General features: G+C 48.3%; 3 protein-coding genes across 9 annotated transcripts; all 3 read left to right on the top strand.

Moving 5' to 3' along the window:
- The first annotated feature begins 44,060 nt into the window (after positions 1-44,060).
- Positions 44,061-69,411, top strand: GRAMD1A (GRAM domain containing 1A). Of its 5 annotated transcripts, none has more exons than XM_066348222.1 (20): positions 44,061-44,210; positions 44,980-45,299; positions 55,240-55,450; positions 55,538-55,558; positions 56,001-56,085; positions 56,222-56,325; positions 56,404-56,499; positions 57,287-57,367; positions 60,843-60,955; positions 61,103-61,253; positions 61,797-61,995; positions 63,055-63,198; positions 64,318-64,436; positions 64,527-64,669; positions 65,271-65,374; positions 65,462-65,635; positions 65,732-65,819; positions 67,000-67,107; positions 67,191-67,311; positions 68,950-69,411. In XM_066348222.1, exons 1-20 carry the CDS (start codon positions 44,076-44,078, stop codon positions 69,040-69,042), a joined length of 2,610 nt encoding a protein of 869 aa, XP_066204319.1. In that variant the 5' UTR covers positions 44,061-44,075; the 3' UTR covers positions 69,043-69,411. The 5 variants fall into 5 exon arrangements, with proteins under 5 accessions (XP_066204319.1, XP_066204322.1, XP_066204321.1 ...); XM_066348225.1 differs by lacking the exons at positions 44,061-44,210; positions 44,980-45,299 and adding exons at positions 49,449-49,628; positions 52,981-53,048; XM_066348224.1 differs by lacking the exons at positions 44,061-44,210; positions 44,980-45,299 and adding exons at positions 49,449-49,628; positions 52,976-53,048.
- Positions 69,412-72,129: 2,718 nt separating this feature from the next.
- SCN1B (sodium voltage-gated channel beta subunit 1) lies at positions 72,130-84,317 on the top strand. 3 transcript variants are annotated; one of them, XM_066349096.1, is made up of 6 exons: positions 72,130-72,552; positions 74,180-74,346; positions 75,103-75,343; positions 81,918-82,059; positions 83,540-83,611; positions 83,699-84,317. In XM_066349096.1, the coding sequence occupies exons 1-5, from the start codon at positions 72,513-72,515 to the stop codon at positions 83,604-83,606; spliced, it is 657 nt and encodes a 218-aa protein (XP_066205193.1). In that variant the 5' UTR covers positions 72,130-72,512; the 3' UTR covers positions 83,607-83,611; positions 83,699-84,317. The 3 variants fall into 3 exon arrangements, with proteins under 3 accessions (XP_066205193.1, XP_066205194.1, XP_066205195.1); XM_066349097.1 differs by having other exon boundaries at positions 83,540-83,616; XM_066349098.1 differs by lacking the exon at positions 72,130-72,552 and adding an exon at positions 73,508-73,529.
- A 2,557-nt stretch (positions 84,318-86,874) lies between these two features.
- HPN (hepsin) lies at positions 86,875-109,747 on the top strand. Its single transcript, XM_066348372.1, has 13 exons — positions 86,875-87,033; positions 87,568-87,637; positions 95,458-95,559; positions 95,643-95,684; positions 102,731-102,860; positions 102,932-103,054; positions 103,192-103,232; positions 103,560-103,725; positions 103,826-104,016; positions 108,446-108,541; positions 108,734-108,876; positions 109,003-109,167; positions 109,404-109,747. The coding sequence occupies exons 2-13, from the start codon at positions 87,622-87,624 to the stop codon at positions 109,440-109,442; spliced, it is 1,254 nt and encodes a 417-aa protein (XP_066204469.1). The 5' UTR covers positions 86,875-87,033; positions 87,568-87,621; the 3' UTR covers positions 109,443-109,747.
- The last annotated feature ends 32,049 nt before the right edge of the window (positions 109,748-141,796 follow it).

Here is a 141,796-nt window from a genome sequence, read left to right as displayed (position 1 = left end):
AATGAATGGCTTGGCAATCAGCCCTAATGTCACTCACTTATACTACCACAGACAATAATTTTAGTCACTCTTTTGCCACCGTGTGCCATAGACAACCGATGTCTCCTTTACCACTGGAGACAAGGTGATAAAATCCATTGGATCAGAGAGTCAGTTCCAGATTCCCATCCTTAATGTTCCATTCCCTTGAATCCACTGACAGTACAGATGACCATCGATTGGCCAGGATTCATCCAAAAGACTGGAACCTCAATGAGTATTCTGGGGTAGAGACTGATTATAAGAATCAGACCTCGTATAACTGTGTGAGGAACTGGTAAAGGAAAGCCTGAAAGGGAAGCTGGAGTTTCAGATGTGTCACCAATTTGTCAATCTCAGAAGCCATGAACATGCTGCTGCCAAACTGGGACTATGGAATAAGCTGGCGGAGAAGCCCACATGGGAGATAGTTGCCTTTGTGGGCCCATAGTCAAGTACCTGGTGATGAGCCTGGGCCACTGATGGTCAGCAGGGCCAGAGCTGAGAAGAGCTGGACATGGAGTGGTGTTGAACAAGGGCAAGCTAAACTCCCAGCTCCTCTGCACCTGTCACAGTTTCTGACAGTGATGACTTTCAGAGAGTGATGGCTCTGCTTCACTTCCGTCACCCAAACCTCACGCAAAGTGCTTTTCTGGACAACTCTGACCCAAACTCTTGCAGAGAAAAGGCTTCTGAGGAAGATAGTTCCGATCTAACCACAGTGACACATGTCCATGCAATAACTTCAAATGTGGAGAAATTGGAAGTGAATTAGAAGGATTATGAGAGAAAATTATCATTAGAATTATGACACCTACACATTCAATTGCTCACAACGTATTTTAATGGATGTTGTAGTACTTAATTTTCACTCTCACCTTAGGAATTTGGTCGTTTAATTATTGAAGAAACTGAATGATAGTTTAAAAGAGATACCTAGCCCTGGCTGGTTGGCTCAGTGGTAGAGCGTCGGCCTGGCGTGCAGAAGTCCTGGGTTTGATTCCCAGCCAGGGCACACAGGAGAAGCGCCCATCTGCTTCTCCACCCCTCCCCCTCTCCTTCCTTTCAAAAAAAAAAAAAAAAAAAGAGAGAGGGAGATACCTAATGGCACTTAGTTTTCTTGTATTTTATTGGAGTGACACTGGTTAACATAATTATACAGGTTTCAGATGCCCAATTCTACAACACATCTCTGTACACTGTGTTGTGTGTCTAACCCCAGAAGTCAAGTCTTCACCCATCACCATTTATCTCCCCGTACCCTCCTCCACCTCCCCCCACCCAGCAATCTCCTCACTATTGTCTGTGTCCATGAGGGCATTTGGTCCTTTTATGCTCTATCCCTCCACCTCCTTCACCCAACACCCCCACCTGACGGTTGAATGTTCCTATTTTGCTTGTTAGTTCATTTTGTTCATTAAATTCCAAGTATAAGTGAAATAATTTAGTACTTGTCTTTCTCTAATTTATTTCACTTAACATAATGATATCCAGGACCATCTATGCCATTGCAAAAGGTAAGATTTCATTTTTTATGGCCATGTAGTATTCCCTTGTGTAAATGTACTACCAGTTTTTTTATCCACTCATCTACTGGTGGGCATTCGGGCTGTTTCCATTTCTTGGCTGTTATAAAGAATGCTGCAATGAACATAAGGGTGCATATATTCTTTTGAAATAGTGTTTTGGAATTCTTAGGATATATTCCCAGAGGTGAGATCAATGAGTCTATTTTTAATTTTTGAGATAACTCCATACAGCTTTCCACAGTGGTTGTACCAACCTGTATTCCCAACAACAGTGCAAGGGGGTTTCCTTTTCTCCACATCCTCGCAGCATTTGTTGTTGATTTATTGATGATAGCCATTCTGACAGGTGTGAGGTCATGTTTCATTGTGTTTTTATTATTATTATTATTATTATTATTATTAAGTGAGAAGCAGGGAGGCAGAGACACAGACTCCCAAATGCACCCTGCCTTTGATCCACCCAGCAAGCCCCTTACAGCAATGCTCTGCTCATCTGGGACTGCTGCTCACTGCTCGGCAACCGAGCTATTTTAGCACCTGAGGTGAGACCATGGAGCCATCCTCAGTGCCTATGACCAACTTGCTCAAACCATTTTTTTTTTTTTTCATTTTTCTGAAGCTGGAAACGGGGAGAGACAGTCAGACAGACTCCCGCATGCGCCCGACCGGGATCCACCCGGCACACCCACCAGGGGCGATGCTCTGCCCACCAGGGGGCGATGCTCTGCCCATCCTGGGCGTCGCCATATTGCGACCAGAGCCACTCTAGCGCCTGAGGCAGAGGCCACAGAGCCATGCCCAGCGCCCGGGCCATCTTTGCTCCAATGGAGCCTTGGCTGCGGGAGGGGAAGAGAGAGACAGAGAGGAAAGCGCGGCGGAGGGGTGGAGAAGCAAATGGGCGCTTCTCCTATGTGCCCTGGCCGGGAATCGAACCTGTGCTCAAACCATTTTGAGCCATGGTTGTACAAAGGGAAGGAAGAGAGAGAAATAGGAGGGAGAGGGAGAGGGGTGGAGAAGCAGATGGTGGCTTCTCCTGCGTGCTCTGACCAGGAATTGAACCTGGGACTTCCACACACTGGGCCAATGGTCTACTACTGAGCCAACTGGCTAGGGCTGTTGTTGTGGTTTTAATTTGCATTTCTCTGATGATTAGTGACATTGAGCATCTTTTCATATGTCTGTGGCCATCTGTATGTCCTCTTTAAAAAAGTGTTTATTCATATCCTTTGCCCATTTTTAATTGGATTATTTGGTTTTTTAGTGTTAACTTTTAAAAGTTCTTTATAAATTTTTATATTAATCCCTTATCAGATGTATCAGAGAATAATTTTTCCCATTCAATGAGTTCTCTTTTCATTTTGTTTATGGTTTCCTTAGCTGTGAAAAAAACTTTTTAGTTTGAGGTAGTCCCATTTGTTCATCTTTTCTCTCATTTCTCTTGCCCAACAAGCTATGTCTGAAAAAATATTACCATGACATATGTCTGAGATTTTACTGCTTATGTTTTCTTCTAGGATTTTTTAGTTTTGTGTCAAATATTTAAGCCTTTAATCCATTGGAGTTTAGTCTTGTGTACAGTGTAAGAAGGTGGTCTAGTTTTATCTTTTTGCATGTATCTCTGTCCAATTTTTCTAGCACCATTTATTGAATAGACTGCCTTTACCCCATCGTATGTTCTTGTTTCCTTTGTCAAATATTAATTGACTATATAGGCATGGGTTAATTTCTGGGTTCCCTATTCTGTCCCATTGATTTACATGTCTGTTTTTATGCCAGTACCATGCTGTCATGGTTTCTATTGCCTTGTAGTATATTTTTATATCAAGTAGCATGATTTCTCCAACTTTGTTTTTCTTTCTCAAGATTGCTGTGGCTATTCCGGGTCTTTTGTGGTTCCATATAAATTTTTGGACTATTTTTTTCTAGTTTTGTGAAATATACCATTGGTATCTTGATAAGATTGCATTGAATTTATAGATTGCTTTGGGTAATATGGACACTTTAATGATGTTAATTCTGCTAATCCATGAACACTGTATATTCTTTCATTTGTTTGTATCTTCTTCAATTTCTTCAGTGTCTTATAATTTTCTGAGTAATTAGTTTTTGGTGGAATATTTAGGGTTCTCTCTATATAGTATCATTTCACCTGCAAATAATGTCAGTTTTATTTCTTTTTTTCCAATTTTGATGCCTTTTCTTTCTTTCTTTCTTTCTTTCTTTCTTTCTTTCTTTCTTTCTTTCTTTCTTTTTTTTATCTGATTGCTGTGGCTAAGACTTCTAGTACTAAATCGAATAAGAGTGGTGATAGCAGATATCCTGATAGTCTTGTTTCTGATTTTAAGGAAAATGCTTATAGTTTTTGCCCATTGACTATGATGTTGGCTGTGAGTGTGTCACATAGTGCCTTTATTATGTTGTGGTATGTTTCCTTTATTCCCATGTTGCTGAGAGTTTTAAATAAGAATAGGTGCTGGATTTTATCAAATGCCTTTTCTGTATCTGTTGATATAATCATGTGATTTTTATCCTTCATTTTGTTTATGTGGTGTATCACATTTATTGATTTGCAGATGTTGTACTAACCTTTTCATCCCCAGAGTAAATCACACTTGATCATGCTATATGACTTTCTTAATGTATTGCTAATTTTTGTTGAAGATTTCAGTATCTATGTTCTTCAGGAACATTGGCCTATAATTTTCTTTCTTTGTAGTGTCCAGTTTTGGAATTAGGATAATGCTGGCCTGCAAAATGAGCTTGAGAGTTTTCCCTCCTCTTGAATATTTTGAAATCATTTGAGAAGGATAAGTGTTCATTTTTCTTTGAATGTTTGGTAAAATTCACCTGTGGAGCCATCCAGTCCAGGACTTTTATTAGTTGGAAATTTTTTTAAATTATTTTTATTTATTTATTCATTTTAGAGGAGACAGAGAGAGAGATAGAGAGAGGGAGAGAGATAGAGAAAGAGAAGGGAGGAAGAGCAGGAAGCATCAACTCCCATATGTGCCCTGACCAGACAAGCCCAGAGTTTTGAACCAGCGACCTCAGCATTCCAGGTCGACGCTTGATCCACTGCGCCACCACAGGTCAGGCCAGGAATTTTTTTTATCACTGTTTCAATATCACTGGTTGTAATCTGTTTATTCAAATTTCTGATTCAATTGATTCAGTTTTTGTTTTTGTTTTTTTGGAAGATTGTATGTTTCTAGAAATTTATCCATTTCATCCAGATAGTCCAATTTGTTGATGTATAGTTATTCGTAATATTTAATTATAATGCTTTGTATTTCTTTGGTGTCTGTTGTTACTTCTCTTTCGTCTCTGATTTTATTTATTTGGATCCTCTCTCTTTTTTTTCTTGAGGAGTCTGGTTAAAGGTTTGTCCATCTTACTTATCTTTTCAAGGATTCATCTCTTGCTTTCTATGATCTTTTGTATTTTTTTAGTCTCTATTTTATTTATTTCTGCTCTGATATTTATTACTTTCTTTCTTCTACTCACTTTGGACTTTTTTGGTTGTTCTTTTTCAAATTCCTTTAAATGTAAGGTTAGATTGTTCATTTGATATTTTTCTTGTGTCTTGACGTAGGCATGTAATGCTACAAATTTCTCTCTTTGGACTGCTTTCACTGTGTCCCATAGATTTTGGGTTATTGTGCTATCATTTTCATTTATTTCAAGGTATCTTGTGATTTGTTCCTTGATCTCATTACTAAACCATTTATTGTTTAGTAACATGTGATTTAGCCTCTATATCTTTGTGTGCTTTTCTGTTTTTCTCTTGTGATTGATTTCTAATTTCACACCATTATGATCAGAGATGCTTAATGTGATTTTAATCTTCTTAAATTTATTGATATTTGTTTTGTGTCCTAATATGTGGTCTATCCTAGAAAATGTTCCATGTGCACTTGAAAAGAATGTATATTCTGTTGCTTTATGGTGAAATGCTCTGAAGATATCAATTAAATCCAGCTAATCTAATGTGTCATTAAAGGCCACATTTCCCTGTTTATTTTCTGTCTGGAAGACCTATCCATTGTTGTCAATGGATTGCAAAATTCCCCTCTTATAACTGTATTGCTGTCAATCTCTCTCTTTACATTCAACAAGATTTGCTTTACATATTTAGGTGCTCCTAGAATGGGTGCATAAACGTTCACAATGCTTATATCCTCTTGATGGATTACTCCTTTTATCATTATGTAGTGTCCTTTTTAGTCTTTTACTCTAGCCTTTGTTTTAAAGTCTATTTTGTCAGATATAAGTATTGCTACCACAGCTTTTTTAAAAATTTCTATTTGCACAACGTATCTTTTCCATCCCTTTACTTTTAGTCTGTGTGTATACTTCATTCTGAGGTGGGCGTCTTATAGACAGCATACATATGAGTCTTGCTTTTATTTATTTATTTATTTATTTATTTAAGTTATTTTTAGAGAGAGAGGGACAGAACATTCATCTGTTTCTGTGTGTGCCCTGACCAGGGATTGAACTGGCAAACTTTGCATATCAGGACAATGCTTCGACCAATTGAACTCTCCAGCCAGGGTGGGTCTTGCTTTCTTATTCATTCAGTTACCCTATATCTTTGATTGGAACATTTAAATCATACATTTAAAGTGATTATTGATAGGTATGTATATATTGCCATTTTATTCTTTTAACTATGTTCCTCTTTTCTCTGCTCTTTTTCTTCTTTTACTTTTTTTTCTTCAAGGAGGCACTTTAACATTTTTTGTAAACTGGTTTGGTGGTAACAAACTCCTTTAACTTTTTCTTATCTGGGAAGCTTTTTATTTCTTTTTCAATTTTATTTTTATTTATTTATTTTTAAAATATTATTTTTTTAGATTTTATTTATTAATTTTTAGAGAAAGAGAGAGAGAGAGAGAAGAGGGGGGGGAACAGTACGCATCAACTCTCTTATGTGCCTTGACCAGGCAAGCCCAGGGTTTCGAACCAGCGACCTCAGCATTCCAGGTCTATATTTTATCTACTGCGCCACGGTAGGTAAGGCTCTCCTTCTATTTTAAATGATAGCCTTGCTAAGTAAAACAGACTTGGTTATAGGTTCTTGCTTTTCATCACTTTGAATATTTCATGCGAATTCCTTCTGGCCTATAATGTTTCTGTTGAGAAATCAGCTGACAGGCTTTTGGGAACTTTGTAACTAGCTAGCTGCTTTTCTCTTGCTGTTTTTATGATTCTTTGTCTTTAACCTTTGCTATTTTCAGTATGATGTGTCTTTTTTTGTGGCAGAGACAGAGTTAGAGAGAGGGACAGATAGGGACAGACGGACAGGAAGGTAGAGAGATGAGAAACACCAATTCTTCGTTGCAGCTCCTTAGTTGTTCATTGATTGATCTCTCATATGTGCCTTGACTGGGGGGCTACAGCAGACTGAGTAACCCCTTGCTCGAGACAGCGACCTTGGGCTCAAGCTGGTGAGCTTGCTCAAACCAGATGAGCCCGCACTGAAGCTGGCGACCTCGGGGTCTCGAACCTGGGTTCTTCACATCCCAGTCCGATGCTCTATCCACTGCGCCACCTCCTGGTCAGGCAAGTATGATGTGTCTTGATGTGGGCCCTTTAGGATCCATCTGGTTTGGAACTCTATGCACTTCCTGGACTTTGTGTCTTTTTCCCTCACCAGGCTAGGGGAATTTTTGGTCATTATTTCTTCAGATAGGTTCTTGATCCCTTGCTCTCACTCTTCTCCTTTTGGTACCCCTATGATATGGATGTTGTCCCAAAGGTCCCTTAAACTATCCTCATTCTTTTTAATTATTTTTTCTTATTGCTACAAAAGACCCAAGGCACCCTCAGATCCACCTTATTTGCTTCCATCTGCTGGCCGTTTGTTAGGCTAAGCCACTGAAAGAACCTCTGGTAGAGTTGGGAGTATGGGACAAATGGATCTTCCTTGTGGGAAAGGTACTTGTCAGGATTCAGGAAACGTGGTAGGTGAAGCCCCCACCACAATGCCACTGATCTCAGTCTGTCCCAGATATTTCCTCTGACCTCAGCAAGATGGAGCCACCATGACTTGGGCAAGCAAGTCCTCCGGAACTGAGATCTGGCCTGCCAACAGCCAAGAGAGTGATTCCATTGAGTCTCCCATGAAGGGAAAACACCAGCCAGATTCTTGGGAAAGTGGGACAAGCAGCTCCTGCCTCAAAGCCAGACAATTGAGTTAGTGTCACTCCCGGAGTCTAGACCTCCACTCCTGTCAAGACTCCTGACTCCTCAGCAGGACCTAATCTCTTCAGGATGGGGTGAGAAAGATTCCTGAGGGTGGGGCAGTTGCTTCCCCCATCACACATACACAGTTCTGCATAGAGGAAAGTGCCCCACTCAAGCAAGATGGTAACTGCAGTATTGGAGAATAACTCGGCACAGGGCTCGGTGGCTGTCCCCCACCATGTCTTTCACAAAAGCCACTAAACTCAAACTTTCTTCATGTGTTTCTAGTTTTCTCAGCCCTCCCTTCTCCAGAGGCCAAGGTAAGTGGCTGTGAATGAGATTTTGTGCATTTTTAAGCGGGTGCCCATGCTCTCTGCCAATTCCTATCTCTTTCTGGCAGACAGGAGCCTCATTGCTTTTCACAGCCTAATGCTGTGTGGCCATCTCTTTTTGGCTCTGGTACTCTAGGCTGGGGAGCCCATCTTGGAGTTGAATTCTTATACTTCTCAGAAGGAATTCCCCCCCCCCCAACAACTGAGAAATCCTTCTGGAACCTCAGCCACTGCCCATAGGAGCAGGATTGGCCCTTTCTGCATCTCTGCCCTACCTAGCAGTCTTAATGTGGCTTGTTCTGTGAATCCTTGGTTATAAGATGCCTCTTCATTTAGTCTTGAGTTGATTTTTCAAGATGATTGTTTTTAAATTTAGTTATAGCTCCAGTTTGGTCCTGGGAGGAGGTGAGTGTAAGGTGCACTTAGTCTGCCATCTTGAATCCTTTATATATGTCTATTAGAATAGCCAAAATCTGGAACACTGAGGATACCAAATCCTGGTGAGGGTGTGGAGTTATGGGATCCCCATACATTGAGACACAGGTCAGAGCTCTAGCAGCCTGATGCTGAGATGCTGATGTGTTTTCCCCAGAAGAGTGTTGGCAGTGCCACTAGCTGCTTGGATTGCATGCTGCCTGCTACCTTTATAATGGTTTACTGGGAGTGTCCCCAACTCATTCTAGAAAAATCAACTGGTACTAAACCTGGCACCAACTCTAGAGTGTGTTTGATGGCACTTAGTTAATAAGGCAGAACTGATACAAGATCTAGCTTACCTAGTTCCAAATTCCATGGTCCTTCCAGATACCGTGATATGTAACTACTGGCCTCAATTTCTAGACCATGGAGATGAGTCTCAGAGGACCACATCCTCATTTTCTCTTTTCTAATCTTATTACTTCTTTCCCCTCAATGTATTCATCTTAATGTTTCCTCTCTCTGCACTTATGTTTTTAACTTACTCTTCCACAAAATGTCTACTAGCTTATAAGAGTCTTCTTTTTCTATAGAACCCCTCATTCCTTCTTTCACAAGCCTTGCTGATTCCTCAGTATGGTTCTCAAACATTCTCCCTGTTATAGAGCCTCTCTCATGGAAACATGGAAATCTTGTTACAAAATAAAAGTTTGAAGATTTGGGTTCTGATTCTGTATTCACCTTTGATTTTGGCCATTACCTCTCTCACTAAGCTTTAGATTCCTCGTGTTTTAGATGAGGAGAATAGGGCTATAATCAGGGTTATTGAGAGTGTTGAGAGTATTATGTGAAAACATTTTTTAAATTCTAAAGCACTAGAGACACGTCATGGGTTGTTAACAATGCCTATGTGATTCTCAAATTAAAAACTGATATTGAAGGATCAACCAAATAAACAATATTGCCTGAATTTATTGACAAGAGCAGCAGATTCTAGAATGTAACCAACCCGGAACAGACCCAGAGGAAGTTGTGCTCACTGAAGAAACATACACTGACAGCAGGTGGGGTGGAAAGTGAGGAAGAGGCCCTGGCCAGTTGGCTCAGTGGTAGAGCATCGGCCTGGTGTGTGGAAGTGCCAGGTTCAATTCCCAGCCAGGGCACACAGGAGAAACGCCCATCTTCTTCTCTACCCTTCCCCCTCCCCTTTCTCCCTGTCTCTCTCTTCCTCTCCCACAGCCAAGGCTCCATTAGAACAAAGTTGGCCCGGGCATTGAGAATGGCTCCGTGGCCTCTGCCTCAGGTGCTAGAATGGCTCCAGTTGCAATGGAGCAATGCCCCAGATGAGCAGAGCATCACCCCCTAGCGGGCATGCTGGGTGGATCCCGGTTGGACACATGTGGGAGTCTGTCTCTCTGCCTCCCTGCTTCTCACTTCAGAAAAATAGAAAAAAATAAAAATTTAAAATTTATAAAAAGAAAATGAAGAAGAGAAAAACATGAGTGAACAACTCCTCTCAGTTTCCTGGTTTGGGTTCCCTGTGTGGAATAGAGGTATCGAATGGCTTCTGTCCAAGCTTTTAAATGGATTGTACAGTGCCATGAACCAGCGCAGCTAGTAATTCCAGGTCCTGAGTGGGAAGAGTGCGGAATTAAGAAAATAGGCTTAAAGAGAAAAAAGGATGGGCTTCAGAGGACTTCTTGCAATGCAGAAGATAACTTGCAAAAGGCGAGCCTCCACCCCCCCACACACACATACCTGCTTTATTTATAGGGCAAAGTGAGGTCATTAGCAAATCAAAAAAATTATTAAAACAAAGTCACATTTCCAAAGCATCCCAAGAATTCTACCAAGTGCAGAAAACACCCACCATACATAACATCTTAACTTCACAAAACAAAGGACTAAATGAAAACAGCCTCAAGTCTTTCCAGGGACATGGGGGATAGGACCAGTATAAACAATCCAGCACCACAGCTAACATGGAGGTGTGGAAAAAAATAGCCTTTAGTAACTTCACTAAGCAAGTGAGGTGGGGGTTGGGCAGACTGTCAGTTTACTGACAGTTCCCCACACCACTGTCCCCAAAATATCTAAACTGCAAAGACCCTGTTGGCTTGCAGTCCCCAACATTACAGATTGAATGAAAGCCAAATTTTGATCCACTATGTATTGGAAAACGCTAATGGCTTTTGAGTCTCATAGGTTTGCTTTGAATCCTCATAAAAACTTAGGTGACATTGGCCAGATCACCTGAATTCCCTGTGGTTCAGATTCCTAATCTATAAAATAAGAGTAGCAGGAAAGCAAAAGATAATTTACAGTGTTTGTAAAAAAATTATACATAAAAGGCCTACTCGTGATAGCTGCTCAATGCTTTCTGTGATATTAGCATAAAAATTATACATAAAAGGCCTACTCGTGATAGCTGCTCAATGCTTTCTAAATATTATATTAGCTGGCTCAGTACAAGGAACATATCTTATTCATTGATGTACTCCAGATCTTGGTTCAATGACATGACACATTATGAACATAAGAAAAATTTCCTGAACAAATAAATGAATAGATGACCCAGTAAATGAAGAGCTCATAAGGCTAAATGTGATGGGCAGTGGGAGGGAACCAAAAGCTGAAATGTAATCTGGCCTGGGGTCTGCAGTTGGTGAGGACGTGGTGTCCTAGCTTCTCTGAATCACAAGCTGTGCAGAAAACAGTGTATGTGTGTAGGAGGCCTTTTGGCCCATGTACACTTGTGAGAATGGCCTAAGCCCAAGTCATGCTGGACTCTTCCCTCTGCCACCTCTTCCAACTCCCAGACCTGTCGTTCCAGAAAGATTTGTCATTCTAAGAGATGCCTTCTCAATCCTCCACAGCCTCTCCTGAAGGGCCTGGTTTAGGCCTCACCCTCCTTGTCCTGACACCTGGACAAAATTCCAATGGCACAGTACTGTGGCACCTCCTCTAGGAAGCGACCCGCCAGCACCATAAGTGATATGTTTGGCTCTGAGCCCTATGCTGCAGGCATCAGTGTACGTGGCCCAGCCAATGCTTCCCTTTCTCCCAAGTAGCGAGTCTGGGTCCTTCCATCTCTGCCTACACCTAGTGCCCTCGTGCACAAAAAAACAGTGTAAGAATTAAATTAATAAAGGATAAGTCAATTCATGATATAAAAGACATATGATTAAAAGAATAATGACCTTATTAATTAATGGAAATTTGGACAGTTACTAATGAGTTGATGAGAAGGTATAGATAGCTGAATTAATAAATAATTTAGCCTGACCAGGCAGTGGTGCAGTGGATAGAGTGTTGAACTAGGACACGGAGGACCCAGGTTCGGAGCCCCAAAGTTGCCCGCTTGAGGGTGGACTCACCAGCTTGAGCGCGGGGTCACTGGCTTGAGTGTGGGATCATAACATGACCTCACGGTCGCTAGCTTGAGCCCAAGGTCTCTGTCTTGAGCAAGGGGTCACTCACTCTGCTGTAACCCCCTGGTCAAGGCACATATGAGAAAGCAATCAATGAACAACTAAGGAGCTGCAACGAAGAACTGACGCTTCTCATCGCTCTCCCTTCCTGCCTGTCTGTCCCTATGTGTCCCTCTCTTTTTTTTTTGCATTTTTTTTCTTTTTTTTTTTTTTTCTGAAGCTGGAAACAGGGAGAGACAGTCAGACAGACTCCCGCATGCGCCCGACCGGGATCCACCCGGCACGCCCACCAGGGGCGACGCTCTGCCCACCAGGGGGCGATGCTCTGCCCATCCTGGGCATCGCCACGTTGCGACCAGAGCCACCCTAGCGCCTGGGGCAGAGGCCACAGAGCCATCCCCAGCGCCCGGGCCATCTTTGCTCCAATGGAGCCTTGGCTGCGGGAGGGGAAGAGAGAGACAGAGAGGAAGGCGTGGCGGAGGGGTGGAGAAGCAAATGGGTGCTTCTCCTATGTGTCCTGGCCGGGAATCGAACCCGGGTCCTCCGCACACTAGGCCGACGCTCTACCGCTGAGCCAACCGGCCAGGGCGTGTCCCTCTCTTTAAGATATAAATAAATAGATAGATAGATAAATAGTTAGATAGATAGATAGATAGATAGATAGATAGATAGATAGATAGATAGATTTCACTCAATATTTCAGCAGCATTTGACCCAACTGCTTTCTCCCGTACCTTCTTCCTCTTGTACCCTCTTAGACATCACACTGTCCTTGCTTTCCTCCTACCTCCCTAGCTACCTCACCCCTTTAACCAGTCAGACAATGATCCTGACCACCGACACCACTCCTCCACCCAAACTCTACTTATTGGGGGTCTTAAGGGCATGGTCGTGGTGCCCTTGTCTTTTTTATCTCCTTAAATGAGTTCAGTCATTTCCCCTAAGTTTGAATACCATATATTTCTTCCTGATTCCCAAAGTTTTAGAAGTGACCCTTGAACAACCAAGGGGTCAGGGTTGCTGGCTCCTGCACAGTTTGAAATCGACATGTATCTTTGACTCCCCCAAAACTTCATTACAGTTATCCCTTGGTAGCCCCTGGGTGATTGGTTCCAGGACCTTGGCGAATACCAGCAGATGCTCAAATCCCTTACAGCAAACGGCCTAGAACAATGCATGCAGTCTGGCTCTCCTCGTTGCAGACTCTTGATCTGCAGTTAGTTGAATCTGCAGATGCAAAATCCAGGGACAGAAAGGGCCAACTGTATATTAATTGAAAATAATTCGTGTATAAGTGGACCTGTGCAGTTCAAACCTGTGTTGTTTAAGGATCAATCATATATCACCGGCTCTTGCTTCTCCTTTGTATTCTTGCCTGTATTTCCGATGGATACCTCACAGCTTCTTATGGTGAACATTTCCCTCCTGATCTGTCCCCTCTCTGATGTTTCCCACCAGTAAGGAAGAGTGAGGTGAGGAGAGACAGTGTCTGAGACAGAGGCATGAAAAGAGAGAGAAAACCAAGGCTTTGAACCTCAGAAAATAACAGATGGAGGGTGTCAAAAGTGAACAACAGTAAGCAAGAAACTCGGGAAGCCATCCAGGAGGCAGATGGTTTCTGGAGCCTGACAACCAGGCTGAAGATGGAACATTGGGAGTCATTGGTCTCCATGGGATAATTAAAACCAGGGGAGCCTGACCATGTGGTGGCACAGTGGATAGAGCATCAACCTGGGATGCTGAGGACCCAGGTTCAAAACCCCAAGGTTGCTGGCTTGAGCATATGATCATAGACATGATCCCATGATTGCTGGCTTGAGCCCAAAGGTCACTGGTTGGAAGCTCAAGGTCACTGGCTTGAGCAAGGAGTCACTGGCTTGGTTGAAGCCCCCCAAGTCAAGGCACAAATGAGAAGCAGTCAATGAACAACTAAAGTGACACAACTATGAGTTGATGCTTCTCATCTCTCTCTCCCTGTCTTTCTGTCTCTCTCTTTCTTTCACTCTCTAAAACAACAAACACACACACACACACACACACACACACACACACACACACACACACAAAACCAGGGGAGTGAGAGTGAGGAGCAGAGTAGATGGATAGAGAGAGGAATAGGAAGGGCCAGACTAAGCCCTAAGGAATAAAACTATTTAAATATGGGATACATTTTAGAAAATAAGAATCTAGATTTATATTTGCTTATATATATATGCATACAGAATCCAAATGCTACAAACCATTGTTTTTTTCCTCCTGGACAGTGAGCAGTTGGTCAACATTTGCCAACATACTTAATATAATTCATTTAACTAGCCCCTGTTAGTGAACATTTGAATTGTTTCCAATCTTTCTGTACCATGGGGGGCGGGGGGGAGGCTGACATGAATGACAATATCTATGTCATACCTCATATTTGAATATATCTGTAGGACATTGTCTAGCACCATAATTCCTGGTTAAAAACTGGGTGCACTTATAATTTTAATAAATATTTTGAAATAGCTTTCTATAGAGGTGATGTCAATTTATATTCTTACCAGCAACATGTAATGATAACTGTTTGCCCACATCCCCACCAGCACAATGTTATCCAACATTTTTTGTCATAGCCTATCTGATACATGAGGAATTATGTTTCCTTGTAGTTTAAATTTGCATTTTTCTTCAGATGAGTGAAGTTGAGTGGATTTTCTTATATTTAAGAGGCCTTAGATTTTTCCTCTTCTGTGAACTATCTTTTTATATTCTTAGCTCATATTTAAACTGACTTATTGTTCTTATTGATTTTAGGAGCTCTTTATATATGTGGAAAATTAACCCTTTGTTATATGACTAGCAATTATTTTTATTAGTATGTCATTTGTGTTTTATTTTGATTATAGCATTGTTTAATAAGAACTTTTTTTTTTAAGTGAGAGGAGAAGAGACAGAGAGACAGACTCCCACATGTACCTGACTGAGAGCCACTCAGTAACACCTGTCTGGGCTGATGCTTTGCCCATCTGGTGCATTGCTCAGCAACCAAGCTATTTTTAGTGCCTGAGGCAGAGGCTCCACGGAGCTAAGCTCAGTGCCGGGACCAACTCCCTGGAACCAATCATGAATCAAGGCATGGCTGCAGGAGGGGAAGAGAGAGGCAGAGATAGAAAGGGGAAGGAGAGGGGGAGGGGTGGAGAAGCAGATGGTCACTTCTCCTGTGTGCCTTGACCAGGAATCAAACCCAGTACATCTACACACCAGACCAGCGCTCTACCACTGAGCCAACTGGTGAGGGCCTAATAAGAACATTTTTATATTTATGATATCATACGTAGAAAGGGCACCCCAAAGCTGAGATTAATTTTTAAAAATACTCTTCCATATTTACTTATAGTATTTCATGGTTTTGGTGCTTTATGGTTATGCCTTTGCACTATTTGGAATGGATCCTGATTTGGGATTTTGGCTCTGTGAGGAAAGTGAAAATTTCCTCCTTTCTTCTTTAGATTTTCCCTCCTCAACATGACACAGATTGACAAGAGAAAATCAAACTTAATTTCCTGTGCATGGAATGATGCCCCACATACATGAAGGAGAAGATGGAATGTCTATGACATCCTGAGTTAGGGATGAGGCGATGCACCTTGGTGCTTCAGAGGGGAGGAAGGGAGGAAGGTCATTGTAGGATGAAAAGAAGAGCAGAGGGTCACTAATTAGAAGTTTGTCCTGCCCTATTGATGGGCCATAAAAAGTATTTCTGACAACTCTTTTTACGGGCAAGGTTCCTAATTAAATTCTTCTGGCTAGTTGAGGGAGGAGGATGGCAGAAATTTCTCTTGAACCTGAGGGTTCTTGGTTGCCTTTAGCTCAAAATAATCCATATATGACAGCAGCACATCTTGGAGCAACTCTTTCTGAACCCCAATAGCTCTATATGTATGTTTTTTAACAGAGACAGAGAGAGAGTCAGAGAGATGAACAGATAGGGACAGACAGGAAGGGAGAGAGGTGAGAAGCATCAATTCTTTGTTGTGGCACCTTAGTTTTCAATGATTGCTTTCTCATATGTGCCTTGACCATGGGGCTGCAGCATAGCGAGTGACCCCTGCTCAAGCCAGCAACCTTTGGGCTCAAGCTAGCATTCCTGGGGTCATGTCTATGATCCCATGCTCAAGCCAGCGACCCTGCTCTCAAGCTGGTGACCCCACGCTCAAGCCGGATGAGCCCTCACTCAAGCTGGCAACCTCGAGGTTTTGAACCTGGGTCCTCCACATCCCAGTCCGATGCTCTACCACTGCGCCACTGTCTTATCCTTCTCTGTAGCACAGTGTCTGAATCCTAGTAGGTACTTAATAATATTTGTTAAATGAATGATAAAAATTAGTACACAGGCCTACTCACACACATCTCCTGAAACCATTATTTCCTGTTGCTTGTGGTACTTTATTACATCTCAGAGACCTCTATACTGCATGTCTCCCATTTTCCTTATTTCTGAGAAGAACTCAGACATTTGCCCACAAAGCAACATTTATTGACTTCTCAGAGAATGAGGAAACTCCCAGCAGTCTTTCTGCAGGTGACAGCCTTTGGCAGAGAAGACCACCACGGCTCTGACTGCGTCTGTTTGGATTGCTGGTCTCTATGTGGTGGTTAGTTGGCTAGTCTTGCTAAATTTTGTTTCATAATGTGGGTGGGAACTACAATATGCTTAGCTCCAGAATATAGGTAACATTCTCTTTTATGTCTGGCCCTAAAAACCATTTTAGAGGTAAACCCAAAAGTCCTAGAAAAATACTCTTTTCTCTGGTATTTGAGAACCAAAGCAGGTCTGCTTTTCTTGGTGTGCAATGCTTAGTTCTGGTTTACAGAATGCAAATTAAAAATGTAATATGTGAAGACAAAAGGAAAGCTCAGGGGTATGAGGGCACCTTCGTGGAGCTAACAACTGATGTTGTCACATGAGTGTGTGGTGTGGGAGCAGTGTGGGGAGGCAGGGACACAAAGAAGAAATACCCAGGTGTACCCAACTTTCACTGCACTGCTTCCAAATGTTCTTCCAACAAAACTCAGCCCAGGGCCCTGGCTGGTTGGCTCAGTGGTAGAGCGTCGGCCTGGCGTGTAGAAGTCCCGGGTTCGATTCCCGGCCAGGGCACACAGGAGAAGCTCCCATTTGCTTCTCCACCCCTCCCCCCTCCTTCCTCTCTGTCTCTCTCTTCCCCTCCCGCAGCCGAGGTTCCATTGGAGCAAAGATGGCCCGGGCGCTGGGGATGGCTCCTTGGCCTCTAGAGTGGCTCTGGTCGCCGCAGAGCGACGCCCGGGAGGGGCAGAGCATCGCCCCCTGGTGGGCAGTGCGTCGCCCCCTGGTGGGCGTGCTGGGTGGATCCCGGTCGGGCGCATGCGGGAGTCTGTCTGACTGTCTCTCCCGGTTTCTAGCTTCAGAAAAATACAAAAAAACAAAAAAACAAACAAATAAAAAACCTCAGCCCAGAAGTCCACTTTTCCCCTCTTGCCCTCTGGCCTGCTTCAGTCAAGAGTTCCTCCATCAGTTGTACTGGGCAAGACTTCTCAGATTCCAATATGGAGAAGCAGCATAAATGACTTCTCCCCTCCTCCCTCCCTCCCCCCAGGTCCGGAACTGCCACAGAAGGAGAGGCAGGAGCTCAAATGAGAGACAGTTCATGAGTTGGAGGAAATTGTTCTTCCTGCCACAGGAAGAGCCAGTATATCCTGAGGAAGCCACTTGTGCCGAGCCAGAGCCCCGCGGGGCCCCAAGGGCCTGCACATGAATGTGCGGCATCCGAGGGCGGAGTGTGTGCCTGAGGCTTTACCTGATCAGACGGAATTGGATGCAGGCTCCAGGGGAGAAGGTTTCTAAGGGGGCGACATGGAGTCAAGTATTCCAAGATCTGTTCAGCAAACACAGGTACAGACACCTAGGAAAGAAGAGAGTGGGCCAGTGTGAAACTGAAATACTTCTTCCGTTTAGATACTGACTGGCATGCGTGGGTGAGAACCCTAGTGTGTGGAGGGAGTGTGGGCACACGTTTAGCCTGAGTGTGACTGGGAATTCTGATAAAGAAATGACACACAGGGAAGGTGGAAAGGTGGTTTATCCGTCGCCTATTACTGCATAACAAAGTGTCCCCAAACTCAGTGACTTAGAACAGCACACATTTATTATCTGCCCGTTTCTGAGGGTCAGAAGTCCAGGCACAGCTTTGCCAGCTGCCCTGCTCAGGGTCTCTCCCGAGGTGCCAGCCAGGGCTGGTGTCTCTTCTCACAGCTCAACCGGAAAGGCGGAAAGGCGCGGCTGCCAAGTTCATTCTGTCTCTCACTGGCTGGTGGCCAGAGGCCGCTTTCAGGTCCTCCCGTCCAACATGGCAGCTTGCTTCGTCAAAGTGTGCAAGCCAAGAAGACAATGCAGAAAATCCGCTAGCACAGAAAAGGCACGATCTTTTGTAACCTAATCCTGGATGTGACATTCCATCCCCTTTGCCATATTCTACTGGTTGGAAACAAGTCAGGAAACCGGAGCCATACTGAAGGGAAGGAAATGACGCGAGGGCACTGATAACAGGCGGTGGAGATCACTGGATGCTCACTTAGAAGTCCACCTCCCATAGGTACAGAAGCACCTGGAGAAAAATACCTAAAACTACACTTCCCTCTGGTCTACACTGGTCTGGAGAACTACAGTGTATCTGTAAAGTCATGGGGCACTTTTGACCAGTCACAGAAAAGCAACAAAAGACGATAGAAATGTGAAATCTGCACCAAATAAAAGGAAAACTCTCCCAGTTTCATACCTATTCAGTGCAGTTCAATGTGGGTTCATGCACAGATTTTTTAGGGCTCCTTATGTAGCTATCCCGTATAGCCTCTACAGACTCGTCACTGACTGATGGCCTACCAGAATGGGGTTTCTCCGCCAAACTGCTGGTTTCCTTCAACTGCTTATCCCACCGAGTAATGTTATTCCTATGTGGAGGCACTTCGTTATAAACGCGCCGATATTCACGTTGCACTTTGGTCACGGATTTGAATTTAGCGAGCCACAGAACACACTGAACTTTCCTCTGTACCGTCCACATCTCGACTGGCATGGACGTGGGCTGCTCCGCTGTATACACGGTGTTACGTCATCATCTGCGCATGCGCACATGCTGCCACATCATCCTACAGAAACTGGGAGGGTTTTCCTTTTATTTGGTGCAGATTTCACATTTCTAACATCTTTTGTTGTTTTTCTGTGACCGGACAAAAGTGCACCATGACTTTACGGACACACTGTATATAAGGAGGCAACCTGTTAAACAAATTAAATGACAAAGAAGGAAAGTTAGAAAATGCCAGTCTTTCTAAAATTTTTAGGGTTGATTTTCTAATAGGTCGTAAGCATTGGACTTAAATCTCTAAGGAGACTGCCTTTTAAAAATAGTAATTAATGAAAAATAGGTCACACACCTGTAATTAATCAAAACCATTGTTTTCTCACCCCCACCCTCACCCCCTACACCTCATCAAATTCAGTCTGTTGTCCTTGGGAGAGAGTCTGAGAGATCCAGCTGCTTATTGCCACATAACAAAGCACCTCAGGGATTAGTGCTTTAAAATACACCTCATGTATTTTGCTCACAAATGTGCAGTTTGGACGTGTCTGCTCCACTCAGCATCAGCTGGGGCAGCTTGAAGACAGGCAGAAGACTCACTCACCCACATGTATTTAATTCATGCTGGCTCTCAGCTGGAGCTGTGGCCAGGACACCCACAGGTGACCCTCCTATGTGGTTGCTTGGGCTTTCTCATAGCACGGTACCTGGGCTCCTCTCCTGAGAGAGAGAGATAGGCAGGAGGAATAACCTTTTATGATTTAACCTTGAAAGTCACCTAGCATTGCTCCCACAATGGTCTCAGGTCAGCTGGATTCAAGAGAGGGAAACATAAATGCCATATCTTGATGAAGGAGTTTCAAGGTCATATGGTAAGAAGGGCACATGGGATGGAATTCCTCTGTGGAAAACAGTCTATCACAGAAAGCAAACTCACCCTCTGCCATTCTTGAACTTGCAGGAGTGCCACTGACAACAGATACCGTAGGTAAAAAGATGTGTGCAGTCATGAAGAAAGAGGCAGCGGGTATAATCTTGATAAACGGAGTACCGTCCCTTCTGATCTGTCTGCCTGGACTAGAGACAAGACCTGGTGCAGGATCGTTGGCCAAGCTTGTGGGCTTGGGATTCTCATTTGTAAAGCTTATAAAACTCCCTGTGTTCATTTTCAGTTGCTGCAAAACAAATTCCTACAAACTTAGCAGCTTAAACAGTAATCAAAGTTTTATATGCCTGAGTTCAGAACATTTGGCTGGGCTTTGTTCAGGTTACTACAAGGCTGAAATAAAGATACTGGTGGCTGGGCTCTGGGGAAGAATCTGTATTATAGCTATTAGATGAGGTTTCCAACAGCAGTTCTTTGCCGGGAGCTGCTAAGGAGGTTTTGGCCACCAGAGGACGCAAGAACTACAACCCCTGTCACATGGGATCATTCATTACCTGAGTTTCATCTCCTTTCTGCCACTGTGGTCTGGTCACCAGCAGCATCAACTTAGCCCAATAACTTGCTAGAGAAGCAGAATCTCTGGTCCCCAACCCAGACCTGCTGAATAAACATCTGCATTTTGTCAAGACCCCAGACAATTCATGTGAACATTGAAGTTTGAAGGGTACTCTAGCTCAGTGGTTCTCAACCATGGCTGCTTGTTAGAATCACCCCAGGAACTTAAAAAGTTTCTGATGCAAGGGCACACCCCTCCCCCAGAGTTCGATTTGAGCAGCTCCGGGGTCTGGACTGTTAAAAGCTCCCCCTGCCTGACCGGTGGTGGCGCAGTGGATAACAACTGCTGATTCTCATCTCTCTCCCTATCTCTCTCTTTCTCTAAAAAAATAAACAAACAAAAATGACAACAACAAAAACTCCCCTGAGGATTTTATTGTGCAGCCAACGTTGAGAACCGCTTGTGAGTCCAGCTCATGACACACTGTGGGCACGTGTATGTGAGTGGGGCTGTGCTGGTAGCCGCGCCACCTGGTATAGACAGAGAAAGACATAAAGCCCACACCCAGGGTCTCCTGGTATACAAAACCTCATAGCCTCTGGCTTATAGTGAAGTCAGGGCAAATGTGAACATGTCCAACACTAAGGATGTGTTATCACCTATTCCAAGTACTTCAGAGACCCAGGTCAAATACCAGTTCCTCAGATGAAATTGCACTTCACACAGCAAATGCTCAGTGGTAGTGCTCCCTGATGGGCGATGGTGCCTCTTGTCTCCACCTCAGGCTGCTGGAGAGCAGGAATCATAGTGGTTCTCCTCTGCAGAGTATTTTGCTCAATGATGCACCCTCCAGAACGGCTACGTGACCTGGGCAGAGCCCCGCTGGTGGTAGACCCGATAAGCTGAACTTCAAGAAAGAAGGTATCTGGAAGATAGAGGAATTCCAATGTTGGAAGGGAATCGTATCCTTTCCCATTTATATAGCACTTTGCAATTCCCAGTGCACTCTTGTGTGCATTATTTTATTTTCACAAGAGTTGCATTAGATTAGATTGGGACAGATGAGGAGAAGTGAGTAACAGAGAGGTAAATGGTTATGTTGAAATTTGCAGGATGAATCAGGCAGAATTAGAACAAGAAATTGCTTTCCTAAATTTCCTGAGTTTCTAAGCCAGGATGTGTCCAGGATATGGCAGTATCTCCCTTCTGGCTGCTTTTTCCTCACTGCATGGGAGCATATCTGGGGGTTTTGTCTTTGTTCTTCCTTCTCCATTCTGCTGCCCAAGGTCTGTTTTGTCATTTTGGAATACTCAATTTTCTACCAAATGTCCGCTGACTTATATCATTTCTCCTTTTTAATAGAAGATCCACCAGGTGTGGAGTAAATTCTCAATACGTGCTAGCAATAATGATAGTATTTCTTGAATGCAAGGAACTGAATTTCCTGTTGTAGCTCTAACTTTTTAATGAAGAATTTGTGGAATGAGTGAATTACAAACAAAGTGAAGGAATTTGTGAAATTAAATCTGAGAGGGAGGAAGCAGACACAGGAGACTAATCAGCCAGGAATCTTGCAGGCGGTGGTGGGCATAGTTCTAACCTCTGAACCAAGAGCTGGGAAGGCAGGGTATGTAGAAAGAAACACTGTCAGGATCACAAGAAGGGAGTTGGTTTCATCTCTTCAAATAATGGCCAGCTCTCCTGCCTACCATCTCCCTTTTCTGCTCCTCTCTATGGTGCTGAAAACAGATGCTAAAATCTGAATGTATTTCCTGCTCAATAAAATGTTAGATTGTTCTTTAGAGAGTTCGGTGGCCCTCCAGATGTTGACTCTTTCGATCAGAGCCTTCCTGCTCCCCCGTTTCTTCTATTAAGTGCCCCTACCCTCTGGGCTCAGAAACCCTTCTTGGGTTCCTAAACAACTCTCCTCCCCAGGTATCTGAGATGTAGGAAAGATGTGAAATGCTGTGTTCGGACTTCACTCCGTGTTTCTGCCCATGAGGATGAGGCCCCATCTGGAGCCCACTCCTCCCTGACCAGCTAACCTTGCCCTTCTCCCATGTCTTGCCTCCCACCGTCTCCCAGTCTCCCACTTTCTTCCTTGAGACCTGGCCTTGCACATGCCTGCAGCACCTGTCCAGGGTGGAACTGTGGCCAAGGCTCTGTTCAGCCCGCTCTGTCCCTGGCACCAAGAATCAGTGTCTGACATCCAGGGTGCAGGAGGCATCTGTTGCTCTTGTCCCTACTAGGACCTCAGGAGGGGCAGCTGATGGCAGGTGATGAGACACCACCAGTGGACACTGAGACTGACAGTAGGCAGGCTGAGGGACAAGCAATGGCAACTGGTTGGATTGTTTCAGGAACTACATCCTAGTGTAAAGGAAAGAAATACTTTGTTTCTCTACTCTCAGGTCACACGGGAAGGAACATCTGTGAGTGCAGAGTTAAAAAGAAAGAGTATTATGACTGGACAAGTTGAGGCAAATTTGAGGTCGGGTTCCAAGAAAGTGAAGAGTCCCTAAGAGCCCAAATCAGTCTCTTCATGTTGCCCTTGGGGCATTTATTTATTTAACTTTTAAGTGAGAGGAGGGGAGATAGAGAGACTCCTGCATGCACCCCAACCAAGATCCACCCTGTAACTTTTGTCATGGGCCAATGCTTGAACTAACTGAGCTATTTTCAGCACCTGAGGCTGACTTGCTCAGACCAACCGAGCTATCCTCAGAGCACTTGCCATTGCTCCAATCAACAGAGCCACTGGCTGTGGGAGGGGAAGAGGGGGAGAAGGGAAAGAGTAGGGGGGAGAGAAGCAGATGGTTGTTTCTCTTGTGTGCCCTGATCAGTAATTGAACCTGCGGCATCCATATACCAGGCCAAGGCTCCACCCACTGAGCCAGCCGGCCAGGGCCGCCCGGGTATTTAAAGTCTCCTGTTTCTGCAAGGCTGAATCCCCTTCCTCAGCTTGTCTTGGATCAGATTCAAATGAGGTAGCAGACATTTATTAGGAATTTTTATCCCCCAAACTCCATGCCACAAGGGAACTAGTGGTAATCGTGAATATACGTATCTGCCAAAAGTCATTCAACTGTATGCTCAAAACAAGTGCATTTTATTGTGTGAATTATACCCCAATAAGCTGAGGTTTTTTAAGTTAATAGGAAGATTGGCAAGAATAGCGATAACTGTCAAAGCTGGATGATGTGCATGCACATCGCAGATTATTTTATTTTTCTCTCCACTTATGAGAATATTTGAAGATTACAATAATGAAATGTAGAAAAAATGTTCTCGGTGCTAAACTTAGTTCAGGGAAACAGTCACACTTGAATTCTTCCATTTAATAAGCAGTGTTTTAGCATTAATGGTGTGCCGAACATCTTTCTGGGCACTGAGAAGCTGATGACACAGTCATGCCCTGTTCCTCCCTTGTGGTGTGCAGAGCCTAGTGGAAGAGACAGACATTCAAATAATCACTCAGGTAAATTATGACTTTCATAATCATTGTCAAGCAGTAGGTTGCCGTGAGATAGAGACAGACTGATCTTGCTCTAGGCAATTAGGAAGACTTTCTAGAGGAGGCGATAGTTAAACTAGACACTGAAGGATGAGCGTGAGACTGAGAGAAAAGTACTACAGGAGCGTATTAACTCAGCAGACTTCTATGGCATCCATGCTGTGTAACTAATACCTAATACTTTCTCTTGGGGAACTCTTATTCTATAAGGAGATTCCAAAAGGTGGTGAATACTGTGATTCAAGGTGATTGCTACTCTGACAAAAACAAACAACAACAACAAAAACCACACTCATTTCTCTTGGGACCAAAGTGAGACAGATTTCTTGGAGAAGATTACTGCTGAAGTATTTATGGTGAAAGCTGTCTGTAAACTGAGTGTTAAAGCAGAGTGGGTGTCCACCAGGGAGGCCGAAGGGTCTGCAGGAAGCAGAGATGCTCCAGCCAGTCAAAAACCAAGTGAACACTGTGTTCAGAAATTACCCAGAAAGAAGAGGTGAGCCTAAGACTCTGCTTTGAAAAGTGGACATATTTACAGAGGACAGAGGTTACCCCACACAGCCTGATAGCGTGTGTTTGGAAGGTGAATTTCCCAGGGTACATGTAGAAAGAGTGTGACCTGAACAGAGTGTGCACTCTGAGGAGCAGTGGGAGATGTGACCCAGTATTTAAATGGGGTCAGCAAGGGGGCCTTGAATGCAGAGCTGAGGATATTGGAGGTGTCAACTGATGGTTGTTGGTGCCAATTCAACGCCAACAGAAGTCCCTGACCTGGGTTTTGGTAAAGCGGGAGTCTTTATTCAGTGCAAATGGCTCCATCATGATACAACTCAGTTATGATATAGGATGGCTGTGGGACAACACAACTGTGAGGCAGCGATGGGCATGAGGCAGCTCTGGGCACCAGGTGATCCAGCCCCAGTGTTGCCGCTCAGCCTTTCTCCAGCAAGGTGATTCCAGCCTGCTAAAAGAGGACAATTCCATTCCACTCCATCTTGCAAGACAGCGCTGGTGTTACAGCTCCAGCAGAGTAAGCACAGACCAAGAGGAGAGCTGACTTATATAAAGAAAAGTCCCTGCTTGTTACATTCTCATGCAAATGAGGACTCCAAATTCTCACAGTTTGATTGGTCCCAAAAGCATTGTCATGACTGGTCAGAATGGACTCATCTGATTGGTTAGTGAAATTGTAATGAGAATATAGCTGCAAAACTAATATTAGATGCAGACAGTCTTAGTCCTAATGGTTGGAATAGGATTCCAAGAACTCCCTTAAGGGCTGGCTCAGCCAGCAGAGACAGTGCAGTCAGCTAGTTCATTGGGGGCTTTTTCCTGAAGTGAGGCTTGCGTGAGAGATCCCTGTTCAGCAATGGCTGCTGCATGTCTTTAAACTTCAGCCCAATTAGCCACCTGAATTCTTTCTTGGTAGGCATTTTCTTTCTTGGGATCAAAAGAGGGATCAACAGTGGGTACTCACCACCAGTTCTAATTCCCTCTCAGTACCTCAACTTTAAGCATGTGGAAGATATTGATATATGTTGAAGCATATGTTGATATTTAAGTGTCAAGGCAAATCTTCTATCAGATTTGCTGAGGCTCAGGCCTGGCTGTGACACCTCACCTGTCTGGAAATGACTGTGACCGGGAGCTGAGCATCAAGTGGAAAGAAAAAGAGAGCTCACAGCATGATGACAAAAGCACAACCCAATTTATATATTTATTTTTGAAAGAATCTTCAAGTTCTCCTGCTTGAACCACAGGCAGTGAGTCTTACCAATCCCTGCTTATGACAAACACCTGAGAGCAGTTTATGGCCCACTGGAAGGGTGCATGGAACCAAGAGTGACAGGAAAGAAAGGCAATAATGGCAGCCACTGGGAAATGAAATGACATACCTATAGTTCTATCTCCTCAAAATAAGTTTTCTAAAAATTAAGTGCTTTATTTTCCTGTGCCTGTCAATCTCTCTCTCTCTCTCTCTCTCTCTCTCTCTCTCTCTCTATATATATATATATATATATATATATATATATATATATACATATATATTATTGTATTAAAAGACATATGTTTAACATTTAAACATCATGTAGTTTATTAAAAAGAAATAAACAGCATTCCTCTGCTCTCCAGCCCCTTCTCATAAGCAATCACTTTCATCTTTTAGCTTGTCTCATATTGTTTCATGTTGCTATATAATATGCATATCCTAATATCACTTTTGCAATTAATATTATTGAGAAATGCCTGACCAGTGGTGGTGCAGTGGATAGAGCATCAATCTGGGATCTTGAGGTCCCAGGTTCAAAACTCCAAGGTTGCTGGCTTAAGTGTGGGATCATCCAACTTGAGCACAGGCTCACCAGTTTTAGCACAAGTCCCCTGCTTGAGCATGGGATCAAAGACATGATCTTATGGTCGCTGGCTTAAGCCCCAAAGGTCACTGGCTTGAAGCCCAAGGTCACTGGCTTGTGCAAGGGGTTACTGGCTCTACTGGAGCCCCCCAGTCAAGGCACATATGAGAAGAAATCAATAAACAACTAAGGTGCCACAAGGACAAGTTGATGCTTCTCATCTCTCTCCCTGTCTCTCTAGCCCCTTCTCAAATATATATATACTGTATATATATTATTGAAGAATAATTCATATATGACAAAATGCACCCCTTCGTTTTTGTTACTTGTTTTTTTAATACATTGCTTCCATCCATGTTTATTATTTACAATGCCTTAAGGGCATTACAGGTAAGTCCTTGGAACATTATCTTGGCGCTTTCACACAGGCATACTGGTCTGGAGAAAGTAAAACAGTTATAATGTCTTGTTAGTGATATCTTGAAAATATCAAATAAAATGCTTTTTCCTTTGTCTCCATGGCAAACTATGCTTCATTGAACATCCTTGTACAAAAATGTTTAGGCATAGTATTGAAATATAGAAAAGGAAGGCTCTTAGCATGAGTAACTTTTAGCAGAACTTACTTTTTCTAAAAAGACTCCCTACACCCAGCCTGTGGCCTTGGATAGTTCCGGAATGTTGCAGATGTTTCCAGAATGTTTCTTCCTGAATCAATCTTATAGATAAACATTGTAAGAGAGCTTGTTTCACTGCTTTATTTTACTGCTATGCTTCCTCTCCTCCCCATTCCTCAATCAGTGTGTAATTTTGTCTTTAAAAGCTAGCCCCGAACTGTGTTCAGGGCTGCATTGATTTGGATGACTTAGGCTGCTTCTCCTGGGTGCCCTGACCAGAAATCAAACCTGGGACATCCACGTGCTGGGCAGTTGCTCTACTGCTGAGCCAACTGGCCAGGGCTAAAGTAATCTTCTATATCTAGTTTTTAATATAAAACCAGTATTTTAGAATTTTTTTCTTGCATCTTTGGATCTGTTAATGTGTTGAATTACATTCATTGATTTTCTGTGTTACACTATCCTTGCATTTTTGTCATAAACCTAACTGCAAGATTCAATTTGCTAATATTTTGTTTAGGATTTTTGCATCTATGCTTATGAGTGTAATTTCTCTTTTTATAATGGGATGCTATATATAATGCTAGCCTTTTAAAATAAGTTTGAAGATCTTTCTTCACTTTATTTTCTAGAAAATAGTTTCTATAAGATTAAAATGACCTTTCCCTTGATGGTCAATAGAACCCCCTGTTAAAAACCTCTTGTCTGAGTTTTTGTGTGTGCAATCTGATGGCAGAGTGCAGGGAGCAGAATTTTTAACCAGTAATTCAACTTATTTGATTCATTTGCTATATAACCATTTATATTTTGTATTTCTTCTCGAATCTGTTTCATTAAATTATATTTTTTTTCTGTAAGTGAAAAAAAATTGGTCCATTGAATCTAAGTTTTTGAATATATTGACAAAGATTTGATCATAATATTCTTTAATTGTCATTTTCATACCTGTAGCTTCTGTTTCTTTGTCCTTTTTATTCATTTCTAATTTGGTTTGTTTGTGCCTTCTCTCTGCTTTTTCCCCCTTGATCAACGTTTCCAAAATTTTGTCAGTTAATCTTTTCCGAGAACTAACTTGTGACTTTTCTAGTCTTTATCGTATCTTTGTTTTTTATTTCATCATTTTCTGTTCTTGTCTTTATTATTTCTTTACTTAGAGTCTCAGAATTTAGTCTCTCATATCTTTTCTACCTTCCTAATTTGGTTGCTTACTTCATTAAATAGCATTTAAGGCTATCAGTTTCCTTCAAATTTTTATATATGACATTTTAATTATTCTTAGTTCCATACATATTCTCATTTTTATTATGGTTTCTTTTTGGACTCATGTTATTTAGAAGTGTGTTTCTTAATTTTCAAATATATGAGTTTTTCTAGTAATCTTTTTATTATTGATTTCTGACAGTTGACTGTGACCAGAGATTGCATTTGTTTGCCATCAAGACCTTCAACATTGTGCCTGACCAGGTGGTGGCGCAGTGGATAAAGCATGGACCTGGGTGCTGAGGACCAGGTTTGAAACCCCGAGTTGCCTGGCTTGAGCATAGGCTCACCAGCTTGAGTGTCGCGTCTCCAGTCGCTGGCTTGAAGCCCAAGGTCTCCGGTTTGAGCAAAGGGTCACTGGCTTGGTTGGAGCCTCCCCCAGCCCCAACCCTGGCTTTCAGGGCACATAGGAGAAAGTAATCAATGAACTAAAATGCACAAGTACGAGTTAATGCTTCTCTCCCTTCCTGTCTGTCTGTCCCTCCCTCTCCCACCCCTCTCTTGTGCACGAGCGGAAATAAAAAAAAAAACCTTCAACATTTCATAGACACTATCTTAATGTCTTAGAAATTTTGTAAATATTTCCATATGTGCTTTAAAGAATGTTTATTCATTCTTTCCTTACTGGGTACAGTTTGTTCATTAGTGCATCAGAGCTCAGAACTGTTATATTTTCCTAGTGAATTGAACTTTTATACTGATAGGTTATGGCTGTCTTTATCTTTAAGAATTTTTTTTGCCTTAACATGTTTTTTGTCCAATATGATTATTGCTTCATTACTTTTCTTCGGTTAGTATTTTCCTGATAAGTCTTTTCTCCATCCTTTTCCTTTCAACATTTCTTTATCCCTGCATGTCAGTTTGTCTGGCAAGCAGCATGTAGCTAGACGTTTTCTTCAACTACTTTGGCAATGTTTGTCTTTTAACTGGGTTGTTGGTCTTTTTACTTGTATTATAATTGTGGATATGCTTGTTAGATTTCAGCCATAATATTTTGTACACTTTCTCTTTACCCTACTTTTTCATGCTTCTTATTTCATCTTTTGTGCCTTATTTTGGATTTTTAGTTTTTGTCTGACTAATAATTTAGATGTTAAACATTCTCTTTTTATTTTAGATGCATGTGTAATGTATTGAAGTTTCCTATCAGTATCTTTATTGTCCTTGAACAACACAGAGACTTTGGAATACCAATTCCAAACATCCATCCTGACTTTTAGGCTATTTTATTGTCAATGTAAGCAATGTCCAAACCTGTAGAGAATTTTTATGAGTTTATTTGAGCCAAACTGATGACAGTTGCTGGGAACCAAAAATCTCAATAGAGAAAATGCTCCAGAGAATGGCAGTTTTGCAGCTTATTTTATACATTAGAATAAAAGGAGGCTCTGGCCGGTTGGCTCAGTAGTAGAGCATCAGTCCTGTGTGTGGAAGTCCCGGGTTTGATTCCCAGTCAGGGCACACAGGAGAAGTGACCATCTGCTTCTCCTCCCCTTCCCTTTCTGTCTCTCTCTCTTCCTGTCCTGCAGCCATGACCCTTGGTACTGAGGATAGCTACCTTGAGCTTCCGCCTCAGGCACTAAAAATAGCTCAATTGTGAGCATGGCTCAAGATGGGCAGAACATCTCCCTGTAGGGGGCTTGCCAGGTAGATCTCAGAGGGGATGCATGCGAGCGTCTGTCTTCCTACCTTTGGTGTGTGTGTGTGTGTGTGTGTGTGTGTGTGTGTGTGTGTGTGACAGAGATAGAGAGAGAGAGACAGAGAGAGGTACTGATAAGGACAGACAGGAAGGAGAGAGACGAAAAGCATCAATTCCTCAATGCAGCACCCGAGGTGTTCATTGATTACTTTCTCATACATGCCTTGACTGGGGGGCTACAGCAGAACGATGACCCCTTACTCAAGCCAGTGACCTTGGGCTCAAGCTGGTGAGCCTTGCTCAAATCAGATGAGCCTGCACTCAAGCCAGTGACCTCGGGGCTTTGAACCTGGATCCTCTGCGTCCCAGTTTGACACTCGATCCACTGCACCACTGCCTACTCAGGCTCCGTACTCTTAAGAGAGGAAAAACCAGAAGAATACAGGAGAGGGGGGCCTGCGATGTCTGTAATCTTATGCTTAAGGCAGTGACCTCAGCATTACAGACTGAGGAAGAAGGGCTGACTGACAAAGCTTGAAAAGTAACAGACCACAGCTGTGGTCCTTGTCATCAGTCCCTTGAAATTAATTTGCAGCACCAGCAAGAAGAATAGGTTATGTGAACAGTCAAGGATAAACGGTTCAAACTTCCTCTCATACCCCCTCCCCTCCAAGAGACACAAAAGTCACGTAGGTCTGCAAACAGAGAAGTCAAAGAAATCAGGCACTTGTCACGTGAAAGCTACATCTGTAAAGGTATATAAGATGTAAGTAATCTAACTTCGGGGCCCTGGCCAGTTGGCTCAGTGGTAGAGCGTCGGCCTGGCATGCAGAGGTCCTGGGTTCGATTCCCGTCCAGGGCACACAGGAGAAGCGCCCACCTGCTTCTCCACCCCTCCCTCTCTCCTTCCTCTCTGTCTCTCTCTTCCCCTCCCGCAGCAAGGCTCCATTGGAGCAAAGATGGCCTGGGCACTGGGGATGGCTCCTTGGGCTCTGCCCCAGGCGCTGGAGTGGCTCTGGTCGCAACAGAGCGACGCCCCGGAGGGGCAGAGCATCGCCCCCTGGTGGGCAGAGCGTCGCCCCTGGTGGGCGTGCCGGGTGGATCCCGGTCCGTTTCCAGCTTCAGGGAAAAAAAAAAATCTAACTTCGGGGAGCTCCTGTTTTGGTGCTATTATCCCACATGCTCTGCTGGCTACTCATAAATTCTCCTTCCTTCATTAAGTTGTCTGAGTGTCTTGTCCTCCATTGGGGTTGCTTCCTGCAACGCTCTCACTTAAAAAAACAAAAGAAATAAAAGGAGAAGGCATAAAAAGGTTACAAAAAATCAATTTAATGGTAGATTAGGGAGGCAAGAGAAAGCAAAGGGGAAAAATCTCTGAGACTGGATGAAAATAAGGTGACCAATCGTCCTCCTTTAGGGAGGACAGTCCTCTTTTGTAAGTTCCATCCTCCTTCAAAAAGTGTCCTCCTACATGTCCTCCTTTTTTATATTGGAAGACTAATCTGTAGGCCCTAGCTGGTTGGCTCAGTGGTAGAGCGTCGGCCTGGTGTGCAGGAGTCCCGGGTTCGATTCCCGGCCAGGGCACACAGGAGAAGCGCCCATCTGCTTCTCCACCCCTCCCCTCTCCTTCCTCTCTGTCTCTCTCTTCCCCTCCCGCAGCCAAGGCTCCATTGGAGCAAAGTTGGCCCGGGCGCTGAGGATGGCTCTGTGGCCTCTGCCTCAGGCGCTAGGATGGCTCTGGTCGCAACAGAGCATCGCCCCCTGGTGGGCATGCCAGGTGGATCCCAGTCGGGTGCATGTGGGAGTCTGTCTGACTGCCTCCCTGTTTCCAACTTCAGAAAAATACAAAAAACAAACAAACAAAAAAATAAAAATAAAAAAATAACTACAATTTATTTGCATTTTAGTTGTTTTACCATTCGTGATTCTACTTTAAAACAATTTTGTGAAGAAGCAAATGTTGACTATAAAAACTTTTAGGATATTCAAAACTTAGATGGCTTGCTCTAACACCTGCTATAGAGCATGTTCTACAATTATTTGAGCCTCTCCATTCATATTTTTTAAGTTTAGACAAATGTCCTAAAATCCTGGAATCATTTTTCAATAATAAAATATCTGAGATATTCATGTATTTTGTACATAATCAAGCATCTATTTTTCTCAAAATGATTCAAAAGATTGAAGGTGAACACATTTCAGCTATGGAAGTTAGTCTTATTTTGAATGATTTTATCCTTCAATATAAATCTCATTTTGAAGAAAAATTTCTTCCTTTAATTATAAAAAGAAAATTGTCAGACTTAGAGGAATCAAATCCAGGCATAACAGAAAAATTTATCAAAGAAGTGCAGAATTTTTACCAGACATGTTTTCAATATATTGAAGAATGGTCTGAAACAAACATCATGGGAAATAACAGTTTTCAATGGTGTTTTTTTACTTCATCCTAAGTATGTATATATTGGACAGATATTGAATCTTGTCTTGAGGTTTTATCTAAAGAAATGCCAGACATCAAAATAGACAACAATTGTCTCTTTAAAGAAATTAGAAGACTGAATGTATATTTAAATTCTAAAAAATTAATACAATGGGAAAATAAACACTTTGAAATAAAAAAAAGATGGGTTTTAAAAATAAACCCATTTAAAAAATAAACATATTTCATGTGAAAATTTATTTATTCTTGTTCAATTTACATTATGCTGCCCTAGAACTAAAGCAGCAGTTGAGTTTTTCTCATTGCTAATGATTTTTGGACAAGTGAGAAATTGAGATTGAATGTTGATACTCTAGCTGCAGCACTTGCCATAAAATTCAATATGAAGGATATTGCTTGTTCAGATATTTCCAATATATTGTTACAAGATGACACTTGACAAAAAATATTCATTCAATGGAAAAGTACTCATTTAGACCTAAATAAGTACTTTTTCCTTACAATTATTATTAAAAATGAATAGGCATGTAAGAATATTTACAATATAAAAATTACAAATGTTTTTATTATGCATTTATCATATTATAGTGTATTATTGTTGCAATGAATAAAATGTTGCTTTTATTTACAATATTGTTTTCTTCCATTTATTTTTGTCCTCCTTTGCATTGTAAAAAAGTTGGTCACCTTAATGAAAAGTAAAACGGAGAGACACATACTCCTTTTACATCGGTGGGCACCTGATAGTTAACAGTTAACATTTACATCCCACAGAGATGGTGTGGGGAAACAAGATGGGGGTTCTGTGGTCTGGTGCTCTGGTGGCAGTTTTGCCCTCAGGGGTATGGAAAAGATGATTACTCTGCCATTTCAAAGGTATGTTATTTTTGATGCAAAAAAAAAAAAAATAGACTCAAAGTAAAAAGTGACCTCTGTCAAGAAAGCTGCTGGCCTAGGACATGACTACCTGCCATGACTTGTTTTTAGTTAGGAATTTGAATGCTCAGACCATCCTGTGTGGTTCTCTCATTTTCTGAGTATGCAAGGCCACCATGCAGGCCTTCCCTGAGCTTGTCAGGTTTCGTAGGTGGCCCCTTTTCCATCCACATTATCATGTGTTTTAGTGCTAGCTTGTTTGTTAGTTTTTGAGGGAGGGAGGGAGAGAGAGAAAGAAAATTGATTTGTTGTTCCACTTATTTATGCATTCCTTGGTTGATGCTTGTATGTGCCCTGGGTGGGAATCGAACCCACAACCTTGGCGTATCAAGAAGATAATGTTCTAACTGCGCTACCCAGCCAGGGCCTAGGCTGTTTTCTAAATCTGAAAAACCAAAATTTGTTGTTTTATTCTCTCACTGTCCATTTAGATCTGCCCACACATTCATGGCTTCTATTGGTCATTATTCTACCTTACAGCTCATATTTCCCTCAGACGCTCCTTTCTGTAGGGCTAAATAAATTCTTAATAATTTCCTCTATTGAGGATCTGTTTATAACACAACGTTTCAGTTTTTATTTGTCTGAAAGTGTGTTTAGTTCACCTCCATCTCTGGCTCGCAGCTGTTTTCTCTTAGCACGTGGAAGACATTGCTCTTCTGGTTTTTTGTTCCTGTTTTTGCTATTGACAAATAAGCAGAAATTTTGGTTTCATATTAGCAATCTCTTTTTTTTTCTTTTTCTTTTTTTTTGTATTTTTCTGAAGCTGGAAACGGGGAGAGACAGTCAGACAGACTCCCTCATGCGCCCGACCGGGATCCACCCGGCACGCCCACCAGGGGCGATGCTCTGCCCACCAGGGGGCGATGCTCTGCCCCTCCGGGGAGGGGGGGGGTCGCTCTGCCGCAACCAGAGCCACTCTAGTGCCTGGGGCAGAGGCCAAGGAGCCATCCCCAGCATCCGGGCCATCTTTGCTCCAATGGAGCCTTGGCTGCAGGAGGGGAAGAGAGAGACAGAGAGGAAGGGGGGGGTGGAGAAGCAAACGGGTGCTTCTCCTATGTGCCCTGGTCAGGAATCGAACCCGGGTCCCCTGCACGCCAGGCCGACGCTCTACCGCTGAGCCAACCGGCCAGGGCCAGCAATCTATCTTTTATTTCCACTGCTTTTACAATCATTTCATTGTCTTTCATGGTCTCTGGTTTCCAGGTATGCTTTTTTAAAATTACCCTATGTGGCCTGACCAGGCAGTGGCGCAGTGGATATAGCGTCAGACTGGAATGCGGAAGACCCAGGTTCGATACCCCGAGGTCGCCAGCTTGAGCGTGGGCTCATCTGGTTTGAGCAAAAATTCACCAGCTTGGACCCAAAGTCACTGGCTCAAGCAAGGGGTTACTCGGTCCGCTGAAGGCCCATGGTCAAGGCACATATGAGAAAGCAATCAATGAACAACTAAGGTGTCTCAATGCACAACAAAAAACTAATGATTGATGCTTCTCATCTCTCTCCGTTCCTGTCTGTCTGTCCCTGTCTATCCCTCTCTCTGACTCTCTCTCTGTCTCTGTAAAAAAAAAAAAAAAAAAAAAAAGAATAAAATTACCCTATGTGTTTATTTTCTATGTTATTTTCTTTTTATTTATTTACTTACTCTATAACTTATTCTTTGGGTTTGTTGGGTTTCCTAGCCCAGCAGCATTTTGCAGTCTTCATCTGAAATTGTTCTATAGTTGCTTTCCTTTCCTTTTTTCTTTTCTTTTTTGTCCTTTGGTATCTTTGTTCCATTCCTGTGCATATCTTTATTTCAACAACTCTTGAATGAACAATTTCAAACACACAGGAAGGTTGAAGGAACTGTACAGTGAACATCTGCATATCTACCACCTAGATTCTGCCATTCACATTTCACTGTACTTGCTTCATCTTACTTTTTATGCATCGAAAGTACCGTATTTTTTGCTCCATAAGACACACCTGACCATAAGACGCACCTAGGGTTTTAAAGAGGAAAATAAGAAAAAAAATTCTGAACCAAATGGTGTGTTAAAATATTTAATAAAATATACCACAATAGCCTGACCAGGCGATGATGGTGCAATGGATAGAGTGTTGGACTGGGATGCAGAGGACTCAGGTTTGAGACCCCGAGGTCGCAGCTTGAGCACGGGCTCATCTGGCTTGAGCAAAGCTCACCAGCTTGAACCCAAGATCGCTGGCTTAAGCAAGGGGTTACTCAGTCTGCTGAAGGCCCACGGTCAAGGCACATATGAGAAAGCAATCAATGAACAACTAAGGTGTCACAACAAAAAACTGATGATTGATGCTTCTCATCTTTCTCCGTTCCTGTCTGTCCCCAACTGTCCCTCTCTCTGACTCTCTCTCTGTCTCTGTAAAAAAAAAAAATAAAAAAAAAAAAATATATATATATATATATATATCACAATATTTCAACAATGTAAACTCAACAGCAGTATTAACAATCATTAGCACAGTTATTAACAAATGAGAAGAGACTTTAATGTCCAAATACTCTTCTAGTTGTCCAGGAACCCGCAGCAGATAAAAGAAAATGAACATTCGCTCTGTAAGATGTAGAGGCATTTTACCCTCCACTTTTGGGGGGGGGGGGAGTGCATCTTATGGAGCGGAAAATATGGTATGTAACTTGCAAACATCAAGTCTCCACCCCAACCCATCGGCTCTGAACTCCTTTTCTAAGTACTTCTGAGCCATGAGGGAAGGGTGCTCTTCATGCCACTGACCGGAGAGATTGGGTGGGGCTTTTGTTTCTGCCTCACAGGAAATCTTCCTGGATTCCAGTGAACCTGCTAATTCAGAAGGCTGTGCGCTAGTGGAGTTGTTGAACCTGCCTTAGCCCCAGGAGGCCAGGAGAAGCAGCAGGAAAACCCTTATGGTTCACCCTACAGTCCCTCCTGTCTCTGACCTCAATGCTTGGCAGTTCCAGCTAAGTCCCAGCTGCCAGGCTATACATCCCACTTCAGTGGTCCCCAAACCCCGGGGCCGCGGCAGAGAAAGAATAAATAACTTATATTATTTCCGTTTTATTTATATTTAAGTTTGAATGATGTTTTATTTTTTAAAAATGACCAGATTCCCTCTGTTATATCTGTCTAAGACAGGGGTCCCCAAACTTTTTACACAGGGGGCCAGTTCACTGTCCCTCAGACCGCTGGAGGGCCGGACTATAAAAAAACTATGAACAAATCCCTATGCACACTGCACATATCTTATTTTAAAGTAAAAAAACAAAACGGGAACAAATACAATATTTAAAATAAAGAACAAGTAAATTTAAATCAACAAACTGACCAGTATTTCAATGGGAACTATGGGCCTGCTTTTGGCTAATGAGATGGTCAATGTCCGGTTCCATATTTGTCACTGCTAGCCGTAACAAGTGATATGACGCACTTCCGGAGCCGTGACGCATGTGTTCCGCGTCACCGGAAGTGGTACTGTATGTGAACGATGCTGCGCTTTGCGGCGCCACCACATACAATACTCCAGGAGCACAGGATGTGGATGCTGTAGTTTGGGGATCCGTGGGCCGTAGTTTGGGGGCCCCTGGTCTAAGACTCACTCTTGATGCTTGTCTCGGTCACGTGATACATTTATTCGTCCCACCCTAAAGGCCAATCCATGAAAATATTTTCTGACATTAAACTGATCCGTGGCCCAAAAAAGGTTGGGGACCACTGCTTTAGAACACAGTCCAGTGACTGCTGTTTGCTCATCTAAAAGAAACTCTTGTGCCTTGCTAGCTCCGCCTGAGGTCATAACCATCAGCACTCCATCCTGGCTGCGGCCTAGACCCATCTGGCTTTCGTTGTATTGGCAACCCTTCCTTCCAGGCAGTGGTCTGGTCTTTCAGACACCCCCTAGTTAGCCCAGAAGTGGACAGTCTGAGCTTTCCTTGATGGTCTGGCATAATTCCTGAAAAAAATGTTCAGCAGAAATTTTATTTGTCAAAAATGTTTACATAAAAATATTATTGTCATGGGGATGGGGAGGCTATGTGGAAAGGGCATGAGGAAAATTTGGGGGGTGATGGATATGTTAGTTAGCCTTTTTCTGCTCATGGTTTCATGAGTTTATATGCACGTCAATATCAAATAACATATTGTATGATGAAATATGTGCAGTTTCTTATATATCAATTGTGCTTCATTAAAGCTGTTAAAATAATTTGAGGTTAATGATATGTTGCAACTTGTCATTAAATTTTTATTTTGTATCTATTTACTGAGATACATGTACGATAACATACTTAAATCTTAAATGTAGAGCATAATCAACTTTTCAAATGTATAACATAATCACACATATTAAAATATAGAATACTTTTCACACTGAAGAAGCTCCCCCTAGAGGTAAGCACTATTCTCAACTCTTACACCATGGATTCGTTTTGCCTGTTCTTGAACTTCCTATTAATAGAAATGCATCCATGTTACTGCTTGTAGCAACAGTTTGCTCATTTTCATTGCTTTGCAGAATTTCATTTTATGACTATATCACAGTTTATTTAATCATTTTATTTTTGAGGGACATTTCGGTTGTTTCAAGTTTGGGGCCACTATACTAAAGCTGCTATTATCATTCTTGTACATTTCTTTCAGTATATCTTTTGTCTTTTCTCTTGGGTGATGTAGTAGGGATAGTCAGACTCTTCCTCCCATTTCAGAGAACAGGTTGTGGTTTACTGAGTGTACAAAAGAGTTGAGAATGGCCAGGCACAGTCGTCCCAGCTGCTCCGGAGGCTGAGGCAGAGAGTTGCTTGAGCCCAGGAGCTCTGGGCTGTAGTGCTTATGCTGATTGCATATCCACACTACGATTGGCATCGGTATGGTGACTTCCTGGGAGTGGGGGACCACAAGGTTGCCTGAGGATGGGTGAACTGGCCCAGGCTGGAAACAAAACAGGTCAAAACTCCTGTGCTGATCAGTAGTGGGATAGTGCCTATGAACAGCCATCACACTCCAACCCGGACAACATAGGTGAGACCTCCATCTCTTTTGCCTCTTCCTTGATTCTTTTTCTTTTACTTATTGATGTTTAGAGAGAAAAGAAGGGAGAGAGAGAGAAACAAAAACTATTTGTTGTTTCACCCATTCATGCCATCATTGGTTGATTCTTGTATGTGCCTTGAACAGGGATGAACCCACACCCTCTCATGCTGGACAATACTCTAACCAACTGAGCTACCCAGCCAGGGCTACCTCCTCCTTATTTAATGGAATCCTGTATCTTCTCAATATTTCTTTGATCTCCCAAATAAATAGTGAAAATAAAAACAAAAATAAAAAAGAGCTGAGTGTTGTCCCAACCAGCTTATTAGTGTGGATCTGCAAGTCTCATCGTTGCAGTGTGGGCCACCCTCAAAACTGTTTCATTCAGAGGTCTGGTCCTTAAGGGGCCTGTTTTCTTCTCTGCCGTATGGCTAGTTCCCCTATTCCTGCCCTTTCTTTTCTCAGGCTTGTGGGGCAAGGCTAGATGTTTTCTATTAAAATAGGGCATATTTAAACTTTTAAAAATGTTTTTAAATAAAAACAAAAAATATGCATAATGCCAATACATAAAACAGAAAAAACAATTAGCAATACCGAACCTATCCTGTTTGGAGGACTGTCCTCCACACAGGCCTGACTGTGGAGCCAAATGAAATCTTTCCAGTTTCTCCCTTCTTTAGTCTCTTTGCAAGCAAGCATGCACCACCTTCTTATTTTAAGAATTTGCTTAATAAGTAGTGTATAAAAATACCCAGAGCTAAAGAAAGCCAACAGGGGGACGTGACAAGCGTTCTAGAATTTTTATGTTTCTCCTGGGTCTGTTTTCCCAGCATCTGACTCCCAGAACCTTGCCCAGCATGGTTGTTGACATCGTGATCTACAAATGCTTAAACACTCCTCCTCCCCCCTACCCAGAACTTATAATAACAGCTAAAACAGCCTGACCAGGTGGTGGCGCAGTGGATAGAGCGTCGGACTGGGATGCGGAAGGACCCAGGTTCGAGACCCCGGGGTCGCCGGCTTGAGCGCGGGCTCATCTGGCTTGAGCAAAGAGCTCACCAGCTTGGGCCCAGGGTCGCTGGCTCCAGCGGGGGGTTACTTGGTCTGCTGAAGGCCCACAGTCAAGGCACATGTGAGAAAGCAATCAATGAACAACTAAGAAGTCGCAACGCGCAAAGAGAAACTGATGATTGATGCTTCTCATCTCTCTCCGTTCCTGTCTGTCTGTCCCTGTCTATCTCTGCCTCTGTAAAAAACAAAAACAAAAACAAAAAAAACAGCTAAAACTGTGACTGGGCACTCGCCACGTGCCCAAGCCCAGCCTAAGCATTTCACTTCTATTAACTCATTAGATTCTCTCAAAAGCCCTTGAGGTGGGTAATAACATTTTCTGCACTTCACAGATGCGGGCTGTAAGCTCACTGACTCCAGGAGTAGGTCTATCTATCCATAGCTTAATTCCCATGTTCTAGAAGAGCAGCCTACAACGGGTGTGTCAGTGGGAAGGGAGACCACCTAGAAAACAATTGCAGTTTATCAAAAGGCTACCCGCCGTCTCTACTCAAACAGAACCTCCAATATCCAAAAGTTTCCTTGAAGAGTTCTCAGTCTGGGCAAGTACTGGATAGAAGTTCCACAGGGCATTACATATTGTCTCCAAAGCATTTATTTTCTACAGAAAATATTATATTTGGTTCTGATACATGCTTGCAGAAACTAACTCAAATGATCAGGGGAAAAAAATGCAGTTTTTTAGATTTTGAGAAGCAGAAAAGGCCATCATTTTTAGACTGCCCATGCCCCTTCTTGCAGATTTTAGGGTCAGAATAAAATATACAAAACGAGAAGGCAAAACAGAAAACTAGGTGCTCAGAAAAAAGTTGGGAAGAAGGAAGAAACCCTTGGGAGGCCAAGTCTAATCCTCTGGTTGACACAATGCAAAAATATCCACTTTCATCCTTCCTACCCTGTCCTGGTCAAGGTGTTGAGTCTGGGAATTCAAGGTACACCAAGCTCCCTCCCCAGATAGCCCCAAGTTTAAGGGCAGGAAGTGGTCATGGACAGGCTGTCTGTTCTAAGAGCAGCAGCACCAACACTTGGGTCCAAGAGTTTGGAGAAACATAACAGAAGTTCATGAGAAACAGATGCCCCAATGACACTGTCTGTGGCTGGGAGGAAACAGTACGTACTGGAAAACTCATCGGTTATGTAGAAGTGAAGCTCAGTCTAGCCCAGAGGCAGAACTCTCAGGATTAGGCAAAGAACTGAAAGGGAGGCCACCATAGAATCTGAGACTTTCCAGGGTGGAGAATGTGGGAAGGGATTTGTTAAAATCAAACACACTTGGATAAGAAACCTTACGTATATAGAAAGTGTGGGTGAGGTTTGGTAAGAAGTCAACTTACCAAACCCACGCAGCCACAAAGAAGAAATCAGAAGTCACAGTTCAATGGAAACAGATCCAGTCAGAAAATCTTGAAGTATCTGTGGAATGCAAACATCACATTATTGCTTATTATCTGTCAGAATGCACAAGCCCACACTCTCTTGAGTACCCACATAGGAGTGGAAAATGGAAGTCAGCATCGACTCTATCTGTGCATCAAGTCTTCAAGAGGAAGAATGCTATGGAAATGGCACAAAATCTGAATGCCTCAACCTCCATGCCACCCCCACTGGAAGGAGACTCCAGTGGACAGTCTCATGCTGCTGTGACTCCTCTGCGTGTGGGAAAGGCAGATATAATGGAATAAGAAGCAGCACCCAAAGCTTTTAGGTCAGGAAACATGGGGCTTCTACATGGAGTTCTTAGCTAGCCTTGTTCTATTCGAGATTTTATGTCCACACACCAGCCCTTCGCATGTTTCTAAGGACATTAGTTTCTAACAACTTTCTTTTTCTCCACTGCCCTACCTCCAACCATGAACTTTATTTAAAAATTTATCTGTAAGGCAGAGATCAGAAAACACTGATTGTAAGCCCAGGTGCCCATATAACTCAACCCTTAAGAAAGAATCTTGAGTCAGCCTTGATATTCCTGGAAGACAGTAATCCTGTGCAGGGAAAGAAGGGTGAGTTCTGGTAGAAGCTATGCCAGGGGAGGTAAGGGACATCTTGACAGCTAGACAGCTAAATCACCATCAACATGCTGAGGTCTCCCAGGGGCAGCCCTGCTCTGTTTGGCCAGCTGCCTCCTGAGCCTCTCCACCTGGAGGTTCCACAGCCTTCTCTACAAGTTTTCCAAAATAGAAATTTTGATGTTTTTCTGCAAAACATTTTCTCATTTCAGTCTTCCACTTCCCCCTCCGTTGTTAAACCAGAGCCTTATGCTGGGTTTCACCCCTAAATATAAACTGACAGGCAAGATTCATGCACCTATAGATATATCATTATTAGTTATATTTAATTAGGATAGTGTGGTTTTTGCACAGGGATGGATGGATGGGTGGGTGGGTGGCTGGCTGGCTGGCTGGATGGATACTTGATGAGTGGCAGACAGAAACACAAGGAGACATGTAAAAGAATGTTTATGGCAGCACTATTTTTAAAGTTACAAATTAGGAAGCCTTTGAATGTTTATTTGCATAATAAATAAGTATGTAATGATATTTATCTACAATTAATTTCTTCACTGGAACATTATACAATATTAAAATAAACAAACCTCAACTATATACAATCAGGTGGATGATTCACAAACATAAGGTTAAATGGAAAAAGCCAAATATAAAAGAAATCAAAGTGTGTTATTCTATTTATATGAAGTTCAGAAATAGGCAAAACTAAACTAGGGTCTTGGGGAATAGGCACTCAAGTAGTAAAACTCTAAAGACAAGCAAAGGAAAGGGTTATTACAGAAATCAAGGTGTTATCACAGTCAGAGAGGGTTTGACTGGGACGCACTTGTAGCATCTGGGGCTGCTGGTGACATGCTTTTTCTTGACCTGGGTGGTACGTCCACAGGTGTTTCCTTTATTATTATACAGTAAGCTGTCATTTTATTTTATGTTTTTTCCTGTGTGGATTAGTTGCCCCCAAAAGGGTTTTAAAAATATAAAAGACCAATGGGAAAAAAATATCTAACAAAAAAATATAAAAGAACCTTATGAGAAACTTTATTTTTCAAAGGTCCTTAAACACATGAGGGTGATGGTTGCACAATTTGAAAGGACTTAACACTCCTGGACTATACACTTAAAAATGGCTACCATGGGGCCCTGGCCAGTTGGCTCAGCGGTAGAGCGTCGGCCTGGCGTGCGGGGGACCCGGGTTCGATTCCCGGCCAAGGCACATAGGATAAGCGCCCATTTGCTTCTCCACCCTCCCCCTCCTTCCTCTCTGTCTCTCTCTTCCCCTCCCGCAGCCAAGGCTACCATGGTAACATTTATGTTAATGTGTGTATCACAATTAAAAAATATATCTAAACACACAGAGTGACATTGAAATAAACCTGAGGGATTGAGAAAATAAATAAATAAAACATACCTACATGTTTTACTACATACATCATGGAAAGTGATCCCACATGCACATTTTGCAAAGCCCAGGTATTGGTAAAGGTATCAATTGCTGTTTATAGCATAGCAATTAAGTCCCCATTTTTTTGTTCTCCTCTTGGAACTTGACAAGCTGATTCTGGGGAAGAGAAACAAGATGGAAAGACTTTCTTTGCCAGATCTCAAAACTTACTTTGAAGCTAAAGTAATTGAGATACTATTTCATAGACCCAAGGCCAGACAGATCCGTGGAACCAGCCTGAGCACTCTGAGACAGACCTGCACAGGGGAGGCATCAGCGGGACACCGGCTCACGCGGGAGTTACCCGAGAAGCACATCCAGGAACTTTCCGGGCAGCTCTGGCCATCAGATCAGAGAAACAGACACAACCCAGTGTCCATGGGCAGGAACAACGGATACATAAATTGTGGTTTACTCCCACAATGGAATATTGTGCCCCAGCAAAAACAGATGAAGTGTAACTATCTGCACCCCTATGCATGATTCTTAGAGAGAATGTTGAGTGAGAAGAGCAGGTTCACAGAAGATGACACATGGCAAGTAAAACTAAAAAATACATTGGGATGTATACCAATGTGATAAAAACTATTAAAAATGTGAAGGAATGATATCAGACAAATGAAGGGTGATCTCCATCACCCTTCTGGAAGGAGGTATGGCGGGATGGGGGGAGAGGCCTAAGGCAGTGGGGGCGGGGAGCACTTCACAGGGCGCTCTGGTTCTCCAGATGGGTGAGTGGGGGTCACGGGGTTCATCTTATTGTTACACTTTGTAACTCACATTTATGGTACAGACATACTTTAGTATGTGTTGATTATTATGTAAAAAAAAAAAAAAAAGGAAAAATCAGAGAAGTGCCTGGACTGAGCCAGGGGGAACCCTGGCTTCTCCAGGTCAGGTGCAGGAGACAGGGCTGTGCATAAAAGAGAGGTGGGGGGAGAGCCAGAAACTCCGGCCTTCTGGAAGCTGTGAGAACCTCCCAGAAGGAAGAGGGGGCTCCCAGGTTCCAGCTTCTGAGAACAGGGAAGGAAGCTGAGAAGTGGAAAGTTTGCCGGATTTGACCACCTGGGGGATCCCTAGGCTTGGAGGAGCAGTTCTGGGAAAGTAAGTAGTGGGAGAGAAGCCAGGCTGGGGCGCGCGGGCGGCCAGCCAGCAGGGGGATGGCTCAGGAGAGGCCTAGGGTGAAGACAGACCCTTCCTCAACAGGGCAGTCAAGAGGGAAAGGCGGGACAGCCCACTTCAGCCTCCTGTACGGTGTAAACACCCCCACCCCCACTTTGTCTTTTCTCCCAGCTGGCCAGAGGGGAACACGACTCCGATGACATGCTATTCCGACTGGCAAGGTCATGACTCTCTGCCCCAGCCAGGACTCCTGAGAGGAGGGGAGGGCTTATCCTCTTGCCCTTACCCTGGAAGTCCAAACCGTGTGAGGACAGGAGGTAGAAGCCATAAGGTAGGGGTATTTGGGTGTCTGGAAAGGACCCTGGGGTCCAGGCCTAGCCCATAAGAGTGAGAGTCTTCCCTGAACCAGGGGAAACCCTCTCTGGGTCCCCCATGTTCTCCTTCCCTATGCTTTGGCAGCTAGGTGCCAAGAACCCTTGCTGTGTGGACAGAGACACTGATCCTCAGACCCAGACAGCCTCCAATATCACAGCTGCAACCACAGGAACTGGCCTGGCTTCCTCTCATCTGAGGAGGCCGAAGAGCAGGCCGGCCACCCTCCGACTGTTTGTCCTGGGAGGGGCAATTGCTGAGCAAACAGGGAAGGGAAATCCTGGATTCTGCCGCTCTTGATCAGCCGTTACCCAGGCCTGGCCCCTTCCTGGCCCCGTGTGTGGAAGGGAGTTGGGCGGTGGGTTTATAGAAAACCAAGGGCGTAGCCTTGGTGAATACTCAGGAAAATATAAAGCCTGGACCCGAACAGGTTTCATGAACCTTTACTGACCACTTACTGTGTGCTGGGCCCTAGGCCAAGGGCTCCGTATGTCAGGGCTCTCTGACATTGCTTAGCCACCCTGGGATGTCAGCATCAGGACCTTTAGTTTTCAGAAAAGGAAACTGAGGCTTAGGGTCATGAAGGGAGGATACTGGCAGAGGTAGGAATCCTACCCAAACCTCTCTGACCCCACACAGGGCTCTCTGCTCCTCAGCTCATCTCCCTTTTTGGGTGGGGCCAGAGCTGGGGCAGGAGCTTTCCCCTTCACCTCTCTTTTCTCTCCTAGAAACTGCACCTGCTACCCAAGACCCCTAATCAAGCAGGCAGAGCCTTCTCCATGGCTGAGCTCTTGTCCCTGCTGCCTGAGGCACCCCTGCAGACCCAGGGTCATGCCCAGGACTCACTTCTCCCCCCAGCTGAGTGGCAGAGCCAGCAGCCACAAGGTGGCAGAGCTGAGGGTCTGGCCCCTGAGCCCTGGAGGCTCCTGGAGGTGCCCTCCATTGAGATAACGCCATCCAGTGATGGAGAGTCACCCCATTGCACCCCGACAGCCCGGCGCCTACAGCTGCCGAGGACTCCAGACCTGGAGAGTCTGCACCAGGACAGGTAAGACTTAGGTGGTGGGACCAGAAAGAGTTTTTCTCTTTCTAGGGGCTCATGTTCAAGAGTGGGTTTCCTGTGGCTGTCACTGCCCAGGTAGGGAGCTGAAGTTCAGTTAGAATTGTGGCCTTAGCCTGACTAGAAGTTGTAAAATAGATGCACAAACAAAAACCTGCATCTGGGAGTATGAACTGGGACAAGCACGTCTGTGCTCAGCTGAGCAGTGCTTATAAAACTGGAGATGGACAACCCCTCCGACCCAGTGATGAGCTCAGTGATTTTCAAACTGTGGGTCATGACCCATTTAAGAACCATGAAATCAGTGTAGGGTGTTACAATCAGCGCTTTTCCCCAAACCGAACTATAATAGAATTGAAAATAATATGGTGTATGAGGCATAGTGAATAAGTGTGGTTTCCTGCAATTTTTGTGACATTACATATATTTCTGAGTGTGTACTGGAAGCCAATATAAAATCTATTTCCTGCTACAGTTCACAGGCAAAAAAAAATTTTTTTTTAAATTTAAACAAAACTGCTGCAAAGAAACACTACTTCTGGCATAAGTAGACAGGAACTGGGAGGTTCAAGGGCACAGGGGAAAACAGGAAAGAACTCTTTGGCCCTGAAGAGAAATATCCACTGTGATTTCTTCCAACAATGAACACTTGATTAAAGTTTATGAAGTAGAGCACTGTGTGTCAAAATGGAGAAATCTCAGAAACAATGATGATGGAGAAAGCAGGTTGTAAAATGATACACGAGGAGCCTAATTGCATAGCTTCTTAAGACACTGAAAATAGTACATAATACATTGTGGGTGCATGCATCCCTATGGAGAAAAATTGATGGAAAATACACAGGAAGAACAAACACCAACTTCTGGGCAGTGTGTACTTGGGGGCAGAGGCAGAAAACAGGAGAGGGATCTGGGCCTTTGATTGTAACTCTAATCATTTATTTATTTTTAAAAAAGAAAGATCTGAAGTAAAAAATGGCAAAATGTCCACATCAGTTACATTTGGCTGGTGGGGATATAGACAACCGTTATATTTTTTCTTGTTTGACATTCCCTAATGAAAAATGTTTAAGTATTTATTTCTTTTTTTTTTTTTTTTCTGAAGCTGGAAACAGGGAGAGACAGTCAGACAGACTCCCGCATGCGCCCGACCGGGATCCACCCGGCACGCCCACCAGGGGCGATGCTCTGCCCTCCAGGGGGCGATGCTCTGCCCATCCTGGGCGTCGCCATGCTGCGACCAGAGCCACTCTAGCGCCTGGGGCAGAGGCCACAGAGCCATCCCCAGCGCCCGGGCCATCTTTGCTCCAATGGAGCCTTGGCTGCGGGAGGGGAAGAGAGAGACAGAGAGGGAAAGCGCGGCGGAGGGGTGGAGAAGCAAATGGGCGCTTCTCCTGTGTGCCCTGGCCGGGAATCGAACCCGGGTCCTCCGCACGCTAGGCCGACGCTCTACCGCTGAGCCAACCGGCCAGGGCTTGTTTAAGTATTTCAAAAGAAGAAACAGGCAAAAAGAGTAGTGACACAGAGTGAGATGGTGGAAGGAAGGCCTCTCTCTGAGGGTGAGAGGTAGGGAAGGGAAGAACCCGGGAAGAGCTTGCAAGCAGAGGGAACAGCAAGTGCAAAGGCCCCTGGGCAGGATTGCACCTAGTGAGAGAAATAGCAGGAAAGCTAAGGGCTGAAGGCAGTGGTGGGATTCAGCAGTCCGCAGGTATGAACCGATACCTAATTTTTTGTTGAGTTAAATGAATCGGTTGCTAAAATGGCACTTGTGGCCCTGGCTGGTTGGCTCAGCATTAGAACGTCGGCCCGACGTGTGGAAGTCCCGGGTTCGATTCCCAGCCAGGATACACAGGAGAAGCGCCCATATGCTTCTCCACCCTTCCCCCTTCTTTCTCTCTCTTTCTTCCCCTCCTGCAGCCAAGGCTCCACTGGAGCAAAGTTGGCCTGGGTGCTAAGGATGGCTCCATGGCCTCTGCCTCAGGCGCTAGAATGGCTCTGATTGCAGCAGAGAAACGCCCCAGAGGGGCTGAGCATTGCCCCCTGGCGGGCATGCCGGGTAGATCCCCGTTGGGTGCATGCGGAAGTCTGTCTGTCTGCCTCTCTCCCCCTTTTCACTTCGGAAAAATACAAAAAAAAATGGCACTTGTAGTCAGGGTTCTCTCTAAGGCGGATATCTGTGCAGACGCCAAATGTGGAAATCACATTTACATTTCTTACTTTTTTAATGTTCATCTGCACAACAGCATATTCTAAGCACCCATAGTAATGTTCATTCTGTTCATAGGTAAAAAAAATTTGATGGAACTTTGCTTCTTAATATTTATTTATTCATTTCATAAAACTTATTATACCTTTAATGAAATACTACATTTTAATTCCCTTGCGTTTGTTATTTCAGTAAACAAACATATAACATAAAGAGAAAAAGTGCCAAACAACCAGGGGGCAACAAGCTGTCATTGGAAATATCTTAAATAACAGTTTTATTGGGGTTTTTTTTGTCAGGTATTATTTAATATTTTTTCATTAATATTTTAAAACTCTTTCTTATAACATAGTTTTGTGTATCTCTTTTATTGTTCTTCAGTATTAAATGCATGAAATAAACTACCTTACAGTATATATATATTTTTATACTTAAAACGGTCAGTAGGGCAGAGAACCGGTTGTTAAATTATTTGAATCCCACCACTGGCTAGAGGGAGTGAGCAGGGGGAGACAGATTTGAAGTCAAAGCGGTGTCTTGGGCACAGAGGGGAGGGCTTCGTTTTTAGCTGGAATGAGGTGGAGCCACAGAAGGGTTCACAGGCTCCTGCCGGCAGCCTGTGGGGGCGGAATCGGTTAGGAGACTGGGGGGAAGCAGCTGTGCTGTCCCGGAGGGAGAGGATGGAGGCTGGCCAGCGTGGGGCAGTGGAGGGGAGATTTAGATTCTGAATGGATTGTGCAGGTGCAGCACACAGTCTGCTGAGATATTTGAGTGCGTGTGAGAGAAAAAGAGAGGTCATTAAAGACTGAAGTTTGGGGCCTGCCATCCACTAAAATAGAGAAGTCGAGTTGGGCTGTTTAGAGGCTGGGGTGAGGGATGGGAATGGATTGTTTTTCAAGAGGCACAGCCCATCCTGCAAGGGCGTGAGATGCAAGACTCTGAAGCTGTACGTGGAACTCATATTCTGTGTTCTCAGGCACAGGAGTCCAGGACGAATGGACTCGAGCAGCGGCCACAGAGATAGGCGCAGGTTACGGCCACAAGAGCAGCATTGCGTCCAACTCTGCAGCCTACGTGCTGGGTGCCCTGAGCCACTCACTTCCCATCTTTGAGGGCAGGTATCCCCTGCTGCTGCTCTTCCCCACACTGTCCCATGGGAAACCGCTTAATAGAGATAGTGGGATCCCCAAGGCTGAGCTGATTTACTCAAGGTCACAGCATTGATAAACGCTAGACAAACTGTTTTCTAACTTGGTCTGGCTGACCGGCTCTGAGACGGAGAGGGGTCCCAGGACTTAGGCGCTGGGACCACCAGCAGCTCAGACACCGGGCTGTTGGTAGGAGGCGGCCCAGGGGCCCCACGCCCTTCCAGCATCCGCGAAACCCACCCCACCCCCAGTGCACGACGTCCCAACACCTAGGTTTCCTAGAATCGCCATCCGCCCCCAGCTGCGCCCCACCTCTCAATCCGGGCGGGCAGGGAAAGCTTCCAGCCCGGGGCATCATTGGAGCTGAGGACCCCTTTCCAAACACCAGGGGAGAGGGTGGCAGCTGTGTCAAGGCGTTTTGTTTTAACCAAGTCGGCCTCCGTGTTCCTCTCTCTCTCTCCTTAGATGCTTGGTCTACCTCTTTCTCTTCCCCTCTCTGGCTGTCTCCATGTATCTCTGGCGTCCCCTCTCGATTTCTCGGTCTCGCTCTTTCTCCCCTTGCGCTCCCAAGTGCCTCTGTCTCTACTGCTCCCTCGGGACACCCCTCGCTGCCACCCCACCTCCCGCCATCCCTCTCCCACGTCTCCCTCTCTCCCTTGCTCCTTCTCCGCAGCCGCCTCCAGACTCTAGGCCCCGCCCCCGCCTGGGCCCGCTTCTCCCCCTCCCCCACCGCGGGCGGGGGGCGGCGCCGTGACGCGCGGGGGCGGGGGCGGGAAGGGGTGCGTGACGCTGCGGCGGCCTCCGGCAGTTTAGGCCTTTTGTGCGGGCGCCGGGGCGGGTGGGGAGGCGGCTTCGAAAGGCGAGACGGGTGTCCTGCGGGGACTCCTAACTCGGCCCAGCCCCGCTCAGCCGGCCCGGCCCTGCCCTGCGGCTGGGCGCGCCCGCCGCCGCATCCATGTTCGAGTAAGGGACCGGGCGGGGAGTGAAGGGAGGCGGGGAGGGGGGGCGCCCGGACGGGGCAGGGGATCGACGGCGACGGAGCGGAGGTCCCGGAGCCTGTGCACGTGGACCCGGCCCGGGCTGGGGAGGGGTTTCGAGGTCCTGGGGTGCCCACGGCAGCGGAGCGCGGATGGCGAGGAGGCTCCGGCCTGGCTGGTCACTGCCAGGGCGCGATGCGCCAGGTTGGCTGGGGGTCTCGGGCTGATTCTGCGGGGAGTGCGGCCTGCGGGGAGGGCTCCCGGCCTGTCTCGACCCTGCTTGGGAGAGGAGGGGAGGGGTGGGAGCGACGCTGACTCGGATCCTTGGGCCTGGGCTGGAGGCTGAGAGGGCTCACAGGCCGCGGACCCCGGGGCAGGCCCGAGAGCAGCCCCTTCATATCTGAGCTTCCTCCCACCATCCTTATCTGTCGCGAATCTTGGTCGTAGCTAGTGGGATGGGGGTTTCCGTGTGGCCGGCCCACCCCGTGCCTGACCCCCGTGGGGTCCTCCAGCACCGTTTCTGGGCCTGGTGTTTCCGATTATGAATTGTTAGGTGTTTTGAAAGTTTGTGTATGTGTGTCTCTGTTCTTAGCGTGCAGGCTGCTGTGATCCTTTTTGGCTGTGTGTGTAATTTACCTCGAATTCCATGTGTAAGTTCTCTGCATGTGTTTGGTTGTGACTCTGTAGGTGTGTGTGGCTATGACCTTCTGTGGTTATATGTGTGTAATGTATCTCATCAGACCTCTGCTGTCAGACTGGGGCTTTGGAGTATGTGTACATGTGTCTAGATTCCTAGGGTGCAGACAGCTGTGATCCTCCCTGATTTTTTTGTGTGTTTGTGTGTGTAATTTACATCTGATTCCAACTGTGGTTTTAGGTGTCATTGTAAATTGACTGTGTGTCCAGTTGTGACTGTAACGTGTGATCATGTGTCTGGGGCTCTGTGTTTGCTGCTACAACCCTCTGCCTCTAAATGCGCCTATAATTTACCTCTGAACCAAGTTCTGTGTGCACATGTCAGTTACCTCTGTGTCCAAGCATGTCTGGGGCCCTTTGGGATTGTGCATATAATTTACCTCAGTTTCCATCTTTGAGTGAAAGTTTCTGCGTGTGTCCATTTGTGGCATTGTTCTGTGTATGTGTCTGGGCTTCCATGTGTGCAGCTGGGACCCTCTGGGGATTTGTGTGTATGAAGAGCAAGTGAAACAGAGATCCCTTGTGGCTCTCGGACCCTTCCTCCTGAGGTACTCTTGACTCTCCAGGGCAATAATCATAACTGACATTGTTCTGTTACAATTTATAAAGCATGTCGCATTTGTTATTTCAATGCCTGCCCACTGTGTTGAGATATGGCTACAACCCCTGGGCCTGCATTATTCTGAGTCCACTTCTGTGCAAGTGTCAGGGTTCTCTGTCAGCGACAGTCGCTGACACTGCCATTCCTTGGCATGTTAGAGCAGGCCTCTGCCTTGTCTTCCCCACCAGATGGTGAACACCGGGAGCTGAGCTGGTCCTGTAACTTAATTTCCCTAGGTTATGCATGTGTTAGCTGGGGTCCTCTGAGACTGTCCTTTCACTGCGTGACTCTGTAACTGGGAATGCTATTTGCGTTCAGCTCTTCTCTGAGGTGTTCTTGTAGCTGTATGTGTGAATGTAACTTACCTGGGACTTTTCATGGTTTTCTGTGTTTCTGTGACCTGCAACTGCATGTGTGTGTGCATGCACATGAGTGTGTGATTAACTTCTGGGACTTTGTGGCTGTAGAACACATATAATGTGGTGGTGTGTGTGTAATTAGGCTGGGACTCGTGGTTCTGTGTGTGACCATGACATCCCTGTGGTACTACTGTTGGGGGTGGGGGTGTTAAGAAGACTTCTTGCAGTTGTAGGGAACTAGTTTGCATGTGACACTGGCTGTCGAGTTTTGCTCTTATGCACACCTCTTTGTGCATCTGCCCCTCTCTGACCAGAGGGAGGTCTGGGCCTGTTGAGGTCCAGGAAGCCAGAGGTGAGGTGTCTGCAATGGCAAAATCCCTTTCTCTTCTGAGGCCCCGCCCCCATAACGGTTCTCTAGCCACTTGGGGCTCCTCCCTTCTCTCTGCTGCAGGCTGCCTTATTGGGCAACTCAGGGCTATGTCTGCCCTTGAGCACTTCCTGTTTCTTCTGCCAAGAAGCAAGATATGGGGATTCAGGCCCTGTGCTGATCTGTGGGTGTGTGTTAGACCTGTCCTTAGATGCCCTCCCCTGACCTGCGGCTGTGGGAAAATAGGACAGGTTGGGGAGGGGTCTGCAGTTCACACCAGAGGGGAGAAGATGAGGCAGGGAGGGATGTGGTCGCCTTTCCTTCAGAACCCATCTATAGCTCACCAGAGCCCTTAGGGTGAAGCCCAAACTCCTGACCAGAGCCCACAGGGCCTGTTAGGTGGGCCTGTGCCTTCCTGTCTTCCTTCCCTAACCCTACTCTCCACCTCACTCTTCAGACCTGCCAAACTCAGCTCTGTCTCTGAACTCACTGTTCCTGCCCCTAAAACCATTTCCCCCCTCCCCTTGACAGATCTAATTTTTATCCCTGGGGCTCCGCTCAAATGTGCCCTGCACCCCAACCACCTGCTTGGTCCTCCTTTATCACTGTGGTTCTCCAACTTGAGCACGTACCAGAGTCTCCTGGACCACATCATGTCCAGGGGACATGTACGCCTGTAGTGGATCCCAGAATCTACATTTCTTACAAATTCCAGTGTTGCTAGTGCTGTTGACGTGACTACTGTCAATGAGATCATCCTCGTTTACATGTTTCCTTACTGATTGTTCCCCAAACAGAACATCAGGTCCTGTGGGCAGGGATTATACCTGGTTTGCTTACTTCTTTGTGTCCAGTGCCTGGTGCATGACAGGTGGCAGAGAGTAAATGGCTGCAGTTGGGGTCAGTTTGGGCTCCATGCATTAGGCTGAAGTGTCTTGCCATTTTTGTCAGGGTCAGCGTAGCATCTTAGAGATAGGTGTTCTGCGGCAGTGGCAGGGCCATGCACTCCATTTCAGTCTGATAGTCCCAAGTGACCAAACCAGAATGCCTTCCATGTGGTGGCTGTGTGTGCATGTGCCCTTCTCCAGACAACCCTGTGAGGTGAATACTGTTATATTCCCATTTTACTCAAGAAGAAACGGGCACACAAATGTTTAGGCACTTGCCCAAGGTTACACAGAGAAGTGGCCAAACAGGCCTGCTGTGGTTTCAGCCCTCAGAGGATTGGGCAGGTCACACACCTGGCTGACTCCAAGTTCTGGGGTGGGGGTAGGGGTGTTGGAGGGCCATTCATTCATTTTGTCCACAAGAGCAGATACTGGAGGAGCATGCAGCCAGGAACAAAACTTCCTTCCCCCTGGAGCCCACCTCCTGTGTGTGAGGGTAAGAACAAGGACAAATACAAACGGTCAGGCAGGGGACATGCGGAGAGGAGAGATGGAGAGGAAGGAGGGTTGGGAGGTGGGGAGTGTGTTTTAATAGGCGAGGGAACATGTCTTGGAAATGTGACGTGTCTGTTGAGCAGAGACCTGAAGGAGGTGAGGGAGCCCCGCAGACATTGAGGAGGAAGGGCATTTGGGCAGAAGGAACAGTCAAGGCAGGAGCTGGAGAAGAGTGAGCAAGGGGGCACTGAGAGCGCCCACCCTGAGTGAGGGACAGCGGGGGAAGGGCTTACCAGGAAGGCCCTGACCTGACTGGTTCACAGGCTCACTCTGGCTGCGTGAGGGGGGCAGGAACGGAGCAGAGAGACCTTGGGACAAAGTGGCTTTGATGGTCTAAGAGGAGTGGTGGTGGTCCAGCTCACCATCTGTTTTGTTTATTTCTACAAATTCCTTGCACAAGTATGGCATGAATGCCTACCTGGGGCCCTGTCCTGAGCAACTCTAGGGACAGGTGAGTGACCAAGACCACAGGGAGCTTACAGATCTGTGGGGGAAATGGAGTTGTCACCGAACAGTGACAGCACAGAGTAGTCAGGGCTGGAATGAGGGAACCCTAGGCAGTGATGAGAGCTGAGGTGGGAGCTGTGAGGACCCACAGGAGCAGGGTGCAGTGTCCAGGAGTGGGGAGATATGGAGCAAGAGACCTGAACGACACGTAAGAACTTGTGGCAAAAAAAGGACAGGCTGGGCAAAGGGAAGAACATGTGCTAAAGTTTGGAGGCTAGAGAGAGCCCCAAAGTTCAAAGAGCCCAAATGGTTGAGGTACTGGTACTCCTACCTCCTCCCAGGGGAGATCGAGCCCCCCATGTTGGAGTCCTGCTCTGAATTAAACCGTTGGCAGGTAGTTTGCTGTTTGGGGCTTCGGTTCATTCCCCTGTGAAGGGGGTGGTAATAGTATCAAATGTACAGAATTATATGAGGAACAGTACAATTCATATGCAGAACTTGCCACGATATTGGGTCCTGATAGAACGTCAACAAGTGTCCCCTTAATGTTTCCCAGACTAAGTCCACAGCCCTGTGACAGTTTGTGTTTATTCAGTCTGAAAGTTCTGCTTGTTCTGGGGCTGCCTCCCAGCAGCAGGCCTAGTCCCCAAGGCGGGAACCATACCTGGTCCCTGCTGCTCCCAGCGCTAGGCAGCGCACGGATTTTCATGTACTCACCAGTGTGTATTCAGAGTTCACTCTGCCAGGTACAGTTTTGGGTGCTGGGTTCGCGGTGGCAACCAGGACTCCCTTAAGTTCGTAGTCTAGGGCAGAGTGAACAAACTGAACAGGCGGTTAGGGTATGTTGAGAGAGTGTGCGTGATGCTGGGCCACCAGGGGAAGAAAGAATTGAAAGAATAAGACAGCTGCTTGTTCTGGGGCTGCAGAGGGACACAGGCGCAGGGAAGAGAGGTGATGAGGAACTGTACTTGGTGGGCTTAAGGGACAGAAGGAGGCCGAGGGAGTGACAGGGACTACCGAGGGCATTGGATACCAAGGTAAGGACTTTGCTTTTAGCTGAATTGAGGTACAGCCTGGTGAGGACTTAAGCAGAAAGTTCCTGACCTGACTTGACTCTCGTTCATAGGCCCCTGCTGGCCGCGTGTGGGGAGCGGATCGTAGGGGCTGCTGGTGTGCAGGAGGCCGAGGGTGGAGGCTGGGCCAGGGCACAGGAGCAGGGGAAGTGGGCATAATAGAAATCTTGGAAATAGATTTTTGGAGGTCGACTAGGTGGGACTTGCTAAAGGAAATAGGGTAAGCAAGCGAAAAAATAAGATGCTTAGGTTTTTAGCTCAAGCAGCTGAATGGAAAGTGGCTGCTCAGTAAGTATTCATTGTATGAATGACTAATAAGCTAATTAAAAAACCAGCAAGCATACTGAGAGCTCATGGTATGCCAGGCTTTGTTAGAAGCGCTGTTCATGTATTGGTTCACTGAGTCCTCCAGACAACCAGGTGAGGACATGTATTTCTCACCCCAGGTCACAAATGAAGTAACGGGTACAGAGAGTTAGGGAACCTGCTCTGGGCCATGCTGCTAGGAAGTGGAGTGGAGCGGAGTGGATGGGTAGGCCTTCCAAGATAGGCCTGTCTACACACCCCGGCCTATGTTGCCCCATAACCCCTTTTTTCCTTCCTCTACCCCAGTACCACCCCCCACTCTGGCCGGAGCACGCCAAGCAGCTCCCCATCTCTCCGTAAGCGGCTGCAGCTCTTGCCTCCAAGCCGACCTCCGCCTGAGTCAGAACTAGGCACCATGGTGGAGAAGGGGTCAGATAGCTCCTCAGAGAAGGGTGGGGTTCCCGGGACACCCAGCACCCAGAGCCTGGGCAGCCGGAACTTCATCCGCAACAGCAAGGTTGGTGCAGGCCCAGGAGGGGTGGGGAGAAGGGTGGGAGGCGGAGCATCCAGGAGCTTGTTCTGATTCCACTCCTTTCTCTTGCAGAAGATGCAAAGCTGGTACAGTGTAAGTATTGGGTGGGGGACTTACTGGAGGGTGAGAGGGAGGGGGATGGCAGTCAAGAAGGGGGTGCTGGAGTCAGCAGAGCTCAGGTCACACTTGTGTAGCGACTTATGTGCTGTATGACCTTGAGTGATTTGCTTAACCTCTCTGGGCCCCCTCTCCTTGAGAAATAGTGCCAACCTCACAACGCTGAAGGGAACTTCCACTGAGTCAGTGATGCTGATGGGTTTATGATATAGGGTCTTCCTTATGTAGAAATCAATAAATAGGAGCTCTCGTAATGGTTCCTCTTGTATTATTGGTAGTGGAAGCCAGAATGAGCTAGTCTTGAAGCCTCAGAGAGCTTGTCTGGGGCAGAGGAGACTGAGAACCCTCCGGGAGCATAGTGGGTCAGAATTAGGGATGTAAACCCCATGTGGGTTCACACCTCCCAAACTTGCCCCAGATGCTGAGCCCCACATACAAACAGCGGAACGAGGACTTTCGGAAGCTGTTCAGCAAGCTCCCTGAAGCCGAACGCCTCATTGTGGGTAAGTCCTGTTGCCCACCCAGTCCTGGACCTGACCCTGAGCTCCTAGCTCTACCTCCCGACCCTCTCCACGTCGGTGCTTGCCAGAGCAGCCGTGTGACTCGGGTGTCTGCCCGTCTCTCCCCTGGCCGCCTCAGATTACTCCTGTGCCTTGCAGCGCGAGATCCTCCTCCAGGGCCGCCTCTATCTCTCCGAGAACTGGATCTGCTTCTACAGCAACATCTTCCGCTGGGAGACAACAGTGAGCCCGCAGAGGGATGAGAAGGGGCCCCCGGGCAGGCCAGGCGCTGGCCCCTCCTCACCCGCCTGTCCTTCTTAGATTTCCATCCAGTTGAAGGAAGTGACGTGCCTGAAGAAGGAAAAGACGGCCAAGCTGATCCCCAACGCCATCCAGATCTGCACGGAAAACGAGAAGGTGAGCGAGAGGACCTGCTGACAGGCCACATGGCCACTGATCTTAGTTGGCTCCTCCCTTCTCCCCCACCAAAGCTGTTTTTCCCGCACCCTGAACTGCGCTCAGTCTATGGCTTTGTTCTCCCTGCTCCTGCGCTGGCGCAGGCTCCCGTCATCTCTGACCCGGATCTCTACCAGCCTCCTGCTGTCTCAGTCCCTGCGCTCTGTCCCCTCACACAGCTGCTTGGAGATAGGAGTAATAGTAAAATTCTTCCCTCCCCCGTAGCTACAACTCAGATGTCCCTTCCCTGACACTCCATTCTATTCTTGTGATATTGCCTCATGGTCCCAAGATGGCTGCCTCACACCAATGGTCCAGACAGGAAGGGAGAATGAAATGTGAATTGTGGCCAGAGCGCGCGCACACACACACTCTTCACAGCAGAATTCCCTTTGTGTTTTATTGGCAAAAAGATCACTTTACCACCCTAGTGGGCAGAGAAGACTGGGAAAGTGCCCTGAGCTTCCCCCATTGTAGCCCAGTCACTCTGCATCTGAAGACGTGCTTGTCTTCTGTCCTGGACTGTGAGCTCTGGGGACAGGGACAGGGATCGTCTCCTCAGCACAGGGACCCCAGCGTTCAGTACCGGGTTGGGCACAGGATAAACATTTTGTGGAATGAATGAAGGGATGAATGAGTGGATGCCCATCAGGGTGGAGATCAGGAACAGAGCTGGATGGGGATGGAGCTTCCCCTCCATCCTCCATGTCTCTCCCACACCCCCATCAGACTCCTCTCTCTCCTGCAGCATTTCTTTACCTCCTTCGGAGCCCGGGACCGCTGCTTCCTGCTCATCTTCCGCCTCTGGCAGAATGCGCTGCTTGAAAAGGTGGGCCTGGATGAGGCCTAGGCAGGGGGCTTAAGAGGTGGCCAGGAGGGACTGGGGAGCCAGGGATGCCCGAACGGAAGCACTGCCGAGCTCTTCTCCACGGATGTCTGGCCCACCCTGTCAGCAGCAGCTTCCTCCATAGGCCCCCCAAGGGGCCACTGTGGGCTCTAGTACCAGCTAGAAAATGTATTGCTGCCCACTAGAAATAGGTATCCATGCCCTTTCGTCACCATAAGGTGTCTTGTATATGTGGTAGCAAAATCTGATCTGAGCTAAGAACATGGGTATTTATCATGTACGTCAGCACTGCATATAGGACTTCTTGCTGTGGTGGAAGTGTTCTCTGTCCCTGCTGTCCAGCCAAGTGGCCGCTGGCTACAGGTGCCTATTGAACTCTTGAAAAGTAGCTAGTATGATTGAGGATCTACATTTTTAGTATATTGTAATTTTAATTAATTTAAACTTAAATTGCTATGCATGCCTCTTGTATAGCACAGGTCTATATCTCTGTGACTATTCATGTAGTTCAGGACAAAAAGTTAATAATGTGCACGACTGGGGTAAATCTTAGGTATAATTCAATATATAGTATCCAATGTAAAATATACCAGTGATTCTCAAATTTTATAGTTTCAGGAACCCTTTACACTCCTTAAAATAATTGTAGACTCCAAAGAGCATTGGTGTAAGTGGGTTAGATCTGTCGATATTTACTGTATTAGAAATTGAGCCCTGGCCGGTTGGCTCAGCGGTAGAGCGTCGGCCTAGCGTGCGGAGGACCCGGGTTCGATTCCCGGCCAGGGCACATAGGAGAAGCGCCCATTTGCTTCTCCACCCCTCCGCCGCGCCTTCCTCTCTGTCTCTCTCTTCCCCTCCCGCAGCCAAGGCTCCATTGGAGCAAAGATGGCCCGGGCGCTGGGGATGGCTCTGTGGCCTCTGCCCCAGGCGCTAGAGTGGCTCTGGTCGCAATATGGCGACGCCCAGGATGGTCGCAACATGGCGACGCCCAGGATGGGCAGAGCATCGGCCCCTGGTGGGCAGAGCGTCGCCCCATGGTGGGCGTGCCGGGTGGATCCCGGTCGGGCGCATGCGGGAGTCTGTCTGACTGTCTCTCCCTGTTTCCAGCTTCAGAAAAGAAAATGCAAAAAAAAAAAAAAAAAAAAAAAAAAAAGAAATTGAAACTAGGAAGTTTTAAACATAGAATACCCAAGCACACGTTGCATTAGCCACCAGAAAAATGACAGGGTTGCCTGTCATGTCACCTCTGGAAAACTCCACCATATACTCATGGGAGAACAAAAGATAAGAAAATAAGTAACATACTAGGAGTAATACTTACCATACTTAGAAAAATAATTTTTACCTCATGGACCCCTGAAAGCGTCTAGGGGACCCTCCAAAATCTTTGGACCACATCCTGAGAACCTCTGGCATACACTGCACTGAATACTAAGTGTAATGTATTTAGTTATTACTATTGATGCTATATTCCAGCATATAGTGCCGGCATTGCATTATCTTTCTTAAACCCCAAATCTTAATTTTGAATCATGTCTTGCCCCAAAGGTTTTGAGTAAGGGATTTTAGACTTTTACTTACTACAGTCTGGTAGCCCATTGACTGCTAGCTTGGAGCAGGCTCTCCGGGAATGCCCACTCTGGTGGCATAGGTTTACGTAGGATGCATTTGGCTGCAAGTGATTGAAATGCCAGCAAGACAATGGTTTGAACAAACAGATGCTGAATTACACTTACAGTGTTACTAAGTGCCAGGCACTGATCTGAGCATTACGTGAATTAACTCATTTAATCTTCACAACTACCCTATGAGGCAGTATGGGTCTTATCTTGATTTCACCAGTGAGGTGCGGAGGGACAGACCTGCCCCTGGTCACATGGGCTTTTATGTGGCAGAGCTGGGTTCTGACCTGATGCAGGCATGTTCTGCACTTCACTTGGCTACTGTGTCACATGGATGCTCATATAACAAGAGGTCAGGAGGCAGGTGGTCCAGGGTGAATTTGAAGGCTTCCCTATGTCATCAAGGACCCAAGCGCTTGCTCATTTTTCCACACTGTCATCTTCCATGTATTGATGTTTTGTTCACATGCTTGTTGCCTCGTGGTTACAAGGGGGCTGCTACTGTTCCAAGCATCCGGCCCTCGTATAAGTGTCCCAAGTGTGAAGGAGGAAAGGGGTAGATAGAAAGTGGAATTTCCTTTATCAGGAAGGAAAAGCCTTTAGCAGATACCTCTCTGCATTTCTTTGACTAGAACTGTGTCACATGACTGCCTTCTGTCACAAAACAAGTTGGGTGTGTGGCAGTGGAAAGATGAATGGGCTGGAGAAGATTTTCACCCCAAACAAATCAGAGTTCTGCTGGCAGGGAGGCAGGGTAGCTAGATGTCAGGTTGGCATGGGCACTGCCTGCCGCTGCTGGCCTGTAGCACCTCAGGCCCACCCCCACTCCTCCAGCAGTGCTGTGTTCATGGCCTCTCCTCTCACAGGGCAGCTCCAGCTATAGCCATTCGGGGCAGGAGTGCTAGCGCAGGAGCCCGAGAGGGATGGTGTGGCGTCAGATTCTGCAAGGAGAGCAAGGGCAGAGGAGGGCTCAAAGCTCGGGGCCGGAGCCAGATTGCCAGGGTTGGCATTCCATCCCCACCACCTAGGAGCTGAGTGACGGGGGTGGGGAGCGTAAGTCACTGAACCCCACTGGTTAGATGGGGACTCTGCCTATTTCATACGAGCCCGAGTTGGGCTCAGAATAAGTGCTCAGCAGTGTCATCTTGATGAGTCAGGGTTTCCAGTGGTTAGCGCGGGGTGCTAGACCAGCCCCTGGGATCACATCTTCGCTCTGCCAGTTGGGCACCTCTTTACCTCAGTATCATTGTCTTAAAATATTAGCACCAACTTTACAGAGTTGTTTTAAAGACTCTGAGTTGGCTTGTGGTGGGATTAGAATAATGCCTAGTGTATGGTAACAACTCAGTGAGTGTCTGCTGCTATCATTATTACTGTTATTGCTATTTCATCATTGTCACCCACCCCTTCTGGCCACGGGTAGCTGAAAGACCAGGATTCCTGAAAACACTAGAGAAATGCCTGGGGACAGGACAGTATGGCGGGTAGGAGCAGAGGTTATGGAGGCTGGCTAGGTTTGAATCCCCGAGTTGCCTCTAGTCACTCTTGTGACCTTAAGCACATGACTTCTTCCTGGGCTTTGTATTCTCTTCTGTAAACCTGAGACCATTATTAACCTGTAGCTGTGAGAGTATTGTGAAAACCTGAGGGGAAAAGCCCTCAGCATACTGGCTTCTCCCCACTGGGCTACCATGGAGTGTGAGATCTGGGACGGGAGACCATGCTGCCCCCATGTGGGCACTGGGGGAACTGCTGGAGCTGGTGGGGGCTGGAGTGGGAAGGGCTCTGGCCTGGGTGAGGTGGAGGCCAACACCACCCATGTCCTGCCTGCCCAGACGCTGAGTCCCCGTGAGCTCTGGCACCTGGTGCATCAGTGCTATGGCTCAGAGCTGGGCCTCACCAGCGAGGATGAGGACTATGTCTGCCCCTTGCAGCTGAACGGTCTAGGGTGAGTCAACGGTTTTGACAGCTGGTTCCTGGGGTCGGGGGAGACAGGAGCGCCTGCGTGCAGAACTCCTGGATTCCTGGGTGGACTGAGATAGGTGTATGGGGTCTTAAGGATATAGTGATCCCACACCTTCCCTTTCAACTGCAGGAGCCCCAAGGAAGTGGGAGATGTGATTGCCCTGAGTGACATCACCCCCTCAGGGGCAGCTGACCGCAGCCAGGAGCCAAGCCCAGTGGGTTCGCGCCGTGGTCGCATCACCCCCAACCTTTCCCGAGCCAGCAGTGATGCAGACCACGGGGTAAGCAGGAAGGCGCTGCGGGGAAGAGGCAGAGGAAGGCTAGAGGTGGTATTGGGGGGAGAGACAGATTCCAGGGCACGAGGGAGGGCATGGTCAGAGGGACTGAGAGGTAGATGGAGGGGTCAGGGGGTAGAGGGAGGGAGAGGACGGAGCTGGGGAGATGGGCAAGGAAAATAGAGACAGGGAATAAGAGAGGCAAAGGGAGGACAGATGGAAAGCGTGAGAGACAGAAGAGGTAGGAGAGGGAGGGATGGATGGATGGATGGATGGATGGATGAGGAGGACACAGGCAAGGCATAGACAGGACAGATGTAAGAAAGTTTATGGCCCAGGCATCCAGGACAAGCCTGGAAGGGGCGGAGAGGAGCCCTCATGTGGGTGGTTGAGGTCCCTCAAAACTCAGCTGGAAGCCCTCTATATACATAAGACGTCCCAGCATTGGTTTCCTTACAGTCCTGAATTCTTAAAGCCGATGTGGGCACACAGGAGGCTCTCAGGCTGGGATGGAGGTGGGACAAGGCTGGATTAAGCCATTCTATGCAGGCAGAGGAGGACAAGGAGGAGCAGCCAGACAGCCAGCCAGACGCCTCTTCCAGTCAGACAGTGACTCCGGTGGCCGAACCTCCAAGCACAGAGCCCAGCCCACCTGATGGGTCCACTTCCCTGAGCCCCTTGGACCTGCTGCCCAGCGAGGAGCTGTTGACGGACACAAGTAACTCCTCCTCGTCCACAGGGGAGGAAGGTGAGGCAGGTGGCCCAAATAATTTGTTTTCGTTGTATGTGTCAGACCTTATTCAGACTGGCTTAAGCAAGGGATTTGCTGGCTCCCTGGACTAAAAGAAATCCAGGGAGTGGGCAGGTACGGCATACAACTGGTGGTGCTGAACATCTGTGTATCTTGAGCTCTGCTTCAAAGATAGCAGGGCAGGGTGGGTAGGAGCACAGACTCTGAAGCCAGATTATTGAGGTTCAAATTCTGGCCACAGTGGATCCTAGCTATGTAACCAGGGTAAATTATTTAGCCCCTTTGGGCTTTATTTCCCTCATCTGAAAAATGGGGTTAGCAATAATAATATCCACTTCATAGGGTGGTGTTAAGAGAATTAAAGGAGTAATACACGTAAAGTGCTTGGCTAGTAAATATTGGCTATTATCTCTGTCATCATCATTTCTATTTTTCTGTGCCAACTTCATTCTATGAGGGCAGAGAAAGCCCCTGCCGTGCTCCAGACAGGCCTAGCGGGGAGAAAAAATGCTTTTCCGTTGGTTGCGCTAAAAGCTCTAGGGTTGGCTCCTAGTGGAGAATGAGCCAGTTCTTGAACCCATCACTCTGGCTGCTTGGGGTCACACACAACCCTCTGAACCAATCACTGTGGCTGTTTAGCCTGGCCTGGGTGTCACAGATCCCTCTGAACCAGACACTGGCTACCTGGGGTCACCCCTCTTCTGCCCCCACCCCCACCCTCGCCCAAACCAATCACTGGCCAAGAGCCACAGGCCAATGAGCCTGTGATCACTGGGAATGCAGTTGGCTGGGCCTAGGTGATTGCTCCGCCTTGAACCAATCATGGGTGGCTCTGATTGTCTGGGACCAGCACACATGCCACCTTAAAGCCACCCGTGTGGCAGAGGGGACCGTGTAGTAGGCTCTGTCACAGTGTCCACTCCAGTCTAGGAGAAGAGGGCTGCCCATCCACCCCTCAAGGCCAGGAGTGGGAGGAATGGTCACCAGAGGGAAACTGGGGAACTTCTTTGAAAGAGGAGTGCAGGTGGCTTCATTTACTGCCTTTCTGTTGCCCAGCGGACCTGGCTGCCCTGCTTCCTGACCTCTCTGGCCGTCTCCTCATCAATTCTGTCTTCCACATGGGTGCCGAGCAGCTCCAGCAGATGCTCTTCTCAGACTCCTCCTTCCTGCAGGGCTTCCTGGAGCAGTACAAGTTCACAGGTCAGGGGCGGGGGTTCCCCAGGCACAGGGGAGGGGGGAGGCCCGGCCTGGAGACCGCGGGCACTGCTGTGCAGGTCAGGTGTGGCAGGGTGCAGGGGTTAAAAGTAGCAGCATGAGACCAGAGCCTTCTGCCTTTTCCTAGCAGGGTTCCAGCCTCTCTGTGCCTCAGTTTCTTTTTTTATATAATGGGTGTATGATAATAGTACCTGCTTTATCAGGGTCTTAGGAGAGCTGAATGAGTTAATACTAGAAAAGTATCTAGAACAGCAGCTTATAGTACACATTTCATAAATATGACTTTATGGTCATACATTTAGTGCCCACTCAATGCACAGACCAGGACAGATGTGCCCCAGAATCTAGTGACAATAGATTCTCACACCAGTAAGTGTGCGTGTCAGAGGGGGGGCTGTGATCTGAGAGGTATCAGGAAAGGCTGCTGGAAGGACATGAAATTAAACTAAGGCCAGGGAGGAGCTTTTCCAGGGCAAGGGGTGGAGGCAGGGGAGAGGGACCCAGGGGCCAGCAGGGTACCTGCATAGGCCCTGAGGGTGGAGGCAGGCTCGGAGAAACCCCTTGAGGCTGGGCCCCTGCAGCCAGGTGTGGAGAGGGGAAGCCACAGCCCCAGGTGAGGGGAGGGTTGGACTGGGACCAGCAGAGGAGCTCAGGAGTCAGACAGCGGAGGGAGTATCCGGGCCCAGAGCTCTGGGGGGAGCCCAGAGGGTAGTTGGACCACCCTGAGACATGGCCCCAGAGGACAGGCAGATTTGAAGAGATGAGGCCCGTGGGGGGGAGGGACTTTCAGGAGAAGGTGTTCAGGAGACCCCAGGGCCTGAGGAAGACTGGTACAGAGGAAGATGGCGGTGCAGGAATGGATGAGACACCCAGGAGTGGTGGGAAGTGTAGGGAGGGGAGATGTTCCAGCTCTAAGTATCATCAACATCTAGACTTTTAGGTGTGTCAGGAGTATGGGGTGGGCACCAAGGCAGGGAAGTGGAGGAAGCCTGGGTTTGGGGCAAGGCCCCAGGCAACTGGAACCTTCTAAAAGGCGGAGTCTCCTGCAGCCTTTGGGCAAAGGGCTGGAGAATGGTCTCCTCATTCTGCTTTTCCCTGCCCCAGATGTGACCTTGAGCCCCTGGAGTGGGGACAGCAAGTGCCATCAGCGCCGAGTGCTGACCTACACCATTCCCATCAGCAACCCGTTGGGTCCCAAGAGCGCCTCAGTGGTAGAGACACAGGTGAGCAGGCAGGGTGTCCAGCCAGGTGGGATGGCCAGGTGGTGTGGCCAGGTGGGGCAGCCCGGACTCTCCTCTCCCTTGTCCCTGCAGACGCTGTTCCGGCATGGCCCGCAGGCGGGCGGGTGTGTGGTGGACTCGGAGGTGCTGACGCAGGGCATCCCTTACCAGGACTACTTCTACACTGCCCACCGCTACTGCATCCTGGGCCTTGCCCGGAACAAGTCCCGTCTCCGGTGAGCAGCTGCCTCCACCTGATGCCCTAGTGGTCCAAGGGACCCTGCCCGACACTCCCAGCCAAAGGTAGCAGCAGAATGTTGGTTGCTACCCTGACAAGCAGAAGTGTTGGTCCCTAAGGCACCGGGAATACCTTAGGAGGTGTTTGGCCGAAGCCTCTGAAAGGATGGAGATGCATTGACCAGGATGGGGAAGATGGGGTAGAGTAGGCTTGGGGGAAGATCAGGAGCTCATCTGGGGACGTGTCAAACTGTCTTAGACCCCCATGTGGAATTGCATGCAGCAGCAAGACGGAAGGGGTTAGGCGAGGTGTGTATTAAGCCTCCAGAGTGGGTGGGCAGTAATGAAGCGGCACTTACAGACGGATGGGAGGCTAGCCAGGGTAGTGGGAGTGGACAGAGGAGGGGTTTCAGGCTGACTGGCCGGCACTTTGTGTGAGCGGGGATCACAGGGAAGCCATGGGTGGGTGGCAGGAGTGCATCTGCTTTGTCCCTGGGTTTATGGGGCCCTCTGAATTAGGGGGAGAAAAGCACCCCCTGGGTATGGGCCACAAGGCTGGAGTCAGACCCTGACCCCCTTCCTCCATTTCCCTAACTCTAGAGTGTCCTCTGAGATCCGCTACCGGAAGCAGCCCTGGAGCCTCGTGAAGTCTCTCATTGAGAAGAATTCATGGAGTGGCATTGAGGATTACTTCCACCACCTGGGTAGGGAACAGGGTTGGCCGGGGCAGGAAGGGGCCCTGGCCTGGCCGGGTGCAGACTTGTAGAACCCTCCCTCTCTTGTGTCTGCAGAGCGAGAGCTTGCCAAGGCTGAGAAGCTGTCCCTGGAGGAAGTCGGGAAAGACACCCGGGGACTGCTGTCAGGCCTGCGGAGACGGAAGAGGCCCCTGAGCTGGAGGGGTCACAGTGATGGGCCCCCACACCCAGAGCCTGACCCCTGTGCCCGAGCTGGCATGCACACCCCGGGTGCGTCCATCAGGCCTGGGCGGGGCAGGTGGAGGAGGGGGGCCCAGGTGGGTGGAGCTTGATGAGTCTGACTGACTCTGAGTTGTTTCCCCACAGGTTCCCTGAGCTCCCGCTTCTCAGAGCCATCCGTGGACCAGGGTCCCGGGACAGGCATCCCCAGTGCCCTGGTGCTCATCAGCATTGTGTGAGTAAGGAGGCCGGGCTCCGGGGTCAGACAGGCCTGGATCTGCGTTCTAGCTGTATAACCTTGGGCAGGTCCTGGGCCTCACTAGGCATCAGCTTAAGTGGGAGTGTGGGCTCACCTCATAGCAAGGATTAAAGGAGCCAATGTTTGGGATGTGCCCAGCAGAGCTCTGTGCACAGCGTACTTGCTCTGTTCATCTGGTGGGAGAGGGAGGCCCCAGGACTCTGAGACATCAGAGGGACATGACCTTATACTGGGGACAGGGAGGGCTTTCTGGAGGAACAGGTACCCAAAGGAGGCAAAATTAGGTGAACCATGAGAGGTAGGAAAGAAGCAGTTTTACTTACCCATCTCATTCATGTGTTCTGTGCCTAACCCTGAGCTAGGTGGTGCGGGGACACAGTAGTGACAGACAGCTCTGGGAGATAGTCCTGGCACCAGACCAAAGTGATAGGGAGAGCACAGGCGAGGGGACAGGGTCTGCACAGAGAAACCAGGGAGGCCATGAAGGCTTCCTCCAGGCGGGACAGGGCAGTCAGGGAGGGCTTCCTGGAACAGCAGAGAGCACCTGAGCACAGGCACGAAGGTCTGGAGGTGTGGAGGAGCAGGACGCTGAGGAAGCGAAAGTGAGACCCATGCTCCCAGCAGACCCTGCGAGGTGAGAGACAGATTGGCCACACACTCAGCCTCGCGGGGCCAGCCTCAGTTCCCCAGCAGCGGCAGGCCAGTGAGAGGCTGTGGGGCATGCTCTGCTGGGAGCTGCGGTCAGGGAGGGAGGGGTCAGCAGGATGGCTGGGCAGCTGTCATCTCTTTTCTCCCCTTTGCTGCCTCCTCAGGATCTGTGTGAGGTAGGGTCCTGCATCCTGTGCCTCCGCTCACCTCATGTCTCACCCCTGGCTGCAGCCCCTTCTCTATTCCACGTCCGTCCGTGGCTCTCCCAGTGAGAGTATCTCATTTGGCCGTCAAGGGTGTGGGCATCAGAAAGGCCTGGGTTTGAACCCTGACTTGGCTGCGTATGGGCTGTGTGACCCTAGGCGTGTCTTTCCCTTCTCTGAGTCTTAGCTTCCTCCTCTGGAGAGGGAGGTAGTCATGGTGTCCTTTCAAGGTGTGGTTGTGTGTGTGTGTGCCTGACTTCTGGGAGCATCGGTCCTGACTCCTGACCTCTGCCCCCTGCCCCCAGCCTCATCATTCTCATCGCCCTCAACGTCCTTCTCTTTTACCGCCTCTGGTCCCTGGAGAGGACGGCCCACACCTTTGAGTCCTGGCACAGTCTGACCCTGGCCAAGGAGTAAGTGGGTACCCTGAGAGGGTTGGGAGTTTGGACAGGTGCGGGGAGGCCAAGGCTCCACTCAAGCCCTGCACCCCCCACAGGAAGTTCCCCCAGACGGCCTCGGAGTGGGCGGAGGTCCTGGCCCTGCAGAAGCAGTTCCACAGCGTTGAAGTACACAAGTGGAGGCAGATCCTGCGGGCCTCGGTGGAGCTCCTAGATGAGGTATGGCCCTGGGGCTGAGGGGCCCTGCACTCAAACCCTGAGATGTGGTGGATGCCTCTGGGCCTCAGTTTCCTTCTCCGTAAAATGAGGAAGCCATTCATAGTGTCCCACCTTCCAGGGTTGCCAGAAAATCAGCAGAATGGAAGAAAGAATTTACTGGCTCTCATCCTGGGGAAGAAAGTCTAAGGGTGACTGACTTTGGGCATGGCAGGATCCACCCACTCAGTGGCAGAACGGATTAGTCTCTGTACCATCTTTTGACTCTGCTCACCCCCAGGGTTGGCTTAGTTTGGGGCATCTTCTTCCCCAGAAAGACCAAGGTGGTACCTGCAGCTCTAGGCAGACATCCAAAGGAAAGTGCTCGCTCTCACTGGCTGCTGGGGCCACATGCCCACTCCACAGCCAGTCACAAGAGCCAGGGGTAGGCAAATCTTGGTCCTTGAGTCCCTCCCTGCTTTGGAATGATTAAGGGATCACATAAGGGTAGAAGAGAGGTGGGGGTTTCACCTCCAGAAGGGTATTGCCCCATACAACCCCTTTAATTCAGGGACAGAATCTACAGAAGGCCAGGTTCAAATCTGGTGTATGCCCTTCTGCAAGTGACTTGGGGCCTTGGCTTCCTCCCTGTAAAGGGGGTAGTATTTGATGTTACCTCAAAGTTATTGTGAAGATTCAATTAGTTCACATTGGAATATTGCCAAACACTTTATGAGTGTTTGCTGTTAGTGGTGTGAGCCCAGTGCCAGGCACACAGCAGGTGCTCAATTAATAGAGTGGGTTAGCACAAATTTTAGACAGCTGGGATAAGTGCCTAATGTGGGGAGCGAGTATGGGGAGCTTGTAGGTGACAGTGAAAATTGTTCCTGGTCACTATGGGCCATAATACTGAGGTTTACTTAGGGGTCTCATTGCACCCTGAAATCATACTTCAACAGACACACTTACTCTGGGGAAGGACCATGCAGAACAGGGTGGAGGGGTTAGAAGCTGGGGCCCCATCACTCAGAGCAAGGGAGGGCAGGGCCTTCTCATCCTGAATTAAGTTCTCATTATTTTCATCTCAAATTTCTGTGGGAACAAAGTTGACTTCTCAAGTGAGCACTAACAGCAGACAGTGATGGAGATGGGGTGCTCTAAGTGCCAAAATGACCAACTGTTTTGCTTCCCAAGGCCAGCTTATGAGGGGATTCCCTTGTCCCCCATGTGACAGATAGGGATGCTGAGGAATGAGGCAGTCAGACTTGCCCAAGGTTGCACAATGGGGAATAAGAATAAAGTACATTGGGTACCCCCTGTGTGCCAGGCCCTAGCTGGTCGCACAGCAGATCCCTGCAGTTACCTGCTGCAGCAGGTATGTTACCCACCCATCTCTCAGCTGAGGTACCTGGGACGGGTAAGGTGCTTGCCAAGCTTACCCAATTAGTACAAAGCCTGGACTTAAACCCAGGTCATCTGGGCCCCTTCCATCGACTGCCTGTGAGAAGTTAAACTGGGTACAGTATGGCTCTGCTCATGTCACAGGGTGGCCCTAGCAGTGGGGATGTGGCCTCTCTGGACCTTCCCAGGTCCTCAACTACAGGATGGGGCATGACATTAGCCTCCAGTGCTCACTCCCCACCCTGCCACCCCTTCCCCCAGATGAAGTTCTCGCTGGAGAAGCTGCATCAAGGCATCACCGTCTCAGACCCTCCCTTTGACTCCCAGCCACGGCCTGATGACAGTTTCTCCTGAGGATGCCAGCCACACAGCTGTCCCCCATAATGGACAGATGGACACAGAACCTCGGTGACCACTGCTGGCACAGTGTGAGCACCAGGGACCTCCTGCCCTCCCATCCCAGTGGCCTGGCCAGGGGCCATGCAGACATGGGGACCACAGAACCAAGATGCACTTTAGACCAGCGTGTGCAAGTCCAGCTGCCATCGCCTGCCCAGCCAGGGAGCTGGCCTGCCTGGCCTTTGGCAGGCCCCCCGCTAACTTATTCTGCCCAGCTGGGGTTGTGGGGGGCACCTTTTGAGGTGCACAATCCCCTCAGCTCTGGGTTTAATGTATTATATTTATTTGGAGCTGACAGAGCCCCAATAAAGGGTTGGAAACGGCTGTGGCTATGCCTGTGGGGCCTGGGGAGTGGGATGGAGCGTCCTGTTCATGCAGCTCTCTTGCTGCAGGGAAGGGGATCTGGCCACTTTCTGGGGCCATAGTCACTGATGTGACCTGGAATTCCCTGGTATCTTACACAAGCTTTACATCATCAGGGTTTAATGCAGGGGCACTGAGGACAGACTGATGCCTGGTGGCCTGGGTTCAAATTTGATACTTAAGCAGACATAACCTGGATTCACTCAGCCTCTCAGTTTTAGTTTCCTCTTCTGTTCTGTGGGCATAAGAATAGCCATAGTCTCCCAAGGTTGTTAGAAGTGAGTTGTTCTCAAACTTAAACTGCATCAGAATCTCCCGGAGGGCAGATGGCCAGACCCACAGGCAGAGTGTGATTCAGCAGATGCGGGGTGTGCTTTCAGCAAGTTCCCAAGTGATGATGATGATTCTTGTCCAGGGACCCCACTTTGAGAACTGCTTTTTGAGGATGCAAGGCGTTAATAAATGTGGCAACTTATAATAGGGTAAGTATTCATTAATGTTACTCATGGCAGAGAAATTAAAGGGAAAAAGTAATACATGTAGTGAGCACCATGTACATACCAGGCTACATGCCATGATCTGATGTCATTTAATTCTCACAGTGGCTCCATGAGATGTAGTTAATGTGCCTGAGGTCCTTCAGCAGAGAGTCAGGACTGCAGGCCTGGCTCCTAGTAGCTCCACACTTAGATGCAAGATCCTAACTACTTCAGGACCCCACTACAGCTGGTCCAGGTGAGACCATCTGGACCCGTCTTATTAATGAGGAAAGGGGCTTAGGGGCGAAGTCTCTGGTCCAGGTAGAACCTAGATCTGCCCACTCAAACCCTGTGGTGGTTCCAGAGTGATTGATCGAAGGGTAAAGCGAGACCTTTGACATGTCAGTGAGGCTGTAAGAGTTTTTGTAATGAATAGCTTGGGGCAGAGGCCTGGAGGAGGGGTTGGACAGAAGCAGGGTGGACCACAGGTGGGGAGCAGAGTCAGCGTCTTCTATCCTGTACTATATGGTCATGCCAGGTTATCCACTCTGAATCTCAGTATCTAAAGTGGGCATAATGGTAAACCGCCCCCCACCCCTTGTAGGAAGAATTAGATGAGTTAGTTAAGTGCATAGAGCAGCACCAAGCCCATCATAGCAGGTACTCAGAGAACACGAGCTTGTGGGGCTAGCAGTAGGTGCCCCTGTCCAGTGCCTGAGGCCTGTCCTCATTGTGCCTCTGCCTGCCACCCCTGCCAGAGGAAGGGGTCAGAACAGCAAGAAGGTTATTTTCTGTAGGGGGATTTCACAACCCAGGAAGTGCTGGCACAGAGGCCCAGACCACAGAGGTATCTGGTGTCCCTAGCTTCCTGTCCCTCAGCCCCAGGCCTGCCCCACACCCTGGTTCCTCTTGTCCAGCAGGGCTAAACCAGAAGGTTTCTGGAACCTCACCCCACCCAGAACTGATACCTGAGAATCCCCCAACCAGAAGTGTCCCTCCCAGCCCAGTCTGAGCCCAGAGCTCCCACCGCATCCTCTCCATTTGGCAGAATCTACTTACAAGTCAGGCCATCTGCCATCACTGGGCAGGTTTCGAGATCCACCTGAGACCAGACAAGGGAATGACTCAACCTCAGATTCCTCTCTGTGAAATGGGGATAATAGAACTTGCTGCACGTGTTGGGGGAGGGGGTAGAGATGGATTCTGCCCCTCACAAAGGCTCTAGCATTGGCATTTATTTATTCATTTGGCAAATATTTATCAAGCACCTACAATGGGTCAGGCACAATTCAAGGTGCTGGAGACACTTGACAGAGGTGCACAGGACAACAGGACAATGTCCTCGCCCTGGGGAAATTTATATTCCGGGGTTGGAGGGACAGGCAGTGCACATAAGGAAGAGTACAGTGCCTGGTGACAACTGCTGTGGGTGGGGGGAAGAAATTAGTAAAGGAGGTCAAGTAAGGGAGGGGAGGCAGTTTCCCTGGAATGGGCAGAAGACCTGACAAAGGCGACTTAAAACACAGCTTCAGGAGGAGCCGGAGTGAGCTTTTTGGTCATTCGGGAGAAGAGTGGTCCAGGCAGAGGGAAGAGCAAGGACAAAGGCCCTGAGGCGGAAATGAACCTGCGTTGGGAAAAGCAGGGAGCTTGGGAGTGCAAGGACAGAGGAATGGAAGATGACGTCAGAGACAAGGGGGGGCACCCTCCTGAAAGATAGCACCCCAAACCCCCAGGGCAGCCTCTCTGGTTTGGATCCAGAGTGTCGCTTCTACTTGGGAGGGGTCTGGATTATTATAGGAAGCCCTAACCTGACACCACCTCCCATGCCCACTTGGGTTCCCACACAGTGACCTCCATGCCTGAGGCCAGAGTTCTGAGGGAGAGGTCACTTGGAGGTCCCAGCAATACCCGCTTGATCCCATGAGGATGGTCTAACTTGAAGTCTGAAGCCCTGCCCCCAAACTGACCTTTCAGACCCCCATCACTCTGGGGGTAACCTTTTCCTGACCCCGATAATGGGGGTCCCCACCGTGTGGAGGGGTCCGACACCCAGACCTTGTACCCATAGCTAGAGGCTGTGGTCTCCGTGACACCCGGAGAGGCGGGTACGGCGGGTGCCTCCCGGGCCGCTGCGGCAAAGGCTGGGCGGCCGCGCCCTCCCCCCGCGGTGATTCATCCCGCCTCCTCCCTCTCCCTCCTCCTTCCCGGGCAGCGGCCGCCGCCGCCGCTGCAGTGCGCAGGAGAGTGCGGCCCGCGCCCGAGCGCCCCAGCGCCCGAGCCTAAGGGGGCCTGAGTCGGGTCATCGGGCGGATGCGCCCGGCTGCGTGCGCCAGCGCAGCAGCCCGAGCAGCGGCCGCCGCCCGCGCGGCTGGGATGCCCGGACGCCGGGCCCCGGGGCTGGGCCCCCGGCGGTAACCGGAGCGGGGGGGCCGCGCCCCCCCCCCCCCTCGCTGGTCCCAGAGCCGCAGCTGCTGCGCCCGCGCGCTCCGGGAGACATTCTAACCGCCGCCGGGTCCCGCCGCCTCTCGCTCCGCTATTAATACCGGCGGCCCGGGAGAGGAGCGCAGCGCGCGCAGTGTAGCCATGGGGACACTGCTGGCTTTCGTAGTCGGCATGGCACTGGGTAAGTGCGCGGGGTCGCGCGGCGAGGGGCACCTTGGGGCACAGCCGGCCGGCGGGTCCTCCTTCGGGACCCGGGAGAGTGGGGCGAGGGCCGCCCCCGCCCATCCCCGGGCCCGGCAGAGTCTCTTCAGAAGTTGTGCGCACCGGGCGCAGGGCTTGGGGGGAGGGGTGAAAATGCGGGTGGGCCAGAGTCCGCGTGGGCCCCGGCTGGCACAGCTTTGCGGCCTCGGGCGCCCAGCCGGGGGCGAGGAAACGCGGAGTCAGCTGCTCCCGGAGCCCCGCAGGCTGCAATGTGACACCCACGGCCGCGGGGCGGGGGGTGGGGTTGGCGACTCCGGGAGACTGAGACAGGAGAGATGGAGGGACAGAGAGATGGTGACAGGAGACAAGGGGCGAAATACGCTGAAGTACCGGGAGTACTCCGAGTGCGCCTCTGGGAGACGGAAGATGCAGTAAAGGGGCAGACAGAGACAGGAGAGATGCAGAGTTTGCCAGAGAGACATTGAGGGGAGTTGGAGGTGCTGAGAGAAAAATTAAGGGAGGCAGAGAGAAAGGGAGACACTAGTAGACACCAGGAGGAATGGAGTTTAAAAGGGGACAGGGAAAGATGGATAGAGATAACAGGAGAGTGTGTCTGAGCCTGGGAAGAGAACAGAAAGTGGTGGCACCTTCAGAAAGACCCCTAGGAAAGATAAAGAGGGAAAGTCAGAGACAGAGTTACTCAGGGAGATGGAAAGAGACAGCAGAGGAGAAGAAGCCCCCTAGATAAATGGAGGAAGACACTTGGGGACAAAGAAAAAGACCCAGAGCTGAAGTTGGAGAGACACAGCATTAGCTAGTGAGCTGAGGAGCAGTAAGGTGGAGGTGGCAGGTAAGAACGTGGAGGAGAGACCCAAAGGGACTAGAATCCAAGTGGAGGTGCAAAGGCCCTCAGGCAGGAAAGAGTTTGGTGAGTTTGAAGAAGCTGATAGGAAGGAGGTCGGTGCCTGAGGACAGAGGCAGGAGAGGTTGGGGAGGGGCGGATGACAAAGGAATCTGTGAGACTGGGGATTAGGGATGGAGTGTGGGTCTGCCCTGGTTCCAGTGCCCACGTCCCCCTTTGAGGCCTTGCCTTCTCCCAGCCTTCTCTGAGGCTGGCTGCTTTTGCAGAGCAATCCTGGTGGAAATGACTGACAGCTCAACTTCTAATGTAACTGGAATTCCAGACACACCACCCAGATGCTGCAGTACCTCAGACAAGTGGCCTGCTGAAGAAGGGGTACTTGGGTGGCACGGACTCAGAGTTACTGAGCGCAGTGACAGTCCTGTTGATTGGTAGTCTTCTGTGTGCCAGCCGCCTGCTTTGTGCCTGCCTCCTGCTAGTACTTTACCTGACTTATGCAATCTGCTTAGCACTTTCCAGGGCAGCAATGATTGCTTCCTTCACCATTCACGGGAAAACTGAGGCTCAGAGAAGATGGGTGACTTGCCAAGGACACCCAGGAAGCGACAGGGCCAGGCTCGTGTCTGGTTCTCTCGGTTTGTCATCATTATTGAGAGGAAACAGATGGTTTTTGCGGAGCCCAAGGGCTAACAACCAGCTAGTCTGGTGTGGCCTAGGGTGATGGGTGCCCCTGCTGTCCCCACAGTGTCCTCAGTCTGGGCAGGCTGTGTGGAGGTGGACTCTGACACAGAGGCCGTGTACGGGAAGTCGTTCAAAATTATGTGCATCTCCTGCAAGCGCCGAAGTGAGACCACCGCTGAGACCTTCACTGAATGGACCTTCCGCCAGAAGGGCACTGAGGAATTTGTCAAGGTGTGGGGGTACCCGGCGTGGGTGTGGGAGGATTAGTGTAGGTGTCTGAGTGGGGGCAGGATTGGGATGGGGTGGTTTTTGCTTTCAGTAATGTGCTGTTATTGATGACCTGAATTCAAGTTCCGGCACCACCACTGACAAGCTGGTGACCTTGGGCAAGCCACTGAGCCTGCCTGAGCCTCAGTTTTCTCCTCTGTGAAGACAGGGTAATCACAGTCTCGAGCTCATAGGTCTGTGTGAGGATTAGTTGAGTTGATACACCTGGCCCATAATTGGCACACTGTCGTTGGAATCATTTAGTACTAGCAAAAGTGTTTCAGGTGGTCATCACAGAGGAGAAACAACAGTTTGGATCTCCTCTATATCATGTGTATTTTGAATTACATCTGAGGACACACCGTCCACTTTCAGGGCCCACTGAAGAATTGGGGTCTACAGCAGCTGGATCAGGCTGCCTCTGTTGCTGTGTGAGGTGGATGTTTGGTGGCCCGGGCAGAACTCTAGAGAATGAAGGCCAGGAAAGCTGACTGGGGGCTGGGGAAAGAGGGGTGATAAAGAGTGTGTGTGTCTTAGGACCAGGGACACAATCAGAGTCTGGGGCAGGCCCAGGCATGACCCTGGCCCCGCTGTGCCCTCCCTGCCTGAGCCCATGTGTGTGTTCATTTGTCTCTCTGTGTGTCAGGGCAAGGGACAGAATAGAGGTCTAGGTGGGGGACAGGGGCCCAGGCAGTGACACTGCCCCCACCGCTGCCCCAGATCCTGCGCTATGAGAACGAGGTGCTGCAGTTGGAGGAGGACGAGCGCTTTGAGGGCCGTGTGGTGTGGAACGGCAGCCGGGGCACGAAGGACCTGCAGGACCTGTCCATCTTCATCACGAATGTCACCTACAACCACTCGGGCGACTACGCGTGTCACGTCTACCGCCTGCTCTTCTTCGAGAACTATGAACACAATACCACCGTTGTTAAAAACATCCATGTGGAGGTGGTGGACAAAGGTGAGTCAGAACCTGCCTGTCCCCTTGTCCCTGTTGCCTACTGGCAGCCAGATGGAGGGACAGATGGCAGGTAGGGGACAGGCTGGCTCTACTCCTGGACCGGCCAACTGCCCGTGGCAGCAGGGGGAGCAGCAGCACCTCTTTCTCCAAATCTAGCTTTGGCCTCTATTTCCCTTCAACTCACAGAGATGTCACAGCAGGCCTCTCCCCATGGAAGTTCTGGGCATCGAACCTCTACTGTTTGTGCTGTGTGACCTCTGGCAGGTACCTCTCTGTCTCTGAGCCGAAGAGTTGTCCTGTAGGGAACAAGATGTTAATGATATCTACCTTTCAGGGTGTTGTTTGAACCATTCCTGCATTCTAGGGAGGTTGTGAGGATTGAGCGATATACTTGGTGTCAGCTGCTGGCATGCCTGACTCACAGCAAGGTCTCGGTACATGGGGACAATGGTGACAGTTCTGCTTGTCAAGTAGCCTGAGCCCTGCCTCCCTGTGTCACAGTGGGGAAAGAGATACACGTATGTCACCTAGAGTTGTGCTCCTCCAAGTCTACCATGCTCACAACTCTCCAGAAGTCTTGTTAATGTGCAGATCCTGACTTAGCAGGTCGGGGCGGGGGGGGCATGTTTTTTTCTGAAAAGCTCTCAGGTGAGGCCAGTGCAGTAGGTCTGGGGCCACATTGAGTAGTAGGATCCAGGGTGTTTTTGAACCGTTTTATCGTCTTGGCTTCAGCGGCCTTGGACCCCTTTTCTGAACCATTTTCTAATGGATGTAAATTGGAATTTTCCAGGGCCCTGTGGCCCATATTGGCTTAGAGAGTCAGAGAGATATCCCAGCCATTGGACCACCAAAAAGCTGTAGCAGTGACATCCTTTGGGGCCTGCAGCACACACACACCTTCATGGGCAGTGTCCATTGTCCTTCCTTCCCCCAGGACATACCTCAATGTCTTAAGTGGAGTCCCTCTGGGTTGGGGCTCTTATAGATGTAGAAACTCAGGTTCAGGGACATAAGATTACGTGGCCAAGGTCACAGAGATGGGACCTGAATTGGAAACCAACCAAGCCTGTGTGACTTCTGTTTCTGTTCTTGCCATGATTCACTAGCCTCTGCTGGCAACCAGAGCCTGTGGGTTTCTTTTGATAATTAACATTTCTACGTTTATTATCAAAGTGATCTAGCAGAATTCAATTTAGGAGACATGTCTGAACAACCCCTCGGTATAGGACAAGATGCTGGGAGGGCAGCCACCCATGCACATAGAAGATGGAGCCCTGCTCGCGTGTACAAAGGTGCCCCCAGTTACTGTAGTTGAAATCTGTGTCAATCCTGTCTCTTGAATCAGTGCTGAGGTGAGGGGTTGGGGGTAGCGAGGCTCCATGTGCCCGGCAGGTACCCAGGTCCTTTCCATCTCCTGGTCTTGGCCTGGCACAGGCTGCGGTCCTCATCCTCGTGGTGGAGGCCGGGGCTCAGGCACGTGCTGAGGTGAGGGCTGGGGGGTAGCGAGGCTCCATGAGCCCGGCAGGTACCCACACAGGCTGGGTCCTCATCTTCGTGGTGGAGGCCGGGGCTCAGGCACGTGCTGAGGTGAGGGCTGGGGGGCAGCGAGGCCCCATGAGCCCGGCAGGTACCCAGGTCCTTTCCATCTCCTGGTCTTGGCCTGGCACAGGCTGCGGTCCTCATCTTCGTGGTGGAGGCCGGGGCTCAGGCACGCCCATGCCTCAGTGAGGTCTCTCTTTTTTGACATTATCTACCATGTTGTACTACTTCTCAGAGCCTGTGTTCTCAACATTTACATAATCTAGAGCTCTTTACATTGTCCTCCTGGAGCCTGTGGTTTTACATTACCCACCATACTCAAGTACTTTTTATCCGCCATATTATATTGTTGCCTTTTAACATTGCCCACTTTACCATAGTATTTTATATTATACTCTATACTATACTCTTTTTTTTTTTTTATTTTATTTATTTATTTATTTATTTATTCATTTTAGAGAGGAGAGGGAGACAGAGGGAGAGAGAGAGAGGAGAGACAGAGAAAGAGAGAGAAGGGGGGCAGGAGCTGGAACCATCAACTCCCATATGTGCCTTGCCTAGGCAAGCCCAGGGTTTTGAACCGGTGACCTCAGCATTTCCAGGTCGATGCTTTATCCACTGCGCCACCACAGGTCAGGCCTATACTATACTCTTTTAATATTATCAAGTACTCAGTAGTATTTTTATCATAATCCATCATACTGAAGTATTTTTAAAATTATCTACCATACTATCATATTTTTATCATTACTCACCACGCTATAGTGTTTTAAAATGTAAAATATATTGTATGGTCCTGGCCGTGTTGGCTCAGTGATAGAGCGTCGGTCCAGCGTGTGGATGTCTTGGGTTTGATTCCCGACCAGGGCACACAGGAGAAGCACCCATCTGCTTCTCCACCCCTTCCCCTCTCCTTCCTCTCTGTCTCTCTCTTCCCCTCCCGCAGCCAAGGCTCCATTGGAGCAGAGTTGGCCCAGGCACTGAGGACGGCTCCATGGCCTCCATCTCAGGTGCTAGAATGGCTCCGGTTACAAGGGAGGAAAGCCCCAGAGGAGCCGAGTATTGTACCCTAGTGGGCATGCCACGTGGATTCTGGTCAGGCACGTGTGGGAGTCTGACTCTCTGCCTCCCTGTTTCTCACTTCAGAAAATTACAAAAAATAAATTAATTAATAAAAAAATAAAATACAAAATATATTGTATTATTTTAAAATTTTACTTGTTATACTATATTCATTACCTACCACACTGTAATTTTTGTTGTTGTTCTGTTTTGAGTGGCAGGGAGAAAGAGACAGGAAGGAACGTCGAGCTGCCCCTGTGTGTGCCCTGATCAGGGAGTCAAACTGGCAGCCTCCGTGCTCCAGGACGATGTTCCAAATAATTGAGCTATCTGGCCAGGGTTTTGTTTTTTTAATTTATTAATTTTTTAGAGAGGCAGCAAGAGGAAGGCAGAAGGAGGGGAGGGGGAAGAGAAGCATTCATTGGTTGTGCCCTAACTGGGGATCGAACCCACAATCTTGTCATTTCAGGATGATGCTCTTAACTGACTGAGCTAACTGGCCAAGGCCCACACTGTAATATTTTTAATGTTATTCATCACACAACAGTTATTTATTTTACTACCCATGATGTTTTGTATTATTAGCATTGTTGGCCATGCTGTATTCTTTTTTATAATAGCTCACTCTTTTTTTTTTTTTTTTTTTTTGTATTTTTCTGAAGTGAGAAGCAGAGAGGCAGAGAGACAAACTCCCTCATGAGCCTGACTGGAATCCACCCGGCATGCCCACAAGAGGGCGATGCTCTACCCATCTAGGGTGTTACTCCTTTGCAGCCAGAGCCGTTGTAGCGCCTGAGGTGGAGTCCAAGGAGCCATCCTCAGTGCCCAGGCCAACTTTACTCCAGTGGAGCCTTAGCTGCAGAAGGGAAAGAGAGAGAGAGAGAGAAAGGAGAGGGGGAAGGGTGGAGAAGCGGATGGGTGCTTCTCCTGTGTACCTTGGCCAGGAAATGAACCCAGGATTTCCACACGCCAGGCCGACGCTCTACCGCTGAGCCAATCGACCTGGGCCTAGCTCACTCTTTTACTGCAGTTTCAACATTACCCATCAGCCTATATTGCCTCCTGGTAAGAACTGCTAAGGAATATACTGAGTCATTTCTAAAGAAGGGGCAGTGGTGTTGGTGGAGACCTTCACTGGCTGGAGAGGGGCTGAAGGTGGCAGGAGGCACCTAGGGTCCTCCACCAGGATTGGACCTGGCAGATGGTGACAAGTGAGCTAATTCTATTTTGGATGTGTCAGCCAAGTGTAAATGAATCCGGAGGCTTTGGCTAGAAATAAATGATCAAGGCCCTGGCCAGCTGGCTCAGCGGTAGAGTATCGGCCTGGTGTGTGGATGTCCCAGGTTTGATTCCCAGTCAGGACACACAAGAGAAGTGTCCATCTGCTTCTCCACCCCTCCCCCTCTTGCTTCTCTCTCTTTCTTTCTCTCTCTCTCTCTCTCTTTTCCTCCCCTCCTGCAGCCATGGCTCGATTGGAGCGAGTTGGCCCTGGGTGCTGAGGATGGCTCCATGGCTTCACCTCAGGTGCTGAAAAATGGCTCTGGTTGCAATGCAGCAAGGGCTCCAGATGGGCAGAGCATTGCCCCCTAGTGAGCTTGCCGGGTGGATCCCAGTCGGGGCACATGTGGGAGTCTGTCTCTGCCTCCTCTCCTCTCCTCTCACTAAAAAAAAAAAAAAAAAAAAAAGTTTATTTAAAAGTCTTAGGGTTAGCAAACCAGAAACAACTAGACAATACCCAGAGTGTTCCAAAGATGAAAGAAAAGCTGAGTTCTTAACAGTAAAAAAGTGCATTCTTAAGAAAAATCAGTCTTGCATTCTAAGCCTCTGAATTAATCCAAAATGGTAATCTTCCAGGTGTCCAGGGGTCTGGATAACAGATAGCAGTAGGTCTAGACACGTGAACATTCTTTTCGAAGTCCTTAAGGGGTAATCAGAGGGTTACCTATAGTATACATACATAGTCTATTTCCAGTCATAACTGGAGAGTTCAAACATTTAAGTTCCCAGGCTAGCAACAGTAGAATAATTTCCTCTGCCTCAGCCATCTGCTTTTGGTAATTTAGCAGCTTGACTCCAGTGATTCTGTGTGACTTCTTCACTCTGCCTCAGATGTACCCCGTGTGAGTGAACGGTGTCTTGAGGTGAAGCTGTGTCTAAGGCTGGTGAGAAGTCTGGCCTGTGTGGGCGCGCAGGGGAAGCGCTTGGAAAATTTGGGGTTTTTGAAGAAATCAGAGGTCTCCCCAAAGAAGGTGCCTCTGAACCCCTGTGTGTCCCTGTGCCTCAGCCCCTCCCTCCGGAGATGTCTGTGTGGGTTGATGGAGACTGCACTCACTGGACAGCAGCTCTTACCAAGTCTTTCTCTGGCTATGGAAGTTTTACAGAGCAGATAAGAGCTTAGACCCTGCAGTCTGTTGCAGCTGGGGTTGAATCCTGGTTCTGAGTCCAGTCCTACCTGTGCATCCTTGCTCAGCGCCTTCCCCTCCCTGGGCCTCAGTATCCTCATCTGTAAAGTGGGCTGCAGAGCAGCACCTGTCACTGTCCTAAACAGATTGGGAAAACAGGAGGTCTCGGATTACTTAATTCATTTAGGCATTGAGTTCTAGGAGCAGGGTTGAGAACTCTGGTGATGTGAGCTATATCCAACATATATCAACTCAGTGTGCTTCCTGAGGTCAGCTGACATGGGAAGCCAGGGTTGTCTATCTTTGGGGTTGTTTTGAAGAGTCAGGGAGATGTTCAGATAAGGAACAAAGCACAGAGCCTGGCTGAGAGCACGTATTCACTGTCTGAGATGCATTTATGGGATATTTTGAGTGAATGAATGAATGGACTGAGTGAGTGAGTAAGTGGATCAAGTGTGGAACCCTGTCCCTGGCTTCCCCTATGGAGAAGGAGGGGAGAGGCATCCCGCCCCGCGCCCTCCCTCGCTCTGGCCCAGAAAGCCTCGGTGCCGGTGCCCAGAGAGTGCGCCCTGGTGGAGGGAGGCCGTGTGGGTCCAGTGGGGGAAGATGGGATTCTGGCCAGCCAGAGGAGGGGCCGGGGATGTGGAGTGGACACCTGCAAAATCCAGCCCAAGATGCCACAGTGGCCTTCCACAAAGGTCCCCTGGCTAAGTGCTTTCCTGTTACAGTTTAAATTTAGGCTCAATGAAAGAAAGCTGGCGGTGGCAGGAGCCAGTGCTGTGAAAGGGCAGAGCGTTTGTGGAAAACAGCTGGCAGTAGCCAGCACTTGGGTGAGTGCAGCCAAGCGAGGGAAGGGTGTTCACTGGTGTTTCTTCTTCCCAGCAACTCTGCGAGAAGGCATGAATATTATCCTCTCCATTTTACAGAGAGGAAATCAAGGTCCAGAGAGGGAGAGTCACTTGCCTAATGTCACACAGCTAGTAAGAGGCAGAAGCAGGATTTGAACCTTGGAAGTCTGGCCCCAGATCCCTTGCTCTTAACTGCTGTACTGCCCCAATAATAATAATAATAATAGCAAACCCTATATTGAGTGATACCGGTATATTGAACACTATTCTAAGAATTTTTTAAAGCTTTTTTAAAATTCTCACTACACTCTCATGGAAGAGATATTGTGACTATCAACTCTTTACACATGGGGAAACTGAGACCCAGAGAGGTTGAGTCATTTGCCCAAGGTCACACAGATGGCAAGTGGCAGAGCTGGGATTTGAACCTGAGCTTCGTGGTTACAGAGCTCTTGGGCACCCACAGCCACCTGACCGACACAGATGCACCCTCAGGTTACCCAGGGAGGCAGGGCGAGGTGATCCTGAGCCCATCCACAGCTGGTGATTGCGAATCACAGAACAGTGGTGATTCGGGGAAGCGGCACGAGTCCGCTTGCAGACCAGGCCCAGGGAGGTTGAGCCGCTTGCCCAAACTGCCACAGCAAGCTTGAGGAACACGTAGGCTGTCATGCTTCCTGAGCCTGGCCTCCGCTGCCACTTAACCCTGCCTGGCCCCTACAGCCAACAGAGACATGGCGTCCATCGTGTCTGAGATCATGATGTATGTGCTCATCGTGGTGTTGACCATATGGCTTGTGGCAGAGATGGTTTATTGTTACAAGAAGATTGCCGCCGCCACGGAGGCTGCTGCACAGGAAAATGCGTAAGAAGGGTTGGTGGGGAGGGTTGAGGCGATCCGCAGGGGAGAAAGCCAGGGTGCCCTCTGCCGGGCATCTCCAGAGGGGACATGTGTTGTCAGAGATGGGATAAGGCCATGGTGAGGTCCCAGCCCCCTGCTCCACTTCTCCTAGGACCCAGGGTTCAGGCTCAACAACCTGCCCCCCAAAGATACAGGAGTCCAGGTCCCAGCCCCCTGCTCCACTTCTCCTAGGACCCAGGGTTCAGGCCTAATAACCTGCCCCCCAGAGATACGGGAGTCCAGGTCCCAGCCCCCTGCTCCACTTCTCCTAGGACCCAGGGTTCAGGCCTAATAACCTGCCCCCCAGAGATACGGGAGTCCAGGTCCCAGCCCCCTGCTCCACTTCTCCTAGGACCCAGAGTTCAGGCCCAATAACCTGCCCCCCAGAGATACGGGAGTCCAGGTCCCAGCCCCCTGCTCCACTTCTCCTAGGACCCAGAGTTCAGGCTCAACAACCTGCCCCCCAGAGATACAGGAGTCCAGGTCCCAGCCCCCTGCTCCACTTCTCCTAGAACCCAGGGTTCAGGCCCAATAACCTGCCCCCCAGAGATACGGGAGTCCAGGTCCCAGCCCCCTGCTCCACTTCTCCTAGGACCCAGAGTTCAGGCTCAACAACCTGCCCCCCAGAGATACAGGAGTCCAGGTCCCAGCCCCCTGCTCCACTTCTCCTAGAACCCAGGGTTCAGGCCCAATAACCTGCCCCCCAGAGATACGGGAGTCCAGGTCCCAGCCCCCTGCTCCACTTCTCCTAGGACCCAGGGTTCAGGCTCAACAACCTGCCCCCCAGAGATACAGGAGTCCAGGTCCCAGCCCCCTGCTCCACTTCTCCTAGGACCCAGGGTTCAGGCCTAATAACCTGCCCCCCAGAGATACAGGAGTCCAGGTCCCAGCCCCCTGCTCCACTTCTCTTAGGACCCAGGGTTCAGGCTCAACAACCTGCCCCCCAGAGATACGGGAGTCCAGGTCCCAGCCCCCTGCTCCACTTCTCCTAGGACCCAGGGTTCAGGCCTAATAACCTGCCCCCCAGAGATACGGGAGTCCAGGTCCCAGCCCCCTGCTCCACTTCTCCTAGGACCCAGGGTTCAGGCCCAATAACCTGCCCCCCAGAGATACAGGAGTCCAGGTCCCAGCCCCCTGCTCCACTTCTCCTAGGACCCAGAGTTCAGGCCTAATAACCTGCCCCCCAGAGATACGGGAGTCCAGGTCCCAGCCCCCTGCTCCAGGACCCAGGAGGCTGAGTCCCTAGTCCCCTCCTGCTGCAGACTCAGGGCCTCAGGGCCGCAGCCTGGACTCCTTGTGGGTCACTGAGAGTCCAGCCCTTAGCCTCCTCCTTTCTCTAACTTGAGCCCTGTGCACCTGGGATAAGACCACAACCCTCCTCAGTCTCCTGGTGGTGGGCCAGCCTGATGAGGGGTCACTGTCCACCTGACCTTTGCCCCCGCAGCTCGGAATACCTGGCCATCACTTCAGAAAGCAAAGAGAACTGTACGGGTGTCCAGGTGGCCGAATAGCCCCGGTAAGGTGGGTAGATGGGCAGAGGCCGGTGGGCCTGGGTGCGTGCCAGCTGACTAGGCCCCTGATCCTGTTTCTCCCTCACCTTCAGGCCCTGGGCTCCGCCTCAAGGAAGAGCCAGCCCTGACGGGGAGCGTTCAGGCACAGCCTGCCCCCAGTGGGGGCTGGCCGTTCCGGGCCTCCACAGCCTCAGCGTTCTGCCAGCGGAGCCGCCAGGGTGGGGAGGGGCAGGGGGTTTGGCTCACAGCCCTAATCCAGCCTTCTTCCTCCTGCCCACTTGCCCACTCTCGCCATGCATGATGGGTAAAGCAATACTGCCGCTGCCCCCACCCCTGCTTCTGCTGCCTGTTTTGGGGGGGCGGTAAGGTCGGGGCAGCGTCTCTGCACCTCTCTTCTTGCTGATTTGCACACATTGGCCGCTCAGACACGCACTATGGGCGCCCAGCCCCTCCCTGCCCAGTGGGGTCCCGACAAGCTGGAGCAGTTTGGGGCAGGGGGTTCTGGGACCCACTTCAACCCTCACTGATACTTCCCTTCTTGCTTCCTCTGGCTGGACCTGGGGTTCCCTCTCCTGTGATGCACTCTTGCCCAGCCCAACTCCATCCTCTCTCACCAGCCTTGGATTGTGGCCACTTAGAAAGGGGCCCAGTCAGCCTCGTCTCTCTTTACACAAGTAGTTTTGTTCATGAAATAAAGATTCTTGGACTTGATTCAGTCTCTTGTGAGCGCAGTTGCCCTCCACACCCCACACCCTCATTCCAAGAACCTCAGTTTTCCCTGAGTCCTGCCCTCTCAGGCAGAGTGGGACCTATCTACACACATTCAGGGGTAAGAATGGGGAAGGAGCAGGTGGGTGCAGGGTCTCAGGCCCAGCGCCTGCCTGGAGGTCCAGCAGGTGTAGCCACTTAGTACACACTTGATTAATGTGGGATTGGGGTGTCATTAGCTAGGGGGATCATGAGTGGGAGCCAAGGAGGCAGGATGGGAGGGGTGCTGCAGAAGCGGCGTGGGTTTTTTGTGTTCTAGACTAGCAGTGTCGACCAAACCACTGAGCATAACTGAATCAGGAGGCTTTGTTAAAAATAAAAGTGGCTGGCCTGGCCCGTGGCTGAGTGGATAGAACATTGGCTTGGAGTCTGAATTCCCAGGTTTGATTCCTGGTCAGGGCACACAAGAGAAGTGACCATCTCCCCACCCCCCAACACTTCCCTCTCCTCCTTCTCTCTTTCTCTCCTGTAGCCAGTGGCTTGATTGATTGGAGCTTGGCCCCAGGCGCTGAGGATAGCTTGATACTTGAGCATCAGCCCCAGATAGGGTTGCTCAGTGGATCCTGGTTGGGGTACATGTAGGAGTCTGCCTCACTATCTCCCCTCCCCTCACCTAAATAAGTAAATCAATTAATTAATTAATTAAAAAATAAAAATGGCAAGCCTGACCAGTGGTGGTGCAGTGGATGGAATACCAACCTAGGACACAGGGCCCAGGTTCGAAACCCCTCGGTTGCTTCCTGAGTGTGACTCATCTGGCTTGAGCACAGGCTCACCAACTGGAGTGCGGAGTCACCGGCTTGAGATCATCATCATGATCCCAGGGTCACTGGCTTGAGCCCAAGGTCACTGGCTTGAGCAGGGTGTCACTGGCTCAGTGTGAGCCCCCTGGTCAAGGCATATGTGAGAAGCAAGAGCCACTGTGAGTTGCTGCTTCTCATCTCTCTCCCTTCCTATCTGTCTGTCTCTGTCAAGAAAAAATGAAATTAAAATGGCAAAGTTTTATCCAAGGATCTTGGGGTTTACACACACAAAAAACACTACCATGTAACACCCAGAGTGTTCCCAAGAAAAGAGAAAAATTGAGAGTTCTTATAGTAAAAAGTTATTTTTGAGAAAAATCGGTTCCGCATTGTTGGCTTCTGAATTGATCTGAAATGGTTATCTTCCAGATGTTGGGGGTCTGGATGCACGAACATTTTTTCTGAAGTTCTTCAGAGGGTTCTCTATAGGATTTATCTATATCTCTAGGCATTGATGCACAGCTGACAAGTTCAAAAGTTCAAATTTGCAGTCTGGTTAAAGCAAGGGTAGAATTGTTTCCTCATACCTCAACCTACTTGGTTTTAGAAATTTAGCAGTCTGACTATAGGACGATTTTATTTCTTCACTCATACTCAGCAGTGCGGGTCTCTCTGGAGTGGTGGGAGTCGGAGGGAGGAAAGGAGCGAGAGGAACACGAGTGGAGAGAGGGGGAGAGACTAGGGGCAGAGCAGCAGCAGGTCTGCCAGCGTGCCTCCTGGGGGAGGCTGTGGCTCGGAGTGGGGTCAGCAGGTGGGTCTGATTGTGCAGGGACAGACTAGCTGGGGTGGACAGCTGTGATGTGTGTTTATGTGACTGTCCACAGCCAAGCGTCTGATGGTGTTCCTAAGCATCTGGGTGTTTATCTGGACCTAGGGTGTGACGTGGATCACTTTTGACCGCTGGCGGGACAGTGTGTATGTATCTGTCTCTGGACACTTCCGGCCACTTGGCTTGGGCCTCAGCACTCAGTGCTGCCTTTTCCAGGCCAAGCCCCCTTCCCCCCTATCTAGGACTTTACCGGCTCCAGAGGTCACTGCTGCAGGCGGCAGAGAGGCTGCTGCCAAAGCAAACCGGCCCCCGTGACTTGTAGGAAAGCAGCTGGGGGAGGAGGCTGACCGGACTGGGGGGGGGGATAGGGTGAGCAGGGCAAAGCAGACAGAGGCTGGGCTGGGGACTGGGGAAGGGACAGAGGCTGGAGCAAGTTGGGGCAAGGGAGGAGTCTGGAGGAGGGGCCTGGGGCAGGGCCTGGGGCAGGGCCTGGAACTGGGGCAGGGACAGGACCGCCTAGTTCAGAAGCTGGACAGGGGACGCTGGAAGGGGCAGGGGCGGATAGGCATGGAGTTAGTTAGGCCTGGGCTGGTGGGGTGGGGGCTGAGCAGGAGGCAGGAAATGTAGCAGGGCAGTTCGGGCACTCTGTCTGACGCCCTCTAGTTCCTATCCCCATCCTTTAGTCCTGTAAGCACCCGCAGCCTGTTCTGTCTCCCCCAAACCCCACCCTCAGGCAAGACTGACCCTGCTCCCACCTCCCCTCGGGCTGGCACACCTGGGCCCAATGGCTAGAGGGAGGCAGGTGGCTGGGCTGGGCTGGCCTGGTCCAGCCCCTGCAAACCCTGCCCCACCAGCCAGGTGGCCTCTGGCACTGCCAATCCCTTTGCCCGCCCCTCCCCACCCCTTTCCCCGCCCCTTGCCCAGCCCCCTCCTCCTCAGGTGAGACAGCCAGGCCTAGCAGGCCCCACGCTGCCGCCTCTGCCTCCTGGCCGCGCTGCTGCGGGGCCACCATGCTCCTGCCCAGGCCTGGAGACTGACCCTCAACTGGTACCATCTCTCAGCTTTGCCCCCACCTGCTGGACCCCAGGTAAGGACCAGGGCCCTCAGTTCATTCTCCAAAACAGGAGTGCCCTCATTCCCACCCAACCTAATGCTCACCTCCCGATAGAGGGACTCCCAGGGCCCCAAGAGTGGGCTCTGACTTCTCTCCAAGGACCTTGGAGCAGCCCATTCGTCTTTTCAGAGATTAGGCCTCAGTCTCTTCCTCAGACCCAGGAGTCTGGCCCCTACACCCCTCAACCTCCTATTATGGAATCCTGGCCCCCAAAGCCCTCTTTTCCCAGGACTCAGGATTTCAAGCCCCCTATGAACCTAGGAGTTCAGACCCTCCTCTCAGGCTGAGACATTAGAACCCCCAACCCTGAAAATCCAGGTGTCCCCTGGCCACTGGTCAGACACTCGTGACCCCACCCTTGAACCCAGCCTGATCTGCGTCCGTGATCATGGCATGCTCTGGCCAGGGGTCAGGCCTCCAGCCTCCCTGGATGGGCGCCTGGGACTGGGGGCCCTGGAGCTGGGCTGGGCTCCCCAAGGCCCTGCCTCCCCGCTGGTCTCCCCACAGGTCCTGCCCCGGCCCAAGAGGTCAGCCGGGGAATCATTAACAAGAGGCTGTGACATGGCGGAGAAGGAAGGTAAGGCCTTTTCCCTGAGCCCCGACTTTGACTCTGCCTGACGCCCCTCCCTCTGTGCTCTTCCCGACCCTCCGCCCCCTTGGAGCCCCCTCTCTCTGGCACTCCTCCTGGGCCCATCTCCACCCCCTCTGAAGCCTCCTCTACCTGATTAACTATTAACCAGGTTCCTGTGAGGCTGTGCCACCGTCTGCCTCCCTGCTACCGCACATGACCTTCCTGGCTTCTTGCCTCAGTTTCCCCTCACTCCCCAGCGATTTCTCAGCTGCCCCTGGACCTGTCCTCCACTTGGGGCTATGATGGGGAGACTGGCTGTCACGGTTAAGGACACTGACTCTGGAGTTGAACCTCTTGGCCTGCACTTGAATCTGTTTCTGCCACTTTTTTGTTCTGTGGTCTCATGCAAATGACATCATTTTTCTGAGCTGCACTCGTCCCCCTGGGTCAAGCATGGATCCTAATGCTACCTACATGGCTGGTCCAAGTACAGTGGTGTCTACAACTAATGCTACGGACCTATGTGAGGTTGGGATCAAGGACAACAGCGGGGAGCTTAGCGTGTCAGATGCACGCCGTTCACCAGAGCTGAAGTGATAGAAGTCAGCGGACTTGGAATCCCAGGGATTCAAGACCCCCAGCAATTCCAGACATTTCTCCTACCTCCTGGCACTGTGGTCAAAAGGGCAGGACTTTGGACTTAGCGAGATGGATGGAGAGGGAGGAGAGAGAGCAGAGAAGCCACTCGAGGATGACGGGAGGAAGCCACTGCTGAGCGGCTGGCACTCCAGGGCTCTTGGCAGTGCGTAGGCAGGGCTTCCACAGCCTGGATACCTCTCAACCTCTTCTCGACTTGGGAACCATCTAGAGAGGCCAGGGAGGGGCAGCTTTCCCATCCTGTCCTCCCCAGCAAACTGACTCCCTCTCTTCTTCCTGGAACCAGGCTAGCTGGGTTTGGTCCTTGGCCGTAGTACTTTCTAGCTGTGAGGCTCTAAGCAAGCGATCTACCTAACTCTCTGGGTCTCACTTGCTTCATCTGTAAAATGGGGATGGTACTCATGCATAGCTCACAGTGTGGTGTGAGTGCTTCAGTGCAGGAAGTGCTGAGAGTCTCTGAAATGATCCGTGCAGATCACGGGCCTCCTTGGCTCCAGCACAGTGAGCTGCTTAGACCCCCACCACTCAGCCGTGGCCCAGAGTGTAGCAAGGCTCCCAGGGGCTCAGGAGAAGGCCCTGCATCCCTGCTGAGCAGGTAGACATGAGCGCCCAACACCTTCTGGAGGATTCCTTCCTGGAGCCAACTGAAGGGAGTCACCAGGGTTGGAATTGAACCTGGGACTTCCGCATGCCAGGCCAACTGGCCTGAGCCAACCAGCCTGAGCCCTTAGATACTATGGGTGAATGAGCCAGTGAAGAAAAACAGAGTATGCCGGGAAGGATGGACAGAGACAGGTCTGGGTACAGAGAGAACTGAGGCAGAGTGGGCTTCAGCACGTCCCCAGACAGCTCAGGCCCGGTCTTGGTGGAGGGTGTGGTCAAACCTGGACGCAGATGCTAAAAGGCTGTGCTTCTGTGCGTACTTGCTGGGCGATCTGGGGCAGGTGGCTATACCTCTCTGGACCTCCTCCTCATCTATCAGCCAGGGTGATGAGGACAATGATACCTTCCTCATGAGCAGTTGCAAAGATTCAAGGAACTACAAGGCAGGGTTAGAAGCTGGCGTGTGCTGTGAGAGCCTTGCTGCTGCAGTGGCTGCACAGATTGGTGTCACACCAGCTCGGGGGCCTTGGTGCTCCTGGGCACTTAGACTGGGAGGAGGGCATATCGGAACGGACACTCGGGTTGAGGAAGGAGTAGGTAAGGTGTGCCAGGCAGAGAGCAGAGCCTAGCTCACTGTTTGGGGGGGTGACAAACTGCTGGGGGCGCAGTGGCACATAGATAATTTGGGTATTCCTGGAGGTACAGTGGAAATGGAGCTGGGAGGGTGATGAGCTGTGCAGGCTGGACCAGGGTCTGTTCCCACTACTTTTGATGAAGGGCAGGAGGATGCCTTTGCAGTGCTGGGTCTCTCCACAAGATGGCGCTGGCGGTTAATCTTTGTTTTTCTCTTTTCTAACTTGTATCTGCAAGTTCTGTGGTTTTGGTTGCTTTTTGGAAGCTCTCTCAGGTGTCTGATAATGACCCACATGGCTGTCTGGGGATTGGGGAAACATGTTCAACCCTCAAATCTCTAACCACATGCTTGTATCCTAGAGTGGCTGGCACCCCAGGGCTGAGGGCCTTAGAAACTGTCCTGGGGAACATTAGGAGTCATGGAGGGTTCCAGGTAAAGAGGAAGAGGTTGGATTTCTTAGTTAGCAAGAGCCCCCGGGCTGCTGTGCAGAGGCTGGACCAGAGAGGGCAGGGCCTGAGCCGGGGGTTGGCTGGGGCTGGGGCTGGGGCTGGGGCTGGGGCCAGGGGCGGAAAAGGTGGAAAAGGTGGACGGGAGACATGCAGGAGGCCTGCAAGCTGCAGAGCTGGGAAGCTCTGAGGGGAGGGAGGGGCCTGAAGAGCAGGCATCACTGAGGATTAGGGCCCGAGGCGGGTTTAACGGCGGTGTACCGGGCGTGCGCTGGGGGCCCCAACCTCTGAAGGGCCCCGTAAAACCCCAACTTGACACACTTATTTCTTTTCTTTTTTTTTTTTTTTTACAGAGACAGAGAGAGTCAGAGAGAGGGATAGATAGGGACAGACAGGAACAGAGAGAGATGAGAAGCATCAATCATCAGTTTTTCGTTGCGACACCTTAGTTGTTCATTGATTGCTTTCTCATATGTGCCTTGACCGCGGGCCTTCAGCAGACCGAGTGACCCCTTGCTTGAGCCAGTGACGTTGGGTCCATGCTGGTGAGCTTTTTTTTTTTTTTTTTTTTTTGCTCAAACCAGATGAGCCCGCATTCAAACTGGCAACCTCGGGGTCTCAAACCTGGGTCTTTCCACATCCCAGTCTGACGCTCTATCCACTGCGCCACCGCCTGGTCAGGCGACACACTTTTTTCTAATGACAGCAGGCCCCATATTTTCTTCCATGCCCAGGGCCTCAACCGACCTTAATCCACCTCTGATGAGGGCCCCGGGATTTGGGGAGGCATGGAGACCAGTAAGAGACTGGGGATGTGAACGGCCTAGGGGATACCACGGGTAGGCATCCAAGAGCCTGCAGGACCCTGATCTGTAGGAGAGTCTAGGGGGTGTGAACGGCCTAGGGGATACCACGGGTAGGCATCCAAGAGCCTGCAGGACCCTGATCTGTAGGAGAGTCTAGGGGGTGTGAACGGCCTAGGGGGTGCCAGGGGTAGACATCCAAGAGACTGCAGGACCCCGATCTGTAGGAGAGTCTCGGGGGTGTGAACGGCCTAGGGGGTGCCAGGGGTAGACATCCAAGAGCCTGCAGGACCCCGATCTGTAGGAGAGTCTAGGGGGTGTGAACGGCCTAGGGGATACCACGGGTAGACATCCAAGAGCCTGCAGGACCCCGATCTGTAGGAGAGTCTAGGGGGTGGGACAGAAAAGGGAAACTGAGGCTATGGAGGGAGGTGGGACAGACTTGGAAGTGAGGAGGCAGGAAGAGGAGAAGGCTATGGCCCACTCCGTGAATTTCAGATTTCAAAGTGAATAGGTCAGGAGATGGAGAAGGCACTGCTGGAGAAGGAGAAGGAAGGGCGTCTGGTTGTCCCAGAATTTAAACGAGGGGACTTTCATTCAGAAAGTTGAAGTTTGGTCTGAGGGGGCCTGGGACTCAACGCCATCAGTTGAGTGGAGTTTTAGAGACAAGGGGCTAGAATCGTCACTTGTGAGGGTTTTGCAGCCAAATGGTGGGAGCAGAAGAGCTATTGTGTGAGAAGGAAAGGGAGCCCAGTGCCCCTGCAGGAGCAGAGAGCAGAGCCTCTGGGAGAAGCTGGGGGACAGCATGGGAACTGGCTTACTGATGGCAAAGGCCCCACTGTTCTCAAAGAGGGACATCAGAGATGGGCCTCTCAGCCTGCTTACAATAGCCAAGATAGAAAACAGCCCCAGCGTCCGTCAGTCGACGAGTGGATTAAAAACTGTGGTACATATATGTACACAATGGAATACCACACGGCAGTGAAAAAGGAAATCTTTTGTGACGGCATGGGTGGACCTGGAGGTTATTATGCTAAGTGAAATAAGCCAGGCAGAGAAAGACAAATATCATATGATCTCACTTATATGTGGGACCTAATGAACCAAATGAACTGAGGAACAGAATAGAGGCAGAGGCTGAGTCACAGGGACCAGAGGGACAGCAGTCAGAGGGAAGGGGGAGTAGGGGATGGGATCAGAGAAGGGAAAGGGATTCGTGAAATTATATATACAGAACACAGAGATACAGATAACAGGACAGCAAATCCCAGAGGGAAGGGGGGAAGAAATTAGGGGGAGGGGACAAAGGGGGTGTAAATAGGGACATGGGGGTGGGGGGGTGAGGGTATTATATTCAGTGGAACACTTGAATCCATGTTAACACAGTAAATTTTTTTTTAAAAAAAAAGAAAAGATGGGCCTCTCACAGAGAGAGGACGCTTCCTGTCCCACTAGAGACAGCTGTTTGGGGGTTGCTCAAGGGCTTCTGAAGCAGAAGGCACGGAAGGAGTTTCTTCCTGTCACCCTAAGAGACATGGGCAGTGCTTTCTACCCTACCAGACATACCAGAGCCTCTAGGCTGGGCTGAGTAGTGGAGCACAACTGAAAACAAAGGAATCGGGACCAGACTGACGGCCACAGGGAGCCAAGACCTCCCACTAGAACTGGGAGAATGCTTGGCTACAGAATTGGGAGCTGGGCTTGAGAGGCCCTCTTGAGGCAGGGAAGGGTCTACCAGCTGGGGCTGGGCTGGGCTGGCCGGGCCCACTGGGCCCTTTAGAGGGAGGTAGTGTTCTCTCATGCCTTGACAGGGACTACTGGGTTCTCAGGTTCTTAAGATACCCAGACAGTGGCCATCCAGGAAGGTCCTGAAACACTCCACCACTGCTCCAGGTGCTTGCCTGGCCCTGTGCCTCTCAGCCACACTGCCACGGCACAGATTAGACCAGGGGTCTCAAACTCAACTCAGCATGTGGGCCACAGAGCAAGATCACAGCCGTTCGGCAGGTCGCACTAGGTCTACAAAAGGCAACTGTTACGCAACACTTTTCTCACTGCAGTTGAAAACAAAAAAAAATCAGTACAACAAGCACAATCGTACATGCAGTTTACTCAGTGTCACAAAACGACCAGAAACTGTAGTTCGCATCACAACTGCTGTTAACTAAGCTAATATCTAGCTAGGATGCTAGAGAAATTAAAAATACAAGTAGGCCCCTAGGCTTACTTAATTTTATCCAAAATATTTTGAACTTCGTGGATTAGTCTGCGGGCCGCACAAAATTGTTCGGCGGGCCGTGAGTTTGAGACCCCTGGATTAGATGGTGGGATCTCTTGCAGCCCTGGGAGTGTCTTGCGGATGCCAACAGCAGTCAGGTGCTGGCCAGGTCCAGCTGAAGGCTTTCAGTAGCCTTTGCTCTTTGTTGCTCCCGAAATCCTTAACAGATGGGTTGGTTTTAATCCCCAGGGGCTCTGTTGCCCTGGGAATAAAATGGGTCTTTCACTCAGGCCACCAGGCCTCCCTAGCCGGCCCCAGCCTTGGTCCCCCTGCCTTCCCCACGCGCATGCCATTCTGGCCGTATGGATGGCCTCTCTCGTCCTCTAACATCTCATGCTTATTCTTGCCTCGAGGCCTTTACCTGTGCTGTTCCCTCAGGTCTCATCTCAGAAGTCACTTCTGAGGGAGGCCCTCCCTGAGCACCCTACAGAAGCCATCTACTGCCCCCAACATGCATTATTTTCTTCATAATCTTTGCCACAATCTGGAAATTATCAAGTTTATCTACTTGCCTATTTGTTTCATTCTCCCCCTCACCTTACACACATGAAAATGTGAGCCCCGTGAGAGCCATCATTTCAATCATCTTGGTGTGGGATGTGTCCCCGGAGCTTAGAATGGTACCAGGTACACAGTAGATGCTCAACAGAACGATGAATGAATGAAGCTCCATGTTACTGACGAGAAGGCTGAGACCCAGAGAGGTGAAGGGAATTTGCCCAGGACTACACAGCTTAATGATTTTAAAAACACTTACTGAGAACTTGCTATATGCCAGGGATACAGCACAGGGAGAGGTAGCCTGGCTTAGTGGTTATACATTAGGGCCCCAGCTCCAAGTCTGCCCAGGGTTCAGGACTCAGCACTGCCTCCTCCTGGCTGAGTCACTTCAGGCATGTGACTCCTCTCGAGCCTCAGTTTTCCCTGTATGAAAAACCGGAATCAGAACCATGATCAGCTATGAAGAAGTTCATGCATTTAGAGCAGTGCTTGGTGCATAGTAAGCATCTGATAAGAGTTTGTCTATTATTATTATTTAAATGTCTTATTTTTGGAGGTGAGTGCTAGGTAGATTCCCATTAAAAAGATAAGTAGTCTGACCAGGCAGTGGCGCAATGGATAGAGCGTCCGACTGAGACGCGGAGGGCCCAGGTTCAAAAACAAGGTGACCGGGGTCTGCTGGAGCCCCCCGGTCAAGGCACATATGAGAAAGCAATCAATGAACAACTAAGGAGCTGCAACGAAGAATTTATGCTTCTCATCTCTCTCCTTCCTGTCTGTCTGTCTCTATCTGTTCATCTATCTGTCTCTGTCAAAAAAAAAAAAAAAGTGGCCCTGGCCGGTTAGCTCAGCGCTAGAGCGTCGGCCTGGCGTGCGGGGGGCCCGGGTTCAATTCCCGGCCAGGGCACACAGGAGAAGCACCCATTTGCTTCTCCACCTGCCCCCCTCCTTCCTCTCTGTCTCTCTCTTCCCCTCCCGCAGCCAAGGCTCCATTGGAGCAAAGATGGCCCGGGCGCTGGGGATGGCTCCTTGGCCTCTGCCCCAGGCGCTAGAGTGGCTCTGGTCTTGGCAGAGCGACGCCCCGGAGGGGCAGAGCATCACCCCCATGGTGGGCAGAGCTTCTCCCCTGGTGGGCGTGCCGGGTGGATCCCGGTCGGGCGCATGCGGGAGTCTGTCTGACTGTCTCTCCCCGTTTCCAGCTTCAGAAAAATAAATAAAAAATAAAAAAATAAAAAGTCAGCTGAGGCTCAAAGAGGTGATGTCACCTGCCTAAAGGCTCAGCTGAGTGAGGAAGGCCAGTACTTTTAAGTGAGGCTGGCAAGTTTGCAAACTTAGGTTCTCAACCTCGAGGGGCAAACTTGGCCTTGGAGCTGGGTCCTGTGGGGAAGGTCTGGTTTTGGCAGGGTACCCAGGGCCGAGGGTCTGGAACAGCAGATAGAGATGAGGCAGTGAGGAAATGTCGAACAGCAGGGAAGAGAGCTTCCAAAAGGGCAAAGTCAGGGGTCATAGCCCCCAAGAGGCTCTAAGAACCTCTGGGAAAGTTAGCAGAGTGAGAGCTCTGCGAAGAGATGGCCTGACACGACGACGAGGGAGCTACAAAAGCGCAGCGTCATCGTCATCGGGGCGGAGAAATCCCATAAGTGCCAGGAGTGCAGGCAGGGAAGGTGGCAGCTGTCCCAGCCACGCCCCTCCCAGCTGGAACCCTCCGGAGCTGGACACCTGGCTGTCCCGCTGCAGGGGAGGGACAGCCCTGCCAGCTGCTCTGCCCCAGGACACGGGGACCAGGGAATGGCAGGCTGACAGGCTAAGCTAGCCCTGGGGGCAGAGCAGAGTTGGCCCTTCGCCCAGACCCTGCCTGGATGAAGACAGGCCTAGCAGTGGCCCCAGCATGGTGTCTGTTGCAGGTGGCCGGACTGTGCCATATTGCTCCGGACCCAAAGTAGCTGCTCTCACTGCGGGGACCCTGCTGCTCCTGACAGGCATCGGGGCAGCGTCCTGGGCCATTGGTGAGAGCGGCCCCCTGCACCTCTACCCTCCCCTGTCCCCTGCGGCCCTAGCCTACCTGCCCTCACCTCTGCCTTCTCTGCAGTGACTGTTCTACTCAGGAGTGATCAGGAGCCACTGTACCCAGGTGAGTAAAGCAAGCTGGGACCCTCTGGGGAGGCCCTGGAGGAAACCTGCTCCTGGTGGGGGCTCAATAGAAGGATTGTTGGAATGAATGCACGAATGCATGAAGAAAGGCTAGTACTAGTAGTGCACTCGTGCTGAGTGCTTGCTCTGCACCAGCTGCTGCTCTAAGCAGTTCACTTGTCTAACCCAGTGCTTTGCAGACTCTAAACGTGTTACCTATTAATGCATCATCAAGTTAAATTCATGAGTTGGAAAACATATTTTGAAAAGTATGAAATAGATTAGACTAGAAAATATTCGAGTGCATCTCTCTCAGTAAGAAAAACTCTTGTTAATCTTTTGGTTTTATAAGGGTGGGACTGTTAGTCTCTTGATTTTCTTTTTTCTTTAAGTGAGAGAGGGGAGATAGTGAGACAAACTCCCGCATGCACCCTGATGGGGTTCCACTCGGCAACCCCTGTCTGGGGCTGATGCTTGAATCAACTGAGCTATTTTTAGTGCCTGAGGCTGACACTCAGACCAACCGAGCTATCCTTAGCACCTGGGACCAATGCTTGAACCTATCAAGCCACTGGCTGCGGGAGGGGAAGAGGGATAGAAGCAGGAGAGGGAGGGGGAGAGAAGCAGATGGTCGCTTCTCTTGTGTACCCTGACCAGGGATGAAATCCAGGATGTCTGTATATGGAGCTGATGTTCTATCTACTGAGCCAACCAGCCAGGGCCAGTCTCTCGATTTTAAAGATGGGGTAACTGAGGCTTAGAGCCATTGGATGATTTGCCTCAGAAAACAGAAGTTCAGGGCCACATCAGAAGTTAAAACTTTCTTACTTCAGGGTGCAGTCAAAACATGTCTGAGAGGCACCATATGAAATCAGTGAACCCTTCTATCTCCCCTACGAAGTAGCTTCTATTATCCTCATTCACAGGTGTGGAAAGTGAGGATCAGAGATGGTCAAAGATGGGACCAGGAATAGCTCTTAGACTTGCCTGATAGAGATGTGTCTGCAGCAGGCAGGAGAGAGTGGCCACACTGATAAGTAGACGCAGAAGCTCACTGTGGGATGAATGAATGTATTGTCCCAGATGACAAGTCCAAGCTGCCATTCTGTGGTCCAGGACAGTATAAAGGAAGGGGAAGTGGGGTATTGGGCTGTGATTTTCACTTTCATGAGCCTCATCTTGTTCCATAAAGGACTCAGCTTACATTAAAGAAGAAATGAAAATCCAACAAGGGAAGCCAACATCAGTATTAGTCATGATAGCCGGCACTTATAGATCATTTTCATGTACCAGGCACAGGCCATGGGCTTCACAGGTATCTATGAAATTCTCACAACAGCCCACTTTTTAAAAATTTATTGGTTTTAGAGAGAGAGGAAAGGAGAAAGAAAGAAAAGGGGAAAAACATCCATTTGTTGTTTCACTTATTTATATACATTCATTGGTTGGTTCCTGTATGTGACCTGACCAGGGATCAAACCCACAACCTTAGTGTATCGGGATGATGCTCGAATCAACTGAGCTACCTGACCAGGGCACAACAGCCCATTTTAATATGGGGAAACTAAGGCACAGAAAGGCCAAGCAACTTGCTGCAGGTCACAGAGCTGATATGCAGCAGGTCTGGGATCTGAGCCCAGGTAGCCTGGACCCAGCTTTGTGCAGAACCGCTACATACTATGGTTTCTCAAGAAACAGCTAGGGCTCGCCCCTACCTGGCCCGGGCTCTGGCCTTTGCACAACAGCCCTGTGGAGTCGGGGCTATCACCATCACCACCGACTTGCAGATAGGGGAAACTGGGGCCCAGTGAAGTGCACTGACTTACCCAAGACCACCTGCCATGTAAGTGGCAGGGCAGAGGAACCATACCCCTGTCAAAAGCCCCTCCATGGCTGCCCACCGCCATGGACTAAAATTTCAATGGCTAGCAGGGTGATGGCCCTCCCCGCCCTCACCTCACGCTTGCTCCGGGCACTCACACCCCGAAGGGCTCTCCTGGCACCACAGCCTTTGTTCACCCACCTCCTTCCAGCTCACACCTAGAGGCAGTTCCGGGGTTCAGCAGTGTCACTGCCGAGCAGGGGCCTTCCACAGTCCTGCCCTCTGCGTCCTGATGTCCTCACCTGTCAGCTGTGGGTGAGGAGTAGAGGACGTGATGATCCATGCAGTACTTGGCTCGTAGCCGACCTGGAAACCGTTGGCTTTTGAGTCTCACCCTGCAGGCTCTGACTTTCCTGAGCAAGGCCTTCCCTGCACCCCCAGACTCAGTGCTCCCCCCAGGCCCGTGGGCCATCCTCGCTGTCTCGGGTAAAACTCTCCTCACGTTTGCCGTGGATTATTTACTCCGGGTAAATTTTAGGAAGGCAGGGCCATTTTTTCTTTTACTGCCCTAGACAGTGTCCTGAATATAATAGGTGCTCAGGAAATCTACGCTTAATGAATTACAATGAAGACAGGTAGCCGAGATGAACTAACTTGTCCTGGGCTTCCACTGGAAGAAAGGTAACCGGGCCACAGCTCCAACCTGGCTGGCCAGCGTCGGCACCCTTACCTTTCAGCTATACTTGGATTTTTCCAAAGTGTTGGGAAATTGCTATAAAAAAACAAACAAACAACCACCCAAAACTATATTTCTATCTCACTTTTCTAAAGTTGTCACACTTCCAAATATATCAGACAACTTGGTCAGCAAACCAGGTGACCCAGAACACAGTTTGCATTGCTTAGAATAACACAAATAAGAATAAAGAGTTCAAAAGTGAGAAATAATAGAACAGAATGTGGCTCTAAAAATAGAAGGGGCATTTTATATTCCCTCCCCCTCCATCTTCCCCAAAACACACCCATAAAGTGACCATGTTTTCCTAACACTTCATACTTTGCGGAAATAAGATTTCACCCCCAAACTGGTTAGTGTTTCAAATCCCAATTCTTGGTCTTGGGACTCAGGAGGTGGGGGCACCTCTGTCGAATGACACCAAAGCTATGGTCATGTTCAAGGCAAGCCGGCCAGAAAGTTTGTTTTTTGTTTTTAATTTTTAATTAAATGTATTGAGGTGATGTTGGTTAAGAAAACTCTACAGGTTTCAAGTGTACATTTCCATAATACATCATCTGTATTCACCACCCAAAGTGGAAGCTGCTGTGGCCGTGTATTTGACCTTCTTTACTCGACTACTGCCCCGCCCCCTTCCTCTGGGAACCGCCATAGTGTTGTCTGTGAGCTTTTCTTTGTTTCTTATTTGTTCATCTGTTGCTTTTAGTTTTTTACTTCACATCTGAGTGAAATCATATGGTCTTGACTTTCCATCTGACTTACTTTGGAACTCTCCAGCCCCATCCATGTGGTCGTGAATGGCAGTATTGCATCTTTTCTTATCAGTCAGGAGGCTCTTAGTCTGGGCTATGGGTGAGTATATTCATGGTGGGGACAAGTAAGGGTCTCTGTGAGACCCTCGGAAGGAGCAAAGTGCATGCAGGTCAGCAGGCCTGGATATAAATCCTGGCTTTGCCAGTTTTTAGACCCCTCGGCAAGTACATCCTTTTCTGAGGCTCAGTTTCTTCATCAGTAAGATGGGCATAGGAATGGTCTCTAGCTCCCAGGATGGTATTGGAATTCAGAGGATCTCCAGATATGACACACAACATGGGGCCAGCTCATTGGCATCTCCAGAAAATATAGCCAGTGTTATTATTACTGCGCTGTTATTGTTTCACCTTTAGAAGGGGAAGTTGCCCAAGAGGCTGTGTAGGGCAACATTAAAAGCTAAATAGCCTGGCCTGACCAGGCGGTGGCGCAGTGGATAGAGCGTCGGACTGGGATGCAGAGGACCCAGGTTCGAGACCCCGAGGTCGCCAGCTTGAGCGCGGGCTCATCTGGTTTGAGCAAAAGCCCACCAGCTTGAACCCAAGGTTGCTGGCCCCAGCAAGGGGCTACTCGGTCTGCTGAAGGCCCGCAGTCAAGGCACATATGAGAGGGCAATCAATGAACAACTAAGGTGTTGGAACGCACAATGATTGATGCTTCACATCTCTCTCCGTTCCTGTCTGTCTGTCCCTGTCTATCCCTCTCTCTGACTCACTCTCTGTCTCTGTAAAAAAACCAAACAAACAAACAAACAAAAAAGCTAAATAGCCTGACCAGGCGGTGGCACAGTGGATAGAGCATCGGACTGGAATGTGGAGGACCTGGGTTAAAGACCCCGAGGTCGCCAGCTTGAGCTCGAGCTCATCTGGTTTGAGCAAGGTTCACCAGCTTGAGCCCAAGGTTGCTGGCTCGAGCAAGGGATCACTCAGTCTGCTGTAGTCCCTGGTCAAGACACATATGAGAAATCAATCAATGAACAACTAAGGAGCTGCAACGAAGAATTGATGTTTCTCATCTCTCTCCCTTCCTGTCTGTCCCTATCTGTTCCTCTCTCTGACTCTCTCTGTCTCTGCCACACACACACACAAAAAGATAAATAGACATCCTCTCTCTGCCTCTCACTCACATGGTGATGTTGGGCAAGTCACGCCACCTCTCCAAGCTTCAGCTTCCCCATCTGGAAAATGGGGATGATCTTTGTGGTCTTGGAGGTATGGTGAGGCCTCGGTTGACAGTGGCAGAGAGAGCATGTAGCATAGCACTGGCACACAGTAGGTCCTCAGCAAGACAGGGTGCTTCCTGTAAGTTCTTGTCCAGATCTGCGGGCTTTGGGAAGACTGCTCAGCTTGGGTGTGGCCTCACCAGGTTTTTTCTGAGAGGATGCAAAAGTGCCTACACCAGAATCAGTTTCCCAGAATGTGCTCTCAGAACACCAGCCATGCAGGAAGCCCCGGAGAAAAGGAGAGGCTCACAGCTCATCTTCCCCCAATCCTACCTTCACCATCTTCCCTATCCCTGTCAGTAGCAGCTTTGTCCTTCTAGTGGTTCAGGCCAGGCACCTTGCAGTGTCCTTAACCCCTTTCTTTCTGTCCCCATATCCTGTGGACTCCATCCACAAAATCGGTCTAGAATCTAAATCCTTTCCCCCTTCACTGCCCCACCTTTGCCCAGCCCCCATCCTCTCTGTCCTGGACATCATGACTGCCTCCTCCCTGGTCTCCTGTTCCTGTTCCCACCCCCACAGTCTGTTTCTCACACGCTGAATGAGATCAGGGTTCAGAGCCTCCCCAGAAGCATGTCAGTCCTGGTAAAAGTGAAGTCTTAGTGTTGATCCAGTCTGTCTCCTGCCTCATCGCCCCCTCTCACTCTGCTCCAGCCTCCTTGCTACTCCTCACCCCCACCCCCAGCCTTGGGATCTTTGCACTTGCAGTTCCCTTGGTCTAGTTCTCTGTTCCCTCACATATCTTCACACCTCTCTCTCTCAAGGCTTTCAGCTCTTTGTTTGCTTACTTACCACTTCTCAGGGAAGCTTTCTCTTCCCAGCTACTGAAATCACAACCTCACCTCCACCTTACCACCCACACCAGCACCCCAACTGTGTCACACTCGATATGTCTCCCTGTCCCCTTATTTTGTGACACATGATCTATTCTTCTTATTTGTCCCTTTTGTTACCCATGTCACCTTTTAGTCTTGGAACACCACAGAGCAGGGATTTCGTTGGACTTATCATTGCCTAAACTAGACCTGGCATGGACTGGGTGTTTGGTGAATATGAATAAGTAAGACTAAGGGCTATGACCTGGCTTAGGGGTGAACAAGGGGCCTCTGGCCATGCATGGGGAACAGCTTATGAGGAGCTGAGGGGACATTAGTTTTCAACACCACCAGGTTTGGACAGGAGAAATCTCTCATAAGCTCTCTCCAATCTCCCTGTATATCTCTGTCCTGCCCCTTCTTGGTTTGTGAGGATGTGCTTGGTTGGGTGACTTTTTTATTGTCTGTTTCCCTCACCTCAGACTTTGGTGTAATGAAGGCTGTCTTAGTCATCTTGGTGTACCCAACATCACCCCTCACAGGACTGGGCATGAAGTATGTGTCTAGTTGATGCTTAGTTGTTGTTTGTTGAATGAATGAATGAATGCTCTGCCTGGAGCATTATCATGTACTTTAATATATTCAAGGATCTGCCTGACCAGGCAGTGGCGCAGTGGATAGAGCGTCGGACTGGGATGTGGAAGACCCAGGTTCGAGACCCCGAGGTCGCCAGCTTGAGTGTGGGCTCATCTGGTTTGAGCAAAGCTCACCAGCTTGGACCCAAGGTTGCTGGCTCGAGCAAGGAATTACTCGGTCTGCTGTAGCCCCACGGTCAAGGCACATATGAGAAAGCAATCAATGAACAACTAAGGTGTTGCAACGAAAAACTAATGATTGATGCTTCTCATCTCTCTCCATTCCTGTCTGTCTATCCCTATCTATCCCTCTCTCTGACTCTCCCTCTGTCTCTATTTAAAAAAAAAAAAAAATTCTAGGATCTGACAAGTCCTGCAGAAAAGATAGCGATCTTTTCCTCCTTTTCTATATTTAAGACTATGAGATATATACAGTATTGAAATACTTTGGCAACCTGATGTATTAGTCAAGGGTCCTCAGATGGCAAAAGATAAAAAAACAACTGGCTAAATGAAAAAGGAAATGATCATCTCACTTAACCAACAGTTCTGGGGTTATTCAAGCCTGGCTTCATCAAGGGGCTTTAAAACTGTTATTAGAAATATCTTGGTTTTCCTCCATGTTGCTTATTTTTTCCCCTCATGGGGACAAAGATGGCCTCAGCAGATCCAGTCTCATACACCACTCTCTTGGGAGATTGGTTGAAATAGTTTCCCTCTTTTTCCAGATGTTACAGCAAAGTCCCAGACTTACAACAGCTTAGGAATCCCTGTGGAGAGAGGCAGTTCCCTGGTGCCAGCAGGGCCAGCCGAAGTCCCAGGGCCACTGTTCCTTGTCTGACTTTAGTGTTGTGCTCTTCCAGACACAATCCTGAGTATGGGGGGGGGGGGGATGGGGTGATCTGATCGGCCCTACCAGGACTCTGGGCAGAACCACACGGCCGGAAATCAGCCAGGAGGGTCTGGGGCAAGAAGGTGACCTGTGTGGCCTTCCTGTGTCCCTGCAGTGCAGGTCAGCCCAGCAGACGCTCGGCTCGCAGTGTTTGATGAGACAGAGGGGACATGGCGGCTGCTGTGCTCCTCGCGCTCCAACGCCAGGGTGGCGGGACTCGGCTGTGAGGAGATGGGCTTCCTCAGGTACCGGTGTGCTCCTTGGAGGGTGGCAGTGGGAGGGTGGGAGGAGCAGGCCTGACTCCTGCCCTGCCCAGGGCACTGGCCCACTCGGAGCTGGATGTGCGGACAGCGGGTGCCAACGGCACGTCAGGCTTCTTCTGTGTGGACGAGGGAAGGCTGCCCTACGCCCGGAGGCTGCTCGAGGTCATCTCCGTGTGGTGAGGAGGGCAGTGGGTGGAGCACAGACCCGGCCCCACGGCTCCCAAGCTGCCCCGCCCGCTCTTCCTCGTTTGTCTTCTGTCTGTCTGAATTGGCCTCTCTTTTTGTTCCTTCTCTGTCCTTGTCTCCCTCACAGTGACTGTCCCAGAGGCCGCTTCCTGGCTACTATCTGCCAAGGTGAGACCTGAAACTCTAACCCTCTTCCTTAAACAAGACTAGGGCCATGTCCCCCAAGGATGGGGCTGTGTCATCTTCAGATAGCCCAGGGCAAGGCCTTGTCCCATCAGACACCCTTGAGCAGGGCCACATCCTCTTAGATCGTCCAAGGACAAGGCTGTGTCCTCTCACACTCCCCCAGGATGGGCCCACGTTCCCTCAAACCCCTCAGGTCCCATCATGCCCCTCACTCCCCAGAGTGCGCCTGTTCTCACAGACCCCCTGGTACAGGGCCGGCCGCTAAGGCTCCAGGCTCCCCTGTTCCCCGTGACGGTCCCTCTCCCACAGACTGTGGCCGCAGGAAGCTGCCTGTAGACCGCATTGTGGGAGGCCAGGACACCAGCCTGGGCAAGTGGCCATGGCAAGTCAGTCTTCGCTATGATGGAGCACATCTCTGTGGGGGGTCCCTGCTCTCCGGAGACTGGGTGCTGACAGCTGCCCACTGCTTCCCTGAGTAAGTGGCCCTCACAGTGCTAAGGAGGGTGGCAGATGGCAGTGAGGCGGGGAGGCTGTGCCCAGGCAGGCTGCCACCCTCCCCTCCTGTTCCCTGGCAGGCGGAACCGGGTCCTGTCACGATGGCGCGTGTTTGCTGGTGCTGTTGCCCAGGCCTCACCCAATGGCCTGCAGCTGGGCGTTCAGGCAGTCATCTACCACGGGGGCTATCTCCCCTTTCGAGATCCTAACAGTGAGGAAAACAGCAATGATATTGCTCTGGTCCACCTCTCCAGCCCTCTGCCCCTCACAGGTAAGTCTGAGGGCTGAGCCTTGGCCTGAGAACTCCAAAAGCTGGGAGACCAGAGGAGGGGCCAAGGGCCTAGGAGTCATGGTAATAAGGGAAACACTCTTTTTTTTTTTTTTTCTGAAGTTGGAAACGGGGAGGCAGTCAGACAGACTCCCGCATGTGCCTGACTGGGATCCACCCAGCATGCCCACCAGGGGGTGATGCTCTGCCCATCTGGGGCATTGCCCTGTCACAACCAGAGCCACTCTAGCGCCTGAGGCAGAGGCCATGGAGTCATCCCCAGCACCCTGGCCAACTTTGCTCCAAAGGAGCCTTGTATGCGGGAGGGGAAGAGAGAGACAGAGAGGAAGGAGAGGGGGAGGGGTGGAGAAGCAGATGGGCACTTCTCCTGTGTGCCCTGGCCGGGAATTGAACCCAGGACTACTGCATGCCACGCTGACGCTCTACCACTGAGCCAACCGGCCAGGGCCGGGAAACACTCTTGAGGGACACATGTAGGCATCCATCAAGTAGGGATGATTAATGTGGCTGCTTTGAAAGGTCTGACAGTTCCATAAAAAGTAAAACATGGAGTTACCATGTTACTCAGCAATTCTGCTCCCAGATGGTTCACCCAAAAGAAATGAAAATATGTCTCCATACAGGAACTTGTATACATTCACAGGAGCATTTTTCACAATAGTCAAAAGATGAAAACAACCAAGATATCTATCCTTCGAAAAATGAATACAAATATGGTTGATCCAAGCCCTGGCTGGTTGGCTCAGTGGTAGAGCGTCAACCTGGCATGCGGAAGTCCCGGGTTCGATTCCCGGCCAGGGCACACAGGAGAGGCGCCCATCTGCTTCTCCACTCCTCCCCCTCCTTCCTCACTGTCTCTCTCTTCCCCTTCCGCAGCCTAGGCTCCATTGGAACAAAAGATGGCCCGGGTGCTGGGGATGGCTCTGTGGCCTCCGCCTCAGGCGCTAGAATGGTTCTGGTCGCAACAGAGCGCTGCCCAGATGGATGGGCAGAGCATCGCCCCCTGGTGGGCGTGCCGGGTGGATCCCGGTCGGGCACATGCGGGAGTCTGTCTGACTGCCTCCCCGTTTCCAGCTTCAGAAAAATAGAAAAAAAAAATATGGTTGATCCATACAATAGAATAATATTTGGGCAAAGAAAGGAAGGAAATACTGATTCATGATACACAATGGATGCCCCTTGAAAACATTATGCTAAGAAAAAAAAATACAGTCTGACCAGGCGGTGGCGCTGTGAATAGAGCATCAGACTGGGACATGGAGGACGCAGGTTCAAAACCCCAAGGTCGCCAGTTTGAACACGGGCACACCAGCTTTAGCGAGGCGTTGATGGCTTGAGCGTGGGATCATAGACATGACCCCATGGTTCCTGTCTTGAAGCCCAAGTTTGCTGGCTTGAGCAAGGGGTCACTTGCTCTGCTGTAGTCCCCCCGGTCAAGGCACATATGAGAAAGTAATCAATAAACAACTAAGGAGGCCCTGGCCGGTTGGCTCAGTGGTAGAGTGTCGGCCTGGCGTGCGGGGGACCCGGGTTCGATTCCCGGCCAGGGCACATAGGAGAAGCGCCCATTTGCTTCTCCACCCCCCCCCTCCTTCCTCTCTGTCTCTCTCTTCCCCTCCCGCAGCCGAGGCTCCATTGGAGCAAAGATGGCCCGGGCGCTGGGGATGGCTCCTTGGCCTCTGCCCCAGGCGCTGGAGTGGCTCTGGTCGCGCGGAGCAACGCCCCGGAGGGGCAGAGCATCGCCCCTGGTGGGCGGAGCATCACCCCTGGTGGGCGTGCCGGGTGGATCCCGGTCGGGCGCATGCGGGAGTCTGACTGTCTCTCCCCGTTTCCAGCTTCAGAAAAAATACAAAAAAAAAAACAACAAAAAAAACAACTAAGGAGCCGCAAGGAAGAATTGATGTTTTTCATCTCTCTCCCTTCCTGCCTGTCTGTCCCTGTCTGTCTCTCTCTCTCTGACTCTCTCTCTGTCTCTGTCAAAAAAAACAAAAAAGATACAAAAGGCTACTATATGATTCTATTTATGGACTGTCCAGAATAGGCACATCTGTAGAGAAAGAAAGCAGATTAGTGGTTACAAGGGGTGGGGTGGGGGTGGGAATATTAGGGGGTGATAGGTAAGGACACAGAGTTTCTTTTGAGGTGATGAAAATGTTCTAAAATTGATTGCGATGGTGATACACCTTCCTGATGCCTGCTATGCTACTCAGCATCTGTCTGTGAACCCACTAAAAACAGTTGACTTGTATACCCTAAGTGGGTGAATTGTACGGTATATGAATTATGTCATGAAAAGCTATTACCAAAAAAAAATAATAATAATAATAATCAAATGAAGTGAAAAATAGTGTTTTAAATATATGAATGAATCAGGCAGTTAAGAGTTACTCCCTCTGCAGCAGTTCAGGGCATTCCCTTGCCCTCAATGAGAAGGACTCACGTGGGTGCCAGCCTGTCTCTGACACTTCTCCAGGCGCACCTGGTGGGCAGAGAGCAGGCTGTGGGCTTCAGTTATTTATTTTATAACAGTAATCATCATGGTGATGATGATGATAGCAAAACCATAATAGTGATGACGACAACTCCCCCAGCAGGCAACAGTCTGATCATCATAATGACATAATACAATAAAATAACATTCTAGTGATGAGAGTAATGAACGCCGACACTTGCACAGCACCCTCTGGGTGTCAGGCACTGTCCACAGCGTCCGGCACACGTGCTCATTTAGTTCTCACCGCAGCCTGGGAACACAGGTCCTCTATGATCCTGTCTTCCACATGGGTGACTGTCCCAACAACGATAAGGTAAATAGTGCCTCAAATTCTCACAGCTGGCAAATAGCAAGGATTTGAGCCCGCGCTTTCTGGCGCTGGACTGTACGGCCACGGAAGCCAGGACCATTTTGTGGTTGGCATTTTACTTGGTTCTATGGTTATTTTCTATTCAATGATTCATGCTACTGGTTTTTCATTTATGGAGGTGATCAAAACAAAGTGTCCTCTTTCGTGGAGAGAGTGAGGGGTTAACAACACTGAACAAAGGAAGTGCCCATGAGGCACAGCGGGTGGGGCGGGAGCAGCTTGGGTTTGAGACACACGGTTGAGGGGTAACAGCTTCAGTGTGGGAGGCAGAGACTTGCCAGCTGTGTGATCTGGGGCGTGTGGCTTTACCTCTGTGTGCCACAGCTGACCCCATCTGTAAAATGACTTCCTTGGATTATTGAGACGATTTAAAAGGTGAAGATGAGTGAAGAGTTTAGAGCGATGCCAGCACATAGTGAGCCCTCGGTTACTGGTAGTGGTCATTCCTGTTGTCACCGTTTATTACTATTACTAGTGACGTGAGCATTTTTTATTAGCTAGGCATGCTACTCAACGTTTCACCAATTTCTTGCTACAACCTCGGGAGGAAATAATTACTTCCATTTCGCACCTGAGCGCTCTGAGGCTCAGACGGGTGATGTCACCAGCAGGCTGCAGGCAGAGCTGCCTGGACTGCCTCATGGGTTGTGCACAAGGACATCATATCTCAGGGGGGCCGTTCTCACTGCAGCTGGTGTAGACCTATGTATTTATTATGATTTTCTGACAGGTAGAAGCCAAGTATTTCTTTTTTTTTTTTTTTGTATTTTTCTGAAGCTGGAAACGGGGAGAGACAGTCAGACAGACTCCCACATGCGCCTGACCGGGATCCACCCAGCACGCCCACCAGGGGCGACGCTCTGCCCACCAGGGGGCGATGCTCTGCCCCTCCGGGGCATCGCTCTGCCGTGACCAGAGCCACTCTAGCACCTGGGGCAGAGACCAAGGAGCCATCCCCACGCCCGGGCCATCTTTGCTCCAATGGAGCCTTGGCTGTGGGAGGGGAAGAGAGAGACAGAGAGGAAGGGGGGGGGGGGTGGAGAAGCAAATGGGTGCTTCTCCTATGTGCCCTGGCCGGGAATCGAACCCGGGTCCCCCGCACGCCAGGCCGATGCTCTACCGCTGAGCCAACCGGCCAGGGCCGAAGCCAAGTATTTCAAGATAAGGGTGTCTTTTTTATTTCTCATAAAGGCAACCTCTATGTGGGGCGCAGCACTGTGGGCCATGGTTAAGAACACAGGCTTGGGAATTGGGCAGTCTGGGTTCAGATTTTGGTATTGCCATTGACTCATTATGAGACTTTGGACAAGTGACTTGGCCTCTTCCCCCCTCTGTAAAATAGGTGAGTAGTCACCCCTTCGGCCCTGGGCTGATGGGAGATTAAAGGAACTGACACAGGAAGGTACTTCATACAGAGTAAGCTCTCAATAGACAGCAACTTCTACTCTGGTTGTTATAAAAGAACAGAGGAAAGGGTGTGCCGGGGCACTGGAGGCAGCTGGGCACTGGTTCCAGGTGGGGCTAGACCAGCATGGTCTCTCTCACAGAATACATCCAGCCCGTGTGCCTCCCGGCTGCCGGCCAGGCCCTTGTGGATGGCAAGATTTGTACCGTGACCGGCTGGGGCAACACGCAGTACTATGGTAAGTGCCGTCCTCTGCCTGGGAAGCCACCTTCAGGGAGACTCTGACCTGGGCTGGGAAAGGGCAGTCTGGCAAGTTGAATGCCTCTTGGCCTTAGGCTATAGAAACATTGAGGAACCTGGGGTGGGCACCAGGAGGGAAGGGGGTGTGCATGCTCCCCAGCTCTCGCCAGCCTTGCCCACACACCCCCAGGCCAACAGGCTGGGGTACTCCAGGAGGCCCGAGTCCCCATAATCAGCAATGATGTCTGCAACGGCCCTGACTTCTATGGGAACCAGATCAAGCCCAAGATGTTCTGTGCTGGCTACACTGAGGGCGGCACTGATGCTTGCCAGGTGAGGGGTTGTGGGGGGCAGCCCCTGGCCCTGCCACTCCAGACATGGAGACACAAGGCAGTGGGTGGCCAGGCTCCCTGTCTCAGGGCCAGAGGGCTCCAGCCAGGCCACTTCTTCCCCTACCAGGGCGACAGTGGTGGCCCCTTCGTGTGTGAGGATAGCATCTCTCGGACCCCACGTTGGCGGCTGTGTGGCATCGTGAGCTGGGGCACTGGCTGTGCCCTGGCTCAGAAGCCAGGCGTCTACACCAAAGTCAGTGACTTCCGGGAATGGATCTTCCAGGCCATAAAGGTAAACACGGGGCCCAGATGAAGCCAGAGGGGAAGTCTGGGACTCTTACGGGGGAAAGGGAGGCAGAGGTTTTGGGAAAGGGAGGCAGAGGTTTTCCGGAGACCTTAGCTCAGTGCCTAGAAGAGACACCCTGTGGAACAGATGTCTTTCAAACAGCTTCTGGGGAGAGGAGGTTAATAGTGGGACTTTCAGGGAAGCCGGTCAGACCTCTGAAACCCTCAATTGTCTTTCTCCAGATTCACTCAGAAGCCAGTGGCATGGTGACTCAGCTCTGACCAAATGCTTCTCCTTGCTACAAATGCCTCCAGGGCCCGAGCTGACCTAGGTGGCCTCAGCCCCACGTGATGAGATCCACCGGGGCCTGGGATGGACATTTTTCTTCTTGGGCCCTTCCCATAGGTCCAAGGATACCCTCCTTCCGGGATCCTGTCCTCCACAGTGGCGGGCCCACTCACCCCTGGGACCACCCAAGCCTCGCCTTTCTGACCCCCATGTAAATATTGTTCTGCCATCTGGGACCCCCGTCTAGGTGTCCCTGATGGCAGGCTGCTCTTTAAATAATAAAGATGGTTTTGATTAATGTTGGCCTCTGAGTGCAAATATAAGAAGCAATGAGGACATTGGGGGGGGGGGTGTAGGAAATGAGGAATTAGAACCTAGAACAAATCAGGCAGGGACTGTGATCCTGTAATTTCACAGGCTCTGCAGAAAAGAATTGGTTCACTTAACAGGAACTGCCCTGAAGCGTCTGGCTTCAGATACTGTGGGATCCAGCTGCTCAATTTTTTTTTTTTTTTTGAGGTTTACTTCCAAGCAGCTTCCCATCAAGCAGAGATGGAGATGCTCCCGCCCCCACTCACCCAAACTCTGGACTTATATGCCATGGACCACCTGGCTCCAGTGGGAAGTGAATGCTTCCTTTCCAATAGTTATTGCAAAAAAGAGACCCAGGTCTGCCTCTCACTGGACAGATTTGGATCACAGGCTCATCCCTCATCAAATTACTGTGCAGCTGACACATGAGGTGAGTGGGAGAGGTTTGATCCTCAAACATTACATGAGTATGGGGGTTCTCCAAAGGAAAATGAGGCGCTATTTTCAGAAAAAAAATGAACGTAGATGCCCAATAAGAAAAATAAAAAGACATCCGCCTTGGGCCAACACAGGAAACAGGACTCTTCAGGATGGAGACAGGAGCAACAGTCCCCGTGAGCACAGCCCGAGACCCACGCCTCTTCTCCAGGCTGGAGGTTGGGTCCCAGCTTCCGGCACCCACTCTGTTCTCTAGCCTCTGCTCATCTTGGGGTGGACACTGGCCACCAGGGGGTGCTGCTGCCTCTAAACTAGGAGAAATTAAGACCCTTTTTGCCTAGGCTTGCCTACCTGTTGCTGAAAACCAGATGCTCTTCAGGGCAAGTCTCATCCAGTGCCCAGTTCCCATAACTTTCAACGGCAAAAATTACGTTTTGCCCGTCAACTACAAGGCCCCAATCTCCTAAAATGTAAACAGACACAGGAAAACACCTTGGAATAACTGATACTCTTGGAAAATGCCCCGAGCATCACTCCCTGCACCCAAAATTGTTAGCATGGTTGATCCCCACCACTGCTTCGTCCATCAGAGCACCCCAGTCCCATGTCTCATTTGCAGAGAGCTCCACGCAGCTTTTCCAAATGTCTGCATGTGGCTGCGCCGTCCAACCCATCCTGTCGGAGATGTAATTGGAGATTTGACTCACGTTTAGAAATGACTTTGTTATAAATGTATTAAGTTACAGGGCTATGACTGTACATTTTTCTTTGTGACTGTTAGCTGAAGCGTGTACTGTACACGTGTTTTATAAAGTTCTGGGACTCAGAGAACATGGCCCCCCGCCGGGGTTCTGAGTAGACACCATCATGTCCTGGATCTGAGAGGACACAGCTCACCCAGGGCCGGAGGGAGCTGGTCTAAGTAGATATGCTGCTGCTCTGTGGGGGACTGAAGAGGACAAGGCCCTGCCCTGGGGGACCTGAGGGAACATGGCCCTGTTCTAGAACATCCGTCTGAGATTTGAGCACTAAAAGTCAATAGGCATGCCGGACCAGGCAGTGGCGCAGTGGATGGGGCGTTGGACGTGGAGGACCCAGTTTCGAAACCCCAGGTCACCGGCTTGAGTGCGGGCTCATCTGGTTTGAGCAAAGCTCACCAGCTTGAGCCCAAGGTTGCTGGCTCGAGCAAGGGGTCACTCGGTCTGCTGTAGCCCCCCAGTCAAGGCACATACGAGAAAGCAATCAATGAACAACTAAGGTGCTGCAACAAAGAACTGATGCTTCTTGTCTCTTTCCCTTCCTGCCTGTCTGTCCCTATCTGTCCTTCTCTCTGTCTCACTGTCTCTGTCTCATACACACACACACAAAGTCAATAAGCAGTCTACTGGAGAAGTGTCAACCAGGGGGTCCCTGTGGAGTCTGCCAGCATCATTGCTACCTTGGAGGGAAAAGGAGTGAGGGGACTGCTCACTCCTCAGCCATTTGCCAGTTTCCTTTGTATGTTGGGGGGCCGTGAGCCTCAGTTTCAACTCCTGTTCCCACCAATCTAGCCACCAGTGCTGGGATTCAATTAATTTAACAACTAGTTCTCTGCCCTAATGACCATTTTAAGTTTAAAACTCAATATACCGAAAGGTAGTTTATTATTTCATGCATCTAATACTTAAATAAGAATAATAAAGAGGTACACAAAACTAGATTATGTTATGAGTTTTAAAATATTAATGAAGCCTGACCTGTGGTGGCGCAGTGGATAAAGTGTCAACCTGGAAACGCTGAGGTTGCCGGTTCAAAACCCTGGGCTTGCCTGGTCAAGGCACATATGGGAGTTGATGCTTCTTGCTCTTCCCCCTTCTCTCTCTCTCTCCCCTCTCTATAATGAATAAATAAAATCTTAAAATAAATAAATAAATAAAATAAAAAAAATATTAATGAAAAAATATTAAATAATACTTGACAAAAAAACAATAAAACTGTTAGGATATTTCCATATTGCTTTTTGATTGGCATCCTCACTTGCAATTTTTTCACCTGTGGACGAAATGAACATTACTACTGGCACTTAGAATATGCTATTGCGCAGATGAACATTAAAAAAGAGTAAGGAATGTAAATTTGGGATTTCCACATTTCGCGGCTGCCCATGCGCCCACCTTAGAGAGAACCCTGATTACAAGTGCCATTTTAACAACCGGGTCACTGAACTCAACAAAAAATTACGTATTGGTTCTGCCAAACCAGTGTAAACCTGCTGAATCCCACCACTGCTTGCCACCTACCCCCCAAGAAGCCTTGCAGAGATTAGAAAAAATAATAACAACCATAGGGTTGCTTTGAAGTACTGCTGGAATTTTGGTCTTCAGAAAACCTTAATATCAAAACTCTCTCTTCTGTGTCATTGCTGCACCCCTCCCAGCCGGAAGTATTTGGCCCATCTTATCTAACTAATATAACCACAGCAGGAGCTCAAGCAAAGCTCTGCATTTGTAATGTTTATAGCTGAATATTCACTTTCAAATATAGAAAAGCCTTCTGGATGCCACTTGGAATGGAAAGCTCCACATGCAGTTTATTCGTTGGCATTCTCCAGCCAAACTAAAGGAGAAATGTACAATTATTCTCTCACAACAGTTATTCAGCGAGTAAAATAGCACCGTGATTAACAACGATTGTGATGGGCATTCATTTTATATTCAGAAATAATTATGGTGAACGTTCAAATAGTGATGTAAGTAGAGAATGGATTTTACTTCCTGCAGAAAAGTAATACTATTTAAATACTGCAGTTATTAAGTGAGCAGCTGTTCCAGTTCCAATGCTGTATAACAAACCGCCCTAAACTCAGTGGTGTAAAATAGCAATCATTTATTATGTTCAAGGATTCTATGGCTCAGAAAGTCACACGGAGGGCAGCAGGGACAACGTTTTTCTTCTCCGTAATGTCCAGGTCCTCAGCTAGAAGACCTAAAGGTAGAATGACTCAGTGGACAGGAATTAAGATTGTGAACTTCTTACTCACACCTGATGTCTGGACTAGAATGGCTCCGCTGGTACCACCAACGTAGTGTCTGTCCAGTGTGGCTGCCTCAGGACATTTGGACTTCTCACATGGCTCAGGGCTCCAGAGTGAAAGTTCCAGCAGATGCTGCTTTTTACACCCAGCCTCACTTCTGCTTTATTCTGTTGGTTGAAGTAGTCACAAACCTGCCCAGATCCCAGGAAAGGAGACAGAGACAGATCCCAACTTGGCCTGTTGAGAAAATACTGGGCCATGTTTTAGAACTGCCACAGAAACGTATTGACTATAGAAGCACATAGGCAGCTACAGACAGAGGAGAAATTATCCTCACTAAAGTCTTCAGCCTGAAAGATTTGCCTGCTGTAATGTGGATAATAAAATCTTAACAAGCCTGACCAGGCGGTGGCACAGTGGATAGAGCGTTGGACTGGGATGCAGAGGACCCAGGTTTGAGACCCCAAGGTCGCCAACTTGAATGCAGGCTCATCTGGCTTGAGCAGAAAAAGAAAAAGCTCACCAGCTTGGACTCAAGGTCTCTGGCTTGAGCAAGGGGTTACTCGGTCTGCTGAAGGCCTGCAGTCAAGGCACATATGAGAAAGCAATCAATGAACAATTAAGGTGTCAAAATGAAAAACTGATGATTGATGCTTCTCATCTCTCTCCGTTCCTGTCTGACTATCCCTCCCTCTGACTCTCTCTGTCCCTGTGTAAAAAAAAAAAAAAAAAAATCTTAACAAGCCCTGACCAGTTGGCTCAGTGGTATAACGTTGGCCTGACATGTGGAAGTTGCAGGTTTGATTCCTGGTCAGGGTACACAGGAGAAGCGCCCATCTACTTCTCCACCCTTCCCTCTCTCTTTTCTCTCTATCTCTCTCTTTCCCTCTCTCAACCAAGACTCCATTGAAGCAAAGTTGGCCCGGATGCTGAGGACGGCTCCATGGCCTCCACTTCAGGCGCTAGAATAGCTCCAGCTGAAACAAAGCAACGCCCCAGAGGGGCAGAGCACTGCCCCCTGGTGGCATGCCGGGCAGATCCCGGTAGGGCACATGTGGGAGTCTGTCTGACTGCTTCACCGCTTCTAACTTCAAAAAAATACAAAAAAAAAAAAATACATTTTTTAATTTTGTTTTTTTAAGAGAGGCAGGGAAGCAGAGACATACTTCCACATGAGCCCTAACCAGGATCCACCCAGTAAATCCTCTACCAGGTGTGCTCTGCCCAGTGGGGCTGCAGCTCTGTTGCTCAGCAACCAAGCTATTTCAGCACCTGAGGCTGAGGCCCTGGAGCCATCCTCAGTGCCCTGGACCAACTTTGCTCATTTGATCTATGATTGCAGGAGGTGAAGAGAGAGAGAGAGAGAGAGAGAGAACTAGAGAGATGGGGAGGGGATGGAGAAGCAGATGATTGTTTCTCCTGTGTGCCTTGATTGGGAATCAAATTCGGGACTTCCACACACCCAGCCAATGCTCTACCACTGAGCAACCTGCCAGGGCTCCTATTTGTTTTTTCTTGTTTTTTTTTTTGTGGGTTTTTTTGTATTTTTCCTAAGCCAGAAACAGGGAGGCAGTCAGACAGACTCCCGCATGCGCCCTACCAGGATCCACCCAGCACGCCCACCAGGGGGCGATGCTCTGCCCATCCGGGGCGTAGCTCTGTTGCGACCAGAGCCACTCTAGCGCCTGAGGCAGAGGCCATAGAGCCATCCTCAGCGCCTGGGCCAACTTTGTTCCAATGGAGCCTTGGCTGAGGGAGGGGAAAAGAGACAGAGAGGGAGGAGAGGGGGAGGGGTGGAGAAGTAGATGGATGTTTCTCCTGTGTGCCCTGGCCGGGAATCGAACCCGGGACTCCTGCATGCCAGGCCGATGCTCTACCACTGAGACAACCGGCCAGGGCCCTATTTGTTTTTATAACTCAGAAATTCATGCTTAGATTATGATATTCAGCTTTGGTCATATCTTTAAATTTTTAAAAAATTTCTAACTACAGTTGACATTCAACATTATATTAGTTTCAGATGTACAGCATAGTACATTTCTATAACTTACAAAGTGATGCCCCTGATAAGTCCTACATCCATCTGACACCATATATAGCTCTTACAATATTATTGACTATATTCCCTATGCTGTATTTTACATCCCTGTGACTATGTGAAACTGCCAATTTGTACTCCTCAATTTCTTCATCTTTATCACCCAGCCCCCCAAGCCCCCTACCATCCTGTAACCAGAAGTTTGTTCTCTGTATCTATAAACTTGTTTCTGTTTTGTTTGTCCATTTATTTGGGGTTTTTTTTAGATTGCGCATATAAGTGAAATCATATTGTATTTGTCTTTCTCTGCCTCACTTATTTCACTAAGCATAATACCCTGTAGCTCCATCCACGTTGCTGCAAATGGTAAGATTTCATTCTCTTTTGTGGCTGAGTAATATTTCATTGTATAGAACTGTATATAACAGCTTCTTTAGCCAATTGTCTTTTTATTGAAGCATTTAATCTATCTACACTTAAAGTAGTTATTGGTAGGCATGTAGTTATTGCCATTTTATTAATTTTTAAGTTGTTCCTTTCTTATTCTCTTACTCTCTTCTCTTGAATGTTGTTGAATTTCTGTAGTGTTGTGTTTGAATTCCTTTCCCTTTATTCCTTGTAGATATCTTGTAAATTTTTGGTTTGTGGTTATCATGTTTCATATATACCAAGCTATGTTTATAGCAGTCTATTTTATATCGATGGTCACAAAAGTTTGAACACATTCTAAAATCACTAACATTTTTACTCACCTCCTTCCGCACTTACGTTTTTGTCAGTACTTTTTACTTTCTCTGTATGTGCTTGTTTGTGTGCATCCCTTGATGTACTGTTGTAATTACACATGATCTCCCTGCTATTGCTTTACAGCCTTTGTTCTAGCTTTAGTGGTGGTCAGTTCACTGCTTTTATTGTTTTTGCCTCTGTCAGAATTCTTTTCTTTGCTACACTTTCTTATTTATATTTTTTATTTATTCTACTTCTTCTTAAAGAAGTCCCATTAATATTTCTTATAATACCAGTTTGGTGGTGATGAACTTCTTCAGCTTTTTTATATCTGGAGAAGCCCTTCATTTCTGTCTTACAGTTCTAAATGATAGCTTTGCTGGATACAGTAGACTTGGTTGTAGGTCATTGGAATATTTTGTGCCAATCCCTTCTGGCTTTTAAAGTTTCTATTGGAAAAATCAGCTGACAGTCTTTTTCTTTTGTTTTGGGTTTGTTTGTTTTTTCCATTGATTTGAGAGGGAAAGAGTGAGAGGAAGGAGGAGGAGAGAAGCACCAACTCGTTTCACCTAGTTGTCCCATTTAGCTGTGCATTCATTGACTGCTTTTCCCACAACCTCTAGAGCACTGGGTTGATTCTTTAGCCACTAAGCAACCTGGCCAGGGCCTCAGCTGAAAGTCTTATAAGAGCTCCCTTGTAAGTAACTAACTGTTTTTCTTTTGATGCTTTTAAGATTCTCTTTGTCTTTAACCTTTAACCTTTGGCATTTTAATTATAATGTGTCTTGATGTGGATCTCTTTGGATTCATCTTGTTTGGGACACTGCACTATCCTAACTTGGATGTCTATTTCTTCACCAGGTAAGGAAGGTTTTTAGTCATTATTTCTTTAAATAGGTTCTCAATCACTTACTCTCTGTCTTCTCCTCTGGTACCCCTATCATGGGGATGTTGGTACACTACAGGTTGTCCAAAGGCCCCTAAACTGTTCTCATTTTTCTGATTTTTTCTTTCTGCAGTTCTAATTAGGTGTTTTCCTGCAAATTTGTTTTCCAAATTGCTGATTCATTCCCCTGCTTTATCTAATTTGCTGTTGATTCCATCTAATGTAGTTTTAACTTCAGTTATTGTAGTCTTCATTTTTTATTGGTTCTGTTTTATGTTTTCTATTTTCTTTTTAAATGCTTCTTATCTCTTGGTTAAAGTTCTCACTGAGATCTTCTATTTTTCCCCTAAGTTTGTTGAGCATCCTTATAACCAGTGTTTTGAGCTCTACATCTGGTAGATTGCTTGCCTCCATTTTGTGTAGTTCCTTTTCTGGAGTTTTGTCATTTTCTTTCATCTGAGGCACATCTCTTTGTGTCCTGATTTTGGCTGTCTCCCTTGTTTGTTCCTTTGTATTAGGTAGAGGTGCTACGTCTCCCAGTTTAGGATGGGATGTCCTTATGTAGTAGGTGTCCTGTAGCACATGCTTTCTGTTTACCTGAGCCAGGTGCTCCATAGGTGTCCCTTGTATTGGTTGTGTGTGCCCTCCTGTTGTAGTGGAGCCTTGATTGTTGTTGGTGTATCAGTGGGTGGGGTTGAACCCCAGGCTGACTGGCTGTGACTACAGAGGACAGCTGTGTGCAAGGGTGGACGCAGGGAGTGGGATTTGCTTTAGCAGAACTCTGTTGCCTGACAAGTTCACTCTTTTGGTGTGTTGTTTGTGGTACTAATTGGGTGGTGCTCTGATGGGGTCTGAAGATGATCACCAGATGTGTTGGTCAGGGACCTCTTGGGAGGCACTCTGGTGCAGGCCAAGGTCAGCTCCTACCTGGGTTCATTGGGAAGGAACTACAAGGTGATCTATTGTTGGTGGTAGCTGCCTGTGCTGGGCTCGAAGGTGCCTGAGAGTGGTTATACTATAAATTGAGGCTGGTTGCACTCATGCTGGGCTTAGGACCACTTAGCAAGAGGTACAGGGTATGCTGAGGCCAGCTGCTGCTTGATTAGAATTTGTGGACCTTTGAGAAATTTTATGAAAGTCCACAGCATGGGCCCAGGCCAACCACATGTGTGGATTAGCCTCTGAAAGATTTCAGGTGGGCATTTAAATTGTGTGGGATGGGGTCTTAGAGAATCCCCAAGGTGGGGCAGGAGCATTGTTGTCCAGATTAATGGAGACTTGGACTTGGCACCAGTCTGTGCCTGCAGGCTGTGGGGGTGGGGGGAGGCTCCACATGAAGGTGGAGGCCAGGAGGAATTAAACAGGGAGTCTGAAATCCAAGGCAGAAAGAGCTGGGGAAGAAGCAGAGGGGTCAGTGGGCCAGTAGGGTGGATGGCCAGTGAGGTCAATCAGTACCTGGAGTCAGAGAACTAAAGGTGGGAGCCAGAGACTGGGTTGTGCAATGAAGGAAGGTGGGTGAGGAGCGTAAAGTAGTGTGGGTGGTGCCAAAGCCCTGGAGGGCTGCACGGAGGGGCAGTGAGGTTCGTGGTGAGGGCTGGGCCCGAGGGGGCACCATCTCTCCAGCGACCATCTGTCTGCTTCTGGTGAGTCCACCACTCAATTTGCCATCTGCTCACCATTTGTCCACCTGTCCATCTGTCTATGTGACTTCTGTCTTATCACCTCTTCTGTTCATCCACAATGTCATTCTGTCTCCTGTTTTTTCCGTGACACCCTGTCCATCTAATTAACCATCCCATCTCTTGTTCATTGTGTGTCCATCTGCCTAATGATCTGTCTTCTTAACCTTCTGTTTGTCATCCTTTCCATCTGCTTGTTCATCGGTCATTTGGTTCTCTGCCTGCCAATCCCTGTGATGATCTCTGCGATGACCTGTTCATCTGATTGTGCCTGTCACTTAATGGGGCCCCAGCCATGCTCCACCCTCTAGCAGCCTCACTCACCAGCATGTGTCTTTTTGGGCCTTCAGATCTAACCATCATGTCCTGGCCATGGACCACCAGCTGCACAAGGGCCTTTACCATTAGGACTCCTCAGCCCTACTCTACCTCCATGCAGATGCCAGGAAGCAAGCCAGGGGCAAATTGGCAAGGCTAAGGCCATAGCTGTCATCCTGAGAATGTGTGTACAGATGGCCTTGGAGGCTCAGCAGCAGAAGGGGCCGTGAGGGGACCAGTAGGATGGGAAGAGGTATGCAGTTCTGACCCACCTGGCAACCCTCCAGCCAGCAGCACACCTGGCCTTCCTACCCATAGTGGCATCAGTGGCTACAGGTACTGCTGTTCCAGGAAGAGGCACCGAGGGGTAGGAACTGGGCTGTAGACAATGGAGCTGAAGTTGGAATGCCTGAGGCTGGGGCCTGGACGCCGGTCTGAGGATAGAATGGGCTGAGAGCAGAGGCGGATTTAACAGCTGGTGCACCAGGCATGCGCCCTGGCCCCGACTTCGAAGGGCCTCACAAAACCCCAACTTTACACCTTTTTTCTTTTCTTTTTTTTTTTTTTAATTTTTTACTTCTTTTTGAAGCTGGAAACGGGGAAGACAGTCAGACAGACTCCCGCATGCGCCTGACTGGGATCCACCCGGCACGCCCACCAGGGGCGATGCTCTGCCCACCAGGGGGCAATGCTCTGCCCCTCCGGGGCATCGCTCTGCCGCAACCAGAGCCACTCTAGCGCCTGGGGCAGAGCCCAAGGAGCCATCCCCAGCGCCCGGGCCATCTTTGCTCCAATGGAACCTTGGCTGCGGGAGGGGAAGAGAGAGACAGAGAGGAAGGAGGGGGGACTGGAGAAGCAAATGGGCACTTCTCCTATGTGCCCTGGCCGGGAATCGAACCCGAGTCCTCCGCACGCCAGGCCGACGCTCTACCGCTGAGCCAACCCGCCAGGGCAAACCTTTTTTCTAATGACACCAAGTTTGGTTTCAGACGTGCAATTTTAACATTAATAGTACATAATATTTTTATTTATTTAAAAATATGGTTAACATGTATTTTTATTTTCCCTGTCTCGCTCTTTTTTTTAAGGGGCCCAATATTTTCTTCTGTGCCCGGGGCCTCAACCGACCTTAATCTGCCTCTGGTTGGGAGCCCATGGTTTTGGAGAAGAAGAGGGTTGGGGCCTCAGGCTCCTGATACCCATGGGCTTGGGAGTGGAAACAGGCAGGTTTGGGGTAGGGCCCCAACTGTCTCACAATTGTAGGCACAGACATTGGCAATGGCAAAAGTGCTGGTGTGGAAGGCTCAGTATCCCTAGACGCCCATGTTGCTGGTGTCTGCTACGTGCAGGATGCCAGAAGTCCTAGAATCATGGAGAGTGAAGTAATCCTTCTGCTGGCCACTGTTGAAGCCTGCCTGGGAGGTGACTGGGGACAGGGTCAGCCAGGCCAGGTTCTTACTTCCCTGAAGACTAGGCAGCCTCTCCTGGTGCCACTCACCTGGGCTGTGATACCCACTGGGCTACTAGCCATGCTCAAGGTCCACTGGACGTCCTTGTAGAGAAACAGTGCCAGAGGTGCTGTTGGCCACGGCCAGCACGACCTGGCAGGTGCCTGCCTGCAGAGAGGGAGAGTGCAGTAGGAGCTGGTGTTTCGTTCCCCCGCCATGGCCCGCACCCCAGCCGGGCTCCGCCTGTTCCACTGGGGCTTCTCCCCGTCCCCTGTCCAGCTCCACCTCCATCAGAGCCTCCCTCTGTATTCGGTCCCTATGTTCCCATTTCTCTTTTTCTGCTTCTTCCCTTGCCACCCCCCTCCATGGTCCCTCCTTTTCTTTCTCTTTTTCCGTCTTTCTCCATCTGATTGTCTCGCCCCCTTTGCTATCTCTGCCTGCCTCCTCTGATTTCTATACCTCGGTCTTCCTTTCTCCATCTCTCTCCTGGTCTGTCCCCCTCTCTCCGTCACCCATGTTCTTTCTGTCACAGTGTGTCTTTGTTGTCCTCTGTCTCTCCATCTCTTTTCACCTTCCCTGTTTTTATCTCACTCTTTTTTTCTGTCTCTGTCTCTTTTCTTCACGGCATCTTCCAGGTTCCTCCTGAACCAGACACTTTTTTCAATGGTGTGTTGCCGGCGAGCCCCAACCTGGGCCCTGCCCCCTTACCTTTCCCTCTCCTCGTGGCTGAGAACCCCTCAAAGAGAATTCAGGTTCAGGTGGCCATGAGCACGGTGCATATGGTGGAAGAAACATGAGGGATGGTGCAGGCCAGATCTTGGGTCCCACACTGCAGCAGCTTAGGCCAGGGACTGCCAGTACCACTTGTGGCCTCTACTTAATGTGGACCCCTCCTCTTAGAACGGGGCTTCAAAGACCTGGCCCATCTCCAGGGGAAAGAGCTTAGGTGTAAACATGGCCACGGGGTCCCCAAAGGACACGAACCAATTGGTGCAAACTTGGGGAGGCAGGGAAGGAAGAGACAGGAAGGGAGTGTCATCCAATCAGGGATTTGGGGGAAGACAGGGCCCTGGAATCTCTGGTTAAGGGTCAGGGTGTTCATATAGGCTGCCCTATGCATTACTTCAGAGAATGTAAGAAGCTTCGGCAGTTGCAGCCCCCAGAAAAGCCATTGTCCTCAACAGGGAGGGCTTTGTCCTGATGCTTCAAGCCCACAGGGACAGAGGAGTGAAGCTGGAGACATCAAGACCACCGAGGCTCTCCAGCTCCCCCAGGCAGGGCTTCATCCTCTGAGGCTCCCTCCCGAGGCAGGGTCATGGCCCTTCAGTCTCCACAAACAGGGTCTGGTCCCCACAGGTCTTCGGGGTGGAGCCAGGAACCCTCAGAACCTACAGCCCTCACTGCCTTCCTCTAGTCCTGTCTCCTGAACAGGTTAGAAAGCACGTCCAGCCTCACTTCTGATCTCCTCGCCCAAGGTCACTTGGTTCTTCAGAACCGAGGGGAGAGATGTTAGTTAAGGAATGGGGTCCACCCACCATGCTGACCCCCTTCCAGAGTCCCCATTCCTATTCATCCACCAGCAGTAGCTGGAGCGTTCTCACGGTGTGGCCCCGTGTACTAAGTGGTGGACAGGCTTATACCTGGACCCAAAGCAGGGGCAGCGGCAGGCCTGTCATTCAGCTTCACCAACCCATTGATTGTGGATCCAGGGGGCCTGGGAAGCTCCCCAGAATCTTGGTTCTCATCTGGCCCGGTTGAGGCTGGACCAGGCCTGTGGGTGGGGAGTAGAGCAAGGAGGGAGAGAGGAAACAGACAGTTTCAAGGGCTTTTTCAGTGAGCAAGAGTTAACAACCGCAGTCACCCAGGGCTCAGGAGAAGCTCCCCACCCCGTTAGCAGACCTGAGCCTGGCTCAAGCAATCTGCAGATTGAGAAGCAGGAGCTCTGTTGCGCCAAAGAGCTGATGGTGGAGTTCCTCTCCCTACAGGGACCCTGCTGGTTCTCTCCCTGCAGGGTGAAGATGGACTCACAGCCCTCTGGGACTTTAGCGAGCATGTGCAGAGGAGTTGGTCAAGATGAGCACGTGTGGAGTTTAAGGGGCTGGTGGCCAGCCAAAGGGCCTAGAGCAGTGGTCTCCAACCCCCGGGCCGCAGACCGGTACTGGTCTGTGGGCCATTTGGTACCAGTCCGCAGAGAAAGAATAAATAACTTACATTATTTCCGTTTTATTTCTATTTAAGTCTGAACGATGTTTTATTTTTTTTAGATGACCAGATTCCCTGTTACATCCATCTAAGACTCACTCTTGACGCTTGTCTCGGTCACGTGATACATTTATCCATCCCATCCTAAAGGCCGGTCCGTGAAAATATTTTCTGACATTAAACCGGTCCGTGGCCCAAAAAAATTTGGGGACCATTGGCCTAGAGAAGCATCTGTAGAGAATGGTGGGAGACTCTGTGGTAGAAACTTAGAGCTGGGCACTTGGGAGCATGACTGAGGACAGAAGAGATCCCCCTGGAGAAATGAGTGAGGAACGGGCAAAGGGGCTCAGAGGGCGTGCCCATGGAGACTGGTGGGTCTGCCCTGGCAGAGAGTCCCCAAGGTCTCCCTTTGAGCTCCCCAACCCCAAGCCAACCCTTCAAATGGCCAAACTCGGTGGGACAGAGGGGCTCCTGGGCCAGACCCTGATCTGCAGGTTGTCACTCGCCCCAGTGTGAGCGAGCAGGCCCCTCACCTCCCCCTACTCTGAGGAATCTTTGGGTTAAGTTCTCTCATCTTCCTCCCCAGAACACCCTTCACGTCTGGAGACACAGGTTTCCCTGGGGGACTAGGGAACCCTCGGGGCAGCAGTGTTCGATCCTGGTCAGCCGAGAGGAGTTGGGGTGGGGGGCTCAGTACCCTCGCCTGAGACGGTCTAGTCATAGTCTCAGTCCAGCTTTGCTCCTCAAATACGCCACCTTTAGCTGATTCGCAGCACCTCTGTGGGATGGGAAGCTCCGTAGCCCCTTCATCCTGGTTTATATGAGAACTCAACAAACATTTCCAAAAGTGTTGTAGGTGGGCTACCAGAATGGGAATTCTAGGAGCATATGAGAGGGCAATGAGGAAGCATTGGTTATTATTTTACTAATATTTGTGTATCTAATATTTCTAATTCACATTGAAAAAATATGCCACTGCTACATGAAACTCACAGCTTCATAAATATCACTATTAGAGTCAAGGTTAAACTGAAGAAAAAAAAGAAAAAGAAGAGGAAAGACATGATTTAAATAAAATAATAAAAGTGGGACCAGTGGCATTTGTTCCAGGTCTGTCTTCTCCCAAAGACAGCTCTGTAAGGGCAGGGACTTCTAGTTTGTCTCCAGCTGTTTCCCTAGTTCTTAGAACAGTGCTTGAAACATAATCAGTGTTCAATAACTATTAGTTGAATGAATGAATAAATGAGTAAATAGTAAAAATTAAGACAGCCAAGCTCAAATGTCTAAATTTGGGGAAATATTAACATAATACAGATAAACTGCTCAGCAGTGCCTGACACATAAGAAGTCCTCAAAAATATTATGCATATGCTTGCTACTATAAAAATTATTATTACTTAGAGGTTCCAAACAAACATTTGGTATTCTGGCCAAATGCTGATTAGTTGAGTCTTAAAATCAAGATAGCCCCCAAACCGACACTTCTAGTCAAGATGGTGAAGTAAGTAAATGCTGAACTTGTCTTCTCCCATGATCATATAAAAATTACAATTAAATTATTTTTAAAAACCACCCTTGAGGCCCTGGCCAGTTAGCTCAGTGGTAGAGTGTCAACCCGGCATGTGGATGTCCTGGGTTCCTGGAGAGACGATCATCTGTTTCTCTTCTCCTCCCCCTTCTCTCCCTCTCTTCTCCTCCTGAAGCCATGGCTCAATTGGTTTCAGCCCATTGGCCCTGGGCACTGAGGATGGCACTGTGCAGCTTCTGTCTCAGGTGCTGAAAATAGCTCGGTTGCAAGCATGGCCCCAGATGGGCAGAACATTGGCCCTACATGGGGGTTGCCAGGTAGATACCAGTAGGGGTGCATTTGGGAGTATGTTTCTCTATCTCCCTTGTTCACTTTTAAAAAAATGAAATGAAATGAACAAACAAACAAACTAAAAACACCCTTGAAAAACACCTAAAGAATAGCAGAACAGAACTCCTATAACTAAAAATACAAATAAGTGACATTGATTGATACTGGTAGAAAGGGAGAAAACATAAATCCGACTGGTCCCAGACCCTTGTGTAGTAGTTAATAATTGAAATACAGGGCCTGGCTAGTTAGCTCAGTCAGTTAGAGCGTCCTTCCAAAACAACAAGTTTCCAGGTTTGATCCTGTCAGAGCACACGTGGGAAGCAACCAATGAATGTACAACTGAGTGGATCAACAAGTGAATGTTTCCCTTTCCCTTCTCCTCTTTCTCCCTGACTCTCTCTAAAAGAATCAACAAATGAACAAAAAGCCCTGGCTGGATAGCTCAGTTGATTAGATCTTTGTCCTGAAGCACAAAGGTTGACAGTTCAATCCCTGGACAGGGCACATGCAGGAACAGCTTGATGTTCTTACCTCTGTGTCTCTTTCCCTGCTGGCTTTCTCTTAAAAAAAAAAAGGAAAGGCCTATATTAGCTGTGACAAGCCCAAATTAGGAGCAAGGGCAAGGGTTCCCAGTCCCACACTAGCTCCCCAGGCTGAAGCACCATTGCAAGGAAGAGGAATCTCCACAATATTTGGCTGTGAATATCAGCAGGGACTCAGTCCAGGTGATATTTAGGGCTGCTGTTGACTCAGGCATTCTCTTAAAGGTACAGAGCACAGACTCACTTGTTCACAAACACCTCGGGCCGCATGCGGCCCTCTGAGGCCATTTATCCGGCCCCTGCCATACTTCCAGAAGGGGCACCTCTTTCATTGGTGGGTCAGTGAAAGGAGCACAGGATGCGGATGGTGGAGTACCGTATGTGGCGGCGCCGCTCACATACAGCACTACTTCCAGTGACACGGGAAGCATGCGTCACGGCTCCCGAAGTGCATCATATCACTTGTTACGGCTAGCAGTGACAAATATGGAACTGGACATTGACCATCTCATTAGCCAAAAGCAGACCCATAGTTCCCATTGAAATACTGGTCAGTTTGTTGATTTAAATTTACTTGTTCTTTATTTTAAATATTGTATTTGTTCCCGTTTTGTTTTTTTACTTTAAAATAAGATATGTGCAGTGTGCATAGGGATTTATTCATAGTTTTTTTTTTATAGTCCGGCCCTCCAACGGTCTGAGGAACAGTGAACTGGCCCCCTGTGTAAAAAGTTTGGGGACCCCTGCCTTAAGCTCTAGAGAAGAAACAGCAGTGGGAAAAGCTCCAGGGGCATATGGGGAGAAACTGAATTGTCTGGCCTCAAGATGAGAGCTGGAAGAACCGTTGTTTCTGGAACACAAGTGCTGCCAGTAGCAATTGTAAGTTCATGGAGCCCTCCCACCACACAGCCTGCAGGCACAGACTGGTGTCAAAGTCCAAGTCTCCATTAATCTGGATAACAGTGCTCTTGCCCCACCTTGGGGATTCTCTAAGACCCCCTCCCACCCAATTTAAATGCCCTCTTGAAATCTTTCAGAGGCTATTCTACACATGTGGTTGGCCTGGGCCCATGCTGTGGACTTTCTTAAAATTTCTCAAAGGTCAAGCAGCAGCTGGCCTCAACATACCCTGTACCTCTTGCTAAGTGGCCCTAAGCCCAGCATGAGTGCAGCCAGCCTCAATTTATAGTATAACCACTCTCAGGCACCTTCGAGCCCAGCACAGGCAGCCACCACCAACTACAGATCACCCTGCAGTTCCTTCCCGATGGATCCAGGTAGGAGCTGACCTTGGCCTGCACCAGAGTGCCTCCCAAGAGGTCCCTGACCAACACATCTGGTGATCATCTTCAGACCCCATCAGAGAACCACCCAATTAGTGCCACAGACAACACCCAAAGGGTGGACTTGGCAGGCAACAGAGTTCTGCTAAAGCAAATCCCACTTCCTGCATCAACCCTTGCACACAGTTGTCCTCTGTAGTCACAGCCAGTCAGCCTGGGGTTCAACCCCACCCACTGATATACCAACAACAATCAAGGTTCCACTACAACAGGAGGGCACAATACAACCCATAGAAAGGGCGCCCCTGGAGCACCCGGCTCAGGTAAACAGAAAAAGTGTGTCATTTAACCCCACAGGACACCTACTACATAAGGACATCCCATCCTAACCTGGGAGATGTAGCACCTCTACCTAATACAAAGGAACAAACAAGGGAGACAGCCAAAATCAGGAGACAAAGAGATGTGCCCCTGATGAAAGAAAAAGACAAAACTCCAGAAAAGGAACTACACAAAATAGAGGCAAGCAATCTACCAGATGTAGAGCTCAAAACACTGGTCATAAGGATGCTCAACAAACTTAGGGGAAAAATAGAAGATCTCAGTAAGAACTTTAACCAAGAGATAAGAAGCATTTAAAAAGAAGATAGAAAACATAAAACAGAACCAAACAAAAAGGAAGACTACAATAACTGAAGTTAAAACTACATTAGATGGGGCCCTGGCCAGTTGGCTCAGCAGCAGATCATCAGCTGGGCATGTGGAAGTACTGGGTTTGATTCCTGGCCAGGGCACACAGGAGAAGCACCCATCTGCTTCTCCACCCTCCTCCCTATCCTCTCTCTCTGTCTCTCTCTTCCCCTCCCGCAGCTAAGGCTCCATTGGAGCAAAGTTGGCCTGAGTGCTGAGGATGGCTCCATGGCCTCCACCTCAGGTGCTAGAATGGCTCCGATTGTAGCAGAGCAATGCCCCAGAGGAGCCAAGCATCGCCCCCTAGTGGGTTTGCCAGGTGGATCCAGGTCAGGCACATGTGGGAGTTTTTCTGTCCACCTCCCCCAGTCCCGCTTCTCATTTTGGAAACAAAAAAACAAAAAACCTCACTACATTATACGGGCCCTGACCGGTTTTCTCAGTGGTAGAGCTTTGGCCCTGCATGTGGAAGTCCCAGGTTCAATTCCTGGTCAGGGCACACAGGTGAAGCATCTGTCTGCTTTTCCACTCTTCCCCCTCTCATTTCTCTCTATCTCTCTCTTCCCCTCCCGCAGCCAAGGCTTCATTGGAGCAAAGTTGGCCCAGGCGCTGAGGATTGCTCCACGGCCTCTGCCTCAGGCGTTAGAATGGCTCTGGTTGCAATGGAGCAAGGGTCCCAGATGGGCAGAGCATTGCCCATAGTGGGTTTTCCAGGTGGATCCCTGTCGGGCACATGCCAGAGTCTGACTCTCTGCTTCCCTGCTTCTTGCTTCAGGTAAAAAAAGAAAGAAAATATAAAACTACATTAGATGTAATCAACAGCAGATTAGATAAAGCAGAGAAATGAATCATAAATTTGGAATACAAATTATCAGGAAACACCTAATTAGGACAGCAGAAAGAAAAAAAATCAAAAAAATAAGAATAGTTTAGGGGTCTCTGGAACAACTCTAGTGACCAACATCCCCATGATAGGGGTACTAGAAGGTGAAGAGAGAGAGCAAATGATTGAGAACCTATTTGAAGAAATAATGACTAAAAACTTCTCTAACCTGGTGAAGAAAATAGAGCTCCAAGTTCAGAAAGTGCAGAGTGTCCCAAACAAGATGAACCCAAGGAGACCCACATCAAGACACATCATAATTTAAATGCCAAAGGTTAAAGCTTAAAGACAAAGACTCTGGCTGATGACTCAGTGGATAGAGCATCAGCCAAGTGTATTAACATCTCGGGTTTGAGTCCCGATCAGGGCACACAGAAGAAGCAAATATCTGTTTCTCTCCCTCTTCCCCTCCTGCAGCCAGTGGCTTGATTGGTTCAAGGATGACCCCCGGTGCTGAGGATAACTTGTTGGTCTGAGCACATCAGCCTCAGTTGCTAAAAATAGTTCAGAATCCAAGCATTGGCCCCTGAGGGAGTTGCTGGGTGGGTCCTGATAAGGGTGCATGTGGAAGTTTGTATAACTATCTCCCCTTCTCTCACTTAAACAACCAAAAAAAAAAAAAATTAAAGATAAAGAGACAATCTTAAAAACATCAAAAGAAAAACAGTTACCTATAGGGAGCACTCATAAGACTGTCAACTGATCCTTTCATCAGAAACTTTGCAGAAGAGAAGCAATTGGCACAAAATATTCAAATGACCTAGAACCAAGTCTACTCTACCCAGCAAAGATATTATTCAGAATCAAAGCACAGAGATAAAGAGCTTCCCAGACATAAAAAGTAAAGGAGTTCACTACCACTAAACCAGTATTACAAGAAATATTAAAGGGATTTTTTAAAGAAAAAAAAAGGATAAAAAAGGGAATATAAATAGAAATAATAAATGACAATAACTAAATACTTATCAGTAATCACTTTAAATGTAATGCATTAAATGATCTAGTCAAAATACATAAGGTAGAAGTCAGAGGAACGGCAATCTGATAGGTTTTCCTAGATTTTCCCCTTGAAGTTACAACTATTTGAACAGCTATAATTCAATAAATTTTTCCAGCTCAACACACAAACACATCTAAGAGATCTATACATTGAAACATATTAAGGTGGGTGAGTTGAAGCCAGGAAGGGAGGAGAGAGGGAAGGAAGCAGAGCAGTGACAGGTATCATGCACGTAGGCCAGAGCTCACCACAGGTCCTGGGAGAAGGGAAGTATCGGGTTGTTGCCTGCACTCCCTGCCACCCAGAATAGCAAAAAGAGAGAGTAAGCATTCCTTCCTGTGTGGTTGGTGGGTACTTTGGCTGACCCCAGCGGTCTGGGTAGAGACAAAGCACAGAGGTTCAGTCACGGCTGTCTTGTGGCTGCCTTTGCCAAGCAGGGAAACAAAGCCAAAGAGCTTGACTACCACCCCTCACACTCCCTGAGCTAGCAGTGGGCCTCAGCAAAAGTGGTAGAAGTGAGGGTCAGGCTACAGAGCACATTGTCTGCAACCCTGAGAAATGGAGAAACAGAAGCATATTTCCCTGAGTGACTGGAGCACGCTATGGCTCATCCCAGCTATGCGGTGGAGATACAAAAGGCAGGCAGCTGAGGTCTGGGAGTCACCATTACTAGGAAGAGAACGAAGCCACAAACGCACCAGTTGGTTTCTCCCAGCTCACCCTGGCGCTACCCACTGTGGTTACACTGCCCACATCATTTGGTTGCAGGGGACAGCACCAGGATTTCACAGGCTTGGAACCCCACTGCCCACCACATTCCCCCAGTGGGGTGATCCCCTGAGACAAAGGCAACCTACTCACAGAAGAAATGCTAGCCTCCCCATGGAATATAGGGTAGTTTCCACTCTCCTTCAGAGATCTGAGAAGCCAGAGCAGTGAAAAAAAAAACCAAAAAACAATAAACTTGCACTTCAGCCTCATCTAATGGAAAACAAAAAAGCTTCTTTTTATTAATCGAGTAAATAAAGAAGTGACACTCTTTTAAAAAAAAGCAGATTTCATTTTCATAAATGCTTAGACAGAGAGATAATTCATCAAATATCATAATAAGGGTAATGAGGAAGCTCAGAAATAAAAAATTTTAAATTTCCAGAAAATAAAAATAAAGACATGGAAATATAGGCTTTAAATGACAGAGAAACTGAGATTGAAGATCTGAAAAAAACTCAACAAGATATAAGAAAATACAGGTAAGCAGTTCAATAATCTCAGAAATAAAATTGACAAACAAAAGAAGTACTTTATGAAAGACATCAAAACTTTTGGGGCACACACAGGAAGCAACAAGGGAATGTAAGACTGAGTGGAACAACAAATGAATGCTTCCCTTCTCCCTCCCTTCTCTCTCCCTTCCTCTTTCTGTCTAAGAATTCAATAAAAATTAAGCCCTGGCTGGATAGCTCTGTTGGTTGGAGCACTGTCCCAGAGTGCAGGTTGCCAGTTTGATTCCCCAGTCAGGACACATACAGAAGCAGCTCGATGCTCCTGTCTCTCACTCTCTCCCTGCCTCTCTCAAAAAACAAACAAACAAACAAAAAACAAAAAAGAAAGAAAGGAAGGAAGGAAGAAAGAAAGAAAAAGAAAAGAAAAGAAAGAAAAATAACAAAATAGAAATTATGGAGCAGAAGAACTCAATAAAAGAAATGAAGAATGAACTAGCGAGCTTATAGGATCTAGAACTGACCAGATGGAGGGAAGAATTGGTGATATCAAAAATGTAAAAATTATGTTGATGGAAGAAGAGAGAGACTTGAGAGTAAAAAAATAAAAATTAAACAACTCAATAAGAACCATCTGACTCCATCAGAAAGAGTAATGTAGCCTGACTAAGCAGTGGCACAATGGATAGAGCATCGGACTGGGACATGGAGGGCCCAGGTTCAAAACCTCAAGGTCGCCAGCTTGAGCGCAGGCTCATCTGGTTTGAGCAAGGCTCACCAGCTTGAGCCCAAGGTCGCTGGCTTGAGCAAGGGGTCACTCGGTCTGCTGAAGCCCCCTGATCAAGGCACATATGAGAAAGCAATCAATGAACAACTAAGGTGCTGCAATTAAGAACTGATGCTTCTCATCTCTCTCCCTTTCTGTTTGTCTGTCACTATCTGTCCCTCTCTCTGTCTCTGTCCACAAAAAAGAAGAAAGAAAGAAAGAAAGAAAAGAAAGAGCAATGTAAAAACAATGGCTATACCAGAGGACAAGAGAGGGAGACTGGAACAGAACTTATTCAAACAAATAGTTTATAAAAACTTCTCAAACCTATGGGAAAAGCTAGATCCTCAACTCTAGGATGCAAACTGAACACCTAATGATCTCAATCCAAAAAGGCACATTATTAAATTAAAACTGTCAAAATTAATAATGAAGAAAGAATTTTCAAGGCAGCCAGGGAAAGAAGGCGATAACCTAAAAAGAAAATTCCACTAGATAATCATTGGTTTTTTAAGTAGATACCTTACAAACTAGGATTGGGTGGAACTAAATATTCCAACTATTGAAAGAGAGAAATTACCAGCCAAGAACAATATATGTAGCAAAGTTATTCTTTAGATATAAAGGGAAAATAAAAACATTTCCAGATATATAGAAGTTGAGAAAATTTATCATCACAAGACCTGCTTTACAGAAAATATTGAAGGAACTTATTCTACTTGAAACAAAATGATAAAAGAATACAAAATTATGAATAAAATGACTAACAGATCTAAAAGCAGAATATTACAACCTTGTTTCAGAATAGGGTACTTATTACACACTTAAATATAACATAAAGGTTAAAGGAGGTTAAACATATTAAAAAAGAGAGAAGACAACCTGACCTATGGTGGCACAGTGGGTCAAGTGTGGACCTGGAACGCCAAGGTTGCCAGTTCGAAACCCTGGGCTTGCCTGGTCAAGGCACATACAGGAAGCAACTACATTGAGTTGATGCTTCCTGTTCTCCCCCATCTCTCTCTCTCTGTCTCTCCTCTCTCCAAAAATCAATCAATAAATAATTTTTTTAAATAAATAAAAAAGAGAGAAGACAATAGCTACTGTAATTTGTAAATAAACTTTAATCTGTGACAGTAAAAGCATAAAAGAGGAATAGCTAAAGGTCTGAATTTGCAAGGGGACTGAAGATAAGATGTAGTAAGGAGAAAAAGGGCTACTATATATGAAACTTTCCTTTGCATAAACCTAATGGTAAACACACACACACCAAATCCAGAACTGAGATATATAACATAAAAAAGTGTAAAAAAGCCTGACCAGGCAGTGGCACAGTGGAAAGAGCGTCGGACTGGGATGCAGAGGACCCAGGTTTGAGACCCTGAGGTCGCCAGCTTGAGCATGGGCTCATCTGGTTTGAGCAAAAGCCCACCAGCTTGAACCCAAGGTCGCTGGCTCCAACAAGGGGCTACTCGGTCTGCTGAAGGCCCGCGGTCAAGGCACATATGAGAAAGCAATCAATGAACAACTAAGGTGTTGCAACGCACAATGAAAAACTAACGATTGATGCTTCTCATCTCTCTCCGTTCCTGCCTGTCTGTCCCTGTCTATCCCTCTCTCTGACACACTCTCTCTGTAAAAAAAAAAAAAAAAAAAAGTGTAAAAAAATCATAGAATACCAACAAACTAAAAAACAGACAGAAACACAAGGCAAAAGAAACAATGTAGACACAGAGCTACCAGAAAACTTAAGATAAAATGGCTATTTAAAAAATGATAAAATGGGCCCTGGCCGGTTGGCTCAGCGGTAGAGCGTCGGCCTAGCATGCGGAGGACCCGGGTTCGATTCCCGGCCAGGGCACACAGGAGAAGCGCCCATTTGCTTCTCCACCCCTCCGCCGCGCTTTCCTCTCTGTCTCTCTCTTCCCCTCCCGCAGCCAAGGCTCCATTGGAGCAAAGATGGCCCGGGCGCTGGGGATGGCTCCTCGGCCTCTGCCCCAGGCGCTAGAGTGGCTCTGGTCGCAATATGGCGACGCCCAGGATGGGCAGAGCATCGCCCCCTGGTGGGCAGAGCGCCGCCCCATGGTGGGCGTGCCGGGTGGATCCCGGTCGGGCACATGCGGGAGTCTGTCTGACTGTCTCTCCCTGTTTCCAGCTTCAGAAAAATGAAAAAAAAAAAAAAAATGATAAAATGGCTACAGAAAGTTATCATACATCAATAATCACACTAAATGTAAATGGACTAAAATCACCAATAAAGAGGCACAAAGTAGCAGATTGTATCAAAAATAAAACCCAGCCTGACCAGACAGTGGCGCAGTGGATAGAGTGTCGGACTGGGATGCGGAGGACCCAGGTTCGAGACCCCAAGGTCACCAGCTTGAGCGTGGGCTCATCTGGTTTGAGCAAAAAGCCCACCAGCTTGAACCCAAGGTCGCTGGCTCCAGCAAGGAGTTGCTCGGTCTGCTGAAGGCCCACGGTCAAGGCACATATGAGAGAGCAATCAATGAACAACTAAGGTGTTGCAACGCACAATGAAAAACTAATGATTGATGCTTCTCGTCTCTCTGTTCCTGTTTGTTGTCCCTGTCTATTCCTCTCTCTGACTCACTCTCTGTCTCTGTAAAAAATAAAATAAAAAAATAAAAAATAAATAAAACCCGGCCCTGGCCGGTTGGCTCAGTGGTAGAGTGTTGGTCTGGCGTGCGGAAGTCCCGGGTTCGATTCCCGGCCAGGGCACACAGGAGAAGCGCCCATCTGCTTCTCCACCCCTCCCCCCTTTCCTTCCTCTCTGTCTCTCTCTTCCCCTCCCACAGCCGAGGCTCCATTGGAGCAAAGATGGCCTGCATGCTGGGGATGGCTCCATGGCCTCTGCCTCAGGCGCTAGAATGGCTCTGGTTGCAACAGAGCGATGCCCTGGATAGGCAGAGCATCGCCCCCTGGTGGGCGTGCCAGGTGGATCCCGGTCGGGCGCATGCGGGAGTCTGTCTGACTGCCTCCCTGTTTCCAGCTTCAGAAAAATACTAAATAAATAAATAAATAAATAAATAAAACCCAATCATATGCTGCCTTCAGGAGACACATCTCAGCTGTAAGGACAAATGTAGACACAAAACAAAAGAGTGGAAATGATACTCCAAGTACATGGCATCCAGAGAAAAGTGGGTATAGCCATACTTATATTTGACAAAATATATTTCAAAATAAAAAAAGGTAATAAAAGACAAAGATGGACAATTTATAATGATAAAGGGAACAATATATCAAGAAGACTTAACATATCAATATATATGCACCCAATTAGGAAGCACCAAAATATATTGTAAAAAGCAACTACTAACAGAACCAAAAGGAGAAACTGACACAAACAACAATTATAGTAGGGAATCTAAATATCCCATCGACAGCTATTGATAGATTATCCAAACAGAAAATCAATAAGAAGATATTGGCATTAAATGACACATTAGACCAAATAGACATAATAGACATTTACAGACCCTTTCATCCCAGAACACCAGAATATGCATTCTTCTCTAAGTGCACATGGCATACTCTCAAGGATAGACCATATATTGGAACACAAAATTAGCCCCTCAAAATTTAGGAAGATTGAAATCATACCAAGCATATTCTCTTACCACAATGATTCGAAATGAAAATCAACTGGAAAAAGAAAGTGGAGAAAACTACAAACATGTGAAGATTAAACAACATGTTACTAAAGAATGACTGTTTCAATGAAAAAATAAAAAGGGAAATCAAGGCCTTGGTTGGTGGGTCAGTGGATAGAGCATCCGCTTGGTGTATGAACATCCCGGGTTTGATTCCTGGTCAGGACACACAGGAGTAGCAACTATCTGATTCTCTCCTCCTTGCTCTCCCCATTCACTTCTTCTTTCCCTCCCACAGCCAGTAGTTTGAATGATCCCAGGTGCTGAGGATAGTTCCGCTGAAGTGTGACAGCCTCGGGCATTAAAAACAACTCAGTACTCAAGCATCAACCCAAGATGGGGTTGCCAGATGATTCCCAGTCAGGTTGCATGAGAGAGTCTGCCTCACTATCTCCCCTCCTCTCACCTAAAAAAAAGTGGGGGTGAAATCAAAAGATACATAGAGACAGCCCTGGCCAGGTATCTCAGTCAGTTAGAGTACCGTCCTAAAACACAAAGGTTACAGGTGTTTCAAATCTCAGTATCCATAAATACTATTTTAATATTTTAATATAACCCAGCTCATTTGTTTATGTATCATCTCGCGCTACTCTTGTGCTACAACAGAAAAGTTGAATAGTTGTGGGAAAGTATTGCCCAGAAAGCCTAAAATATTTATTATCTGGGACTTACAGTAAAATTAGTAACAAATGAAAGAAGATAAATTCAGATTGAGAAACTGAGTTGTGTCACAATGAGTGGCTGAGACCTGAGGACTGCTTTGAGTACAATGGTCACAGAGACCTTGCTTGATGCACAGGTGACATTTGAATTGAGACTTGAATGATGGGAAGGAGCCAGCCATGTGATATCTAGGCAAGAGCATTCCAAGAGAGGAAACAGCAAATGCAGAAGTGGTCAGTGTGGCTGGAGCTGAGTGAGCTAGAGGGAAGACGTGTAGGAGGGGAGGGGAGCTGTGGAACAAGAAGAGGCGGCATGTGAGAGTCTCTTAGGAAGATGTGTGAAGGTCAAATTTCATTCCTAGAGTAATGGGGAACAATGGCTGGTTTTAATCAGAACTTTAATGAGATCAAATTTATACTTTCAAAGGCCTCATGTCAGGTTTCTGGTGACACAGTGGTAACAAGGACAGATGCCATCCCTGAAGACAGATCCTACCCCTGTCTTTGGGGTTTCAAAATCAAATAAAAGCCTGATCAGGCAGTGGCACAGTGGATAGAGCGTCGAATTGGGATGTGGAGGACACAGGTTCGAGACCCCGAGGTTGCCAGCTTGAGCACGGGCTCATCTGGTTTGAGCAAGGCTCACCAGCTTGAGCCCAAGGTTGCTGGCTTTAGCAAGGGGTCACTCGGTCTGCTGTAGCCCCCCCCCCCCCCCGTCAAGGCACATATGAAAAATCAATTAATGAACAACTAAGGAGCCACAATAAAGAATTGATGTTTCTCATCTCTCTCTCTTCCTGTCTGTCCCTATCTGTCCCTATCTGTCCCTCTCTCTGACTCTCTCTGTCTCTGCCACCAAAAAAAAAAAAAAAAAAAAAATCAAGTAAAAGATAATAGAGAAGAAATTACTGAGGAGGTGCAAATGCACGTGCGTGTGTGTGTGTGTGTGTGTGTGTGTTGGTGCACACGTGCGCACCCGCTGTTGAGGGAGTGTGTCCCAGTATCCAAATTAATAAAGGAAGTCAGGAGAGGAGAAATTCTCTAGAGTAGAACAGAGGAATTTTTAAATTATTATTATTATTTTTTTTGTGTGTGTATTTTTCTGAAGCTGGAAACGGGGAGGCAGTCAGACAGACTCCCGCATGCACCTGACCGGGATCCACCCAGCATGCCCACCAGGGGTCGATGCTCTACCCATCTGGGGCATTGCTCTGTTGCAACCAGAGCCATTCTAGTGCCTGAGACAGAGGCCACAGAGCCATCCTCAGTGCCCGGGCCATCTTTGCTCCAATGGAGCTTTGGCTGCAGAAGGGGAAGAGAGAGACAGAGAGGAAGGAGAGGGGGAGGGGTGGAGAAGCAGATGGGCGCTTCTCCTGTGTGCCCTGGCCGGGAATCGAACCCAGGACTCCTGCACACCAGGCCGATGCTCTACCACTGAGCCAACCGGCCAGGGCTTTTAATTTTTTAAAAAAAAATTTTTATTTTGAGAGAGAAAGAGAAAGAGAAAAAGAAGGAGAAGTGGGAAGCATCACCTTGTAGCAGTTGCCTTGACCGGGCAAGCCCAAGGTTTCCAACCTGTGACCTCACCATTCCAGGTCAACGCTTTATCCACTGTGCCACCACAGGTCAGGCGAGGAATATTTTTTAGCTCAAAGTTCATCTTATTTGGGCACCCAAAGTCCTGGGTAGGGGCAGTGGTGAGATTAAGCTGGTTTCCACTGGTTCGGCCGATACCTAGTTTTTTGAGTTTGGCAAACCAGTTGTTAAAATGCCACTAGTAATTAGGGTTCTCTCTAAAGTGAGTACCTGGACAGCAGTTCAATGTGGAAATCACAAATTTACATTCCTTACTCTTTTTTAACATTCATCTGCACAACAGTGTATTCTAAGCGCCTATAGTAATGTTCGCTCTGTCCAAGTGATTTTTTTTGTGTGTGACAGAGACAGAGAGAGGGACAGATAGGGACAGACAGACAGGAAGGGAGAGAGATGAGAAGCATCAATTCTTCCTTGCAGCACCTTAGTTGTTCATTGATTGCTTTCTCATATGTGCCTTGATTGGGGGGCTCCAGCAGACCGAGTGACCCCTTGCTCAAGCAGGCAACCTCGGGGTTTTGAACCTGGATCCTCTGTGTCCTAGTCTGAAGCTCTATCTACTGCATCACTGCCTGGTCGGGCCAGTTTTATTGCTTTTTATCAGGTATTATTTAATATTTTTTCATTAATATTTTAAAACTCTTTCTTATAACATAGTCTAGTTTTATATACTTTCTTATTGCTCTTATTTAAGTATTAAATGCATGAATAAACTACTTTTGGTATATATTTTTTTATACTTAAAATGGTCATTAGGGCAGAGAACCGGTTGTTGAATTATTTGAATCCCACCACCGGGTAGGGGAAGTAACTGCACCCTTCTGGGCCATTTTCCTGTCCCTGCTGCCTTGAATGCTGCCTCTCAGTCAATGTGATCCCCCCCCCCCCCATGGCACTTCCCACACACCTGCACCATCCTTGACTTCAGTATTTCATACTGATGACCCTTCCCTAGCACTCCCCAGCCCTTGTTCTCCCCATTTTACTGACACACTAAATAATTTGTCTAATTTTCTGCGCTCTTTATTGTCTTTTATTTTTTCAATCTCGATCTCTATTTTTTTCAATTGCTGTTGACATTCACTATTTTACTAGTTAGGTGTCTATATAACTTACAAAGTGATCTCCATATAAGTATAGTACTCATGGGGCATTATACATAGTTACTACAATATTTTTTACTATAATTCCCTATGCTGTACTTTACATCCCTGTGACTGCTTTGTAACTGCCGATTTGTTCTTCTTAATCTCTTCACCTTTTTCACCCAGACACTTACCCCCTTTCCATTTGGCAGCCATCAAGTTTGTTGTCTGTATCTATTGTATGAGTCCATTTCTGCTTTGTTTGTTTATTTAGTTTATTCTTTAGATTCCACATATAAATAAAATGATGATTCCTGTCTTTTTCTGTCTGACTTACTTCACTTGGCATAATACCCTCTAAGTTTATCCATGCCAAGATTTCATTCTTTTTATGTCCAATTAACATTCCATTGTATATAAGTACCATAGCTTCTTTATCCAATCAAATATTGATGGACATTTAATTTGCTTTCATATCTTGACTATTGTAAATAATGCTGCAATGAACATGAACATATCTTTTTGAATTAGTGTTATAGAATTTTTTTGGGGGGGGTGAAACTCAGATTGTGGAATTGTTGGGTCATAAAGTAGTTTTATTTTTAATTATTTGAAAAATCTTCATAATGTTTTCCATAGTGGCTGCACCGGTTTGCAATCCCACCAACAGTGCACAAGGGTTCCCTTTTCTCCACATTCTTACAAACACTTGTTGTTTGTTGATTTATTGATGATAGTCATTTTGACAGATGTGAGGTGATATCTCATTGTGGTTTTTAATTTGTCTTTTTCTGATTTTAGAGTTATTGCACATCTTTTTATGTATCTATCAATCAGCTGTGTATCCTCTTTGGAAAAATGCTATTCAGGCCTCTGCCCATTTTTTAATTGAATTGTTTGGTTTTTTGATGCTGGAAAATATGTTCTCTAATGTAGTAAGTTGTTTTTCCATTTTTTTAAACTTCTTTTTCAATTTTTATTTTTTCATTTATTCATTTTAGAGAGGAGAGAGAGACAGAGAAAGAGAGAGAGAGAGAGACAGAGAGAGAGAGAGGAGAGACAGAGAGAGAGAGAAGGAGGGAGGAGCAGGAAGCATCAACTCCTATATGTGCCTTGACCAGGCAAGCCCAGGGTTTCGAACCGGCGACCTCAGCATTTCCAGGTTGACGCTTTATCCACTGCGCCACCACAGGTCAGGCTGTTTTTCCATTTTGTTGACAGTTTCCTTTGCTGTCTAAAACCTTTTTAATTTGATGCAACCCCATTTGTTTAGTTTTTCTTTTGCTTCCCTTGCCCAATGAGATATAGCCAAAAATATACACATTGTTAAAGTTTGCTGCCTATGTTTTCTTCTAGGAGTTTTATGGTTTTGGGTTCTAGATTTAAGTTTTTAATACAGTTCAAGTTTATTCTTGTATGTGGTATAGTTTTATTATTATTGTTGTTGTTGTTGTTGCATGTATCTGTCCATGTTCTACAACATCATTAATTGAAGAGACTATATTTACCCCATTGTATACTCATGCCTCTTTTGCCATAGATTAATTGAACATATAGGTATGGGTTTATTTCTGTGTTCTCTATTCTGTTCCATTAATCTATGTACCTGTTTTTATGTCAGTACCATGCTTTTTAATTACTATAGCCTTGTAGTATAGTTTGATAAGTTTGTGGGTTTTTTCTCAAGTTTGTTGGGGCTATTTGAGGTCTTTTGTGGTTCCATATAACTTTTAGAATTATATATTTCTTCTAGTTCTGTGAAAAATGCCATTGGTATTTTCATAGAAATTTCTTTGAATCTATAGATTGCTTTGGAAAGTACAGACATTTTAACAATAATTCTTCCCAACCATGGACATGATATATGCTCTCTATCTTCTTTAATTTCTTTCTTCATTGTCTTATAATTTTCTGAGTACAGGTCTTTTACATCCTTGGCTAAATTTATTCCTAACGTTTTTAATGCAATTGTAAATGAGATTGTTTCCTTGATTTCTATTTCTTTTCTTTTCTTTCTTACTTTTTTTTTTAAGTGAGAGAAGGAGAGATAAAGAGACAAATTCCTGCATGTGCCCTGACTGAGATTTACCCAGCAACCCCTGTCTGGGGCTGAGGCCGAATCTCAAGCAAACAAGCTATCCTCAATGCCTGAGGCTGACGTGCTTGGACCAATCGAGCTATCCTCTGAGCCCAGGGGTGATGCTTGAACCAGTCAAGCCACTGGCTCAGGGAGGGGAAGAGGGAGAGAATGGGGAGAGTGAGGGGAAGAGAAGCAGATGGTCACTTCTCTTGTGTGCCCTGACTGGAAATTAAACCTGGGACATTTATACACTGGGCCAATGCTCTATTTGCTATCACTGGCCAAGACTGATTTCTATTTCTGATTGTTGATTATTGCTGTATAAAAGTGCAAATGATTTTTTAATGTTAATTTTGTATCTTATTACTTTACTGAATTCATTAATCAGTTCTAATACTTATTTTAGGGTTTTTTATATACAGTATTATGTCATCTGCAAATAATGACTTTTTTTTCTTCTCCTTCTTTACAGGGACAGAGAGAGAGTCAGAGAGAGGGATAGATAGGGACAGACAGACAGGAACGAAGAGAGATGAGAAGCATCAATCATCAGTTTTCCGTTGCGACACCTTAGTTATTCATTGATTGCTTTTTCATATGTGCCTTGACCGCGGGCCTTCAGCAGACCGAGTAACCCCTTGCTTGAGCCAGCGACCTTGGTTCTAAGCTGGTGAACATTTTTTATTTTGCTCAAGCCAGATGAGCCCATGCTCAAGCTGGCGACCTCGGGGTCTCGAACCTGGGTCCTCAGCATCCCAGTCCAACGCTCTATCCACTGCGCTACCGCCTGGTCAAGTAATAACTTTTTTCCTATTTTTATGGCTTTTATTTTTTTTTCTTGTCTAATTGCTATGGCTGGGACTTCTAATACTATGTTGAATAACAATGGTGAAAGAAAACAACCTTGCTTATTTCTAATCTTAGGAAAAACATTTTTATCTCTTCCCCATTGAATATGATATTAGCTATGGGTTTGTCATATATGGCCTTTATTATGTTGAAGGATGTTCCCTCTATTCCCACTTTGCTGACAGTTTTTATCATAAATGAGTGCTGGATATTGTCAAATGCATTTTCCTCATCAATTGATATGATCATGTAAATTTTATTTTATGTGGTATATCACATTAATATATTTGTAGATATTGATCCAACCTTGCACCCCAGTAATAAATACCACTTGATCATGTATGATCTTTTTTAATATATTGCTAAATTCAGTTGCTAATATTTTGTTGAGGATTTTTGCATCTATGTCCATCAGAGATATTGGCCTATAATTTTCTTTCTTTTCTAAGCACCTTCATTGCCACTGGAGACCCTTATTACTTTACCTATGATGGGGCCATGGCTCACTTTCAAGGCACCTACACCTACCATCTGGGCCATTCTTGTGAGCTGGTTTCCATCACCAGGGACTTCCATAGAGTAGAGGCTTCTAACAGGGACTTCTGCAGCCAGCATGTGTCCTTCTTGTACCTTGTGAAGGTGGAGCTCAGTACTGAAGACCCATGTGATTTTGAAAAGAGAGTACCAAGTTCAGATGAGAAATCAGAAGGGTAAACCAACTCTTAGCCTTGTCCAGGCTAACCCCTCATCTTACCCTCATCCATTTAAGCTCATGCTACATCCATCCATCAACCTATTTATCAATTCCTACAACCATCCATTCATTGATCCATTTTTCCATCCATTTATTGATCCATCCATATCTCTACCCTTCATTCTTTTTTTTTTTTTTTTTTTTTTTTTTTTGTATTTTTCTGAAGCTGGAAACGGGGAGAGACAGTCAGACAGACTCCCACATGAGCCCGACCGGGATCCACCCAGCACACCCACCAGGGAGCGATGCTCTGCCCCTCCGGGGCGTCGCTGTATTGCGACCAGAGCCACTCCAGCGCCTGGGGCAGAGGCCAAGGAGCTATCCCCAGCACCCGGGCCATCT

The sequence above is a fragment of the Saccopteryx leptura genome, chromosome 9 (assembly GCF_036850995.1).
Source record: "Saccopteryx leptura isolate mSacLep1 chromosome 9, mSacLep1_pri_phased_curated, whole genome shotgun sequence".
Lineage (NCBI taxonomy): Eukaryota > Metazoa > Chordata > Mammalia > Chiroptera > Emballonuridae > Saccopteryx > Saccopteryx leptura.
This window is presented reverse-complemented; position numbering and strand designations above follow the sequence as displayed.

Bases quoted from the DNA above. Each gene is read 5' to 3' on its own strand.
- GRAMD1A (XM_066348222.1), top strand. From the start codon at position 44,076: ATGACATGCTATTCCGACTGGCAAGGTCATGACTCTCTGCCCCAGCCA. The intron at 61,996-63,054 runs GTGAGGCAGGTG...TCTGTTGCCCAG, and splicing joins CTCGTCCACAGGGGAGGAAG to CGGACCTGGCTGCCCTGCTT. The intron at 65,375-65,461 runs GTAGGGAACAGG...TTGTGTCTGCAG, and splicing joins GGATTACTTCCACCACCTGG to AGCGAGAGCTTGCCAAGGCT.
- SCN1B (XM_066349096.1), top strand. From the start codon at position 72,513: ATGGGGACACTGCTGGCTTTCGTAGTCGGCATGGCACTGG. The intron at 72,553-74,179 runs GTAAGTGCGCGG...CTGTCCCCACAG, and splicing joins CGTAGTCGGCATGGCACTGG to TGTCCTCAGTCTGGGCAGGC. The intron at 74,347-75,102 runs GTGTGGGGGTAC...CCGCTGCCCCAG, and splicing joins GCACTGAGGAATTTGTCAAG to ATCCTGCGCTATGAGAACGA.
- HPN (XM_066348372.1), top strand. The intron at 103,233-103,559 runs GTGAGACCTGAA...CCTCTCCCACAG, and splicing joins CCTGGCTACTATCTGCCAAG to ACTGTGGCCGCAGGAAGCTG. The intron at 109,168-109,403 runs GTAAACACGGGG...GTCTTTCTCCAG, and splicing joins GGATCTTCCAGGCCATAAAG to ATTCACTCAGAAGCCAGTGG.